A 103,736-nucleotide genomic window follows, 5' to 3' on the forward strand; every position below is an offset into this window, starting at 1 on the left:
TAATCCTTGCATTTGATATAGGGGGATGAGGTGAAGGGCTTTTGAAGCAAGCTCAAAGGCACAAACAATACATTGCTGTTACCCCCCCTCCATACTGTCTTATACAAGGAATGCCAAGGAGGAAAATCGAATTAATTTACAAGCGGAGAGAAGAATCCATCAGTTGTTGGTAAAGAGCAGAATGAATTGGATCTGCTCAGCACAACGTTCACACTGAGACGTTAGGACAGTAAACTATTGCTCAACCATAGGTGACAATAATAATAATAAACCTTGCATTTGAAGTAGTGCCTTATCACATCAAGTTGAAGCATCCAAAATTATCACCGTTACTGGGGTGAGTTCAGGGAATATTTTAATCCCGTGTTGAGTCTCTTAGAGCTGCGCTGAATCTGGTTGTGGATAACCAACAGCCCTATACATTGTTCTGGTTCTCTTCTGTAGATTTAATCCAAAACTGATGCTTCTTTTCTGGCTATAATGATAAGAAGTGAACACAGTTGTCCAATCCAAGATGTTTACAGACATCTGAGCAGCAAAGAATAGAATTTCAATTTTAAAAGCCCGATCATCACACACTGACAAAGTACAAGTGAAAGCAATTAAATAGCAGGAAATCCATTCTGAATATTTCAGTGTCTCAGCGGTTTTATTCCCACGTGCGATGTAAACAGGTGAAGGAATGCTGATCAACATTTCAAACCAAAAAAGTGGCAGGACTCGCTTTAAAATTTATTGCCAACTAAATGGTAAATTGGTTGATTATCCAGGGAATATACTCAGAATAAAAAGTTAGAAGCAAAACAAATTATTGGTACAGTATAGAAAACAGACAATGTTTAGTACAGTGCCAGTATCCTGCATTATTGAGTGTCGATTAGTGTAGTAAAATATATATTTGGAAAAATTCTGTTAATCATTTTATAACCGAACATCATTACAAAGCAGAGGTTACATTTCCAATTACAAATTCCTTTAAGCAATCTTTGTAACTAAAATAATCTCTAGAAAATATCTTTGACCCTTTTCCAATTACTTATTGCTGATCGTGTTTGTTGGAAGAATAAAAATCAGGGAAAAGCCCTCACCACAGCAAACCGTGTCCACATCACCCAGCAGCTAACTCTAACCTCTGCCACTTGCCCACCATTAAAACACAGTATCATTTTAGAACGCAGATGCTCTCAGCTTGACTGTTAGGCTGACGGATATCCCAGGAAGGATTGCCGCGGGGTTCTCAGGAGCTGGCCAGAGACTGGTGGATGGGCGGCTGGAAGCAACGCACGTGTTCCACGGGGACATTCTCACCGTCGCCCGCTTTTAGGTACTTGCACAAAATGGTGAAGATCTCATCGTTGAGAATCTGGAACTTACGAATTCTTTCCACCATTTTCTTCAGAGGCTGCAAAATGAATCAGCCAAAGAACAGGAAATTACGCATCAGTTTGAACTAGTTAGAATGCAAAAAGGTTTAATTATAACGTGTGTAAATCCACCCGATTAAACTTAAACGTAATTTAATTTAAACCCGACCGTCAAATTGCTTCATGTGGTCACACACTCCTTATTGATTCCTGAGGCTGAAGGAGGAACCAGTCCATCCCAGAGATTCACCACCACTGCCAATCACAATGCTTTAGCCTCTCCTGGAGGCCCAGTTGGTAAACAGAGCGATATGGCCAAGTGCATGACGAAGCCAGAGGCAGAATCAAATCTGTTGCGGTAGTTACAATCGGCTTCAGGTGCGAACCAATGAAACTCATTGCAAGTAAATTGTGTCAGCAAACGAGCTTCGAATAACCCAACTTCCCTGCATCGACACACAGTATTACACACTGGAACAGCACTGTACAATTCAGCCGATTTGGAACACACCAGCAAAGAGGTTCATTTCTACGTCATGTATTTTGAATCTTGATAAGGCTCATCATTAATTATCATCTGTTCACCATTTTGGGCAACTGCTCATCAGTAAGATGGCTCTTGACAACCTCTTCCCCTTTGACTGTGTTCCCAGAGTAGGGTATGCATCGGCTAAAGAAACGGTTGCCTATTTATAATTTATAATGATTAATATTCCTTGCTTTGATATAGTTGGTAGGCGAATGCAACAGCCCAGTCACACACAGGAATGTTCCACACACAGCCATTAAACGGTTGAAGAGAATACAATAATAATAATCTTTGCATTTGATATAGCGCTTTTTACGTCTTTGAGACGTTTTAAAGCGCTTCACAGGATATACTGTACAAGTGAATTGACCATATATTTGTGGGCGAAACGCGGCAGCCAATTGCGCAACGCAGCATCTCACAAAGAGTCGTGGATTGAAGTGAAGTTATTTTTTTTTGAGGGATTATCATCAGGTGTGTGGAGTAAGGAAACTTGCCCAAGATTTCCCTCTGCTGGGAATTGAACCCAGGTCTCTCGCTTGCCAAGTGAGTGCTCTAACCACTGAATTACAGGACTCCTACAAATGTAGAGATTAGAATAGTCACAATACGTTTGAATACTTTGAAAGACGTACCACGTTTTTGAGGACTTCATCTTTCTGGTCGTGCTTCTGTACTTTGAGCAGATGGTAACAGAAGTCAAGGACGTCAAATCTTCTCTGCTGTCCCAGGAGAGTGATTATCATACAGCCAGCCCAGTGCAGACCATCGCCAAAGCACTGCCTGTAGCACACATGGAGATCAGGTTCATACTCAATAACACAATCAGACAGCGCACAACTCAACAGAGATTCCCTGAACCCATCACATCTTTACACAGAGGTTGGTTGGAATTTGTACTTCAAGATCCATAGAAATTTGTGGCACAGCAGAAGCCATTCAGCCCCTTGTGTCGGCCGACTCTTTTAAGAGCAATCCTTTCAGATCCATTTCCCTGGCTTTTCCCCTATACCTAGTTTACCCCCTGTAGTGGTTGAAGCAGAGTTCACACATTCTTTTAAGAGGGAATTAGAAGGAAATCTAGCTTTTGGATGGATTTGTGAAAAGGAAGAAGTTTAAAGGACATTAGAGAGAATGAGCAGGAAAGTGGATTAGATTAGATGCCCCGGGTGCAGAAAACACCAGACTTGACATGCTGAATGGTATGTATCTATGTTGCAGTATTCTGCTAATATATTTAGTGGTATTAATACCGGGGAAGGGATTCTTCTCACTTGGATCCTCCAGAACTCTGCAGCCCGTGTCCTCTCCTGCACTAGGCTCCGTGGTCCTATCACCCCATCCTCGCCCGACTCCACTGGCTTCCATCGCACAGAGGATACAGTTCAAGATCCTGGTTCTCACCTTCAAAGCCCTCCATGCCCTTGCTCCCCCCTACCTCTGCGACCTCCTAACCCCCTACTAACCAGCCCACTCCTTCTGCTCAACGGGCTCCGGCCTGCTTCACGTCCCCCCCTCATCCGCCCCACCATTGGCAGGCGGGCCTTCAGCCACTTATACCCCACCCTCTGGAACTCCATCCCGCAGTCCCTCCTCCTCGCTCCCTTGCCTTCTTCAAGACCTGTTTCGAGACCCTTCTCTTCGACCATGCCTTCGATCACTCTCCTTCCCCCCCCAACCCTCTACCCTCCCCAATCCCAACCCCCAGCTCGGGTCCGAAATACTGACTGTCCAGCACCTTGGGACGTCCTCCCGACGTGAAAGGCACTTTACAAATGCAATTTTGTTGTTGCTGTTGAAAGTCCTGCAAACCCAAGCTCTAATAGAACGGTCCGAGCTGCACAGCAGCAATAAATCTCTCAGGCAGCTCTTGCGCTCTTCACGGTAAAGTGTGTTGATATGGTTAAACTCTAGCAGAACCCCAACACGCACTTTGGGGTCCCAAAGCCTAGGCTTCTGCCAACCCACACTTCATACTCTTCGGAATTGGGTAAGCGGGGAGTGAGTCTGTCCAGAGAATTCTCAATCTGGTCTAGAAACTCATACACGGTGATGGATTTCCACGTGTATTTGAGACACCCAGATGACCCCAAAAAGAGTGATATTTTGTGTAAAGGAGTTTTTCCTGATGCCCATTTTAATATCTTCTTTACTAATTTTCAGTTATCTTAATTGATTAAGCGCTCTGGGACGCCATCCTGCTCCAATATAAATGCTAGTTGTTGTTGATGATCTCTCTGGTCCTATATGCTTGACTTACTTGGATGCAAGTCGTCTCGAGTTTACCCTTGAACGTTGTACAGACACTTACTCTACAGTGAACTCGTGTGCTCCCACTGGGATACAGTAGACAAACTGCATGGCGCTCCAGAGCCGGTGGAATTCCACACACTCGTCCACGTGCATCACCCCGTTGCTGGGCAGAGGGCCACGCCAGATCACATCATCCAGGAAACAGCGGATCCTGGTCAGGATCACCTCGAACATGGACAGACCACAGCACAGACGTTCCTTTGTCAGGAGGTCGCCTTCCCTCGCGATTGCAACTTGCTGAGTAATGAGAGACGGACAAATCCACATCAGCGATTCAAAAGTTAAATCTACAAGGCAGCTTCTCCCAATGACAAGATAAATACTTGTACTAGAGAAAGTCTTTCAAACAATACTTAGGACATCACACAGTAGATAACTGAGTTATAATCATAATAGCTGCATTTGATATATATAAGAATCATTCTAGCATTTGATACAGCGCCTTTTCACGTCTTTGAGACGTCTCAAAGCGCTTCACACAATATACTGCAAAATTAATTGACTTGTGTATTTTGTGGGCGAAACGCGGCAGCCAACTGCGCACAACAGCGTCCCCACAAATAGTCGTGGATCGAGTGATCAGATGTTTTTTTCTTGAGGAATTATTATCAGCCGTGTGAAATAAGGAAACTTGCCCAGTGTTTCGCCCTGCTGGTAATCAAACCCAGGTCTCTCGCATGCAAGGTGAGTGCTCTAACCACTGAGCACCTTATATCGTTGAGACATCACAAAGCTTCACAGAATATACTGTAAAGTGAATTGACTACTTTGTGGGCGAATACACTTATTAACGAGCTGGACTAAAGGAGGGGTTGGGGGGAGAACCGGAATTTCAGCTAAGACTTGTAACATCTCTGCTGCTGATATGGCATTGTAATAGTTTGAATCGAGCGAGCAGAAGATACAAGATGAAGATTTAAGCAAAAAAGCTATTTTCTGCTCACAGGATTCAAATAATCTGAGTCAAAGTCAATAACCCTCCTATTTGTCCCTCGTCCTCTCCACCATCAGTGGTTGTGCCTTCAGTCACTACACCCCGAAACCCTGGAACTCTCTCTCCCTCAATCCCTCTGCCTTGCCCCCTCCTTCCCCACCTTCAAATACCGTCTGGAGACCTTTCTTTTTGATCGTGTTCACCTCCCTCCTCCCTCTCCCCTCCAGCTCGTTGTCAGTCTCCGCCACTGTGAAGCGCTCCAGGACGCTACCTCGCGTGAAGGACGCTATATAATTGGAAGTTGTTGTCATTATCCCTGTTCACTGTGAAGGCCAGCAAGCGTGGAGAGGCCGCTCAGTGCAAGGTTGATGCGGACTAGCAGAGTGAACACGCCACCGTGGTGTCTGCACCTGGGGTCCAAGGAAATATATATTTTTTTGAAATTTCTGGTTCAGACCTGGTCCACTAGGTTTGAATTCCAGATACCCGGAGTGCAATAAGCCAGGCGTTTACTGTACTTTGGGAATTGCTGTTTTACATACTGCTTAGAGACTTTTGAATCACAAAAGTATGATACAGGTAATAAATTCTGTTAATACATGAATGTTATAGACAACGGTTCATGTTATAAAAGAAAAATAGAAGGAATCACATTGTCTCTCATTATACCAAAGGACAAAACAGGCTAAGGACATGAAATGAAACCTCATTTACTGCCGAATATCACAAATCAAGACTGAATCAGCACCTTTTTGGCTCAATGTCAGGATAGAAAAGTGGGAACTTCAGAACAGTCAGGTTATTCTAATAGGAAAAGCTATTAAAACAGGCGTGATGTGACAAGTCTAATAAACTGGATATTCATTATATATTTGGAGAGCAGGAGAGTGGCTTAGGGCACAGTCAAAGAGAAGGGCCTTGAAGGAGTCAAGGGAGGGGGCGAAGTAAAGGACTGTGGGATGGAGTTCCAACCGGTGGTTGTAGAGAGGCTGAAGGCCCGACTGCCAATGGTGGGGTGGGCCGGGTGGGAGATATGAGCCCGCTGAGTGGAGGGAGCACATCTACGCAGATTTGGTGACCTGCAAACCAAGGAGGTGCTTCCTTTTACACTGGTGCATTCAAGCTCTCCCCTTGACCTTTTACAACACGTCAGCCTAACAGACGTTGTAGTTTTAAGGAAGATTATTACAAGTGGGAAGGGAGATATCATACTTTCTACTTCCAGATGTGACCCAGTCTACACCTTGAAAAGCTGCTTACCACTTCAATTTTGGACGGTAAGTGGACAAGAGATGCAAACTAACATCATTCAACAACAACTACTTGCACTTATATACCTTCACGTGGGTTAGCGCCCTGGAGCACATTCATATTGGTTTTCAAGTACAGAGCTATGACTTTTCCAGTAGGTGATGGGATAACAGTTATCATAAAAGTGGGAACGCAATTTAAGAGGATAACGATCAAATTGGACAAGTCATTGAAGAACTGGAGACGAGGAAAATGTCTATAGGGACCTGGGCCAGATGGCATTCAGCTACGAATACTGAAGGAATTAAGTGGGAAGTAGCTAAGGCTCCAGTAAAAGGCTCGTATGTTTAATGGCCAAAGCAACTGAAAATTGCTCTGGCAACAGAGAGAGAACGAAGATTAATGGAAATGGTCGTGGCAGGGCAGTGATTGACTAGTGGAGTTTTGCTATTAATCATATTAAATATTATTTAAATACTGAAGAAAGTACTTTGCTGGCTATGCCAAGCTACAGTGGAGCCCCAATTATACCTCCCACCTTAAGAGAAATTTCAGAGAGGAAGGAATAATTCAGCCTGGGTTCTTGCTCCTGACTGCTGCCCACAGGAGCTTTAGAAAAAGACTTGCATTTGTAAAGTGTGGAACCTCTTGTTTGCCCCCCAACTATCCTCCAAGCCTTACATTGCGAAGCCATCACCCTCATTTTATTTTAAATCAAACACGCAGAATACCAGGAATTTTTTTTATTAAAGTCACACCTAGAATATGAAACCGCAATAATTTGGTCATTTCAACCCATGACTGTTTGTGGGACACCGCTGTGCGCATTTGGCTGCCGCGTTTCAACCCATTTGCATTGCTGATCTACACACCAAAGGTTTGAATCTCAACTCTTACTAGAGAAGTGAAATGTCATTGTCAGATGAACAATAAAAACAGCGTTCATGTCGGGAGGCTGTGTGAAATGCTTCATACAACTCAACTGAACTCCAGAGGGCGGGGGGGGCGGGGGAGGGAGAGAGAGAGAGAATAATTTTAAATCCCACATTAATGCTCCCCAGCTGGGGTATGTCAAGGTGAGACCGAGAGTACTTTGGAACAAATAGAAGAAATCCTCTTGGAAGAACTCAATCAGGAGCAATTTATTTTAAAAATGCAATGCAAACAGATCAGGACACTGCATAGACATAAAAAGAAACATGGCGTTAAGTAGAATTTTAGTCTTGAAGGGGCTGATTTGTTTAAGGTTACATTAAAACATGCATAAAAATAATATTAGTTTCAGAAAAAAACATCATAGAGAATGCTTGCAAAAGCCTCAGTCAACTCGAGGTCCGTGATACAAAGTGAGCACCACCAGAGAGAGCATTGCTGCCCACAACAAATTCTGTATCATGTTTAACAATGCCTTGGTTTGGGGTTTGATGCTTGCTGGTTGGGGCATTTGATCGTTTGATTCTCACAATGTGGGAAAAAAACAACACATTGGATAATACCGCAGTGCTACACAACACGGGGAAGAGAAGCACCAACAGAATTTTTCCTTCTCAGCCACAATCATTTCATTTTACAGTATATCCTGTGAAGCCCTTTGAGTCGTCTCGAAGACGTGATAAGGCGCTATATCAAACGCAAGGATTATTATTATAGAAATTACCTGGGGTGTTCCAAGGCGCTCGATCAGTGGAACAAGGTGAAGTGCAGCATATTTAGACTCCAGTCTTTTCATCTTTGTGTCCAGTCGCTCGCCCTCTGTTCAGTAGAAAACAAGAGCATTACTGATGCAACTAAATCTTAAAAATGATTTTTCTTTGTCAAATTGACCTTCTGTTAAGTGCATCAGAATATTGTTGTATATTATTATCTGATTATGGTGTGAACTCTTTTTCATTCTACTTTTACACAGAATGGTGCAGCACAGAAAGCAGCCTTAGAAACCAATTTTTCCGTGCTAATGTTTATACTCCACACGAGCATTTATCGGTCCTGTATCCCTCTATTTCCATCTCCCTTTTTTGTGTTCAACTTTTCTGTCCCTCCTCCCACTCCCCCCAACACTCAAAAACCTCTTGATTCCAACTCCCAGCTCGGAAACCCTTAACTGTTCAGCGCCTTGGGACGTCCTTCCAACGTGAAAGGCACTGTGTAAATGTAATTTGTTGTTGCTCATTTGACCTGTTTTAGTTAGTAATTTCGTAGTTTTGCATAGAATACTACACCGCTTCATGCCCCCCCACACCACTCTCTGCCCCATGGTGAATGCTCACCCATTCAGGCTTAGCTCTCTGGAACTCCATCATAGAATCCCTTTGACCCATCCCACCCTCCCCCCGTTTAAAGCCCGCTTCAAAACGTACCTTTTTAACCCCACTTACAGTCATTCCACCCCTTAGCCTCCCTCTCCCCTGCCTTGCTTACCCAGCTAGACATGTGAAGTGCTTTGACATGTCCTCCATATGTGAAAGCGCTTGCTGTATAAATGTATGTTGTAGTGCATTAACACCATTATATAATAGGAAGCCTCACAAGGCAGCACCCAATCCAACTCTCAGTGATTACCTTTCACATGAACTCTGGGCAGAATGTTCTGGAACGGTGCTGCATGCAACAGGTCACACACTTCTTCAAGAGACTGCAAGAAAATAATAGTAAAGTGAGACAACAATCTGCAACGACCAGAGCCACTGAATAAAATATCTGGGCCATGGGGAGTGTCCTGATAATTTTAACATTTTGCATTCAAAGAGTACACCCTATCTTGTCCTCTATTACGGTATCTGTCTGAATCTTGACTCTAGACATGTATGATATGGCCAATTTCTTTCAAGTCAATGTTTGTTCCTCCACAAAAAATCCATCTTAATCTCTATTCTCTCCTCTGGAATAATACTTTCTCTGTTGGTGCGTGTCCAATTCATTTGAAAATGCCCCTAATCAACCCTGCTCTGATAGCAACTGCTGGTAAATCATTCCATAGTTCAGCAACCCTCTTTGAGAAGATATTCTCTATCCTCCCAGGAGTAAAAGGAGAAATTTAGAAGAATTGGGCAACTTTCCTTACTCAACAATAACAACTACAACAAAATTACATTTATAGAGCGCCTTTCACGTTGGGAGGACATCCCAAAGCTGAACAGTCAGGTGTCGGGGCCCGAGCGTGAGGGAGGGGTGGTGTAGGGGTGAGGGAAGGCAGAGAGGTGGGAGAGCGACCAAAGGCACGGTCGAAGAGAAGGATCTTGAGACCGGCCTTGAAGGACGCAAGGGAGGAAGCGAGGGGAAGGGACCATGGGATGGAGTTCCAGAGTATTCCAGCAGCAAGTAGGTACCCAGTTGTCAGTTGATTGGCGGATCACTTTTCCCGGGGATAATAATCCCTTCCAAAATAACAATAAATAAATTGGTCACTTCAATCCACGACTGTTTGTGGGACACTGTTGTGCGCAACTGGCAGCTGCGTTTCGCCCACAAAATACAGTCCATTCACTTTACAGTGGATACTCTAAAGCGCTTTGAGACATCTCTAAGATGTGATAAGGCACTATATCAAATGCAAGGATTATTATTATTTACTCATTTGGTGGATGAAACTCTTCCTCATTTTCACCCACAAACTCATAAATTGGTGGATGAAAATGAGGAAACTGGGTGGAGGAAACTGGTCAAGGCTGTTCCTTCTACAGCACCTGGTGATAAGACCATAAGAATTTGCTGGGCAAAAGAAGACCAAGGTCCATCTAGTTCACCTTTCACTATCCTGGCATCACTTGACATGTCATGTCCCAAACTATATACTGTATCCTGAGATATTATTTTCGACAAAAATGTAATTTGTTCTTGAAACAAACAATAGTCTGTTTGTGTTGCAGTCAGGTGAGAAGTCAAGCTGCGGACCCTTATCCCCTAGGAATAGCCTGTTGACACTCAATGCCAAGGCTCACACGTGAAGAATGGCCATTGGGGCAGGACACCCAGAAGGCAACCAACAGCCATGAAACCACACGCTGTCACAAGGAGGAGATCAGGCCCAGGAGCTGCTAATATATAAGTCATAAGAAATTAGAAAAATAATTGGACACACTAAGAAACGCAGGATCAGATAAATGCTTGGGGGGAAAAAAAATATGAAAGGGTTTGGGGAGAAAGATTAGATTAGATGAGAAAAACACCAGTTTTAAAGGTAGTTTCTGTGCTGTAACATTCCACGATTCTACTCTTTCGAGCCCTTAACACAGCATCAAAGAAGATTTTCAAGCACAGTAGTTACAGGCAAGAGGGAGTTACAAAAAGGGATTTTCTCTCTCCCAGGTATCTTGGCCAACAATACCCCAAATAAAATTGGGTATTTATTTTATGGCTGTTTGTGGGGTATTGCTGTGGGCAAAGCTGACTTTTGTGTTCACCTACAAATTACAGAGTCTTTACAGTAAATCTTGCTCTCGACTTTCCTTTCTCCTAAGATTTAAATCACTGACCAACCAATCTGCTTTTCTTCCACCCAGTGTGGATATCAAAATTGTTTGCATCATCTTTGACCACATGTTCTTTCCAAGATCCACAAAAAGGAAATTGTGGATCTGCTTACCCCCTTGTCCTCCCTTCCTCCTACAATTTACAGCTTTATAAAATCCAATACTGCCATCTCCTAACCACTAATCTCAACACAATCCATCTTCTTTTCTACTCTTCCTATACTGGAGGGTGTTCTGCACTATGGATACGTTTGGCCCTCAGCTAGCCTTTCTCAGTTTAAAACCGAAAGAAAAGTGATAATTCAGGTTTTTCCTCATTATATTTCTTTAAACACTTAACATACTGCATATATTTGCCCTATCAACAACAATAACTTTCATAGAGCGCACGGTAGCATCTCGGATCGCGTAGCAGTGGAGCCCAACATCGAGCCAGGGGAAGGGAGATGGTAATCATAAGCACGGTCGAAGAGGAAGATCTTCAGATGTGATCTGAAAACGGGAAAGGGGTCAAGGCAGAGGGATTGAGCGAGAGAGTTCCAGAGAATAGTGGCTGGAAGCACGGCCACCGATGGTAGAGCGGAGAGGCGAGGGACAAGAAGGAGGCTGGAGCCAGCACAGCGGAGGCGGTGATGGTGGAGTGGGGAGTTAGCAGCTCGGAGAGGAAGGGAGGTGCTAGGGCATGAAAGGATTTTCGGACGAGTGTGAAGATCTTGAAATCGATCTGTTCTGTGATAGGGAGTCAATGGAGCCTGGTGAGGACTGGTGAGATGGGGGTAAGGAGATTTGTGCGGGTGAGTATCTGGGCAGCGGAGTTTTGAATTTGTGGATAGTGGCGGCCTCCAAAATACTTTAATAAAGGATTGGGGGAGTATTCTCTTGTCTAACGTAAAAGCTGTCCAGATCACTGAGTAAACAGCCAACATTGCCACATACCAGGCTTTGCTCAATAAGAAGGCAGAAGAGAACTGCATTCCCCACTTCTCGTAAATTCTGGAAACACACTGTCTTTAGCTCGGCATATTCCACAATGTCTTTCAGCTGGTGGTGGAAGAACTCCAGGATCCCTGTGATTTAGAAACAATCGGTCATACTTAACAAGAAGAGATACAACATTTCAGGAGAATAAAGCCTTAAAGAAATGAGTGCTAAAGGTCATATTGATTAACTGTCCCACATTTGCTCTCCCTCGCTCTTTGAACACAGCGCAACCTCCACATAAAATGAATAAATCACCATTTAATCCAGGAGAAAAGTACATTGCAAAGATACCTGAGACGAGACTGTGAAACTACCCATACAGATTGCATATACAGCCTTTATTTGGAAGGACCGCTCTGGTCTTTTCAAAAGATGTTGAAGCAGAGAATGAATCAATGCCGTAATGTGCTTAAAGCAGAGAATCAGAATTTTACAGCACAGGAGCTCAGTCAGTCCACCGTGCCTCTGCCCTCTCACTGAGACTATGCATTTGCTCCCACTCCTCTTCCTTTGCCCTTTTGTAATAATAATAATCCTTGCAACTGATATAGCACCTTATCTCATCGTTGAGACATCACAAAAGGTTTCATATGTTGTAAAGTGAATTGACTCTATACTTTGTGGATGAAATGCGGCAGCCAATTACGCACAGCAGTGGCCCACAAATAGTTGTGGATTGAATGACCAAATTATTATTATATTTATTTATTTACTGAAGGGATTATTACCCCAAGAAAGCAATCCATCAATCAACTAACCAGATTTCTACTTACTGCTCGGTAAATAGAGTTAAGTGGAGTAAGGAAACTTGCCTTAGGCTTCGCCCTGCCCAGGAATCAAACCCAGGTCCTCTATCTTGCGACACAAGTGTGCTCTAACCAATACACTACAGGACTCCATATTGTATGTAGAGATTTTATTTTGAAGGGCTCCTTCAGTTCTTTTGAAAAGATGTGGCAGCAGAGAATGAATCAATGCATTCAATAAGCTTTTTAAGCAAAGAATTTTACAGCACAGAAGGAGTCCACTCAGCCCATCGTGCTTTTGCCAACTCATTTGACAAGCAAGGAGGTAGGCAGGGAGCTTTACATATGGTTCACCTGCAAACTAATAAATCACATCCTCCTGACGTGACATCAAATGTAAGGCTTACTGGATTATTGTTGATCTACCTTTCAAATGATGAGACCCAGATTTAACATTGACAATCTCAACAATCGCAAAGATTCTCCTCATTGATGTGATTTCCACACACAAATACAATTTAGAAGGTAGCGTGGGAAGAGTCAGGAATGAAACCAGCTTGGAACATTGCTCCACTATATGACGTGATTCAACTTGTCAGATCGAGACGATAATGCTTCATAAGCATATACATTTCTCCACACGGCTAACTCGCAGGTGCTGAGAAATCACTGACCAGCAATTCATGATTTAGATGCAATATGGGTAAAATAAACATTTCTCTTTTTTCTGGTGGGTCACAATGTGATGATATTTCGCCCACAAAATATACAGTCACTACACTTTACAGTTCATCCTGTGAAGGGCTTTGAGATGTTTCAAAGATATGATAAGGCACTATATCAAATGCAAGGATTATCATTATTATATTCATGAATATAACTAAAGATCGTTATAATGGACTTTTCGCATCTAGAACTGAACAATCTCACGTTAGAGAATGATAAGCATAGGTTGGCTGCCTGGTCCGTTACGTGAGGGAGTTTCTCCCGGAGACCTGTCCAGGAACTTTCACTTCGGAATCCATCGGGACAATCAGACATGGGCATTAATAACGTGCAGATAAACTACTTTCTACTGTAGATTTTGTGCGGTAAATCCCTTTTAAAATAAATTCCCTTTTCAATTCACAATTGCTTTAAAGCGGCAGAACTTTTGTTCTGCTTTGGTGTGCTTATACAGACTGTCTTTTGAGAAATAGTTTTCATTTTGCACAGAGGGTGTGAGGAACAAACAAGGCTGAATCCAAAGTATTTAATCAAAGTAAGTGAGTCAGGGGAAAATTGTTCTATATATTACTGTAAAATCAGAAACAATTCATCTCTATGGAATAATATTTTGAGTGAATGTGACTGGAGAAGTTCATCATTTTGAATTTGGTGGATGTAGCTGCCTTTGTTTGAAGTTTAAATCGTTTAAATGATTTTCAGCGAATACTTTTGACTGATTTGAAATTGGAATAGGTTGCCTACAAATCAGTCATTGTGCTTTACTGGAAAACCTGTGAAGGACTTTGAGATCTTTCAGTGATGGGATAAGGCATTAGAATTGCAAGAATTATTAATTTATTACAAGTTAAATGAAATTCAGCACATTAATGTGACTAATAGGAGGGAGAGAAGCTGAGGGCAAGTTGGAGGATTTGTCCCAGGAATCTGTGCGACTGTCATTGATAACTAACTGCTCTGTGAAAGCCTTTCAAATCCTGATGCTTGTAATGTTATATTGATTACAAATTGATTTGACTCAGAAGTTACAGGTTTTCTGTTGGCTGATGTGGAGATGGACTGAATTGATAATTAGGCTGTTCTGATAAACTCACTGAATGAACAATACAGAAAAGGAAGTCAGGGTTCCATGTTCATAGGCAGCTGAGGGTGATTGTGATTTTGGGGAGCATTAAAATAACCTCGAATTCAAGATCCTCACCCTCACCTACAAGGCCATTCACGGCCTCGCTCCCTCCTACCTCTCCGACCTACTATCCCCCTACCTACCTGCCCGTACCCTCCGTTCCTCTGGCTCCGGTCTGCTCCACAGCCCCCGCCCCAACCGCCCTACATTCGGTGGCCGGGCCTTCAGCCTCTCAGCCCCGAGGCTCTGGAACTCTATCCCCCAGTGCCTTTGTCGCTTCCTCCCTTTCCTCCTTCAAGGCCGGTCTCAAGACCTTTCTCATTGACCGTGCCTTCAGCTCCCCTCTCGACTCTCTACCCCTTCCTCGCTCCCTCCCTTCCCTCCCCTCACCCTGACCATTTCCCCCCAATGCTCGGGTCCTGACCCAACTGTACAGCGCCTTGGGACGTCCTCCCGACGTGAAAGGGGCTCAATAAATGGAATCTTGTTGTTGGCTCAGCATAACTAGCCTCAAAGATAGGCGTGAATAGAGAAGGAACAGACAGACTCTGGATTACTATCCAGTAACCTCGCTTTGACAGCCATGGGCAGTCAAACACTCTCAAACAGCTAGCCTTACATGTGAAGAATGTCTGGGTAACTGTACCTTTAAATGTAACATACAATACGTGACCTTCAGGAGAGAGGAGTGGGGGAAAGATCAGGGGAAAAGGATTAAAAAACTGAAGTTAAAACTGGTTTATTTGTTTCAATGCAAATGCTTGCCGAGAATAATATCACTTTTCGCCAGCAATACACATTATAATACACCACGGTTTGTGGGACGCTGCTGTGTGCAATCGGCTGCCAGGTTTTACCCACAAAATACACAGTCGATTCACTTTACAGTATATTCTGTGAAACACTTGGGAGTTCTCAACAACACGATAAGGGATTATATCAAATACAAGTATTATTATTATTGTTATTAATATTATGTGGAATTCTACTCAGAGTTTTATAAATCCTTCCTGTACAAACCTGGTGAACCATATTCATGCCTTGGCAAACGGCAAATTTTAGGCATTACTTCCATTAAAGTGTTCACATACTGCAAAATGGTGCCTTGTAACTGTGAGATTAGATGGAAACAGAAGGAAGCATTAAGTTTAAAAATCAAAGTTTCCAAATACAACATACAATTTAACAGTTATAACTCGACTGCCCCTCCAGAGGCTAATTTCCTTTGTTTTCTCTGTCATTTCCAGCCACTAGTTCTGCTGCTAACAATATTTACAGCTGTCAGTGGAGCTTTAAAATTGCATGGTTCCTGAAATTGCATAGATGCCACACTACACTTTTAATTCAAACTCAGAGATTGCAAGTTTGCCAAAATTGTGTTTTTTAAAAAATATATATTATTGGATTTAAGCTTTGACTGTCCAGCGCCTTGGGGTGCCTTCCCGACGTGAAAGGCACTTTACAAATCTATTTTGTTGTTGTTAAATTTTAACAGCCTGAAAGGGATTCTCGACGTGCAAACTTCGTGTTCGATGTTTTCTCCTATTAAAATACAACAATTATTGAATAGCTTAGACTTGCAACCTGTGGTGCTTTAGTTAACATATAATTGAAAAATGTAGCCAGTTGATAACTAAAAGCACAGTCTGGGGCGTCCATTAGTGGGAACCTTTCCTTTCAGATACTAATTCTAGTGGTTGGGCCTGAAACCAGCCTCGATACCTATTGGATTGTTAGCTCGCTGAAAATGGCCTTGAAGTGAGTTAGTTGTATAAAACTTTCTCTCAATTTTCCTGTTAAATGCACCGCTCCCCCAGAATGCACAAGCAACTGAATATGGAAAATATACTTACAAGGCTCTTGACGACTTTTAGCAACTCTTCCATTACCACAGCAATCCCTTGGTAGCCCAGGAGCTTACAAATTGCTCTAAAATGAGGGGGACCCACAAAGTTCTTGTAGTTGTTATAGATGCTGCTGTATGCCAAATTCAGAATCTGCGGACATACAAAAGAAAGTAGATTTGAGTTCACACTTACACGGTAATCAAAACATTTGTAACACTTCTCAATGAATGTCCCTCCAGGGGGAAAGAGAGAGTGAGCAATCCATTCCAACAATCTATCTCTGGGATTTCCATGTGTAGGTGGGATGCCTGGAAATCTCAGCTTGGTTGGATACGCGGTGATGGATTTCCGCATGTGTCAACCTGACCAAAACAAAATCAAAACTAAGGGACTGATTGCATTTCAATAGTACAAAGAGTATAAGTTACAGATTGTCAACATTCTTCAAAGGAGGCTGAGTGCAATAAGGAGTTAACCCCACTGTCCTTCCACCGCTGAGATCTGATGTGAAATGAGCTGGGGTCTGTCTCAGACTCCTACCAACTAGGGAACCACAATACTGAACTGACCCAATTTAGCAATTTCACTCAGGTATAAAATGTCAAGCGTCTCAAGAGTGCTCTTCTAAGGCTGTGGTTCAGGCAGGTTTATGGGCAGAATAAAGATACAATTAAGTGCCTAAAGGTGAAAATATTCACATATCCCCAAATGTGGGTCTGTCAGAGTGCTTTGGAAATTTCACAGGCAATAATAACTTTCAGCCTCTTCTAAATTTGCCCTTTATCTAAACTAATGAAGACGAAATGTCTGTGTCTGTCTGTCTGTCTGTCTGCCAATAATGCAATAACAGACTGACATAGAGACATGATTTATATCTCATCAGAAAGATCCTGCATGGGGGAGTGTCATGGGGGAGTGTCATGGGGGAGTGTCATGGGTATATTTTGTTTCTGGGATTTCTTATCGTTGATGAGCTATATTTAAAAAAGCTTTAATTAAGCTTCAAAATATGAGCTATGCATGGTATTCTGCAAAAAGTAGCCACGAGGAAATCACCCCCCCTTCTAGAGATACATCTATACTAATAAAGACCAAATGTCTGTCTGTGTGTCTGTCCATCACTAGAGCTTTATGATCATCCTCAATTCATATTTTCTCTCCATCTTGCGAGCGCATTGGGATTCCTTTGCATAATAAAAAGATTAAAACCACCACAGGGAAAGTTTGAAAAACGGCTGAAGCAATGCCAAATCTAGTGTAGCATCAATGCTTCCCCAAGGATCTTAATCACGTTAAAAATATCAACAGTAGAAGCTACGGGGGGAGAAAATCACTTGCAAATTTATGGACACCTGTTGGGATTCTAAAATCCTTCTTGTACAAAATATTCCTTTTCATTAGTGATACCAGCGGCGCAGGGACATCAAAGGACAATTTACCCCGATCCCCCATTGCTTTGAAAATACCAAGTTAGGATTAGGGTTATTGAGGAGAACATCAATATAACAGTCTTCTGGGTCCAATAGTTCAGAGGCCGCACGATAAGAAAAATGCACGAAATGCCAGCTTTCTAGATTGCTGCCATCACTTCCTGTGCGTTGTATGCAGTGAACAACGTCAGCAGCAACGCTGAAGTTGGTTAGAGCACACACCTCGCAAATGAAAGAACCTGGGTTTGATTCCCGGGCAGGGTGAAACGTTAGGCAAGTTTCCTTATGCCACATGCCTCTGTTTTACCTAGTAGTTATAAGAACCTGGTTGTTAGTCGGAAAAGATTGGAAAAGACAAGGGTATTTTCTCAGGGTCCCGGTCAACAGCCGTCCAGGTAAAACTGGTAAAATCCTCCAGAACAAACACTTCATGATTGTTTGTTAGACATTGCTGGGTGCGAACTCCCAGCTGCATTTGCCTACAAAAATACAGTCAAGTTCCTTCATAGTCACTTCACAATGTGAAGCTCTTCGAGACATTTCACCAATGTGAAAAGGTGCTACATCAAGCGCAAAGTTTATTAAGATTATTCATAATAATCCACGACTGTTTGTGGGTCGCTACTGTGCACATATGGCTGCAGCATTTCTCCCACAAAATATACAATCAATTCACTTTACGCTATATTCTGTGAAACACTTTTGACACGTCTCAAAGACATGATAAGGCACTATATCAAATATCAAAATGCAAGGATTATTATTTTCATGATTAGCACTTTAAGAGTGGACAAAGCAAGATGGGCTAAATAGTCTCCTCCTGTGCTGCAAAAATCTATTCCATTTCTAATGGACATGTTAAACCTCACTAGATAGTCACTATATTGAACCACCGCAAAATATTAAATGTCTATGTAAAAATATTCTTTTGCTTCTTTCTACAGATGCACTTTTAATCACCAATTCCCCAGTAGCCTGCAGCAAAATATAAATTGTGGCACCCATGGGATAGTCGTGCTTAATGCACCACAGCCGATTGATGAAGCAGCGTTCAGGTAATTATTTTGTCTCCTTTTCAAACCAAAATGTCAACCGCAGCTATCATTTTTTTATATAAAAAAGAAAATGACATCTACTACGACTAAAAAAATTCAAGTCGATTTAACCAAGCACATAGATAAATATGTGTAAATATTTAATATTTTGGTCACTCAATCAATGACTGTTTGCGGGACACTGCTGTCCGCAATTGTCTACTGCATTTCAAGCACAAAATACACAGTCAATCCACTTTACAGTATATTCTATACAGCGCTTTGAGACGTCTCAACAACATATATCAATTGCAAGGATTATTATTAAAATTAAATATCTGATCACAACACACAATTTTTTTTAAAAACTCCTTGCAGGGCCGGTAAATTAACTTTGCCCAACATACTGAGGTTAGAGCTTCAGTCTGTCAAATGAGCTTTTGCTGAGATCAGGAGGTAGGGAAGGAGATGCTTTTGTACAATGCTTCCTGCTAATTCAATTATCTCGGCAATTTTCATTTAATTAGAAAGTCCGGAAGACCGAAACACGTAATCCAGATCAGTCACAATGACATCCGAAGCCTCACTCTCAACACCGACCCACTGCCCCTGTCCTGTTCCCCTGTTCCCCTCTCTTTGGCCCCTTCTTGTCCCACTCTGCACCATTGGTCCCAGCCCAACTGTTTTTCATTCATAGCCTGAGTGCAATTAAAACAAATTGAAAAATCTGGAATATTTCAGCCTCACTTTTATTGTTAAAGAGTATAGATATTATCAGAAGGGGAAAAGGATTATTATGATTAATTATACTTGATTTAGTGTCATTGGCAGTAAAATAAAAGGCCAAATATAGATAGCCTAGTGTGTCTTCTGCTGTACACAGCTGGGCAGACAGTAAACAATAAGCTTTCTTGGTGATCACATAGATTACTGTACAAATCAGGGAACACTTCTTAAATACACTTACAATAGAGCAATGTTCTTTCTGAAATCCCCCCCCCCACACTTCCTGAGACTAATGTGCATTCAACAACCAGCGGGAAGAAGGTCTCATAACCTCAGCCCTGATGGTTGCCAAGAAACATTTGCAAGAAATTGTGTTGGAATAATCCAAGGCACGTTACTGATTCCCAATAGCCTACGTCCTGCTCCAGCAGCGGTCCACACTAACATATGTACAAAGGCTCAAATGGGCCATGCAAAGGAGTCAGTGAAAGGGAATGGTGGTGTGTAGTTCTGTCAGTGGGTTTTTTTGTGCATACTTTTTGGATTGACGCAGAAAGTCAAAGGGAACGCTAAGTAAAACTAAAGGTTTGCTGATACTCTCAATATTAGTGTGCTCAGAAAGCTCATGTACCTACTGCAATCTTTATTTGTATACCTTGCATCTCTATCATATCTCTTTCCCCAACCCAATTCCTGCTCCATCAACGTGCAAGTAGTAATAATAATAATCTCTGCATTCGATACAGCGCCTTATCTCGTCATTGAGATGTCTCAAACGCTTCACAGAATATATTGTAAAGTGGATTGACTGTATTTTGTGGGTGAATTGCGACAGCCAATTGCACACAGCAGTGTCCCAAAGAGTTGTGGATTGAGTGAGCATTTTTCTTGGGGGGAGGGGGGGTGTGGGGGAAGGATAATTACTCACAGAAAGCGATCCACCAATCAACTAACATCCGGGTTACTAGTCACTGCAACACGCAACCCAACCAAGAAACAAAACCTCCCAGAGTGGTACAGTTAAAAAGCTATGGAAAAGAGTTTTAAACAGAGAGAGAAATTATCATCATCATTAGGGGTCTTTGAATTTCTAGTATAACGGTTATCCTGAGGCACAACAGACAGCTTTTATCTCCTCTGCCTTGATTCCTTCCTGCAAAGCTGAAATCTTAAATTAAAAATCATTATTTAAGAATTCAAAGTTACAGAATTAAACTCAACAGCAACTCGTTTGATGCCAAATAAATATTCACCTAAAGGCACATTTCACAGGAAGATAAAATTATAAATTTTCAGACCTTGGATTCAAATTTACAAAGTGTCATATAGGTACATTCCAAAAGCTCCATGAATTAAAAATACGCTCAGTCAAATGAGTCATGTAGGCAACCTAAGATATTACCAATCCTTTACAAAGAAATCTTTTATTCCTTTCTAAAAACACCAAAAGGGACACATTCCCTGAGGTATTACTTTCTTTTCATTCATTTCAATGAAACGCTTTCTCTTTCATTCATTTAAGCGCTCCGAGACTCCGCGCAAAGGCACTATATAAATGCATGTTGTTGGTGGAACACTTCCTCTACGTTACACAAAGGCAAACCTAAATCTCAAAGGTGAGAATGGAAACACTGACACACCTTTAAGATTTATTGAGCATTGGTCGTCATGACCACATTCAGATTTGCTTTCAAGCTGGACAATGCTCTGGTCAGACCTTACCGCTTGAACTGCATAAAATTCTGGTCACCACAACACAACAGAGCTGCCCAACCCATAGGCAGTGCACAGGAGTGCAACACGGTTTAGCTCTGCAAAGGGCAATTTCAGCAGGAAGTGCTTACCAAGGTAAATAACAACTGAAACAGGTTACCAGTAGAGTGGTGGTTGCGGCCAGAACACTGGACTCACTTAAAAAAAACAGCTTAATGCTGTGATGGGAAAAGTCGGGTGGCAACCAGCTGAGCCAGGCTGAATTTCCTTCAACACCAATTTTCAGAAACCCGGCTCAACCAAAATACAACAAAATCAGAAATGATCCATGTCCCTAAGGGCCTTCTTCACCCAAACCTCTCTTGCGATCTTGAGCTACTTGTTAGTTGAGCAGGACCATGGTGATTACAAGCATCAAACTTTAGAATTTTGATTGGGATCTTTATTAAACGAATAAAGTTAGCAAAGGTTGAGAGGTGATACGACAGCGGATTTTAAGATTCTAAAGGGACTGGATAACGTACACTATGATAAGCTGTTTTATCTTATTCACAACAGTAGAATCAGAGGACGTGGCCTGTGAATGAAGGGGTGTAAATTCAAAACAAATCTGTGGGACACTATTTCAGTGAGCAAGTATACCTGGTGTAGCAATGTAGTGCTGGAGGAAGCTGCCAGAGTCTTGAAGAATTCTGATGCTCTCATCCCAGTCATATGAAGTGCAACTGACCCTGTGCATCTTTCCTTGAGTGTTCAATGTTCGTCCATCCTGGACCACGTATCAACAGTACTGTATTGGAACTTGAAATGTCTCTTTATCTTGTGGAATTGAATTTGTTGTTGGGAATAGCCTTCATGTTTAGAAGTGATGGAGGAAACTGCATTGAGTTCCTTTGCTCAGGATTTCAGCTCCGGCTGCCCACTTCGGAAAATTATGTGATGTTGAAAGGTAGCTGGCTCAGTCTCAGGGTCAGAAAGATGTAGGTTCAAGCCCTCGCCAGCACTTAGAGCTCAAGAGCAGAGGTTGGCATTTCCAGTAATAATCCTTGCATTATTATTAGCACTTTATCATGTTAAAATCGTTAACAGGAGTTTGTTGTCAACAACAACAAATTACATTTGTAGAAAGCCTTTCAAGCTGGGAGAACGTCCCAAAGTACTGGACAGTCAGGGAATTGTATCCGAGCTGGGGTTTGGGATCGGGGGGTGGAGGGCAGGGAGGGTGGGGGTAAGAAGAGGATCTTGAGATGGGCCTTGAAGGAGACAAGGGAGGGAGCGAGACGAAGGGACAGTGGGATAGAGTTCCAAAGGCTGATTGGAGGGAGCAGACAGGCCTATATGAAGTTAGCATGTCACAGAGGTAGGGAGCAGAAGGCCGTTGAGGACTTTGAAGGCGAGGATGAGAATTTTGAACTCTATTCTCTAGGGGATAAATACAGTAGTGTCTATATTCCTGGTCTGTGCTACATCTCATCTGGAAGTGTTTGGTGAGCAACAATATAAACAAAAACTATCTTCCAGCAGTAATATCACCTAAGTGGGTGACGTCATTCAATTCTAATTTCAGAATGTTTCTGCACAAGCACTTATCTCGAACATGCAAGTACCAGGAACATCTTGTACACAAAACTTTAAATCAATAGAAACAGCCTTCAAGGCAACAACTATCACGAATGTACAACAGAAACAATCCTCGATTTTTCCAGAGCACAGCTTTGAAACCTGCTAGAATGCTGCTTCTGTAAAGCAGAACACTTTTTCTTTTATTCCGTCCACTATTTGTCCACTATTTGTATCTGATTGAATAACTACCTTTAAATTCAGGAGCTGCATTTCATCAGGTTTTATAATACGTGTGCAATAAACCTGTTACAGCTAAATAAACAACTTCATTTATTCCTCTTCTACTGCTCTCTTCACGAGCCCCTCCAATCGGGTTTCCATGCTGCACACACTCTCTCACACTGCCTCCAATTTGTCTCCGCCAATGGTTTCTCTGCCAGCCCCCGCACAGTCTTGTGTGGTGTTCCTCAGGGCTCTGTACTCGGTCCCCTCCTCTTCAATCTTTACATGCTCCCCCTTCGTAGCATCATCTGCAGACATGGAGTCATGTTCGCGGTTCCACATATACGCGGATGACACCCAACTCTATCTCTCTGCCTCCACCCTCGATTCCAGGACAACTGACATCCTGACAGACCGTCAGTCTGACATCAAGTCCTGGATAACAGCCAACTTTCTACAGCCGAATGTCAGCAAAATTGAGGCTCTCCTGATTGGCTCACGTCAGCACTTCAGCACCTCAGGCTCTGGCAGCATCAGCACCACGGTTGCACACTCCACCTCACCAAGCCAGTTAGGAACCTGGGCATCTTGTTCAACCCTCAACTGTCCTTTCTCCCCCATATCCGCGCAATGACCCGCTCTGCCTTCCCCCAACTCCACAACATTGCCCGACTCCGCTACTGCCTCACCCTTTAGGCCACCGAAAACCTCATACATGCATTCATCACCTCAAGGCTCGACTACGGAAACTCCTTCCATGTCGGCCTCCCCAACTCTTCCCTCCACAAGCTGCAGATCGTCCAGACCTCTGGAGCTCGTGTCCTCTCACGCACCAGGCTCCTTGACCCCATTACCCCCACCCTCGCCCGGCTCCTCTGGCTCCCCATCCCTCAGAGGGTAGAACTCAAAATCTCTTTAGAGATCTATAAAAAGAATACCAGGCATTTACACAGTAAATCCAAGATACAGTTGATGGGTGACAAGTACGGCAACAATGTAGTGCTGAATGGGCTTGAAGTGAGATACCATTCTTCACAAGTAGGAGGGTGAGAAAATAGACCAAAAATTCTGCAACTTTCAAAGCCCTCCATCCCATAATCCCTGCACCTTGCTCCCTCCCTCTCTTGCCTCCTTCAAGGCACGACACAAGACCCTCCTTTTTGACTGTGCCTTCAGCCGCCCTCCTACACCCTCTGCCCTCCTTCATCCCAACCCTGCCCCCCATGCTCAGGTCTTGATCCCTGACTGTTCAACGCCTTAGAACATCCGGAGTTCGATTCCCAGCATGGCAAATGTTGGGCAAGTTTCCTTACTCCACACGCCTCTGTTTACCTAGCAGTAAGTAAGAACCCGGTTGTTGGTCGATTGGCGGATTGCTTTTCTGGGGGTAAAAATTCCTTCAAAAAAATGATAAATTGGTCACTTCAATCCACGATTGTTTGTAGGACACTGCTGTGCACAATTGGCGTCACTTTTTGCCCACAAAATATAAAGTCAATTCACTTTACAGTATATTCTGTGAAGCGCTTTGAGACATCTTGACGATGTGATAAAGCGCTCTATCAAATACAAAGATTTTTTATTATACGATGGATCAGAACAACAATTTACATTTGTATAGCATCTTTCACATCGGGAGGACATCCCAAGGCACTGGACAGTCAGGGATTTGGACCCCTTGCTGGGGCTTGGGATCAGCAGGGGTGGAGGGCAGGAGAGTGACCGAAGCGCAGTCGGAGAGGATCTTGAGATGTGCCTTGAAGGAGGCAAGGGAGGGAGGCGAAGGGACTGCGGAATGGAGTTCCAAAGGGTCAGGGTGATGGCTGAAGGCCCGACCCTTTATGGTGTGGTGGGTAGGGCGGGGGACATGGAACAGGCTGAGCAGAGGGAGCGGACAAGTCTACATGGACTGGAAGCCATTTCTACTAGCTCAGTTGACTCAACCCCAGATTTAGGACCAGAAACGTTTGGATTTTGAAGAGCCAAAGCCCCCTTTTCAAATCTATAAAAAGAATACCAGGCATTTACACAGTGACAAGTACGGCAACAATGTAGTGCTGAATGGGCTTGAAGTGAGATACCATTCTTCACAAGTAGGAGGGTGAGAAAATAGACCAAAAATACTGCAACTATCGAATTTTCAACTGGATTAAAAGCCCCAAAGCACATATTTTGAGCAAATCAAGCATACTGAACACAGCAATTACCACAAGTCTGCATACACCCCCTTTCATAACAAGGTAACAGGAGAAAGTGTATTTGTGTCAAGAGGATACAGTTAAGTTCTCAGTTTTTTGTAAGAAATAAACTACTACATAAAACAGAGAGCAGCCAACACAGCTACAGTTATAAAAAGGAACAGACAGGAACATAGCCCTCGATTCAAGAACAATCTGTAGTTCAATAATCTCCACTGCTTTACTGATTAACATAAGAAAAATTACTCGTTCACCCACTCACTTAAACATGCAACAACAACAACTTACATTTTATAGCGCCTTTCACGCAGGAGATCATCTAAGCGCTAGAATAAAAACAGTAGACATGTGGAACAAATTTCATTCCGGTGAATAATCGAGGGGGGAAAGAAATAAGTTTTTTGTAAGTTCTGAAAGGTAAATGAGTTGCATTCCACACTTTCCCAACTTGACATTTAAAATGATCCATTCAGCACTGATAAGAGTAAAGCTGAATGCCTCAGAGCTGCAAACAGCAGTAGGTTAGGCCTTTATTCCATCAAATTGAAACTCGGATTGTGGTCAAGGTCATGAATCATTTGTCTCCCTGAAGCTTTGTCCGTTGCAGCAAGATGCACTGGAAATGTTCTTCAGGGTTATTAAAAAGAAATATTCTGCCAAGCTGCAGTTTACAGAAGAATATTGCTGAATTGTGAATTAAAAGAAACAGCTAGACAATTTTCGGTCCATTTTGCAGGAATATAGCAATCAACAATTCCATCAGGGCTAAGAGCTGGGAAAGAGGATGTTGGGAATCAAGTTCATTGAGGGTAATAGAATTTAAACATTTAGAATAATAATAATCCTGGTATTTGATTAGTGCTTTACCGTGTTGTCGCACCGTCTCAAAATATTTCACAGGATTTTATTGGGAAAAGTAGGGACTGTGCATTTGATTTTTTTTTAAACTGAGAAACTAAAGTGAAGGAACAAACGTCATATTGTGGTCACCTACAAGATCAAAGACCCCGTGGTACTACTTGAAAAGAGAAGGGAGTTTCTTCCAGTATCCTCAACAACAATCCCCCAAGTAAAATTGATAATTCTGTTATTGTGAGACATTGCTGTGTACAAATTGACTGCTGTGTTTGCCTATAAAATGAAGACATTACACTTTATTTTGTAGCCTGAGACATACTCCCACCATGAAAGGCGTGACATTAGATGTAAAGATTATTATTCTAAGATGTTCTACAGTCTTGATAAGAGGCAAGAAACAAGCATTAAATACTTGCTTCTACCAGTGTTGCAAACATTCTCAGAATTAGTTCAGAAAGAGAGGGAGCAATGGCCACCATATACGTTAGTAAAATAAACAGCTCTCACCATGAAAACATACAGGAGAAGGAGCTTCTTTGCTGTGTACGTATGCCCATTGCTGTGTGTGTGCGTATGTCCATTGGCTCCCATTGCCGTGTGTGTATCCATCGTGTGAGTGTGCACCCGTTGCTGTGTGCGCCCGTTGCGGTGAGTGTGTTTACTGTTTGTGGGACACTGCTGTGCGCAATTGGCTGCCGCGTTTCGCCCACAAATATACAGTCAATTCACTTTACAGTCTATTCTGTGAAGCGCTTTAAGACGTCTAGAAGACGTGAAAAGCACTATATCAAATGCAAGGATTATAGCTTTGTATTGGAAGTTGAACTCTGTTCAACCCTGTTCAGCATGCCTATGGTGCAAAACACAGAATTCTCCTTTGGGCGGTTATCACTTCTCAAATAACAGCAACTAACAATAATAACTTGCATTTATATAGCACCCTTCAGGCAGGAACATCTTGGAGCACTTACATAAATATTTGATAAGAACATAAGAATTTGCTGGTGAAAGAAGACCAAGGTCCATCCAGTTCACCTTCCACCATCCTGGCAGTCGCTTGACATGTCGTGTCCCAAATTATATATTGAATGATATAAAAATATCATGTTATGTTCTCTCTGATTTTGCGAAGTTATAAATGCTGAATGTGGTTTGTGAAGACTGTGTCATTGCCATCATACTGAACAGGTAATACAGCGTAGCAATACAAGAAATAAACATTGTCCAAGATCAACCCAAGCCATTGCACTGAAAATAAATAATAACAATAATAATAATCCTTGCATTTGATATAGCGCCTTGTCACATCTTCAAGACATCTCAAAATGCTTCACAGATACTGTTAAGCCAATTGGGCACTGCAGTGTCCCAAAAACAGTTGTGAATTGAAAATAAAATACAGTTGTAATGCAACCTTATAAACTGGGATTAGTGGTTGAATTGATGCCTGGTTAACAGATTACATTTCTCGACTGGCATTTGTCAAAGATAATAAAGCAAAAGGGATTGTAAGCAACAAAAATAGTACATCTTTTCAACAAAAGCAGCATAGGGCATGGAATGCGCTATATGTTGTTGTCATTATTGTTATTGAAGTACATTGAGCAGGAGTTCAGGAGCAGGAGATAGAAAGTGTTAAACCATTATGGGTTGTGACTTCCTGCTAATATCCATTGTGAAAATTAATTAATTTTTCTTAAGACTCGCCTAGTTAAATGTTAAACCAGATAGTGAAAGTAACAAAAGATGAGGTGTCTGTGAGCTGAAATCAAACAGTCTTTAAAAGAAAGCTTGATATAATAATCCTTGCATTTGACATAGTACCTCATGCCATTGAAGCACTTTGAGACGTCTCAACGATGTGATAAGCTGCTATATCAAATGCAAGGAGTTAATATTATTATTATTGAATCATCATTATAGTAGGGGACAACGACATGGCAGAGTCATTAAACAAGTACTTTGCGACTGTCTTCACCTTAGAAGACACTGAAAACCTACCAAGAATAGAGGAGAACCAAGAAGACAATGTTAGAGAGCAACTTGGGGAAATTAATATTAGTAAAGAAATGGTTTTATGTAAATTGTCAGGTCTTAAAACTGATGAATCCCCTGGACCTGATGGCCTACATCCTAGGGTTTTAAAAGAGGCGGCTACTGAGATAGTGGATGGCTTGTCTTTGATCTTCCAAAATTCTCTGGATTCTGGAACGGTTCCCATTGATTTGAAGATTGCAAACGTCACACCACTATTTAAGAAGGGTGGGAGAGAAAAGATGGGGAACTACAGACCGGTTAGTCTGACTTCAGTGGTAGGGAAAATTCTTGAGTCCTTAATTAAGGATGTCGTTATGGGATTCCTGGAAGACCATAACAAGATTAGGCAGAGTCAACATGGCTTTACAAAAGGGAAGTCATGCTTAACTAATCTTTTAGAGTTTTTTGAAGATGTATCTGCAGGTTAGATAGGGGGGAACCAGTAGATGTAGTATATTTAGATTTTAAGAAGGCATTTGACAAAGTGCCACACAAAAGGCTATTGCACAAGGTTAAGGCCCACGGGATTAATGGGAACATATTAGCATGGATTGAAGAGTGGGTAACGGGTAGAAAACAGAGAGTAGGGATAAACGGGTCATTCTCGAATTGGCAGGATGTGACTAGTGGAGTGCCACAAGGATCAGTGCTGGGCCTCAGCTATTTACAATTTACATCAATGATCTGGAGGAGGACATTGAATGTAACGTATCTAAATTCGCGGATGACACTAAACTCGGTGGGAGAGTAAGCTCTGAGGATGATGCAAAAAGATTGCAACGGGATATAGATAGGCGAGAGGAGTGGGCGAGTAGGTGGCAGATGGAATTTAATGTGGGGAAGTGTGAAGTTATTCACCTAAGTAGCAAAAATAGAAAAACAGATTATTTTCTAGAGGGGGAGAGATTAGATAGTGTTAGTGTTCAGAGGGATTTGGGTGTCCTTGTACACCAGTCTCAAAAAGTTAGTTTGCAGGTGCAGCAGCAACTGAGAAGGCGAACGGCATGTTAGCGTTCATTGCAAAAGGTTTAGAGTACAAGAGTAGGGAAGTCTTGCTGCAACTATATAGGGCCTTCGTCAAACCGCACCGAGAGTATTGTGTGCAGTTTTGGTCTCATTATTTAAAAAAGGACATACTTGCCCTGGAGGGGGTGCGGCGTAGATTCACTCGGTTAGTGCCTGGGATGAGGGGACTGACCTATGAGGAGAGGCTGAATAAACTGGGGCTGTATTCTCCAGAGTTCAGAAGAATTAAGGGAGATCTTAAGATTCTTAAAGGGCTGATAAAGTAGACACAGAGGGTCTGTTTCCCCGGTGGGAGAATCTATAACCAGGGGTCACAGTCTTAAAATTAAGGGTCAGCCTTTTAGAACAGAGTTGAGGAAACATTTCTTCACTCAGAGGGCAGTGAATTTATGGAATTCACTCCCCCAGAAGGCTGTACATGTCAGTCCTTGAACATCTTCAAGGCTGAGACTGGTAGATTTTTAAAAAACAGAGGGATTAGGGGATATGGGGAGAGGGCAGGTAATCAGAGTTAGGTCTGAAGATCAGCCATGATCTTATCAAATGGCGGGGCACAGCCTCAAGGGCCGAATGGCCTACTCCTGCTCCTAATTCTTATGTTCTTTTCTCTTTCTCTTTTCTCAAAGCACCACAGGATGTTGGCGAGAATACCAGTAGGAACTCCTTTTTCTCTTTTTCAAATAGTGGTCATGGAATCTTTAACGTCCATCTGAACACACCAATGGGACCTCGGTTTAACATCTTATTTTGAACCTCTACAATACAATGCACCCCCAGCACTATGTTGGGATGTCAGCCTAGACTCCTAAATTCCCGTTGTAGGGCTAGAACCCACCAACCTTCTGACTTGGAGGTGAGAGTGCAACTATCTAACTGAGGCATATGGTATGTGATATGAACTCATTGAACCTCAATATGGCAGGCGGGTATCAACTCTATATAAAAGCTTTATGCCCCTTCATAAAACTGGATACCACTGGAAGCTCAGCAACCAATCTCCCGAAGTAGATGATAAATAATAATAATAATAATAATAATCCTTGCATTTGAACACAGCAACACAGCAACTATGAGAGAGCCCTGCGTCTAAAATTCAATGTGTAATTTCCACACCTGGAATACATCACAAATGATTGTAATAATAATGCTTGTATTTGATATAGTGCCTTATCACGTCTTCAAGATGTCCCTCAAAATGCTCCAGAATATACTGTAAGGTGAATTGACTGTATATTTTGTGGGCAAACCGCAGCAGCCAATTGGGCACAGCAGTGCCCACAAGCAGTCATGGATTAAGTGAGCAAATTATTATTATTATTATTTATTAAGAAAGTTTTTTTTACCCATGGAAAATGATCTGCCAATTGACTAACAACTGGGTTCCTACTTACTGCTAGGGAAACAGAGGCGTGTTGAGTAAGGAAACTTGCCCTACGTTTCGCCCTGCCCGGGAATCAAACCCAGGTCCTCTTGCTTGCGAAGTCAGTGCTCTAAGCAACAACAACAACAACAAGATTCCATTTATAAAGCGCCTTTCACGTCAGGAGGACGTCGCAAGGCGCTGCACAGTTGGGTCATGACCCGAGCAGGGGGAAATGGTCAGGGTGAGGGGAGGGAAGGGAGGGAGCGAGGAGGGGGAAATGGTCAGGGTGAGGGGAGGGAAGGGAGGGAGTGAGGAGGGGGAAGAGAGTCGAGGGGGGAGCTGAAGGCACGGTCAAAGAGAAAGGTTTTGAGACCGGCCTTGAAGGAGGAAAGGGAGGAAGCGGCGAAGGCACTGGGGGATGGAGTTCCAGAGCCTCGGGGCTGAGAGGCTGAAGGCCCGACCACCGATGGTAGGGCGATTGGGGCGGGGGACGTGGAGCAGACCGGAGCCAGAGGAACGGAGGGTACGGACAGGTAGGTAGGGGGATAGTAGGTTGGAGAGGTAGGAGGGAGCAAGGCCGTGAATGGCCTTGTAGGTGAGGATGAGGATCTTGAAATCAATCCTCTGGGGGATGGGGAGCCAGTGGCTTAGCTTAGGACACCATTATCATGATCCTAACACCAATGTACAAAACTTATTAGCATAAAAAGCTAATAAAGAAGCATTGAGCTTCTAGGATGGAAGTCATCCGTGAATATGGGCATCTCATCTGGAAAGGCTGGTTCAAAACCATCAACAACTCGTGTTAAGTAGCTATACAGCTCACCATCTGCAGCAGAAAATGTTAAATTACAATATGGTGATCAGAATGGACTGTAATATTTTGCAGACATCTATCTGCAATGTCTCTGCAGGCTATTACCACACACAGAAATGTCGGCTGCCCTGATCGACTTTCCACTTGTTTATGTAGTTGACATCATTACTCAGTCACAAACATGCTCATTTAAGATCGAAATTAACCAAGCTGATCAACTGTGGAGTCCTGTAGCTTAGTGTTTAGAGCACTCGCCTCGCAAGCGAGAAGAGCTGGGTTTGATTCCCAGCAAGGCGAAACGTTGGGCAAGTTTCCTTACTTCACGCACCTGTTTACCTAGCAGGAAGTAGGAACCCGGTTATTAATCGATTGGCGGATCGCGATAATAATCCCTTTAAAAAATAAATAATAATAATTTGGTCAATCAATCCACGACTGTTGTAGGACATAGCTGTGCATAATTGGCTGCCGTACTTCGCCCACAAATATACAGTCAATTCACTTAACAGTATATTCCGTGAAGCACTTTGAGAGGTCTCAAAGACGTGCTAAGGCGCTATATCAAATTCAAGGATTAGTATTATTATTATAACTCTTCTCATTTGTCAAAGGCTTATGGTTGAAGCCATGGGTTTGGGGTCCAGGCCCCTCACAAAGTGTGAAAAAATTCCCAATTAAACTCTTATCTTCTGCAGCTCAGTTCCCAATCACTAGCTATTACAGTTTTTCCTGGCAGGCCAAAGCAGCACAAAGTAACTCCAATTCATACAAACCAGGTTTGCTTGAAATGATACTAGGATTGCTGTACAATATAAATTTATATAGCCAGGAGGACGTCTCAAAGCGCTTAATAATAATCCTTGCATTTGATATAGTGGCTTATCACATCGTTGAGACGTCTCAAAGTGCTTCACAGAATATACTGTAGAGGGAATTGACTGTATTTTGCGGGCGAAAACACTGAACACAGCTGGCTCGGCACCAGAGCCAGAGGTGGAAGATGAAGAGATTGGGGAGAGGGGAACGACGATCGAAAGCAAAGTCAAAGAAGTATGTCTTGAGACGGACCTTCAATAAGGTAAAGGAGGGAGCGAGCCAGAGGAATTCTGGGATGAGGTGAGGGAAAGTTGAGCAGGTAAATACATGGATACAGGTTTGAATGACAATTGGGAGTCAAACAAGACAGAGGTTCTACAACAGAGCCACCAATATGAGATGCCCATAATGGAGGTTGATGCTTGCACAGGAGGCAAGAAAGTGCTGAGTCAAGCAGGAGAGCCTTGCTCTGGTCTATGTTTAACTGCAGAAAGTTAGAGCTCATCCAGGTCTCGATGTCAGTCAGAACATCAGTGATCTTGGAGTCGAGTGTAGAGGCAGAAAGATAGAGTGGGGTGTTATCAACAAACGAGTGAACCCCATGTCCATAGATGATGAGACAACAATAACTTGCATTTATACAGCGCCCTTGATGCAGGGTAGCGTCGCGGAGTGCTTTACCCAGTGGGAGCATATAGAAAGTGAAGAGGAGAGGACCGAGGATAAGAGACATGAGCAACGCTGCATTGTCACTGTGCCGGCTTGGTTGGTAAAGTTTTTGCCTCGTGTGAAACTGAACCACACAGATACCATATGCTGAAAACGTGGACTGGTGCCATGAACATGTACCACATGAATCAGCACTGAGGGGAAAGGAGGGAGGGGGGGGGGGGGGGGGGGGGGGGGGGGGGGGGGGGGGGGGGGGGGGGGGGGGGGGGGGGGGGGGGGGGGGGGGGGGGGGGGGGGGGGGGGGGGGGGGGGGGGGGGAGAGAGGGTGTGGGAGGGAAGTAAAGAGGGAACACAGTATTTACTAAACTAATTCTCATTCAATTCCGAACAACTCACCAATAATTCTGAAACAAATCCCTTGTGTTCCTAGCATTGAGAATGATGCTCAGCTCCTTGGACTTTACTGCCCAGCTATGTACACAGATTTAGCAAAGGCTTTTTTCAGGAAGATAATGTTTAATCGTTTATCAATTTTACCAATTCACAATATACGGTAGGCAAGTGGGAGAAAAGGATATGTGGCGAAAATGCAAAGCAAAATACAAAATTCTATTTTGGAGGGGGTTATCACCTCTCAAATAACAACAACTAATAACAACAACTTGCATTAATATAGCGCCCCTCACGCAGGGTAGCGTCCCAGAGCGCTTGACAATGTCGGAGCACGAGCCTAATTAAGGGGGATGCTGTGCGCAATTGGCTGCTGTGTTTCATCCATTAAACGCAGCCAATTCACCTTACAGTAAATTCTGTGAAGCGCTTTTTAGATATCTCAACGACATGATAAAGCGCTTTATAAAATACAGGGATTATTATTATCATCAACATTAGCTGAAACACCAATGGAAAATACATTTATATGTAAGACCATTAACATATAGCACTTCTTTAGCAATGCAGATGATGAATGAACATTCTGAACTTCTGATTAAAAACTGGGGGAAGTAAGGGGGGGGAGGGGGATGAACACTCATTTATAGAGGATGTGCTATAGAGAGATTTTTAAATTAATCTTGGTTCAGATCTTTCAGATGTGCCTGTCATATATCAGCACTTCCCATCAGGAGTGTAGTCAGAGTAATCAAAGCTGAACATAGCAGCTCAGAGCTGCACCATCCAAGCACTGGTTTCATTATCCATCCACAAAGCAACAGCAAAGGAATGACACTATTCAGTTTCGTTGGAGCGGTGCTGTGGAACTACTTGAATGCATCTGTTAACAGCACATTAAAGATAAAAGTATTACACTCACAGGGGGCAGGGAGGAGGGGGAAGAAAGAGTGCTGGTGGAGTGTACAAGGCCACTATCAAAGCAGCGAGACCCTGGGTTCTTTGTGAGCAGCAAGAAAATGATTGGCAGATGCACACAGCAAAGAAAAATCAACTGAGCAAACAAGACATCCATCGCAAGCTGTCTGTGGTCATTCTGGACAGGAAAACCATTAGCAGCCAGCCACGCTTCAACAGCAGGGGTGAGTTTTACGTTAGCTCTTCCTTTTAATCCCGATTGCTTTAGGTGAATTACGCGAAAGTGTATTAACAAGCAAACAAGAAGCATGATAGCTGCTTTTTTTCTCTCCACGCTGTACATTGTCTCATTAATGTTTCATTCACGTGGAAGCTTATTTTAAGGCTCAAAACTCGATTTAAAAACAATGGTGGAATTGGAACAAAAAAGGCTCTAAATCGCACTGATTAATGCAGTATTTTTGATGATTTGCACAGTCAGCTCAAGTTTCAGTGCACCAAGCTGTAGGTTTTATGAGCTGGTAAATTGTCTGTTAGATTGATGCACATTTCATATCTGTTTTGAGAGCGCTATTTTCTGCAAACAACTGGGCTGAAGGGGTTCTTACTAGCAGGCGTTTCTAACAAATTACGTTTTCTATTTGCATTTAGTCTTCAACAGAAGCAGAAGACTAATCTGCAGAACAGGGAGAGGAAATCGCTCATAATTAATATTTCTCAATTAATCCAATGCTGATATTGTGGTTTGTGCCGAAGTTATTTATTCTTGCAGCTTGTTGAGACAGGACAAAACTAACACTGCAATATCCTTAAATAGGAAACTTATAATAATATATGGGCGAAATGTGGCTGCCAATTGCGCACAATTAAATAAAATTGATAAAACAATTGCACACAGAGTATTTGTGGGTTAAAACATTCATCAATCAATTCCCATTAATCTCTACAGAACAGGGAGCTTTTTGTTAAATGTGTTGTATATTTTCTGAACCGTTTAGAAATATCTTATTTCGTTTCACTACTCTGTGTCTTCAATGGAGTGGGGGCGGGTGAGAAACGTAGAGAACCGAACAGAAACTCATTGAATCTGAGGATCCTCAAGCTAAAACCGATTTACATTAAAAAACAGAAAATCATTGAATTCTCACCAGTCAACGTGTCTGATTACAAGATAATTAAATGTCACCTTTTGACACCGACTCTCTCAATAATAAAACACTGCTTAAATATTTTAAATATTATGTACATTAACTATTAACATAAAGCTCTGGTAATTACCAATCAGTTCATTTCATGGGGTTAAGCCTGATGATGCACACACAAATGCTTCCTTAATCTGAGTAAAAGATTTAAATATAAAAGCTGTGGATCTAATCATGCACATTTTAATAACTAACCAATAAAATGAACATATTAGAAAGGGCACTTCAAAGCTGTACAATAAGATACCGCTCAAACGGTTTGTTACTGAGTGTAAACCTAAATGCAAATGTTGAGCGCGTTATTACACAGCCATGAACATACTTCTGTTACCATAATAATAATAATCCTTTCATTTGATACAGCGCCTTATCATGACTTCAAGACATCTCAAAGCACTTAACAGAATATACTATAAAGTGAACTGACTATATATTTTATGGACGAAATGTGCAAATGCGCAAAGCCAATTTTGCAGAGCAATGTCCTACAAATAGTCGTGGATTGAGTGACCACATTTATTTATTTTTTTGAAGGGATTATTATCCCTGGAAAAGCGATCCGCCAATCAACTAACAACCAAGTTCCTACTTATACTAAGATTCCACAGGTCTCAGTTAACTACTGTGATACCTCGCTCAAGGGGCCACCCCCATCCTTTGTGTGCAAGTGAAGACAAAGATTAACGGCAGACTAAACTGACCGTTCAGAGTCTCTACAACTAACGGCACAAAACTTTTCTCCCCAATTATGTTAATGTCTCATCTTCTTTCTCTCGGCGCTCTCTCGCTCTCCTTTTGGCAAATGTCTATCAAACATCCTTAAAATAAGTGAATCTACAATTGCATTTCTCCAAACAAAAAATACAAGATAAGAGAAAAGTGACAGCAACTTGCACTTCTATAAAACCTTTCTCATGGGATGAGGGTTTCAGAGATGACAGAATGCACTGAGCATCCAGAAAAGATGTTTACATGAATATTTATTTTTTTATTACAGGATACTGCAATTCCGAGAGATGAGTAGCGGAGACGCTGTAAATTTGTAGATACATTCCTTGGACAATCCTTCCACTGGACACCAAGATAAACATGCTGTGGTAGAAGAACTTAAAAGTTGCTAATTATCCCTCTCTGAGTCAAATAATAAAGGTATAAAAACATACTTAAGACTGAATCACACAATGGGCATTGCCGTACAAAACATCTCTTCCACCTCTGCAATAGTGAAATGGCCCTCTGCTGTTCACTGTGCAGATGACTTTTACAGCATCATGTACCATCCCAACTGGAACACTCTACTATCCAGCTATTCAAGGAAAACCTTTCAGAAAGAGCAGAGAGTACCAATCAGTCAGAACTGGCTCACCATCGAGAATCTGACCCCACTGACCACATACATCCTGTGTGTGACCTGCCAGCCAGCTAACCCTTCAAATGATCAATGCACAATCTTCAACACAATGTCCCAAGAGACTGCAGCAGTGAGGAGCAAGAAGAAGGACTTAGCTATGGGCATCTGGCTGACCAGCAGTGTACTTCTCCTCATCATCGCTGGAACACTGCTCTATGGCTGTATCCACGTGTGGTGCCGCAAGAGGCAGGAACAGGCTGAAGGTTTCAGCATCAGTTCGGATCAGGAGAGAACGCAGGCTTGGAAGACAACCATAATGGAAACAGCCTTGAGAAATGATGTGCCTTGCAACACTGCTCTCAACGTGGGCAGCAGGAGCAGACAGGATACTCAGCTGGGGACTGTAACTGAAAATCCTTTCATTTCAAATTCAATAGAGACAACACCAATGAATATGGACAAGAAACTAGCTGCAAGTTGTAAGAATAATGGATGATGGTCAAAACTAGGGAACTTAATTCTGATGCAGCATCACATTGTTATACTGTCACAGCTCCACATTTCATTCAGATGCTCTTAGGATTTTAATGTTTCAGATGACTGTCTGGTGTGAACCTTTGCAACTCTGGTGAAAACTTTTGACTGTCTAGCGCCTTGGGACACCTTCTCGACGTGAAAGAAAATGTTGTTCTTCTAGAAGGAGTTTATTTTTCATGTTCAGTTGATGCTTGTACAAATTTCTATCAATTCGTCTGAAAACGTACCAATTGTGTGGTGAGGTGCTCGATGTTTCATTCTCTTGTGTTCAAGCAAATGTAATCTTTGTGGAGTGAGCTCATTCCGGCATTAACCTTCAGCTTTGGTGTTAAATGTTAAATTGTAAGCATGAATAATAACATTAATAAAAACAAAAAAGTTTATTGAAAACTACCATAGAACATGAACTAAAATGTGTAAACATGGTGTCATGGAGAATGACTGATGCGGTGGGTTAGAATCATAGAATGTCACAGCTCAGAAACATGCAATTCAAGCCACTAATTCTATTTGATTATAATAATAATCCTTACACCGCTTTATCATGTTTCCGAGACGTCTCAAAATATATTGTGAAGTGAATTGACTATATTTTTGGGGGCGAAACGCAGCAGCTAATTGCATACAGCAATGTCCCACAAACAGTGGTGGACTGAGTGATCAAATTATTTTTTTTAATAATAATTATTCACAACTCATCTCACCTAATTCGATTCTTGCTTGATCCCCTTACCCTTTATTATTTTTTAAGCATATGTCTAATTCTTGGTTTAAAGAATGTACAAAGTCTGCTTATGATGCTCTTTTGGGGGTGTGAATGAAAGCACATTTCTGAGACACTGTTAGAGGCAATTGTACACTGCATCCGACTAATGTTATACAGGACACTGAAGGGTGTAACTTTTACACACCGAAAAGAAAACTTTTTTGTCATTCTTTACATGAACCAGCAAACAAAATGTACTTCCCTTTCCACCGCTTTCTAAATAAAATCTAGTTTGTAACATTGCATTTGCTGCAATATCACCCTGTTACATTTTCATAGCAGGCAGTTCCAAGCATTCAACCAGCCCAAGAACAGATCAATTCTAATCCTTGCATTTTATGTAGTTCTGACCATGTATTTTCTCCCCCACATTCAAGCCATCACCCGCTCTGCCTTCCTCACCTCTGTCCGACTCCGCCACTACCTCACCCCTCAGGCGCTGAAAGTCTTGTTCATACCTTCATCACCTCCAGGCTCAACTATGCAAACCCCCTGCTTGTCGGCCTTCCCAACTCCTCCCTCGACAGCTGCAGACAATCCAGAATCCTGCAGCCCGTGTCCTCTCCCGCACCAAACTCCGTGACCCCATCTCCCCCACTCTCACCCAACTCCACTGGTTCCCTATCCTTCAGAGGATCCAATTCAAGATCCTGGTCCTCACATACAAAGCCCTTCATGGCCTCACCCCACCCTACCTCTGCCACCTCCTAACCCACTACCAACCCGCCGACTCCCTCCGCTCAGCCGGCTCTGGCTGCTCCACGTCCCCCGACCCACCCACCCCATCAATGGCGGGAGAGCGTTCAGCCACTCTGCCCCGAACCTCTGGAACTCCATCCTCCCAATCACTCCGCCTCGACCCTCCTTAGCCTCCTTCAAGTTCCGCCTCAAGACCCTCCTCTTCGACCATGTGCATTAGCATAGTCAATGCCACCCCCCTTCACCTCCCCTCCCTTTCCGACCCCAGCTCGGGTCTGAAATGCTATACTCTGTCCAGCGCCTTGGAACAACTTCCTGACGTGAAAGGCACTATCCAAATGTAATCTTGTTATTGTTGTCATCAAAAGGTCTCAAAACAAGAATTACTGTAAGATGTAGGGACTGTGCAGTTGTAGGTAAACTGCAATTACAGTCTAAGGATTAAAGCTTCTATAGTCTCGATTTCAGGACCACTGCTGTTTGCCTGCCTGTCAGATATCAAGTGTGTAGATGAGCTCTCACTTTCTCCAGTTAAATAAGACTGTGACTCCTGCTCAACGCCTGTCAATGCCTTCGCACCTCAGGCGCTGACAGCATCAAAGTGCGCACATTCCACCTCACAGAGCTGAAGCCGAACCTCAGTGGCATATTCCACTGACAACTGACCTTCAAACCCTACATGTGTGCGCCTTCCCCTCAACTGTCCCTCACTTCCATAACATTGTCAGCCTCAGCACTACCTTTCCCCCCAACCCCTGAGCAGCCAAGATCCTCTTCCAAGCTTTTATCATGCCCCGGCTTGACTATGCTAATGCACTGCTCCCCAGATTCTCCAGCTCTTTCCTAACAGACTGCAAACTATTCAAAACTTTGTAGCCTTTGTGTCTTGTCCTTTGTGGAGTCCTTTAGCTCAGTGGGTGAAGTCCTGTAGCTCAGTGATTAGAGCACTCGCTTTGCAAGTGAGAGACCTGAGGATGACACCCAACTCTACCTTTCCTCCTCTATTCTCAACTCCACGACCACCGATGTCCTGACAGCTGTCTGTCCGACATCGAGTCCTGGACGAGAGACAACTTTCTTCAGCTCAACTCCTCACATCTGAAGGTGGGAGAGGTTTTAGGGGCCGGTAGAGGAGGAGGATTTTAAGGGAGAGGAATGAGGGGTGGGAGAGGGTGAGGTGCTCAAAGGAGGGGAAAGAGCCAGTGGAGTAAGGGGATAGGGCAAGTGGTGTCCTTGAGATAAGGGCAACACCACCGCCACGGCGGTTGGGGCGGGGGATGTGGTGGGAGGTGTAGCCGGGTGGTGTGGCTTTAGTGAGGGGGAAGGTGTCGCCTGGGGTGAGCCAGGTTTCTGTTAAACAGATTCAATAGTATCTTTGAAACTAGTGTTGAAACAGATTCAATAGTATCTTTGAAAAGGGATTTGAATAGATACGTGAAAAGAAAAAAAGTTGCAAGGCTATAGGGAAAGAGTGGGAGAGTGTGACTAGTTGGATAGCTCTTTCAAAGAGCCGACACAGGCACGATCAGCTGAATGGCCCTCTCTTTGTGCTGTAAGATTCTATGAATTCTTTATGGATAAAGTACTTTGAGGCATTAAGATATTGAATACAAATATTCAATGGGTAAGAACTACAGTAGATGTGATGGCAGCCGAATCACTGCGGCAGATTCACAAAGTAGATTAAACGGCACCAACAAAGGGAAGCCGTACTTTCACTTACTGATTCTGCACGGTGTGTATAAAAGATGGTGATACCATCATCTGGTCTTTGTTTTTCCGACATCTATGGCTCGCAACATATCGACTCAGGGGAGAAAGCCACACACTTTACAACAGCGAGTGGAAGTGATTCGCATTCATGAAGAGACACAGAAGAACCTGTATTAACTTGTACTCGGTTGTATTTTGTGTGGACATTTCAACTGTATATTTAATTTATGGGTTTGTACGTACACCAAATTTTTCTTTCCACTTGGAAGTTCTGCACACACCAACGATCCCTGACTCAGAGGCCACCTTTATACAAAGGCCACTTTGGCCCAGTGCCGAGACATTGTTGAAGGTTTGACTATACTTTCTTACAGGTAGCAACAAAAACAAGAACAACTAATATTCTGCACTACAGTGGTCAAGTTTAGAATTTCTCAATTCACAATCTCAACTAAACAGATGAGGTTGGGTGAACTATGAAAAAGGCAGGGATTTATCAATACGTCAAATGTCATAGATCAATAATCACTATTCATTGCAAGAAACACTGACAAGAAAGTTGCAGACAACAGATGTTTCAGGCAATCAATGAGAAGTCCTTGAATCAAAAATTCTGCCGATATAAGGGGAATGTACATTTTTATACCAGTGATGCAACATGGGGAACAGAAGTCAGTTTGCCCCCCCTAATCTCTTCAAAAATAAGATATGGAATACAGATTCACAATGAGTAGGAATATAAATCACAGTAGGTAATGGCAGCTGAGTCATTCATTTCTAACCACAGGTAAAACTGTGGCAAAGAAAAAACTTTTGAGGCAACTCTTTCTCCAGGTATAAACATACCAATTGTATGAACTACAGCTACACGTTTCTTTAAGATCCTGGTGAATTTTAATTAAACTTTTACAACCACTAACAGTTGTGACCTTCAATTCTCAAAATCTGAAGCTATATTGTGTTGAGTAATGGAAGACTCATTTACATCCCACTTAAATACTTTTCCAATGCCCTCCTCACTGGTCTCCCAAGCTCCACAGGCTGCAACTTATCCAAAACCTTATCACCTGCATTCTCATCTGCTCCAAACTCTGCACACCCATCACCCCAATCCTCACCCTACTGACTCCCAGCGAGGATGGATTCAAGGTGCTTACTTATAAATTCATCCACTCCCTTCCGCCTCCTTACCTCTCTGTTCTCCTCCTCCTTACTCCTCCACTCACTCCCTCCACTCAGCTAACTGGGACTTGCTGCACTTCCCCATCATATCCATGCCACCATTGGTGACTGAGCCTTCAGTTCCTACACCACTAATCTCCCTTTCCATTCTCTCACCTCTCTGTCTTTCATTAAATCCCACTTCAAATCCTACCTATTTGAATGCGCCTACGGCCACCTCCACATTGCTCATTGTCCAACTATGCCCCTGTAAATCACTCTGAGACATTACCCTACATGAAAGGCACTATATATATTATATATATATATATACACACCAGTTGTTGTAGTAATACGATACCACCAATGAGCCATAGAGGTTTACATCAAAGAAGAAGGCCATTTGGCCAATTGTGAATACCCTGTCTCTTTTCTTTGGTCAGCCGGGTGTCTAGAGCATGCAAAAATCCATCACCATGCTTACATGTTTTGAGTATCCAAACCAGACAGAATTCCATTCATGCCACCTACACATGCAAATTTCCATGCACTACCTGCTAAGCTTCTGGTATTTCTCCAGCTGGAAACACTACCTGTTAGGTCATTGGTTTACAAGGTTTACAAGGAGCTGAGTGGGAAGAAGACCTTAATTGGGTTTAGACTAAAGTGGTTACTTTCATTTGTCAAGATTTCTTTCTTCTCAAATGGGGATTCACAGAGGGAAGCCACTTCAACAGTTAAATACTTGTAAGCAACACAATGGGCAGCAACCTAAAAACAACTGTTAATGATCAAACCCTAGCACAATGCAGAATGTACCAACCTTGGTCCCATATAGGTATTGTGGCTGTGCATTTGGTTGCTTGTCTCTTTGAAACTCCTGAGAGAATGGCAGTACGGTGCGCACAAACCTGAGAGAAAAATGAGAAGTACACTGAAAGACATGCCTTTTATAACCAAAATAACACTGTGCAGGCCATGTTCAGAAGCAAAAAGACCATTTAAAAATAATCGCCATGTTAAATAATTATCACACAATCTTTATAGTGTGTTTATACAGAACAATCTATATATGAGCATCTGGCATTGATCTAAAGCACACCAACCATTTTATATCAAAATATGCACAACACATTTTACACTGCTTTTTTAAACAAAAAGAGAAGATTGAGAGGAGATACGATTGCTGTCCTTAATATTCTAAAGGGGTTAGACATGCAGATCATGATAGGCTGTTTCAACTTGTCCAGAATTGTAAAACCAGATGAAACGGCCTGCGATTGAAGGGGATAAATTCAGAACGAATCTATGCAAACACTATTTCAGTGAGCGAATAGTGAACCTGTGGAACAGGCTCCCGAGGGAGATGGTTGAAGCAGGAAATGTTGATTCCTTCAAACACAGATTAGATATTTTTCTTTTGGAAAAAACATTATGTGATATAGTACATAGGGAGTTTGAGACATATAATAATAATCCTTGCATTTGATATAGCGCTTTTCACGTCGGGAGGACGTCCCAAAGCGCTTCACAGAACACACTGTAAAGTGAATTGACTGTATATTTGTGGACGAATGCGACAGCCAATTGCGCACAGCAATGTCCCACAAACAGTCGTAGATTGAAAATGACCAATTTATTATTGTTTTTGGTTTTGGAGGGATTATTATTAGGCTCTGTGTGGAGTAAGGAAACTTGTCCAAGGTTTCGCCCTCTGCCTGGAATTGAACTCAGGTCTCGCTTGCAAAGCGAGTGCTCTAACCAATGAGCTACAGGACTCCGACATATGTGCATGCGACTGCCAGGAAGGTAGAAGGCGAACTAAATGGACTTTAGTCCTTTTTTCTTATGTTCTGATGTAAAAAGTTTTAAATCTGGTTCAGTCCTCAGCCTGTGCTGAGGTTGCTGATCTAAGTTAAGGGCACTAATAATTGGTCTTGGGTGGCAAGAAAAAAGAAACAGTCAGGGTATCTGCTTCTATTCCAGACCTGGAGAAATTAGGTGTGAAGACAGGACGAGGATTGGATGTTTAGAGGCTCAGCCTCAGAATTATTGTCTTAAGATGTAGAATTGAGCAGAACTTTGAAAAAGTGTTCAAATGAGTCCACATTTAGAAGCCGGTTTCTTTTTAATACTTTAGAAAGATGATTTTCAAATTAAGACTGAATTTTCCATAAGTTAGTCCGAACTTCTGTTTTATGATGATGGTTTTAAGGCTAAAATTGAGACATTTAAGCTCTCTTGAATATTCAGTGCTCTGCTTAAATGTTAGGAAGCAGTACATTGGCACCTCAGGGCAACAGTGTGTCTCATTACAGATCCAGAATGAACATATGGTCTAAATCATAATAAACAGAATCTAAAAGGAGAAGATCACAGGGGCTAGACAGAAGCTTCAGTGACTAGGCTGGAATAAGATTTGGTGTTAAGTACGTAATTACTTTGCGTCAAGACAAATTAACATTGGTCGGTCTCAAATGACATTTCTCATGGATCACTGACGGATGAATGATAAGAAAATACACTGAATGGCTCAGACAAAAAACTTTGAAGACTGAAGACTGCTTCAGCTTTTAACCCCTGCAATATATAATACAGATTCAAATGATTTACTGACAGACGATTCAAGACCCTGTAATTGTCGTCACCTGGTAACTCGAAGCTCATTACAAATACAGTAGATCAGCTAAAGCCCATCTGCTTGGTCGATGCAGTGCTCAGTAACAGGCTGGTTTTGTATTAGTCCTGCCAGCCTAACTTTTACATTCCAAATTCGGAACCAACTTCCACAGGTAACTATAGGGTGACCAAAAAGCCATGATACGATTAGATTGTCTACTAAGTCTTAAAGAAATTATATTTTTGTTCAGATGATAGTTTGGATATCACGATTTTTTGGTCCCCCTGTAGAAGTGAAAACTGGTCACATTTCCTGCTGCTAAATATCTGTGTACCCTTTTCAGAGTCGATTTCCCACTGCTTCTGGAGCATGCAGATGAGTAGCTACAAAAGAGGAATGTTAGAGCGAAAGAATGTCATTGCACTCCATACAAGTTTATTTTTGTGAAGGCACATTGCTGTTGTACGCTTTATGCACGCTTGAAAACCTCAGAGTTTTTTTCTCACTGACCACCGATCTAAAATAACAGCAGCGGAATCAAGAAAAAAATGCACCTGCGATTCAGGCACATCTTCCGGCCTCCAGGGTGACATTATTTCAGCATTGGTGTTGAGGGCAAAAGCTGCCATCCATCCCACAGACAGGAAGGGACGAATGATCTGTTGCTGTGCTCATCTCCTTCGAGGCCCGTCTCAAGACCTTCCTCTTTGACCATGCCTTCGCCCCCTCAAACCTCTTGATTCCAACCCCCAGTTCGGGTGCTAATCCTTAACTGTCCAGAGCCTTGGGGTCCTTCCGACGTGAAAGGCGCGATATAAATGTCATTTTTTGTTGTGCTGCTACACTCCATGGTTCTAAATGGAAGTTTTTTTTTTAAAAAAAACGAAAAGCTAAAATCTGTGTAATTTTGGTGGCTGACTGGATCTCAATGTCTATGCACCTCATCACTTAACCTCTAGTTGTACTCTTTTATGGAGTGACGCCAGAGCAACTGGTGGGGGAAGGAGAGTGTAGCCATCAAAGTATGTTACAAAAAAAAAAGCCCTAAGAATATGAGTTGCATGTTCTAAGCATCACCTCCTAATTTGTGCTAATTTTATTTTGAATCTGCGCAGGTGTGAAAATAAAAAATTACAAGATGATGGATTACCTTTCAGAACTGAAAGCCCAGTAATAAATATTTATACACCACTACCTCATTACAGCCAAATTACAAAAAACACAATGTGACTCAACTGAAATGGCTTGGCTCCTTCCATTTATTTTGTTTGGCAGCTAGCTTTTAAATTAAGATTCTTAGCAAAACATTAATCAACGATTTAAATATCAAACCTCTGTGTAGAGCCATTGTAGCAGTAGTTTGGAAGGAAATCGTAATTCAGTTCCCAGAAGACGTGTAGAGTTATTCTTCCATATGGTGCAGAGACGTTGTGGTTGGCCTCTCTGAACATAGCATTAAAACTGTCCAAGGTCAGGTATTTGCTGAGCAGTTTGTGACTCATGCAATTGACTTCAAGCAGACCATCAAGCTCCTATAAATCAAAACCAGAAGACAAAGTAAATCCCCAAGGTAACAAAATCCCATTTAATCATGTTGTAGCCAACCGACCCATTTCAATTCAGCCATAACCTTCCAATAATAATAATCCTTGCATTTGCGCCTTATCACGTCGTTGAGATGTCTCAAAGCGTTTCACAGAATATACTGCGCAGTAGATCGACTGTGTATTTTGTAGGAGAGATGCGGAAGCCAATTATGTACAGCAGTGTCACTTCCAGTTTGCTGTACATGGGCAAAGAGTGAAGTGACATCAGCAGCGGCCGGGGTGACCTGGAAATTTGCATTTTAGTGCAAAAGTCAGCATGTAGAAAGTGTGCATTTACAGTGAATGGAGTCCATGGTGCAAAGTCTTGATAACCAAATTTGACCTATAAAGAAGCACATTAAAACAAAGTTGCAGTGTACTTCCCTGCTTTCAGTTCTACAGAACATCACCAATGCTATCTAATGATTCTATGTTAACTGGTGCCCATTTATCTTGTACTTGTTGTCCTTCAGTCAACCAGCACATATAATATAATAGTTAGCCTGGGAAAACCTATTTAATCTCCACTTCGAGCTCTAGGGGCTGATTTAAGGTAGGAGAATTATAACTGTATTAGATTTTTTGCATTCATTAGTTACTTAGAGCAAGTCATGGATGGCAGAAGAATTTCCTCATACAGCATTTTCCTTTACAAAATGAACTTTTTCCGTCTAATAAAAACACACAATTTAATTATTTTTAACATCTGGTTGCTCAGGTGGACGTTAAGGATCCAAAGGCATTATTCAAAAAGAGAAGGGAGTTTGCCTCTCCCAGTGTCCTGGCCAGCAATCCCCAAATAAAATTGGCATTCTGTTTGTGGAACACTGTCGTGTGCAAATAGGCTGCTACATTCGCCCACAAAACACAGTCACTCCACTTTACAATATGTTCTGTGAAGCAGATGTTCTGTGACATCCTCCACACGTGAAAGACACTCGACCAAATGTCAGGTTTTTTTTAAAAAAGAAAAATTAAAGGCAAGATTTCTTTTATTCAGTTTTGTCTTCAAAGTTAAATCTCTGCTTAAAGTAGCCCTTGGCTACAACAGACAGTCCTCCTGAAATATTTGGTCATAAACAGGGCCACAGGATTAGGCTTATAATAATAATGTGATATTAATAATAATCCTTGCATTTGATACAGCGCCTTATCACGTCTTCAAGACATCTCAAAGCGCTTCACAGAAAATACTGTAAAGTGAACTGAGTATATTTTGTGGACAAAACGCGCAATTGCGCAATTCCAATTGCGCATAGCAGTGTCCTGCAAATACTCGTGAATTGAGTGACCAATTTTTTTTTATTTGAAACGCAGGAGCCAATTGCGCACAGTATATTTTAATAGAAAATACTGCCATCTGCGGATTTTCTACATTGTCGTGGAGCGGAGGAGAGTGCAGCGAATTCCCCGAAAAAATTGTGGCCGCACTTTTCTATCGGCCCAGGTTATAAATTTGCAAGCAAATAGATCTGAATGCAACCCAGAGCCATAGCAGATGCAGCCAAACAAACAAAATGCAGCATTAGTGTTTACAAACAGATGGGGGCAAACAATGTGCTGTGATAAACTTCCTCTCTGACAAATTATAAACGGCTTCATTAGCAGAACGGAGAAGCATCACAAATGAATTTGAATGCAAATTTACAAGAATCATTATAACATCTTCAAATTGGGAAGTGAGAACACAGCATACATGGACAAGAGGAGCCTGTGACATGCCAGGTTTTTTCCAGTAAAACAAGCAAGCAGCTAATGAGGAAGAAAGCCCTGAGCAAGATCTGCATATCATTGTTGTGATATAATATGAATCTCATCACTCAATCCACGACTGTTTGTGGGACACTGCTGTGCGTAATTGGCTGCCATGTTTTGCCCAGAAAATAGTCTTTACCATATATTCTGTGAAATGCTTTGAGACGTCTCAACGACGTGATAAGGCGCTGCATCAATTACAAGAATTATTATTATCATGTGATATTTTAATAGTCAGCTGCGGATTTTTTATTTGGGGGAAAAATTGCCAAGAAAATTTTAATATTACAGTTTGTCAAATAGCTTGTTAACTACTAGCTTTGTAATTTAGGTGCTAGAAGTTTTTTTTTAAATAAAAGTACTTTTTCTCTCCTCTCACTTTCTCATTCCCACAGCCAACTTGATCAGTGCCGATCTACTGGCTTCATCAATGACGTTGTAAAACATTCATGGACAACACACAAGCACACTCGAGAGAGGAGGAGCTACTATTTGAGCTCTGAGGAATAATGCAGCAATGCCCGGTGAAGTAGAAAATAACGCTAAAAAGTTGGGATAAGTGTAAGTGTAGCAACTATAGAACCATTAGCCTGACCTCAATCATTGGAAAAATTACGGAATGAATCATCATAAAGGGGGTGTAAGATCAACTGTATAAAAATAATCTAATAAATTCAGGGCCACCAGGTTCAGAAAAAGTCGATCTTGACTGACAAATCAAATAAGACTTGTTTTGAGGATGTGATAGCCCAATTGACTGTGGGAAGCCCTACAATAATAATAATAATCAAATGCTATATCAAATGCTATATTAAATGCAAGGATTATTATTATTGCTATTATCTTAGATAGCACTTTTCACATCTTCAAGACGTCGCAAAGCGCTTCACAGAATATATTGTAAAATGAGTTGAATGTATACTTGTGGGCAAAACGCGGCAACCAATTGCACACAGCAGTGTCCCACAAACCGCCGAGGATTGAGACACCAAATTATTTACTTTTTTTAAGGATTATTATCCCAAAAAGGTGATCCACCAATCGACTAACAACCAGGTTTCTACTTACTGCTAGGTAAACAGGCGGAGTAAAGAAACTTGCCAATATTTTGCCCGGCCTAGAATAGAACCCAGGTCTCTCGCTTGCGAGTCAAGTGCTTTAACTACTGAGCTACAGGATTCGACTTATATCTGGATTTCCAAAAGGCATTCAACAAAGTACCACATGAATTATTCTTCCCCAAACTGTAGTCACTGGGTATCAAGGAGAAGACATGATGTGGATTTAGATTTGCCTGGGGCCTTTGTTAGGGGAGCTAGGTAAAATGGGAGGGATACTAAGTGGGGTGCCTCAGGGATCTGTATTGGGAGCCCTCCTGTTCCTGGTATATATTAATGATTCGCAGACCCAGTGTAAGGTAGTTACATTTGCAGACAATACCAAACTGGGGGAAAAACATGGAATCAGAGGAGGCAGCAAAAGTCCTATAACAAAATCTTGTTAGTGTATGAGCTGATAACTGGCAAATTAAGCTTAATACCAATAAATGCAAGATAGTACATAGAGGATCCAAGAATAGAAAACACAAGTACTCCATGAATGGGATTGAACTTGCCAACGCAGAAGCTGAAAGAGACCTTACGCCAGTTAGTTGACTCATTACTCACTATGTCAAAACAGTGTGAGGCTGCAATAAACAAGACAAACAGGATGCTGAGCTATATTGCTAAAGCAGTTTAAGTTTAGATCCCCAGATGTCATACTCAGACTGTAATCAGATCACACCTTGACTATTGCAGACAGTTCTGGTCACCGTGACATAAGGCGGCTACCCAAGCCCTAGAGGCAGTATAGGAGAGCAACGAATGTGGTCCCCAGTGTTAGGGGAATGAGCCACGAACAACAATAAGACAAGCTCGGGCTCTTTAGCCTCGAGAGTCGACGACTCAGAGGGGACCTCATAGAGGTATATAAAATTTTAAACAGGATTGAAAAAGTAAACCCAGATCACTATTTTACGAAGAATGACAGTTAGAGCTCTAAAGGGTAATTTCAGGACAGTCACCAGGAAGTTTTTTGTTTGTCTTTTTTTCCACATGGAGGGTAATCAATGACTGGAACAGTTTGCTAAGAAAGTTGGAAGAGGGCAGGCCACTAGGCTCATTTAAAAAGTAGCTTGATGCTATGATGGGAAGATGGAGATCGGATGGACTGAGCTCGGATGGGCTGAAGGGCCTTCTTTATCCAGATCAATCTTTTGAGCTTGTGAGACTCAGCTATTTTATCTCTCTGTGGTTAAAGCACATAGGCTTCACCAAGATATCTGATTCAGTACTATTTGGGGATCATAGGTGTCAATTTATATCTGACTAATTGGCATTCCTATATACTGCAGAATACAGGAAAGCCAAATGAAAAATAGCACACTTTAAATATAAAGAAAGGCAAAATATGAACTGAAATACAAGAATTGGTCACTGTAGCTGTAATTGGTGATGCTCTATTTCACAGAATAAAATCTTACATTTCATTATTCACATTATATTTTGTACAACATTGCTGGACGGAATTCCAGCTCCAACATAAATCAGGATCAAGTAAGATACAAGAAACCCACCACAATGGAGGTCAGGTCCTCACTCTCAAATCGGGCAATTGCCAATTCCAACGATTTGTACACAGCTGCTGAAATTCTCTGTGTGATCAGCCGGTTCAGGTCTATTGATCTACCAAGAAGCTGTGAATCAAGAAGTAAAATAAGTTACTTCCAATTACTACCTCCAGATCATTGAGAGGCGCTGATCAATCAATTGTGTACACTACCTTCCCCATGAAGTTGTTCCACTAAAAATGTTACATTGAAAAAAAAGCAGGGCTTTGCCCAAAACAGAACTTTTCTTAATAATGAGGATGCATTACAACAAATACAATTTTCATGTCAGCTTACAGGACTAATGTTTTGCTAAAAATACTTTTATTCACATCATTGCGTTCTTTGTACCCATCAATCATGTTAATTTGGAGACAGTCTCGGTTCTGAGACGTTGCATTTTACATTATTGTTGACAAAAATGTCTCAGGGATTCAAATAAAAAAAGTACAATAATGGCAGAAAGCGATTAAATGACTTCACTTGAACAACTAAGAAAACGTCTTATGAAGGTAAAGAGTGAAGACAGATTCTACGTTCCTTGAGAAAGGAGGGTTATTTCCATATTCAGCTCACCAAAACAGAAAAGAAAAATAACAAATTACATTTGTCTAGCACCTTTCACATCAGGAGAGATTTGAACCTGAGCTGGGGGTTGGGATCAGAAAGGTGGAGGGCAGGAGGGTGACTGAAGGAGCGGTCGAAGAGGAGGACCTTGAGACATGCCTTGAAGGAGGCAAGGGAGGGAGCATGGCAAATAAACAAGAAATAGCACAATCAAAACAATAAAGCACAAAAAAAAGCCACAATCCATTAAGTTTGTGTTGCTGTTTATGTTAGCCACCGACCCCAAGTCTCCCTCTCCTGCTCATTCACCATACCCTTTAATATTCGATTCTCAAGCATCTATCCAATTCCTTTTGAAGGGTTCCCATTTAGTCTGCTTCAACAAGTTCTACAGATGCAGGTTTAGCTACTCAAAGACAATGAGAAAGAATTTTTTACAAACTCTGACAAAACATCAAACCATAATTAATTAAAAAAAACCAAATACCCACATACTGTAATTCTATAGGCTACACAGATTACCCTGATCTCTCACCTGCACATGTCTTTGCTTCAATAAAGTGTCATATCTATTAGAGGGAGGCGTTGGTAAATTGGCTCCTTGGTTCTTGCACTCTGCTCGCAGCCGCTTGTCTAAAAGAAGACTGGAGGAGAGAATTGCACCCGTTATTGCATGCAAAATATAACCAGGGAAAATATAACAACCTGCATATATATTGCGTCCCTCATGCATTCCAGAGCGCTTGACAGTGGCGGAGCATGATGTTGAGTCAGGGTGAGGTTACTGTACGGTCGAAGAAGGTCTTTAGGTGCGACCTGAAGATGGGGAAGGATGGGGCAAAGAGAAAGGATTGAGGAAGTTTCGGGGAGTAGTGGCTGAAATTGCAGCCAATGATGGTGGAAAGGAGTGCACGAGCGGCAAGCAGGAGGACAGTGCCAGTCGAGTGGAGGCAACGGGTAGTAGGTTGAGGAGTAAGCAGGTTGGAGAGGTAGCGATGTGCCAGGACATGAAGGGATATGTAGACGGGTGCAAGAATCCTGATATCGATCCATTCAGTGATAGGGAGCCAGTGTAGTCTGTCCAGGAAAAATCTATCCAATTCCTTTAGACTTACAATGTAGTTTACAATGTAGTCTTCAAAATAGAATTACAATATAGAAACTCCGTTGCACTAAAAAGCTCAGAGTATTCTTAATAAACTATTGAATACCTTCCTGCCATAATCTTGTAGTATGCAAATATTTGGTCAGCCAACTTGTACACAAACTGGTCAAAGCACAGATTCACCTAAAAAAAACAATGAACACAGGTACCAATAATTAACAATAGACATTAAACAAAAATGAAATCCAGTATGAATATACACACGCAAGCAATGTGTAGGCTGAACTGTATTGTTTAAGAGCTAAAAGTATAACAGAACTCAATTTAAAGGACTAAAAATGTGAATTACCTCGGCTTCAATTTCGTCGTAAAGAAACTGCTTTTTGAATTTAGTCAGTGCATAATGTGCGCTGTCATTGTAAAGGTCCAGGGAATACAATACATACCTAGAAATCAAAATGGAATTGTTATATTCCTGAACTCCTACTCCTGTTCCATGACATAAAAATAGCTGCAATCGCCCAAAAAACAAAGGCTCAGCAGGGCATCAAAAGCAAAAATATTGGTTAATAATTCAGGCATCTCTTTTTAATCAGAACTGACGATCTTGGTGATGGCAGAAATCTTTTTAATAGTAGGTTCAAAGACTTGTATCGATTACATTTTTTAAAAAAATGTTTTATTATTTTGAAGGCTAAGCAAAGCTTCAAATTTAAAAGTTTAAGTTATATAGTCATGCAGTTTAGGGCTTTTATTGGAAAAGCAATCACAACAGCGATTCAACCACTTCACTTGATTTTTACTGAAAACACACCATGCATTACTTCAGTAAGGCATGTACAACTTGCGCTTGTATAGTACTTTTCTTAAGCGATGAAGGTAATGCAGCATTTTAGCACAATAGCTTTCACAGAGCAATTTAGGAACACAGGAACTGCTAGACGAAAAAAGACCAAGGTCCATCTACTTTGCCTTCTACCATCCTGGTAGTCGCATGCTACAATAACAGAGATGTTGATAGCAATTAATTCTGTATGAATTCCTCAACACAGTGGAAAGCTTTGGGAACCTTAGATCCCAAGTTGCCTGATTCTTCCAAGCCATACCACACTTACTATATGTCATGTCTCAGGTTACTCATATACTGTATCCCAAATATTATTTTCTAAAGGAAATCCATCTAATTGAATGAGTCAACACTTTCTGCTTCTACCGTCTCCCAAGGGAGACTGTTCCATAGATTTACCACTCACTCACTGAAATAGTGTTTCCTGTATTTCTCAATTTGGAGGGTATTGACATGGTCAAACACACAAATATTTGAGAGGTTGTTAAAGGCAAGGAGAGAAGGTGCAACGGAATTACTGGATTCCTTACGTACTCCATCATAGATGCTTCTTTGGTCTCCAAAATATGGTCAGTTAAAATCCAGGGCATAGACATATCAATAGGAAACTGAATTCTTCTGCCCATTGTCAACTCCAGGAAGAACTCTCTGAACCAAAGCTGGGAGAGGTCACAGCACTGCTGAAGGGTTTCTTAAGAAAAGTCAGATGCAACATCAAATTATCATTACACAATATAATTCAGTACCAATATACTCTTTCTCTCACACACACACACACACACACACACAAAGTGCTGTCTGAACTGTATTATTTAAAAGCTAAAAGTAAAGCAGAAGTCAACTCTAAAAAATGTATGTATTACCTGAACTTGATATATTAATATACAGGTTTTTTTATGTAATTCTTATTTAAATATTTTATTTATGCACAAACAGCAGAGTTGATAATAAAATGACAAAAAACATTTATTTATTCAACAGGCAATCTTACAATATGATCTGATGAACAACTATAATAGCAAGATGGATTTTGCTGGCTTAAAAATATTTGTGCTTTTTTCTATTTGCTATAAATTTATATCTGTGGATCATGGTCTTTGATTATAGATCCTTTTGTGAAAAATTTGCTTAAAAACAGAGATTCTAGCATCTTAACACTGCTATACATTGGGGCCTTTCAGAGTAGGTAAGAAAATAGCATTTGATTATAACAATAATCTCTGCATCTGATATAGCACCTTACCATGTCATTGAAACGTCTCAACGTTAAAATGAATTGAGTGACCTATCTGAAATGCTGTTTATGTAATTCAAGATTTTTTCTACCCATTAGGCAAATACTTCCATATATCTTTTTGTACTCTCCCAGTCCTGGACTCCAGGTAAAAAAAGAATAGTTAGGTAACTGCGCAGATCTCCATGATCTGCAGCAGATGATTGGCAGGTAGCCGGCAGATATCAACATCTGCTGTGGCAGATTGTCAGGTAATTACGAGACTACTGCACAGGGTTACTGCAGTGCAAGCCACGGGAAAGCTATAGTTGATTTACAGAACTTGAATGGGGTTTAATTAACTGACTACATCAATATAGGGTAAGTACACGTTAAAGCAAAATCCATCAATATGCACTTTGCCTCCATTAACTATCTGTTTTTTAACGGAGAGAAGGGGATCTTATTGATGTGTTGATACTCTACTTTGTACTTACAGTAACTAACATTTAATGTATAACTTTTCTCAGCCTTGCCTATGTATTTCATATTAATAGGGAACATTAATATTTTTAAACTAGGATACTTGGATGATCAGTAGGAGCTACACTCTGCTCCAGTAACACCAGATAAAGGTTTATCGTGAAATCCAGACAACCCATTTATACCACAGGCTGCACAACTCACCAAGTAGAATTATTTTTAGCTGAACTAATTTCTTTTCAAATTGCAATATACATCACTTTTTTTTCCCCCACATGTGCTAGATTACTGAAAACAAGATGTGTAACATAACACTATGCCCATACTTGAACCTGCTTCTTTTCACCCCTTTTTAATTCCCTATTTGTGATCCATTATCATTTAAAATAAAACACGTTTTGAATGAAGAACGTTTCCAACACAAAGTCAAGTTACAAGCGTGACACCGCAGCAATCAGTTCCTCCCTCCTCCCCCTCCACGGTGTCCTGTGGAAGAGATATCTTACCACTGAAATTGAGCAAGTGAGTGTAGAAGAATGAGTGCCGGTGAAACTCTTCTATCGCCAAAATGGTGGGGCCCTCAAGACTACTTCTCAAGGTTTTCTTTGCACCACTTTTGTCAGCAATGAGCGACTCTAGCATAGTTCTTACCATGTAGAGCTATGCCAGTCGAAAAAGGTAAAACAAAAAAAAGGGAGAAAAAGAATGTAAAGGGCATGTTAGTTTACAGTACATTAAATAAATATTAGGAAGTCGAACTGTCCCACCATCAGAAGGTGATCTCTCCCCCGAATCATTCAAATAACACTGCAGCCACAAACCCTCCCCCATGTTAAAACATTTTTTAAAAAAATTTTAATTAAGTAACTAGTCATTCCAGTCTGACATCTGATCATGGCTGATCTTCTAATCTAATTCCATTTACCCGCCCTATCCCCATAACCCTTAATCTCTCTATCCTTTAGAAATTTGGAATACACTGTCAAAAAGTCAATTAGAGAGCCAGAAAATTGAGCACAATCTTTTAGAAGGTGAAACAACTTGACTTCCTTTCAGCATCAAAAGAAAAAGGTTCGCTTCTTACCACCAAAATTTAAAATGGTCGGATAGATGTACGACCGCCTCTGAAACCTTTTCATCTCAACCAATGTTTTTTCCAGTCCCAGAGATTTTAACTGCTTGGCTAGCTCTCCACATTGCAATGACTCTGCCATAGTGCGCACCATGTACAGCTACACCAGTAGACAGGCAAGGGCAGACATTAAGGGTTAGGGAGAAAAGCAAAAAGAGTGAGTTTGGTTAACAGTTTGGTCAGTCACAGAAAAGAAATCAGTTAATAGGTTAGTACTCTAATATTTCACTGTGTTATTGTATCAAGCAACGCTACAATAACACTACACTTAAAAGCACACTATCCCTTGTTAGATGGGGGTTGGGAGGAGGGAAAAGAAAGGCGATGAGTAAGTGATCCTTATTAAAGACAATAGTTATCGCTCCATTTTGTACAAGCCTTTCCCAAAACAAGACAGACAGCAAACAAGCTTGAGTTTGCTGAAGTGGTTATAATATTAATAACATTATTAGGTTAATGATAGATTAAAAGGAATCACTGAACAGGGAACATCTTTTCATGTTTTCAACAGAGCCAAGCAAACCATACTGTGCGTTTAAACTTCTGGTGTTGGCAGCTGGCTAGGAAATAGTGACCAGATGGAAACTTGAAAGGAACGATACAACCGATACAAGATCGCTGAAAAACCTTTGAGCCAGGCATACAAAACGCATGCAAGCCACGCAGAAGCACACACTCGGGTTAAATTGTGACATGCAAAGTACACAACACTAGTCCGTAATGTGACATACCAGTACAGTTATTTTTGTTAAAGGATTCTATATACTTTTAGCACAATAATGGAGCCATGAAAAAAAGGAAATGGAGGTTGTGGAAGAAATTAATAGCTATTTAAATGATGCAACAGCATATTGATTGCTTAAATTATGAAGCATTTGCCCCTGGAACCAACTCTCAACTAAAACAATCATTCTCCTTCACAAGCAAGAGAAGGAAATGAGAAGCAATATAACATTGAGGTATTTCATGATAAACTAAATATTATTGTGTGTCTCGTGGTGGTATATGAAGCACAAATATAAATATCTGTATTATTTATGTTGAATAAAATCCCTTGTTAATAAAGGTTCACAAGTTAAGACTCAGACATTAGGAAGTAGTACCAGACATGAAAAATAATGCATCATTATTTTAGGAAGCTTCATTTCCCTTAAATGCTTTCCAAGGCAGATCATTTGGCATCACAGTTTAATAAATAGCAGTCCATATATTTGATATAACACCTCAAGTGCTTCACAGGTAATTAATAATAATTTTGTGGGCAGCCAATAGCGCACATCAGTGTCTTACAAACAGTCATGGATTAAGTGACCAAATTATTATTATTATTTTGAAGGGATTACAATTCCTCTAATTGCTGTAGAGTGGAGAAAGGCAAATTAATTTGGCAAACTAATTTGTACACAGCAACGTTGCACAAATAATCATGAAGTGAATGTCTAATTTATTGCTATTTACCAGCTACACTCTACAGTTTATCCTGTGAAGCGTTTTGCAACATCTCAACGATGTGATAAGGTGGTATATCAAATGCAAGGATTATTATTATTAATGTGCTCTAAAACAATTCAGTTCAAGCATCAGTTGTTTTCCCCCATAAACTTCAAGAAAAATACCATAGATCAAATATGAACAGAGACTTAAAAAAAGGGAGCTAAGTTTTTAAAATTGGGATCTTTTCATTTCATATCAGGCTATTCCAACAATCATTAAATAATAATAAATAATAATCCTTGCATTTGATATAATAATAATAATCCTTGCATTTGATATAATAATAATAATCCTTGCATTTGATATAATAATAATAATCCTTGCATTTGATATAATAATAATAATCCTTGCATTTGATATAATAATAATAATCCTTGCATTTGATATAGCGATTTTCACGTCAGGAGGACATCCCAAAGCACTTCACATAATATACTGTAAAGTGAATTGACTGTATATTTTTTGGGGAACTACTACTACACAGGACTAGTCGAGTCCTGTTGCTCAGTGGTTAGAGCACTCGCCTCACAAGCAAGAGACCCGAGTTCGATTCCCGATAGGGCAAAACCTTAGGCAAAGTTTCCTTACTCCATTGCACCTGATAATGATACTTCAAGAAAAAAAATAATAAATCGGTCACTTCAATTCATGACTGTTTGTGGGACACTGCTATGACACTGGCTGTCATGTTTCTCCCAGAAATATACAGTCAATTCGATTTACAGTATATCCTATGAAGCACTCTGAGACGCCGTCCGGCGTGGAGAGTGCTACATAAACCCAAGTTGTTGTTGAGACGTTTAGAAGACGTGAAAAGCACTATATCAAATGCAAGGGTCTTATTATTTATTATAAATGCTACAAAGAGAAAAATTAAGAGAGGTATTAAGAACAACAATTCAAATAGAAGTCACTCGGAAAGTCACTCGGAACTTGATCTTCAATCCCTATTTTTGTCTATCAAACTCAAAACCTTTTTCTTCAAATCGTGACAATCAAGAGAATGGTATGAAGGAAACACCTGAGTACTGGATGGCCCAACTGCCCGACGAGGAACTTTAATATCGAAGCCACCTCTCGGATCTTTCTCCCCACGGAGTGCTGGGTCGTTCACTGGTTCCTGACCAACTTCCCAATCACAGACAGTCTTCCTGATGGCTTGGAGTACACTAGTTGACAGGACAAAGAGATATGGTATGTCTTTATTTTTGCTAGTGTACACATGCACATACAGCAGAGACCACAGAGTATGGAGAGAAGTAATTTGGCGAAGTAGAAATGAGAATGAGGGATGCAAAAAAAAACGCAAGCTTTATTTCCCCTGCAGACTGCACAAGTTGTGTGTTTTCGTGTACTCAGAGGCACAGAACCCACACATTTGGAAGTTGGTAGGAACTCCAAGATGGAGTTCCAGAAAGTTAGAGCAGAAAGGCCCGTCTCTACGTCAGGGGACATGAAGTAGGCTGGTGCCTGCCGAGCAAAGGCAGCAGGCGAGTTGGTGGGGTTTCAGGAGGTCACAGAGGTAGGGTGACGCAAGTTGCACTAGAAAGAGGATGTAAAATTTAGAAAAATGCATTCATGTAAGTCGACATGTTGCTAGGGGGAAGGATGGCCGAATCCGCAATTAAAGAGGAAGGTTCTGAGGCAGACCTTGAAGTAGGTGAGGGAAGGGACAAGTCAAAGGGACACCAGGATGGAGTTCCAGAGAGTGGGAGCAAATACACTGAATGGTTGGCGTGGGGGTTGTGAAGTGGAGGGAGCGGCTGGGTTGTAGAGCGTGATGAGGGCGCAGAGGTAGTTTGGGGCAAGACTATGGAGGCTTTTAAAGGTTAGGTACTTGCACACTTGCACTCGTTCTGCTGGGGGATGGGAAAGTGGAGCCTGGTGGGGGAAAGGACTCTGTGGAGCTCACTACTTTCAAGCAAATTTGCTCGAAGGCCTGAATCAGTCATATTCCTGTAATTTAGCAGAATATTCAAAGAATAACCTTCAAGAACAACAATTGTAGCAATATAAACAAAGCCTGTTACAATTGTAAAGAAAAATCATCCTGGCCTTGTTTCTGAACAACTACCTGCATTTACGAACGAAGGACATGACACTAAGTAACGCAGGATCGAATAATGAAGCTTTTCACTAGGCTTCCAGACAACACAGTGTTAAGGGGAAATCAATGCCTCACACCAAGTCATGAAGAATAGCATTTCAGTAATCAATGGCCTAATCATTGTCCCTGACATTTACAATTCAGAAAATCAGTTTTTAATTACATTCAATACTACCCATCGCACCCTAAATCACATTTTGGGTTTTGTGAAACGCTTTAAACTTCAGTATTACCGAACAGCTCACAACCTATCTTCCATACAATCATTACCTTCTGAACCACACTTTAGGTGCCTTGAAAAAAGTACTTCAAACCACTGCAGCCCACCCTCCACCTTCCCCTCAACCCCAGCATCCAATGCTCAGCAATTTGAATTACCACAGCCGGTTCTTGATTTTCTGTGTCGTGCAAAGGAACGGGATTCCTGCACTGAAATGTTTTAATATTTCTTACATCTTCGCCCCCTTTGAGTTTCTTTAAATCTCTGCATAACCTGCTATTCAAGTGTTGACCTGAAACATTAGCCTATCTTTCTCTTTCAGAAACTAGTCAACGCGCAGCTCACTTCCAGCACTCACTCCTTTCATTGGTGTCCATATCTGTTGATAAGTTAAGAGATATTAGAGTAAAGCAATGGAACACCATTCACTGGTGTTAATATCAAGCAAAGGCAGACCATATCAGAGAAGTAAAGCCCCACCTTCAGAAAAGCAACCCAATAGACTGGAATATTATTTATCCTCCCTATTTTCCCCTCCAACCATCCATAAGAAACCCCCTACATCTTCTTGAATGAGACTGTCAATACGTGGCTAACTTTGGGCCCATGTTACTGTGAATCAACACAGACAACGATTAGATGGAGACTATCCAAATCATTTCATTTATTACCCTTGTAATCCACTTGAGAAGACAACTAACAAGAACATCAACGACTAAAAGAGCAGGCGATTATGAATCCCAAAGTGTAGGGTTAGTGTGCTAACCTAATGATTCACCCAAACATCCCACTATCCGCAGAAGAATACAGCAATAGCAACAGCAAGAGGGTACAACACAAAACCAAGAGAGAGTTTTTTTGTACAATACTTTCAAATAATAAGTTAAAACTCAAAGATCAGCCCAGTATTTAGATAATTTGGGGGCGTTCGTTCATTCATTCATTTTATGAGTTCATCCAATCAATTTGATTCTGTTGCAGCCTGTAACCTATTCTGTGCTGATTCTATCATTCTATTTTTCTTTCGCAGCCTGAGAAGGGTTAACAAAACCAGCTTCTGTACAATTTCTTCCATAGATTCATTTTGTGTTTTCTCTCCTCACTTGTTCTCTCTCAGGCACTCGTCAATCCTGCCCAATAGTGAGATCCGCTCCAGACTTCTATCAATATCACCCTATATTGCATCAAGAGGAAGAGGTGAGAGAACATTTTCTATTTTTTCCCTGGCTGATATCTGGAAATTAGCAAGTGTAAGACTACACACACATTCTGGGGAAACCAGTGGAGCCAGACGAGGATGTACGTGACTCTATCCACTGGCTAACTAATCATTAAACTAATCCTACTGGTACCCCATCCTTCAGAGGATAGAGTCATTGCCTTCAAAGCCCTTCTCAGCCTTGCATCTGCAACCTGCTAACTCCTTACAGACCTCTCCGTTCAGCGGACTCCGATCTGCTCCCTTGCCATGCCCACCCCACCATCAGCTGCTCCCACCCTTTTTGAACTCCATCCCACGGTCCCTTCGCGTTGTCTCCTTCTCAAGGCCCTCTTCATCCTTGCATTCGGTCACCCGCCTACCCCTAAACTCCCTGCCCTCCACCCCTCCTGATCCCAACCCCCAGCTCGGATCCAAATCCCTGACTGTCCACCGCCTTGGGATGTCCTCCTGACGCTAAGACTGAATTTAAGGTTGTTTCCAATATTCTGCATAATCATGACACTGTAAGACAATTATCTTAAGATCAAGAAGTAGTGCTGGTGTCCCAGATTTTCCTTTCCTTTCTCTATTTCTACATTCAGTGGCAAACTTATTAGCCAGCCTGTTTCTTCTCGAACAAAACATTCCAAATTTTGTGTTCAAACTTAGAAGCTTTAAATAAAACGAACTCATGGCAGAATAAAAGTGGGGCTTAGACTAACCTCTGAATCACATTTTTCTTCTTTTTGATGGCTTGACGCAGAGGCTCACGGAGTGTAATCTGGGCAAAGTCCTGGAGTGCAGCGTAAATCGTGTGTCGAATAGCATAGTTGAAAACCGTCTCCATTCTACCCATCAGCACCTGTAGACCTTTTATCATGGCAATCACCTGCAGCAGAAAGCAGTTACATTGAAGTCTAGTTTAGAACTCCATTTCAATTTTGTCAGGAAGTAGACTTTTCATTTAACACCAGTACAAAGTTACTTATAACAGTGTCAGGGACAGGAAACAAAATGTTAATTTTAAACCACTTTACACTTGGCCTTCAATTCTAGGAGTGCTATGTAAATTTAAAAATTACACTATTTTACAATCGATAATTTGAAGAAGTGCTAAAATCACTAGCAGCTCCTTCCCTCCGTTTTTGCAGACTGCAGCAAACTTATTTCAGACATTTGGGCAAACTTTGATCAAAACAATACAAATATGCCAACTAATGTCAGCTCTCAACTCATTGAAGAACCTTGGGTGCCTCCTTTAAAAGCTTGCTATTAGTCAGCTGTTCATCAAGCTGTTTTTTTCAGAGTGCACTGCATCAATTCAAGGATCTTCCTTTTAGAACAGATTAAATGGCAATTTCAATCATTACCACCATCTTAATAAAGACTTGGTTTCATGTAGGCAGCTGCTGTATTCGAAGTGTGACCCTTAGTTCGTTTGCACAGAATTGACAGACAATCTACAATATTAGATTGCAGTCAATGGAAACAGATGCGCACTTTTCATTAGTTAGCAAGATATTTAATGCACATTTTGAAAGAAGCAATCTTGGGTCGAAGAACATAACTTAATTCAGTTTTCTGAATTCTGTTGAGACTATACAACATGGAGCACACGTACAGAATCCATTTCTGATTGCCTATTGTCATCCTGTAGATTGTTTTGAAATGACTTGACACAGTAATTTCAGAAGTAAATGGTTCATCAATTGCTTGACATGACAATTAACACAGCCAATTAATACAATCCCACCAAACAATGGTGGAAAGTTTAATAGCTTATTGCAAAAATACTTCCTGGTCAATTGGCACCATAACACTGGTGTGATAGATTTGTAAAGATACTTTGGATGTTTATTATCCAAAGTATCACTCAATCCATGACTGTTTGTGGGACACTGCTGTCCGCAATTGGCTGCCGCGTTTCTCCCACAAAATATACAGTCAATTAACTTTACAGTATATTCTGTGAAGCGCTTTGAGACGTCTCGAAGACGTGATAAGGTGCTATATCAAATGCAAAATTTATTATTATTGCTGAAATAATAGCTACTTTTTAAGTAATAATAATAATATAATCCTTGCATTATTGTGCTGTGAGGAAGGGTTAAAAATAAAATGGCTGGGGAAAGGAAATACAAGGTGAAGCAAAGAGGAAAGGAAGCATGGGCGGAGGCAGAATCAAGTGATATAGGAAAAATAAGAGAAAGCCAGGGAGCAAAAAGAGAAAAAATCCTTGCATTTGGTATAGCGCCTTTCACGCTTGGAGGATGTCCCAAAGGGCTTCGCAGGATTTATTGTGAAGTGCAGTAACTGTATTTGTAGGCAAACCCAGCAGCCCAATTTACACAGCAATGTCCCCAAACAGTCATGAAACAAATGATGAATTTTATTTGGGGCATGTCAGTCAGTACACGAGGAGAAAGTTCTTTGTTTTTTTGAGCAGTGCCATGGCATCTTTAACATCTACCTGAACAGGTTTAATGTCTCATTCGAAGGACCAGTGTCAATGGAGAAAGGCATCTTTCATCTTCCTTTAAATTTCTATGGTTCTAATAATGACTAAAGCTGGTTTATGTGGGAGGGGGAAGTTGGCTTTCACTGTTTTAGCAAAGTTAAAGTTACGACAGGTCTACTACAAAAATACAATGCAAGAAAAGCCTGGAGCTCTTTGCCGTCAGATAGACTGCAATAATATTCACAATAACATTGAGAACAGAAAATCAAGATGAGGTTTCTGAGCAAGCAATGGAGTTTCAACCAATGCGATAACTTAATCACTCCAGTGTCAGCCCAAATAATCCACTGCTTGAGACTAACTCATATTTTAAAATGTACATTTCAGCAACATCAAGTTTATCATGATATTAAAAATAAGGTTTAAAAGCCACACAGGTCCTTTCAGTCAAGAATAATTCAAGAATAATGAAAACCTAGTTGATATTATCCTACAGGTTGCTGGTATTCACATGTGTATGCAGCTGCCCCCTGAATGTAAATAGTCACAACTTTGCTGAATATTGTGGAATTCAATAGCTCAAACTTTAAAAAGGTCAATATGAAGGACTAAATCAGCAGATATTTGCAAAACAAATTACGTAAATATTGGAGGAAAAAAAGATTTTGATCAACTGACAAACTTCCATATTTCAGGTGCTTCAACATGTCATTACATTGTCAACCTTTCACAGTAATTTTATAAAATTGTATCCCTTCCATCTTTATATCAAAACCAAGAGTGATCTATCTATTGTCTTTACAAACCCCTGGAACACTCTTCCTCTATCCCTCCGCCTTGCCCCTTTCTTCCCCATCATCAACTCGCAGCTTAAGACCTTCCTGCTCGGTTATACCTACGGTCACCTCCCCCCGGCTCGGCATCCTGGTCCACCACTGTCAAGCACGCTGGGACACTACCCTACGTGAGGGCCACTATATAAATGCAGGTTGTTGCTATTTATTTTAACACTGAGATTTCAGGGCCGATCTCAAAAGCCCCAGGAAGGGAGGAAAAGATTACATATGCGCGAGGAGGTGTGTAAGAATTAGAAGAAATGTTATTGTTCCCAATACTTTCTGGATTTATGATTTTATCTGCCTCTCTTAATACAGCACTTAGGTGGTCAACATAAAATAGAAGCTCAAGTGCTTATGTGTGAGACTGAATGAACCTACAACTTTCTGGATTGGGAAAAGAACACTAGCAACTAAAATCAAACCATATAAGAAATCAACTATAGCATCTCACATGCAAAACTTCACAAAATTACAGCAACAATGTGCATTTATGTAGTGCCCTTCATGCCGGATAGCATCTAGTAGCATTGAAATCAGAGGTAAATTTGAAGAATCAAACGCATCTGTTCGACCCCCACCTCAACAAGTGCAAACTTCTCCTCGCTGGTATAGTTGTATCGCGTGGCTCTCTCATACTCTTCGGCATTATCCGGACAGTCTTTGTTTGAGTACTTGTCTGTGGGGTGCACCAACTTCCACGAGTACTGTCAGAATTTAAAAAAAAGACAAGAATCAACTCGTGCAACTGATAGAAATAATCAACAAATACAGTATATTGAACTTCTGTTGACAGCCACCTATTGCAAGAAACCCATCATGCTGGAATGTATGATCGTTTAAAAAGATGTTTTAGTTAAATTACTCTCACGATAGGCTGGACTCGTGTGAAACTAATGCATTTGAAGCACCCAACTTAATAACTAGTATCTACTAATATCCAATAAGCCTGAAAAGCTCTTTTGATAAATTCACCAGAGTCTAAGTAAAATCTATAGCACCTTGGGACGTCCTCCCGACATGAAAGGCACTATCCACAAATATACAGTCAATTCACTTGACAGTATATTCTGTAAAGCGCTTTGGGACGTCCTCCCGATGTGAAAAGCTCTATATCAAATGCAAGGATTATTATTATTATTATTATTATTTTGTATTGTATTTTGTGTCGAAGAATGGCAGAACTCTAGGGAAACAAAGGTCAATTTTTTTCGAAAGGAAGTTTTCACTGGCATCCAAGCACTTGCACGGATTGAGCTTGTGAGAGCAGATGACAATCTCGAAAGGATAGATAACTAATTAGTGAATTCTACTAGAAATGTTATTGTCAAACTCTGCAATCCACTTTTTGCTTTGGATCCTAGACTTTTTCTGAATGCGCATCATTGCAAAAAAAGACTTGCTTTGTCAAAACGGATGTCGAGACAAATGCCAAAGACCATTTACAATGACGTCAGCGCTCCTTTCAAAACAACAAAGTTGAAAAGATTCCTTTAGTGTAGCATTTATTTCTTCTGAGAACTCACCACTTCCATAACATGTGCACTCCACTGGGACAAGAGCTGAAGTCCCTGTAACGCCAGTTCAGAGAGCTTGTGGTATTCTGAATCAGTTTTTTGAGCTTCTTGTCGGCCAGATCCTGTTACCACCTGCAACAAACATTTGATGAGTTATTTTTTATTTAAAAAAAGGCCTATTTGTAGGGCAAGAAATCTGCAAAACGTTAAGAACACTCAACCTGACAGTGAATAATAATAATAATCCTTGCATTTGAAGGTGACAGAATAGGGTTTTGTAATGTACTTATCGGGGTAGGAGAAAACAAGATAAGTTCAGCTCTTTCTAACTTATCCATCTACCCCATCAGTCTACAAACTGCAGATTATGTCAACACAATACAAATTTACATTTATATAGTATTTTTCACAACATCCCTCTTCCCCTGGCTCGCTTTCAGACTCCACAGTGTGAGGCACTCCAGGATGCTACCCCACATGCTGTATAAATGCAAGTTGTTGTGGTCATCCCGAGGCGTTGGACAGTCCAGGATTTGCACCCGAGATGAGGGTGCGGGTTGAGGGATCTGCATACTTGCCCACCAATGGTCTGAAGGAAGCCAGACCTGACAGAAAATTGGGGAAGTATCAGTTCACTTTGTTTTATTTGCCCTTTCCCTTATTATTATCCCAGCTAAACCAGGCTTTTCATCATCATCCCCAAGATGGCTCTCACTGACCTTTTCTGAATTACTCAAGGATCATATTGATTGGTTTGCCAAACAACCTTTTGCATAGGCTCTTTTATTTCCCATTTTGTAGTTATTGATCATGTCCGTACATCCCTGAGAAATTATTGCTAAAAGAGTCTGTTTCTGAACGTCATCTTGTGACATGATGAAGAATTGGAGTTTACACACCTCACTGTTGCTGTAGCGGGCCAGCTCCGAGATGAAACGCATGTGGTCCTCTCTGATCTGAATCATCTGCTCAACGATATTGTACTGGGGGCTGCTGCCGGACGAGGTGCATGTCCACCTGTACCAGGCACAGAAAGACAAAGAACATCGTCAGTTTAATGGTAAAAATAGGTTGGAATCCTTGTTTGCACAACAGTTGTTGGAATCCTAAATGGAAATGTTTCCTTCCAACCAATCTGAACTTACCTACATGCTTCCATCTCTCAAATCAACATTTCAATCATATGTGGCATATGTCTAACAAACATGTTTTATATATATGTAATAAACATTCATCATTTTCAATAAGTCCTTTTTTCTTGAACCAATTAAATCTATCCAATGTGTTAATGAACACTGATTCGAAAAATGATTGGGCTATGGTTGGGAGGAGGAACAGAAGAGAATAATATAGATCAGTTTTAGCTACAGTAACAAGCAGAGATAATTCAACTTAATTCAAAGATATTAGCTAACACCCTGACTATGCACTAAAAATTTACTATCAATATTTGATCTTCTACCAATATTTTAGACAGAGGGTTTTAAACATTAAATACTTTTAAATATTGCTCTTGTAGCTTTAGTTGCATTGACTGGAATCTGGTCGAATCTGCAATACTGCTATACAGCCGATTCATCATCAGCACTGTAAACAGTAGAAAACGCTGAAGAGACGGTTTTTGCTCTATTATGTCCATGATATACTGGGCTGGAGGAATGAAGAGACAAGTGAGGGCTGAGTTGGCTCTGAGGCCATCACATCTGCCAATGGAAGATCAGAACAAGTCAATCCCCTATGCGAGTCTCAGCAGTCTTGTCCCTGAGCCAGACAAATCCAAAGTTCCTCCGAGGCACTGTTTATAACGGACTAAGAAGCTGGCTCATCAGATAGACTTAGCAGACCAGGTCTGCTATCCGGGGGCTAGAAATTTTACTCGGCTGCAGATAATCTTGCAAGCCAAACCCCTAAAGGGGAGGGTGGTCCTGGCTGGATAAGCAGTAGAATGCTTAAGGGTGCTGAGCAATACTAGGTTACATGTTTTAGCTAGTTAAACTCATGTACACTCTGGGACCCCCGAAGATGGCTCTTGCTAACCTGCACCTAAATAAACAAGATTACATAACTGGGTGTATGTCTCTGGGGCTACACCACACCATACAAACAGAAAGAATATATCTGTGGAACTTTCAGTGTTTGTTTTAGAGACTCTTAAGCAAGATGGATTTCTGTATGTGTCTGGCACCCAGCGAACCCAAAACAGATAATATCAATGTTTGCTTGATCAAACAGACATTTCTGGTCCTATTTTCTTTCATTTTCTCACTAATCAATTGAATACATCGATCTGTACCCAGTAAATTGGTATATTTGGTATATTAGGCACTCACCTTGATTTGTTTTCTTCATAATGAGCACTCGTTTTAATGTATCTGGCCAATTCAATCTGCATATCACCAAACAAGGGCACTACCTGCAATTGCTGCATCAAGAGAAAAAAGTGTTTAAAAGCCATTCCTTGGACATAATCTCAAATCTCGCAGCGGATCCTACTCAATTGGCAAAGTCACTCCTCAGTGACAAAACGCAGATAGGACCTAGGACCTAGAATGGAACCAGCCCAGGCACCAAATAGATGTAACAGCATGGAACTTTGTCTATCTGCTTCATGGAAGTTGCCACTCAGAATCTCAGTGGGGCCTGTGGCAGTCATTTATAGGATACAATCCACATTCAATTTTGAAGTGAGCGTCCTCTGTGCATTCAGGTTTCAGCACGAATCAGTACTTGCACAGCTCTCCTGATATCAAGCTCGAGGATCATCAAGCAAAACATTAAATATTGATAAAATGTGCTAAAAGAGTAAGTGATTTAGGCAGTACAGTTGGAAATCATTTGTAAAGGTCTGCAGGCAGCTGCATTACCTATATGCTGCCCACAGGTGTCATCTGTGCTTCAGAAAATATACTGTCTAAAAGCATTTGCGCCAGTGGGAAATATAAAAGAGGTCGCTCTTGTGGTACAAACCAGCACTTGTTTTTATTGGGTCAATCCAGGAACAACCCATCGACAATGGACGTAGGAAGGAAGGGGGCAGCAGAAACAGGTGTTTCCACCATTCAAATAACAGCACAGGTTTTCGTTTAGGTTGCAGGAGATACCCTTCAGGAAAAAATAAACTGCTCTTTGACAGTACCTTCTCACATTGAAACTCAAAGAGCTTTGTGGTAACTACTGTCAAGAGTAGCGGCTGTTTTCGAGGCAAAATAAGAACACCACTAGTCTGGAGTAAGTTCACGACTCAATCTAAGACTGTTTGTGGGACATTGCTGTGTGCATTTGGCTTCCGTGTTTCACCTACAACACACAGTCAATCCACTTCACAATATATTCGATGAAGCGCTTTGAAACTTCTGACTGTCCAGCGCCTTGGGACGTCCTCCCGACATGAAAGATGCTGTTCAAATGTAAATGTGTTGTCGTTTGCTCAACGACGTGATGAGGCGCTATGTCAAATGACAGGATTACTAGTTAGTAATCCTGTCATTTGACATAGCGCCTCATCACCAATAGTAGGGACTGGTTCCTCAGACCACAACTACAGTTGTGTGTTGAAACTGAGAAGTCCTTTGGTGGAGAAACATAGCCTAGAGGACCTAGTAACACAACCAGGGTTAGAATCAGCAAAATGGGATTAGGATGGATGGCTTCTTGGCGGTCAACCACCACGTGAGTAAATAGGCTGAATGGCCTGCATTGTACACGTATAGTTTGACAAGCTAATATTAGACAGAATCTGAAGAGTTGAAATTAAAATCAACCAAAGATCTACCTTGAAAAATTTGTCAATCCTGCTCAAGTTAATTCGCTTCTTGGCATCCAGTTTGTATATGTTGCTGACAGTTCCATCCATGAGGTACAGTCCAAACCCCATCACCTGCAAGAGGATCCCACATTATTTTAATTGTCCAATAAAATAAAATCCAGCTCTTTCCTTTTATTGTTTTTTCAACACAACAAACATTTCCCAAATCCAATATACAAACCTGGATGGTGTAAACCTCACACAAGTCATATCAGTTGGGACCGTACATTTAATATGACTTATGCAAAATATAAGTTACGCAAAAATTTGCATAGAATATAAACTCGGGTAGATGTACAGCTTAGGTGATTATATGATATATGCAGACCAGACTTATGCGAGTTTTACTGTATATTTGAAAGCAAGTCCATTTATATCCATTCCTGGACCTGGAACCACATCTAACCACTCTAGATCAATGTCAGATTGGCTGTACAGTAAAGATAAAAAATGGGGCAAATATACAGATGTTCTTGAATTGATTTTTACTGGAGAAAACAGGGCATTTTAAAAATCAGTGAAAACCGACTTTGATAGTCCCCTTCTCGGTGTCAAAGTCCGCTATCGTTCAGCGCTCCGAGATGTAAATGTAAGTTGTTGTAATCTAACAAGCAACCGACACCATCAATCAAGAACATACCTTCCATTCCATGTCTTTTTTATATAAAAAAAACATACCTTGAGCAACATGTGTTTCTCCCCAGGAGTAAGGTACATTCGGTTCTCATAGTAATCCACACTTATATTCACAATATCAGCAAGTAGCTCCTCATAACCCGGAATAACTTCGAGTTGTTGCTGCAGTGTCTGGGAAGACAGCAGTACATTTACAATTAACCTCTATGCACATAACTAACAACACTATAATTCTGCTCATCAAGAGGAGCACTGTAAATTTGCTTGAAAAATGTTATTCACCAAACTATGAATGGTAGTCTTTTTAAATAAACATTCTGCCTCCCCGCCCAGGCTGTGGCTCATGCCAGGAAACTATTTCCCAGCAGCCTTTGGCTCCTCTCCCAAAAGCCCACTTTTCATGTGAATCTAGACAATAATAATAATTTGGTCAATTCAATTCACAACTGTTTATGGGAATTTGCTGTGCGCTATTGGCTGCCACGTTTCACCCACAAAATATACAGTCAATTCACTTTACAGTCTATTCTGTGAAACGCTTTGAAATGTCTCAATGATGTATATATCAAATACAAGGGGGAAAAAACATTTATTTCACTGCAAGGCATATAGCCAGATACGATACTGTCTTTACTTCTTGCCCACAATCACGCACTTTTCAGCAGCAGTTATAGATGCAATCAGAAGCGGGAGGTCTGGCCGATTTTTTTACTCCCTAGTCAATTATAATGATCCTGCTCTGCTCAAGCTAACATTGAACAACCCAGCATTTACCGCAGATTAAATTTAAGGGTATTCTCAGTTCACTGCACCATTCAGGTCCTTTACTACTGAGGAATATCATAAAAGGTGATTTTCAATCCTTCAGAATAGCAACTGCATGCCATTTATCAATGTATAGCTCTTAAAAATGTTTACTGCTCATTCGGTCTTTATAATCTGCTGCGCTATGTCTTCTGCTAAATAAAATGCTGCTGCTGAACTATCATAGCGTTTAAAAAGTAAATGGATAAACTGGTGGACAACTATTAAAAGATTTAGGGGAACAGCTGATCTGTAAACATTATATGATAGATAGCAAATATAAGAAGCTCAAAAACTGGTGATCGTAAAACAGCAACATTTCTAATATTTTCAACACTGAGGATTGATGAGTTATACAAAACTAATGTTGTGTGATTTAAAACAATCGTCAAACACTAAGTAAGTGAAATCTACCAAGACGATCAGTTTCTCTCCATTCTACTAGCTCTAGCAGCTGCACGCAGTACTGTGTTAGCCAGATTGTTAGATGTATACATAGAACAACTACATTGGAGAACAACAACGCTAGTATTTTCTTTTGCTTAAAGAAAACCCAGGCAAGACCGCAAACTATTCAATAGCTTCAAATGACTCGTATATTCGGCAGACAACAGATCAAAAACCGACATGGACCTCAGCTTCCAACTCTTAAGCAGGCCACAATAAAAACAAAAGTCTCATCGAAAACTTCTCACCTGCAACATGCTTACTCACCTGAGTGATTTTGTTGTGATTAGCCAGAAACATGGAGAGATTTTGAGACTCCTGTATGGACTGTGGGTCAGACATCTTTCTCAGAAACTGAGCCGCTCTAAAACGAAACGATTTCCAGTGAAAAGGTTAATCACCACAAGGTCATTACCGTTCACTTCACAAGGAACTACAATCGTATTGAACATGAATGTTATTTCATATTTCTGTGTTTGATACTATAAAGTACTAAAATGACACACATCAGAAGCCTGACAGCCAGACACCCATTTGGTGCTACTCATACCAACATCTTGATAATACACTTTATGTTTATGACAGTTATGCCTATATCAAATGCAAGGATTATTTATATTCACTGGTTATTTAGAGCATTACTTCATACAACTTAACAGGTATTTGTCTACTGCTATCCTTTTCACAGAAGAGCTCATATTTGTGCTTGGGAGATATCAAATGACCAACTTAGTTACTGTCCTTCTGGGGGTGGCTAGGTAAGTTAGTTCTGCTAGGAGCTGAGCTGCGTAAGGTGATATGCTCTGCAATGGAATGTCGGAATCGAGTCAATTCTCTGTGGTGGTCTCCATAGTCTGGGTCCTAAACCAAGTGGGTCTCAGACACTGCTAATGACAGACCAGCCCGCCAGGCTCATGGGCAGGATTCGGAGGGGCAAACTGGATCAACGGGGGAAGGTGTTCTTCCCTTTAAGCTGCGGTTAACCCTTTGAACCAAAGACCTAACAGGAAGAGTGTTTCTAGCTGGACAAGCAGCAGAAGCTTAGCAGGTAGTTCAGGGAAATTTGCACGTGTAGTTGTTTGTTTGGACGCTCTTAAGCATGGTGCCAGACATCTGGTAGACCAAAAGAAAAACAAAACACTTTAACGGGAAATAGAAAGGAGTTGAGTCTGAGGTATGAAAAGACGACTCTAACCTCTTGTGTGCCCACCAACTTTAAGAGCGACCAACAGTCAATGACACAAACAAAATAATGGGGAAATTAACAGTACTGTAAATAAATCCCACAAAACAAGGATATAAGCATCAACATCCCTACAAGACTGACAGTCAGAAATACATAATAGATTCCACCCGTTTTGGGTCGATGACCTTTGGTCAAATGTTTCAAGTCGATAACCTTTCTTCTCTCCATAGATGCTGCCTGACCTGCTGAGTGTTCCCAGCGACTTATGTTTTTAATTCAGATTTCCAGCATCTGCAGTACTTTTCCTTTTGCATGGAATTCTCAATTTGGTTGGATACTCTTAAGCATGGTAATGTGTGTCCACTTGTGTCAGACACATGGCTGATCAAAATACATACACAAATTTTCTTAAGAACTACAAAAAAAACTTGGATGGATCGAACAGTATAGTCAATAGACTGTATTGCTGGTAGCTCTTCTCATTAAAGTGGCACAATCCTTCCTCTTAAGCAGTCATTCTTCTATCATGTATGCCAAAAATTGTAGGTTCAACAAACTGCAGCCAAGTAATATATTGTCCTTGATCAGTAAAACAAAGATGTATATAAATTTCAGGGGCTGGGCATCCTTATGATTTGAGGAAAATATTTACAACAAAATCATCTCACCTTTTGTATGCAGAGTGGTCATTTTTCACACTGCATTTCATGTTCTTCAACTCATCCAGCACAGCAAACATATTGATGAACTTGCCCAGTGTGAGAAGATAAGCTTCAGAAACAAAGTCTTTCCTCCTCTCTGCATGACAAAGCCTCTTAACCTCGTTACAAAACCGCTCAATGGCATTGCGCTGTTGGCACAGGAAAAACAAAGTTTTAAGGTGAGTAAAGAGCATTTACACGAAAAAAAACATGTAATAATAATGCTTGCATTTGATATAGCGTATTATCACATTGTTGAAACATCTCAAAGTGTTTCACAGAATTTTACTATGAAATGTAGTGACTATATTTGGAGGTGAACATGAAAGCCAATTTGCGCACATCCTACAAACAGCCATGAAGTCTATGACCTGTATTATCTGGAGGAATGTTGACCAGGACACCGAGAGAAACTCCTCTCTCTTTATATAATCCTTGCATTTGAGACAGCGCCTTATCATGTCTTCGAAACATCTCAAAACGCTTCACAGAATATACATTAAAGTGAATTGACTGTATATTTTGTGGGAGAAATGCAGCAGCCAATTGCACACTCCAGTTTTATGAAAAAGTTGGGATATTTAACATCCACCTAAACAGGCAGACAGGATCTTGGTTCAATGCCTCATCCAAACGACAACATCCCCAATAATGCGGTGCCCAGGCTGAATTCATAATCCAAATGTGGGGCTTGGATCCCTACTGTTCTGACTCTGAGACCAGAGAGCTACCAACTAAGACAGGCTAACACAGGCTGACTAAAATCAATATTTACATTAAAATGTGTTCTTCCATTCTAGCAGATGTGCGAGTCAAAGCAAATATAAGTGACTTCAGTTTAGAATCATTTTTGATTTTTGGAAGGTAAAAGATTTTGCTAAATTTGCAACGCGAACTCCTGAGCTCAGTGTTCTAATAGTCCTGATTCCAGTCAGATACAAAGTAGTTTCCTAAACAATGATTTATTTGTACATCTTGACGCATAAATTGATAGGTAATACTTTCAAGATGATGTTTGCATCATGGGCTTTAAAAATTGATTTGTATGTAGCATGTAACACTGCTATGGAATTTCACATAGCACAATGTAGATTCATAGAACTCATTTTAAAATTACTTCACGAGTAGTTTAACCCACAAGAATAGCTATAAAGGAAAATAATATTAATTATAAACCTTGCATATGGCGCTTTTCACGTATTCTAGACTTCTCAAAGCGCTTCACAGAATACACTGTAAAGTGAATTGACTGTATATATATATATGTGGATAGTATCTGGGTTGAAAAATATTTTTTTTACAAAGAGCACAGAAACAACTGAATGCGCTTTCCATCAAACTGAAGTCACACACATTCCTTACCTGGAAATACATAAAGTTCATGAGTTTTGTGACCTCGGGCTCAAGGACTTCAACAGTCTTCTCGTAAATTTCCACTCTGTTGGGTTGTTCATTGCATTTCACCTGCGAAAGAGACCAAGACAGAATATCTTTATTTTGCAAACTAAAACTTGAAACCAACACAACCAATTTCTGCAAAATAAATCTGTAAAATCATGCACTTTTTAAAAGAGAAAAGGAGGCTCAAACCCAACAAGCAGCAAATTTAGTTTTTGTTTAACATACACTTCTGAAGAGACTGCTGGAATAATTATTGTGTGGTATTCTGTAATACTAAAAAGAAAATAACTTAGATTGTTTAAAATAATTAAATTTCTCAGTCAATAAGTCAGCAAGTTGATAATTAGGTGCTCAGATGTCTGTTTCTCTCATCCTCAATCAGTATCACGGGAGTTGGGCACAAAAAGATACATATAAAAATAAAGGAAACGTTCAACAGGGTTGAGAATATTGGATTTCCTTTACTTTTGGCTATAGTTTGCCAATACCTGAGGAATAGCTCGTGAACAGCTTCTCCAAGTGTACAGCATTACAGCATACTCTTGACCCTCCTCTAGCATTTCATTCTGAAATTAGAAAGCAAGATTTGAAAAGTTAAATGTTGCAAAGTAAATCATATTCTGAGCCAAATATAAAAGATACTAATTTAGAGGTCATTTTTAAAAAAAAATAATAAAGTTAGCTTTAAGCACTAGAAATGTGTTACTTGCCACTTGTTCGGCAGCAATTACCAACACAATAAAACAGCACCAGTTACTAATAATCCTTGCAGTTGATACAGCACCTTATCACATCATCGAGACGTCTCAAAGAGCTTCGCAGGACATACTGCAAAGTGGTGTCATTGTGTATTTTGTGGGCAAATTCAGCAGCCAATATGCAAACATCAATGTCCCATAAAGAATTAAATACCAATTTTGTTTGGGGAGTTATTATTGGCTGGGCACCAGGAGAAACTACCTTCTCTTTTTGAACAGTGCTGTAACATCAACAGGCAGATGGGACCTCAGTTTCGTTTCTCATCCAAAGGACACATCTCTGACAATGCAGTACACCCAGCACTGCATTAGAGTGTCTTCTTAGATTACATGGGTTTTAAAACCCAACATGAGTTTGGCACTCCAGTGGCTCCTGCTCCAAAACACACATATGCACACTTTGGAGAAGAGAGGATACAGCTCAGATGTAATACCTTCCACAGTCAATTAGACTTCTGACAATTACTCAATGATCAATGGAAACTTGGATAAAGTACCGCTGCCCAAAGAGCCATATCTCATCAGGAATTGGTGTAAATATAAGTAAAACATAAACTTTGTATCTAAGACTAACTTACCATGCTAGAATGAACTGTTGCTTGTTCAATATACCTTGCAATGCCCGTAACAAAGGCATTTCGGTCTTCAAAGTTAGTATTGAAGTTTGGCTAAAGAGAAGGAAGAAAATGAGTTTATTCTATAACTTGAAATAAATTATACTTGGAAAAAGATCATCCTGGATTTTAAAAAATATTCATTTCTTTCCCTAAACAAGCTGAACACTAATCCCAAAGGTGAAAACATTTTTTGTAGCCTGCTGTCGTCTTCACTGCCCTCTCTGCATTCACAGTCACCTCTTCCTCCTCGTTTGACTATGCAGTGGAAACCTTTTAAACCAGACACAGCAGTGCCGGCAATTTTGTCCAGTTTAAGCAGCGTCCGAGGTTAACCGAAGATCTTCCCACCCAGCAGAGGAGCGGTGGCTGCGTATTCTCCCTCCCATTGTCGCCCCCATCGGACGGGAAGGGGAACCAATTAGCTGGAGCTCCAAGGTCACTGACAGCCTGGAGGTGCTTGTGAATGGATGGGCATCCTCTGCCCCCCCCTCACTGATTGACAGCCCAGAGCCGCTTGTGAATGGCTGGAGTCCACTGTCAATCAATCACAATTTGACTCTATCATCTCCATCCCAAAGCCGTTCGTGGCGAGTGAGTAGGCGCAGCAGCAACTAACACAGAATTTTCTGCGGGGTTCACTGGCATATTTAAAATAGCTGAGAATACAAACGAATCGGGCTGGGTGTTTTTCCGATTAACCAGCGTCCGGCTTAAATGGTGTCCACTTTATGCATGTATTTCACAGCCCTCTAACCTGGTATAATAATGATGAAGGAGGAGGTTCAATGCAAGGTTGTTGATCAGGCAATGGGAGGTCTTCCAACAACTCCACATTGGAGAGGGCATCTTCTAAAGTCACCTGCGTAGTCATGGTCCTTCTGGGAAAGGTAAGGGATGGAAAATTTAAAAAAACTAAAATAATTGCACAGCATAATTTTACAGAGCGACTTCAATAGATAAATTAGTCATAAAAAGTTCATTTCAATCTGGTGATGTTATATGTTCCAGTGATGATCACTGGGTAAAAAAAAACAAGCTTAAAATGCATATTTTATTAGTTTGGGAAATAAGAAGCGATGTAGATTCATAGAATGTATAGATTCATAGAATCAACTGGCCATTCGGTCCATCCAGCCTGGCTGATGTTTACACTCCACCTGATGCCTATCCTAGAAACTATCCCTAATCCCAATATCCTGGCTTTTTCCCCATATCCCTCAACTTTATTCTCTCTGAGCCTTGTGTCCAGTCTTTTTTTGAATGTGTATATGGTTGCCATCCAAACAACTGACCGTGGAGGAGAATTCCGTAGTCTTACCACTCTCGGTGTGAAAAAGGTTTTCCTTTCTCTGTGTTGGACCTCCGAGTTCTGAATTTAAAATTGCAGCCTCTAGTTCTAGACCCCCTGACCACCGGAAACTTCATCATCTTATATATCTCGATCATATCCCCTCTCAGTTTTCTGAGCTTCAAAGAAAAAGGTCCCAGTTTGTCAAGCCTTTCCTTATATCAAATTCAATAAATTCAATCGGGCACAACTACAATCCCATTATCATCAATAATGTTAGTGCATTTGTTTACTTCATTGCAAGAAACACTGGAGAACCCATCCACTGTATATTTAATTAGGCTCTGCTCATTTTATCAGCTTGGTTGAAACTGCAAGTCAAAATGAATCAATGATACCAGGAATCAATGTCTTGCAATATCTCTTCCTGATCAAAACTATTTGAAAAGCTAGACGTAAAGGAAGAACATATCCAGAGACGTAATGGGCTGTATAATTCTGCACAAGGTTAAGTTATAGAATATTTTACATCTCAATGTTTTAGATTTATCCTGTAAAACAATTCAATCCACGTTTTTAACCTTAAATATTTTTAAACTCGGTTTTCCAGGCAGAGGAATCAGTCAGTTCAAAAGAAGAAGCAGGCTCAGCAGCAAAGTCTACTACAGAACGGATAAAGGAACGTAACCGCAGTTATGCAAACAAAAAGCTCAGGACGAGCACCACAAATAAGACAATGAATGTCTGGCAGGAGTTAGAAGGCGGCAGTTCAATTGAACAATTATGTAATAGTCCTTTTATACTGTAGTTTCTCGAGTCTGGAAAGCCGCTGGGAAAAATTGATCCACTATTTCTCTACAGTCTCTGGCAGATTTTTGGAGGGAAATGACATTCCATTTAATGCATGGATATTACCGTGTAAGTATCTTGTTAATGTCAAGAGTTTTGAGTTTAAAAGTTTTCTGCATGAAACAGATAACTTTTGCAGAAGCTGGGAGATATATCTGACTAGAAGGCGATTTTGCTCTTTTAATTCTGCTTTGATTTGGAGAATAATATTATAATAAAAAGAACAATTTGTATTTATATAGTGCTCTCGCGCAGGGTAGCATCCCAGAGTGCTTAATAATAATTCTTGCATTTGACGTCGTGAGACGTCTCAAAGCGTTCACGGAATATACTGTAAAGTGAATTGACTAAGAAAATTCCAAAAAGGACTAACGTCTTGACACTATGATATGTACACTATGCCATCAAGACATCCAGGCATGCACAGAATGTCATCTGGCCGGCTCGCCACTGCGCTACATCTTTTCTTAGTTAGATCTCTTGTATGCAGAGACCATTTAAGAGTTGGGACTTCTCAGACCCACGTGGAGTCAGAGAACAACAACAACAAGATTCATTTATAGAGCGCCTTTCACATCGGGAGGACGTCCCAAGGCGCTGGATAGTTGGGTCGGGACCCGAGCATTGGGGGGAAATGGTCAGGGTGAGGGGAGGGAAGGGAGGGAGCGAGGAGGGGGTAGAGAGTCGAAAGGGGAGCTGAAGGCTCGGTCAAAGAGAAAGGTCTTGAGACCGGCCTTGAAGGAGGAAAGGGAGGAAGCGGCGAAGGCACTGGGGGATGGAGTTCCAGAGCCGCGGGGCTGAGAGGCTGAAGGGAACTAGTTGTTAAAGACTACTAGTCGGCTCTAAAGGCAAACTAATTGTGTAATGATAATAATAATCCTTGCATTCAATATAGCGCTTAATTATGTCATCAAGACATCTCAAAGTGCTCTACATTATATACTGTAATGTGTAGTCGGGCAAAAGGTGGCCAGTTTGTGCACTGCAGTGTCCCATAAACAGCCATGGAGTGAGTGACCAATTTTGTTTGGGGATTTTGTTGGGCAGAACACCGGGAGAAACTCCATTCTCTTTTGGAATAGTGCCATGGGATATTTAACATACACCTGAACAGACTGACAGGACCTAATGTCTCGTCCGATGGACGGCACTCCCGAGAATACAATCACATCCCCAGCACTGCATTGGAGTGTCAGCTTAGACTATGTGATCCAAGTCTCAATTTGGAGCTTCAACCCACAACCTTGTCACAAGTGGCGAGAGTGCACCATTGAGCCAGGCTGACACACGGTCTAAGAGATATTAATCAATTACAAATACAGACTGTGTGTTATAGATATCAGCAGAACCAAGATCATTTAATTACAATTGTAATTTAAAATTGTTATTGCCTTTCATTTATCTTTGACAGTAACATGCATCATATTTTAGAAACATCTGCTTTCTTATTTACTAATTTGCAGATGATGAATCAAGTGCAGCAGATGTGTTAACTAGATAATTAATTAAATACTGTACTTTATAGATACAGCACTTACCAAATTTAAATGTCTCAAATCGCTTCAGAGTTAATTGCTGTCAAGAGCACTCACTGAGTCTTCTGAGGCAATATCAGCAATATCAACATCTTGTATTTATATAGCACCTTTCATGTAGGATAACATCTAAGAGCAGCCATGTTGCACACAGAAAGGACCCATCAATAGCCCTTGAATAAATTTATGTGGAGATTGTTAATAGAAGAAACAAGTTTTCAAAGTTTTCAAATTTCAAATAACACGGGAGTGAGTGGACAGAGTAAGAACACACAGTTAACAGCTCAGTCAAAAGATGGATAAAGGTGATAAACTCCTAAAGGTAGTTTATGCTAAAGTATTAAACCTCTCACAAAACAATGGATCTACCCAAAGATACCAAATACTGTATATATCTAATTTCAGATTAACAGTACTGTACAAAACTGTGGTTTCCATGTTGCAGTGAAGTGTGAAGGTGGGCAAGGGAGTTGCCTGCAGAAGGAAGGTTTGAAAAGTAGTGTGGAGATGAATACAATACAAAATTACATTTGTAAAGCACCTTTCACGTCGGGAGGACATCCCAAGGCGCTGAACAGTCAGGGATTAGGGCCAGCATGGGGTGGGTAGGGAGAGAGGGAGGGGTTTGGGGATCAGGGAGGGTGGCCAAAGGCACGGTCGAAGAGACAGGTCTTGAGGAACCCCTTGAAGGAGGCAAGGGAGGGAGCAAGGCGAAGGGAATGTGAGACAGAGTTCCAGAGGGTGGGGGCAGAGAAGCTGAAGACCCGACCGTCGATGGTGGGGCGGGGCGGGCATGGGACATGGAGCAGGCCAGAGCCTGCTGAGCGGAAGGATCGGATGTGTTGTTAAGGAATTAGCAGGTCGGAGAGGTAGGAGGGGGCAAGGCCATGGAGAGCCTTGAAGGTGACAACGAGAATTTTGAACTCGATCTTCTGAGGGATGGGGAGCCAGTGGAGCCGGGCGAGGGTGGGGGTGATGGGGTCACGGAGCCTCACGGGAGAGGACACAAGCTGCAGATTTCTGAATGATCTGCATCTTGTGGAGGGAAGAGTTGGGAAGGCTGACGGGCAGGGCATTGGCATAGTCGAGCCTGGTTGTAACAAAGGTACGTATGAGGGTTTCGGTGGCCTGAGGGGTGAGGCAGTGGGCAATGTTGCAGAGGTGGGTGAATGTAGAGCGGGTCATGGCACAAATGTGGAGGAGAAAGGACAGTTGAGGGTCGAACAAGACGCCTAGGTTGATGAATAGCTTGAGGTGGAGCGTGCATCCTTAGATGCTGATGCCGCCAGTTCCTGAGGTGTGGAGACGCTGGCGCGAGCCAGTCAGGCGAGCCTCGGTCTTGCTGACGTTCAACTATAGAAAGTTGGCTCTCATCCAGGACTTGGTGTCTGCCAGGCAGACTGTCAGGACATCAGTGGTCCTGGGCTCGAGGGTGGGGACAGAGAGATAGAGTTGGGTGTCATCTGCTTACATAGGGATGAATGTTGTGGGCTACAGAATGAATATTGTGGAGTTTTTGTTTGATTATCGTTGGGGATTCAAGGAATTAAATCTACAGGAAGTATTCCAGGGAGATCAATGAGGTTTCCGCAGTTAAAGCGAGTTCTATGCGCTAACCAGTCTATTTCCACCAATGCTTTTTCCTACAAGGTCACTACTTTTCACAGTAATTGTTGCAAAGCGCTTTGAAACACTGAAAAATGATGAGCGTTATAAAAGTGCTGTTTTTCTTCCAACGTACATTTGGTTAATTTAAAAAAACCTTGCATTTGAGGTAGCAACTTATCAAGTGTTGAACCCATAAACTTCTGACTCAAAGCACTTCACAGAATTTACAGTTAGGTGTACTAACTGCGTATTTGTAGTCAAACATGGCAGACAATTTGAGCACAGCCATGAAGTGAATGATCAATTTTATTTAGAGGATTGTCGTCTCAGACACCGGAATAAACTCATTTTGATTTTGAAGGTTCACCTGAACGGTCAGAGGACCTGATATGGCTCCTCCGATAGTGCAAGGTTTACCAAGCATGCACTATAGTTGTATAGCAAAGGTAGGTTGTAAAGAAAGCTGATAGTATGCTCAGCTTTATACACAAGGGCAAACAGTACAAAACTAAAGCAAACATGATTTTTGTATAAATCATTGATTTGGCCACAATTGGAGTATTGCATCCAGTTTCGGGCACCACACTTCAGAAAGATGTTAAGGTGTTAGAGGGAATGCAAAGGAGGTTTACAAGAATGATTCCGGGGATGAGGGCTTGGAAGGTAGCTGTAAGCACAGCCGAAGAGACACCCGATCGAGTTGCACAAAATTATGCGGGGGTTTGTTATGATAAATAGGACAAAATAATTTCACCGATAGAGAAGTCAGTAACTAGGGGATTTAGTTAAAAGATGTAGCCACAAGAATGGGGAAGGAGACTTGGGAGGATGTTTTTCACCCAGGGATTGGTTGGGATGCAGAATATCCTGTCGAGCAGAGTGATGGGGATGAATTCTATTGTAGTTTTTAAAGAGGGAAGTAGACACACATATCAAAGAAGGGGTATGGGGATAATGTGGGAGTCAGGGTGACTGGAGTGATATCTTTGCTCTGTGAGCTGGTGCAGACTCGATGGTCTGAATGGCCTCCTTCTGCTCTGCAAATTTCTTTGTCTCGAACAGAGCCAAGATCGCAACGTTTTGCTTCCTGTGCAGCACATTTAATTTAGCACCTTAATTACTCACACCAGTGCTTCACATTGGTGTTGCAGCTTATCTGCTCTCTCCAGATAACTTTTCACAGTTCACACCAACATAGTATGCAAATGTCACCCACATTTACAGATCACTAGCAGCCTCTCTGCTGTCATTAAGGGCATTCTTTTCAAAAATAAAATAGTGTAAACCTTTAATTACTTTTCATTTGCAATGGTCTAATACGTCCAGAGGGAGGTTGGGAAACATCAACAACTTGCATTTATATAGCGCCCTTCATATATGCTGGGGTAGCATCCCAGAGCGCTTTAAAAACCTCAAGTAAAAAAGGAAATGTGAAAGAACACATTAAAATGAGTCAGGTGAAAATCAACTTTGTTTTTTTTAAAGCAAATTTTACTGGAAACCCTAACCACAAATTTCAGTGACAACAGAATTGATCACTTTGCACACACTGGAGTGAGTCACAAAGTGGGTACAAGCACTTTCAGTTTTTTGTTGGGGGGGAAGGCAACTAAAACCTACAATGAACCTTGTATATTCAGAACCTTGTATATTTGGAGTATGAATCAGAACTTTAATAACATCTCTAACAATCAACCAATGAAACAAAAATGTTACTAATTTTGGCTTTAAGCTATTGCATTATCGAAAAACACTCAGGAAATAACCTGACAACCTGAAATTCAGTCATTTTTCCACACTTTGAGACTTCTCAACGACGTGATTAGGTGCCTTATCAAATACAAAGTTTATTTATTATAACACGGGAACCAATACCTTGGATCCAGACCCTGCATTATAGCAAATTAACAACTTAATACTCCAGGGTGATACTGACAAAAAGCACTTTCTAACGCCTGAAAAATAAAATTTGGCAGTTTTCAAATAAATTCCTTTTTTTAAAAAACTAAAGATTTAATTTCTAAATAGTTGACTTCCCCTCAAACTCGAATAAGATCTATTTAAATAACAAACCAAAAACCATATGATAAACAATTGCAGTAATTTGTATGTAATAATAATCCTTGCATTTGATATAGCGCTTTTCACGTCTTCTAGACGTCTCAAAGCGTATGTAGATGTAACCGTTGCATAATTCAAATAATTAAAAGCATGAAAAGTACAATTTGCAATTCCTATAACCAGTCTCAACTTAGTACATGTTTTGACGACACTCAGTTTCTAAAACTCTAAAATGGCACATTTGTTGTTGCATTTACACCTACAGATAACTCAATGGATCTTTCATCTGAAAAAGCTTTAACCAAAGGTCCCCTTTGCTCTATCCTCCAAAAACATAACTACAAAAAACATTCAAAAGAAGAAACTGGTCAATTTCACAATCGGACAATTAAGCAATAGAAACACGAATATGCTGGAACATCACAGTAAACTCGGGTGTTGACAAGGAATTTAAACATCATTAATTGTTCAACAAAAATATACAGTCAATTCATTTTACAGTATATTCTGTGAAGCTCTTTGAGACGGTTCGAGGACTTGATAAGACGCTACATATACATCAAATTCAAGGATTATTTCCACTTGATAATCAAGTGCAAACCTCTGCCGCCTCGACCTCTCTGCTGCCTTCAATACCGTGGACCACTCCATCCTCCTCCACCACCTCTCCTCTCACTTCAACCTTCAAGATTCTGTCCTTGAATGGTTCAGGTGTTATCTCTCACACTGCCTCCAATTTGTCATCGCCAACAGTTTCTCTTCCAACCACCGCACAACCTCGTGTGGTATTCCTCAGGGCTCTGTCCTCAGTCCCCTCCTCTTCATCCTCTACATACTCCCTCTTGATGACATCATCCGCAGACATGGGGTCAACTTCCACATATACGCGGATGACACCCAACTCTATCTCTCTGCCTCCACCCTCGATTCCAGGACAACCGACATCCTGACAAGACCGTCAGTCTGACATCAAGTCCTTTATAACAGCCAACTTTCTACAGCCGAATGTCAGCAAGATTGAGGCTCTCCTGATTGGCTCACGTCAGCACTTCAGCACCTCAGGCTCTGGCAGCATCAGCACCACGGTTGCACACTCCACCTCACGAAGCCGTGCCTTCAGCTCCCCTCTAGACTCTCTACCCCTTCTTCACTCCCTCCCTTCCCTCCCCTCACCCTGACCATTTCCCCACTGCTCGGGTCCCGACCCAACTGTCCAGCGCCTTGGGACGTCCTCCCGATGTGAAAGGCGCTCCATAAATGCAATCTTGTTGTTGGCTTGTTGTAGGCAACTGGGCATCTTGTTCAAGGGAAGGAAAATTCAACAACAAGACCTCACCTCAAGACCCGACTACGGAAACTCCCCCCTTGTCGGCTTCCCCAACTCTTCCCTCCACAAGCTGCAGATCATCCAGAACTCTGGAGCTCGTGTCCTCTCCCACTCCAGGCTCCGTGACCCCATCACCTCCACCCTCTCCCGGCTCCACTGGCTCCCCATCCCTCAGAGGATAGAATTCAAAAACCTCGTCCTCACTTTGAAGGCCCTCCATAGTTATTCCCCCTCCTACATATCTGACCTGCTGACCCCCTATCAACCTGTTCGCTCCCTGCGCTCAGCAGGCTCCGGCCTGCTCCAGATCTCCAGCCCAATCCCCTAGAATCAGAGACCGGACTTCCAGCCTCTCTGCCCCCACTCTTTGGAAATCCATCCCAATCCCTTCACCTCGCTCCCTCTCTTGCCTCCTTCAAGGCACAACTCAAGATCCTCCTTCTCGACCATGCCTTCATCTGCCCCCTAACCCCTCTTTTCCACCCCCTCCCATCCCAACCCCCCCATGCTCGGGTCCTGATCCCTGACTGTTCAGCACCTTGGGCGTCTTCCCAATATGAAAACCGCTTTATAAATGTAATTTTGTTATTGTATTATTAACATACTGTTTCATTAAACAGTATCAACTATCTGCTGAGTCACACAACAACAACAAGATTGCATTTATAGAGCGCCTTTCACGTCGGGAGGCGCTGGACAGACAGGGTTTCGGACCCGAGCTGAAGGTCAGGGTGGGGAAGGGGGGTTCTTCCCACCTAATATTCAGTCCCTGACCAAACCTGCTTTCCTTCATCTCAGCAACATGCCCAACTACGCCCCTTACCTCACACCAGATTCTGCCAAAACAGTCATCCATGATTTTGTCACCTCCTGTCTTGACTTCCACAATGGACTCCTCACTGGTCTCCCCATTGTCCAACATCGTTTCTTACAGTTTACAGGGAAATGCTGCAAGAACTTCTAATCTACTTGTAGGCAACCAGATATGTAGGTTAAACATTTCCTTTCTAGAAAAAGGTGCAATACTGTACTGTATAAACTCATTCTCACCAGGCTCAGTCCTTCATATCAAAACAAACTATTAGTCCAATAACAGCAGCAGAGGCATCACAGGAATGAATGTAATTTAATGCATGCACCACCACAATACCTGAACTGATACTTATCAACCACAGAGTCTTGCTGTAATTGATCTGAGTCACACCACTCGAGCACTTTGGAAACCACAGGATGCTCTACTTAGTAAGTCTGTGCACAACCTCAGCTGTTCTTCTTCTTTACCTCATTATTCGGTCCCTGGCCAAGACTCTTTCCTTCAACTCACTTCCCCCTCCCTCACACCAGATGCTGCCAAAACAGTCAACCATGCTTTTGTTACTTTGATTTCTCAAATGCACTCCTCGCTGGTCTCCCCAGTTCCACCATCCACAAGGTCCAGGTAATCGAAGAGTCCTCCATCCTTACCCTCACCCGCACCAAACTCCGCACATCTATCACCCCCATCTTCACCGTGGCTCCACTGGCTCCTTGTCTCCAAATAAATCAATTTCAAGTTCTTCACCCTTGAATATAAATCCCTTCACAACCTAGCACCTCCCTATCTCTGATCTCCTCGTAACCCACTACTCTACCCATCTCCTTCACTCAGCTATCAGAGGCCTGCTATGTATCCTCTGCTGTACCATTGTAAGCTTCAGTTATTACACCTCCAATCTCCAGAACTCTCTGCTTCTACTTTCCTCTCTATCTTTAAATCCAATCTTAAAATCTATCTGTCAGTCATACCTTTGATCATCTTTGCCCCCCCTTCCAACTCTCTGAAGTGCTCCAAAGCTTTGGAGAGAGGAGGTCAGAGAGGTCGGGGGGGGGGGGGGTGCAGAGGAGTGGAGGGATTTGAAGGCAAGAGTGAGAATTTTGAACTCACTCTCTCCCTCCCAACTTCTAAAGCCCGCTTGAAAATTTAGCACTTTTGACTGTTCTTTCACATCATCTTTCTCTCCTCCCCCATTCAGACCCCCGAGATCCTTCATCCCTCCTCCCCCCCCACCCCCAAACTCAGGTACCTAACCAGCTGTGTAAAGCATTTTGAGACATCAATGCAAACAATGTTATGTAAATATAAGTTATATTGGATTTCTATGTAAATTGATGTCTGTTTGTGCTGCAAAATGGCCACCATCTGTCTACTTCATGACTTCTTAAAAAGGGATCTGGTTCCTCTGCTTTTCTGTAATGGTATTCCTGACTATTATTTGCATGCGACTGACAATAAAAGAGGAAGGAAATCGATGACAAATGAGAAAGAATTGACGCTTCATTCTATTGTTGAGGAAATAGTGGAAGGACGAACATGTAACGTGCGAGAATCCAAAATGTCTAAAACAACAACAACAAGATTCCATTTATAAAGCGCCTTTCACGTCAGGAGGACGTCCCAAGGCGCTGCACAGTTGGGTCATGACCCGAGCAGGGGGGAAATGGTCAGGGTGAGGGGAGGGAAGGGAGGGAGCGAGGTGGGGGTAGAGAGTCGAGAGGGGAGCTGAAGGCACGGTCAAAGAGAAAGGTTTTGAGACCGGCCTTGAAGGAGGAGAGGGAGGAAGCGGCGAAGGCACTGGGGGATAGAGTTCCAGAGCCTCGGGCTGAGAGGCTGAAGGCCCGGCCACCAATGGTAGGGCGGTTGGGGCGGGGGACGTGGAGTAGACCGGAGCCGGAGGAACGGAGGGTACGGGCAGGTAGGTAGGGGGATAGTAGGTTGGAGAGGTAGGAGGGAGCGAGGCCGTGAATGGCCTTGTAGGTGAGGATGAGGATCTTGAAATCAATCCTCTGGGGGATGGGGAGCCAGTGGAGGCGAGTGGGTGGGAGTGATGTGGTCGCGAAGCCTGGTGCGGGACAGTACACGAGCTGCAGAGTTCTGAATGAAAAGGCAAATAAACTTCAACACGAGTTCATCAAAGCATTACTTCAAATTTGCATTCCCATTTTAGTTGGGAATGCATTTTCTAATACCACGTCAAGTTTTTCTTTGAAGCAGAGAACCTGAAAGTCTGAAACAAATGTGGTCAGCATGGTCTGTTCAGTCAGAATCATCAGGCTTGCAAGCCAAACCAAAAGCTGCTTTGCTCAGCACTACTCAATTCAGTCTAACATGAAGCACTTTATTTATTCTCCATGAAAGGTGCTATTCAAATGTAAGTTGTTGGTGAACGTGTCACTTAATTCTCTACTGTTATGAAATTAATAGTGAAATGCTTGAAACTGTTACTGAAAAGATCACTAAATATTACTTTCAACTACCTTTCCGGATGACCTGTCACTTGTGACAACAGAGGTAATTTATTCCGTTACTTCTGACCTTTTTTTCCAGTGGCCAAAGTCTCTTTAACAAAAAGCTTAAAATCGCTGAAAACTACACGACTGATGAGAGTAATCGTATAGGCCTTTAGACATTCCAAGAATGAATTATGGTTGTTCAGGAAAAAGATCAACCACAAGTGTAACAATTATAACATACATATATACACATACACACACACACACTCCAGGATAGTTTTACATTACACTAACTTTAAAACCTTTTTCCTTTGGCTATGGAAATGCATCATGTTAAGAACAATATGCAAGATTGTATATTTTTTAAATAATTTATTAAATAATTTATCGTGCTGAAATGTCTGAAAACACTCACCAGTACAGTAATTAGTATTGAGCATCTGGAGGATTGTTGACCAGGATTGAAAATTACATGGAGTTAAAAAAAACACTGAATATCGTATACAGGACAATTAACTGAGCTTGTGACAAAACAGCCAAACAATCTAGTGAACAATCGCAGGCAGCAAAAATGTATTGATCAGGTTTGCGTCAGCATTTATACCACTTAGGCTTCAGCTACAAATGCCCTTTGGCAATCATGTGCATTTGTGTGGACAGTTCAACTGGTAAAATCAAACAAATCCTCCCACTAGCTTCAGGCTACCAAAATGGGCATTTATTTTTAACCATACAATGAGTTTTTACAGTACTTTGCATGCTGAAGTAGATGATTAATGTCCCAGATCAACAATTTTCAAAAAGTAATGGCACTGGTTATGACTAATGTGTCTAATTCTGCTTTTACAGTTGCTGGATCAGCTTTTAAAAATATATCAAATCTATTTTAGAATACATTTACCATGTTTAAACACCCACTGGCTGAATTTTGAATCCCAGCAGTATAACAAAAGTATGAAGCCCTAATCGCAAAATATCATTCAAGCCATATAACTTGAATTCGTTAAGACTACAGTAAATCCAGGACAACTATTGTTATTACTTGAGGCATGTTCAGTTCCCCATTTACAAAAGGCACATGTTATTTGTTTTCAGCTTGCGTTCATGCCTGACAGAACACAAAACCCTCAAACACTATGCCAACACCCTGCTTGTCGGCCTTCCCAACTATTCCCTCCACAAGCTGCAGATCATCCAGAACTCTGCAGCTCGTGTCCTCTCCCACACCAGGCTCCGTGACCCCATCACCCCCACCCTCGCCCGGCTCCACTGGCTCCCCATCCCTCAGAGGATCGAGTTGAAAATTCTCATCTTCACCTTCAAGGCCCTCCGTGGCCATACCCACCCCACCCCATCTCTCCAACCTGCTAATCCCTCATCAACTGGTCCACTCCCTCTGCTCAGCAGGCTCTGGCCTGCTTCATGTCCCCCTCCCGGCCCACCCCACCTCTCTGCCTTCAGACTCTCTGCCCCCACCCTCTGGAACTCCATCCCACATTCCCTTCACCTTGCTCCCTCCCTTGCCTCCTTCAAGGCACACTTCAAGACCCTCCTCTTCAACCGTGCGATTGGCCAATCTCCCACCCTCCCTGATACCAAACTCCCCCGCGTGGATCCTAATTCCTGAATATTCAGCACTTTGGGATGTCCTCCCGATGTGAAAGACGCTTTACAAATGTAGTTTGGTATTGTTAAATACAACAATCTGCCACATAATTGCGATATGTTCACTTTCAAATGTATTTTATGTATTTAACATTAACAGTAGAATTTGGTTTGACCACACCCAGATGGACAAACGCAGGCAGATTTTTTTTAAAAAAATTACATTAAATCAAAGCAGAAACTCCCCACAGTCACTGATTTTCTATTGAGTGTGCGCTGATGCACACATGAACGCTAGTCTCAGGAAATCAGCCCCTCCCTGCTGAACTCCCAGCTGTGTGTGGTTTCATGTCAAAAGAGGGCTGTGTTTGCATTTTTCTTTAAGCAAACCGCTGTTTGTTGTGAAGCCAGGAGTCTAAATTTGGCAGTGCACTTTCTTATCAGCACACAAAAGAAACAAGTACGTTCAGCTGTAAAATAATAAATCAACTGCCCAACACAAACCTCAAATGATAATAATCCTTATATTTGATACAGCACCCCATCACGTTGAAGCATCTGAAAGTGCTTCAGAGTTTTTTTTTGTGAAGTGCTGCAAATGTTTCGCCCACAAATATACGGTCAATTCACTTTACAGCATATTCTGTGACACGCTATGAAGACGTGAAAAGCACTGTACCAAACGCAAGGATTATTATTATTATATTATTATAAATGAGTTTTGTTAGTGAACACAGCAACCAATCTGCACATGCACTTCCCACTAAACCGGCAAGTCGAAGTAATGGGGAGGGTGACACTGGCTGGACAAGCAGTGGGAAGCTTGTCAGAAAATGCTCCCAATAGCAAGTTACGGACTTTTCACTGGTTAAACCACAGCAGTGCCTCAACAAACATTCTGGGGCCCCCAAGCTTTGGTTCTCGCCAACTTTCACCGAACACCTATTCCCTTATTTGCATCTTATAAGCAAACTGGACTTAAAGGAGAGAGTGCACGTTCTATTCCAGACATGGGGAAAAATGCAGGGATAGATGACATAAATTTGTGGAATTCCCAGTCTAGTTTTGACACTCTTAGGCATGGAAATGGGTTTCTGCACGTGTCAAACACCTAGCTGACTAAAACAAAAGTAACTAGATTTGGTTTGCTAATTATTTCCACTTCACTTCAGGAAGTCCAACCAAGCAGAATTGCAGAAACAAACTATTTTTGGAAATATATATTCATCTGTATTATGAAAATGTGAGGAATAGGACATTTTCAGAAGCATGTTTGTCCAATGCAAGACTTCCTCATCTTAAGATGCAAAATATATTGCAACCTAAAAGGAACGGGCACCACAATATTGAGTCTCAGAGTGGTTCATTGCTCAAAAGTTGAGATCCCTGATCCTTTTTCATCAGTTCTCCTTGCCTTTCTTTACTTGATGATAAAGTGCTTCTTAAGAGAAACTGCTGGAGAAGCAGAAAATTATATTTCCACAAATCAGTTTACCAAATAAATCATAAGCAGAAGTCTTGCAACCTTTTGGGAAGTTGGATGGTTGTGCAAGATAAAAAGGTGTATTCCTGCCTCAAACTTACTGAAATATTACATAGTTCCCCACAGCATGCCAAATGATAATCTTGTTAAAATTATTTAACCTGGATTTTAACAGACACTAAATTTGTAGGTGGCAAACAATTCATTTTGAAGTTATTGTTGATGAATCTGTCCCTTAATTGTCTGAATAACTTGTGCAACCTACTCAATTCAAACAGATTTTAAAAGTATTTTATTTAGAACATTTAGGGAGAGTGTATAATGCACTACCTTCAAATACAGTTACTACACTTTGCAATGAATCCTGTCATTTTGATGTATTTTGAGGTGTTGAGGCAACATGCTAAGGTACTATATCAAACGCAAGGATTACTATTATTTATTGGCGATATGAGGATAAGAACATGAGGATTTTCAAACCTCAGGAGTTTAATACAGAAAAGTAATCACTGTATTTGTTACAGCAACTTTTCACATCGTCAAAAAGTCTCAAATGCAACACTGAATTTGAATGTAAACTGTACTGACTGTATTCATAGGCAAACATGGTTGGATAATGCTGTGCGCAATTGGCTGCCGCGTTTCGAACACAAAATACACAGTCAATCCACTTCAGACATTCTGTGAAGCGCTTTGAGACGTCTCAACGACATGATGAGTCGCCTTATCAAACGTAAAGAGTATTATTGTTAATTATTATTATTACTACAGCCAATTTGTGCACATCAATGCCCAACAAACAGCCATGGACAGCTTTATTTCGGGGAATGTTAGCCAGAACTCCAAGAGAAACTCTTTTCAAATACGTAGTACAATGGGATCATTAACATCCGCCTGAACAAGTAAACTGACGGTTCATCTCAAAAGCCATCTGATCAATGGCTCTTCTGAGAATGCATCACTCCCCCACCACTGCACTGATGTGTCTGCCAAGATCAGGGGGATTCAACTGGAGCCCGCAGGCTGCATTCGGTCCAGGGGATGATTTATTCAGGCCCTAAAACCATTTCCAACTACAGGCTGACCGCTCCCTCCCCGGCGAACTGTCCTCGCGTTACAGCAGCTCAATGCACGGGGAGTGTACATAATGCTGGCCATTGCTGTAGCCTGTCAGGCGGTCCCTCTCGAGTTAAGCGGAAGGCAAGCAGTAAATATAACCTCCCATCAGCTCTCTTCTTTCGCTGCCAGACAGTGAGCCATGTGACTGATTGACATAAAGAGAGGGGGAGAGAGAATGATTGGGAAAGCAGAAGAGAGGGAGAGCGAGTGTTAGAGAGAAGCTGTGCGAGAGAATGAGTAAGAGAGAGTGTGTGGGAAAGAGTGAGCGCAGCGAGTAAGAGAGGGGAAGAGAGAGAAACAGAGGGAGAGGGGAGAGAGAGAGAAACAGAGGGAGAGCGGAGAGAGAGAGAAAAACAGAGGGAGAGGACAGACAGGGACTGGAAATAAGGGCAGAGTTTTGTGGTTCACTGTCAGGACAGATGATCGGCCGCAGGGGATAGCTGGAGTAGACTCTGAGCGACGTGCCATATAGATTCCTCACAGCGAGCTCCTTCTTTCCCCAGTGAGAAACTCCTCTAAGGACTTCATTCCCACTCCCCACCTCTGCAATCTCTCTCCCCCCATTCAAGGCACATCAAGACCTAACGCTTTGACCGTGCTTTTGGTCATCTTTTCCCCTCCCCATCCCACCTCTCTCAGCTCCCATCCCCAGCCTGAGGGCCCAGCCAACAGTGCGCTTTGGCATGTCCTTCCAACGTGGAAAAGGCGCTGTGTAAATGTTAGGTTATGTTTTTGGAAGAGGAAACACAAAAATATTATTTAAGCAGCCCAGGTGTTTCTCAAGCCTGGCATCTGTCCTCAGCAGCCAAAAGGTTGGACCTCCCTGGCCTAGATCATGACCTCAAAGTCCTGACGTGGGGCTTGAAACCAAACCTTCCAACTTAAATTCCGGGAAGATCATTACCACCTGTTCCAGAACATTGTTTTGTCTTAGTGAATGCCCCCCAACCCTCCCGCCACCTTCGTGTGTATCAGAATTTGAACCAACTTTGTTTCTGATGTCTTCTGGTGAACTACAATTTTAATTCTCTGGATTCAGCCCATGCTCACATTATTAGAGATGACAGCTCAGTAGAAGTTGAGAGCCCAGCACTGCCTCTTACCAACCCACCTGCCACACTGAAGCCAGCGGGTCCTGAAGACACAAATCAAGATAAAACCAAATATAAATAAGAAAGAATAAAAGTTGAAGATAATAGTAGGTTAGGAGTAAAATACTACCCCAAAATGGCATTAATTGCTATAATTTTAATACATTGCGTTCCAACTGTCTTGCATTTCAACAGCAGCCCGAGGTTACCTGGTTAAAGTACCAATTGCTGTCAAGGGAGAAACAAATCCCACTCCTAGCCCTCTGCAAATGGCAATCTAGTGTTGTCAGTAGGATTTCAAAGAAGCATAATGTTGGGCGCATAAACATCGTCAAATAAATTGAGAGAAACATCCAAGAGTACAAGTATAATCTTTGGGACTTTCGAAACTTAAAACATCCTCAGGGAGCATTCTCAGCCAATGCAACAGGAGGGCAGGCGAACATATCTACAAGATGATCACCAGCGAGAGTAATTTAAAATGATGAATTATGAGTAACCACAAGCAGTGTTTTCCACAGCATTAAAAGCCTTCAGACTTGCCTGCAATTTTGCATTATTGCTGCCAATATGCCTTGCCTTTATATAGCATGCTTCATGTAGGATTTCTCAGAGCTTCACAATGAGACGGCCAGCTGCCAAGCAAGGAAGAGTGGGACGGGGTAGATGCAGTTGGGATATGCAGTCGGCCCAAGTAAGTTGAGCGTAGGGGGCGAGCGGAGGAGTGGGGTAGGAAAAGATCACAGATAGGGAGGTGCTGGACTGTGAAGCGATCTATTCATTTTACAGTATATCCTGTGAAGCTCTTTGAAACGTCTTGAATACGTGATATGGCACTATATCAAATGCAAGGATTATTATTGTGTCAGAACCCGCCTAACCAAAGAAAAAGCAATTAGGTTATAATTTGATGTAGCGCCTTATCAAATTGTCAAGATGTTTCAGAGTGCTTCACAGGTTATATTTTAAAGTGGTTTGACTGTATATTTTGTAGGTGAAACATGACAGCCAGTTTCCCTTAAGCCACACAGCAATGGCTGAGAAGCAGTTGTAGAGTGAGTGCCCAATTTTACTTGGGGGATTGTTAGCCAGGTCACCGGGAGAGAAACTCCCTTCTCTTTTACAAAAGTGTATTTCAGAAGAGAAGGTTGTCCTCCATCTGGAAACCCCCAAAATATTTAAAGCTTATAGACAGAACAGGTGTTGCCGACTCAAATCCCAATCTGGGCTGAGATAGCTGATCCCAGTCTGGGCTGAATTAATGTCCTCAGTAAGTCGTTGGGCTTGGTGCGGGGGGAGGGAGAAGTTCCAGATCATGATCCTGATTACTATGTGCCTGTGGACTTTGGGTGAAGGCAGGATCAAGTTTGCTGTAATACCCCAATGGTCAAATAAGTAATTTGCCGGAATAATCATAAACAAATAAAAATAGTAAAATACTTGCAGAATATTAGGAGAAAGAAACAGCACAAAAAGTGTTCAATCCTTCCAACCATTTATTGTATACATGGTGATACTGGAAGAGTTTTGCCATAGTATTTAATTGTAGTAGTTAAACGGGGCGGGGGCAGAAGCAGGGTCTCTTTGGGAGTTGAACTGGCTCCAAGGTGACATGTTTGGCCATAGAATGTCGGAATAGCTCTCTGTGGCAGTCTTGGTAATCCAGTTCCTATGCCAGGAGGGTACGCAGGGCACTGCCAGCCTGGCGCATAAGTGCGACCTGGAGGGCAGTCCAGTCACTGGGGGCAGGGAGTCATCCCACTCAGGCCCTGTTAACCCTGCAAGTCAAAGCCCTAACTAGTAGGGTGGTCTTAACTGGACAAGCAGTGGGAAAGCTTGCCAGACTGCGACACCAATGGCAAACTATGTGGTTTTAACTGGTTAGCCTCCAACAGTTATCCCAACGCAAACTCTGGGGTCCCCAAGCCTTAGTTCTTGCCAAATTGCACCTAATACTTTCCGGAATCAGGTAAGCAGGATGCATCCGTCCTTCCAGGGAGACTTCCAACCATCTATTTCTGGACTTTCCAGTGTAGGTGGGATGCATGGAATTCTCAGTTTGTTAGGATACTCTTCAGCACGGGGATGGACACCCAACTGACCCCAAAATAATTAATTTAAATGTAGATGCTTCTTTTATAAGCTTCGAATTCAATAGAACTTCATCAGAAATTAGTGATTCTTCTAAGATAACCAGAGACCACAAACGTCCTCCCTTTGGGTGTAACAGTACAATCAGCTAAAACGTACTAAAATAGATTTTTTAAAAACAACTTAAAGTAGAACTGCTTCCTCACTGTGGTTAGTTATCATTCGAAATGTGAGTCACCTGAGAATACAGTAAATGCACGATCCCACCCACCAACCTAACCCCATTTCTCAGACAGCAGGACACCAAAGGCTCAGCATCCTATTTATTGCTCGGTTTCCCCCGGAGACAGTCTGGGTTAAGGGCACACTATACCAAACAAATAATAATGTAAATTGCAATTGGATACGGGACGCATTAGAGGTTGCTCCTTAAAAACTAAACCGCCGACAAGATATTTGTGAGGCACTGCTGTGCACTTTTGAAACATTTTGACATTCTATGCACGACGACGACTTCACATAGAGCAACGTCCCAGAGCGCTGTACAGTGGTGCGTGTGGCACAACGTGGAGCACGAGGTGACTGTGGGCACAGTTGAAGAGGAAGGTCTTCAGGTGCAACCTGAAGATGGGGAAGGGGGGTGCAAGGCGAAGGGGGGGTTCAAGATAGAGGGATAGAGGGATAGATTTCTGTGCCATTTCTTTCTTTCAAATGCAAGGATTATTATTTTAAAGCTACTCAAAGTTTAGCAGTAGAAATACTTTCTGAACAATAAAATGGCCTTTCAATTAATCCTTTATCAAACTTTTAAGCACAATCTGACTTCTGCCTCAGTGGCAAAGAAAACTAACCGTTTCACTTCCGCTTATGCCTTTAACTGAGCATTTTACAAAGTGTGGGGATTCAAAAGTTAAGCGCAGATTTTTTTTCTGTTTAAAAACAAAGTTTGAAACATTCCAATGGTCAATTTAAAACAAAAAATGGAGCGCAGCAGAGCAAGTGTGTGGTGGGGGGGCGGCGCGGTGGGGGGGGGGAGAATGGGAAAATAATATCTCCAAAAATTTACAAAACAAAATCTGAGTCGAAATTGTTGGGTAATTTTTTTTAAAAAAAGCAAAAGTTGCATAACTTCACAGCTCGGAAAGCGAGAAGAGAACAAATCAGTGAAATAATAATAATAATAATATTCCTTGGGTTTGATACGGGGCCTTATCGCGTCTTCGAGACGTCTCAAAGCGCTTCACGGAATATACGGCAAAGTGTACGTTTCGTGGGTGAAACGAGTTAGGAAAGTTGTGCGTGTGTGCGTGTGAGTGTGTGTGTGTGAGTGTGTGTGTGAGGTGTGTGTGTGTGAGGTGTGTGTGTGTGAGGTGTGTGTGTGTGAGGTGTGTGTGAGAGTGTGTGTGTGAGAGTGTGTGTGAGTGTGTGTGAGAGTGTGTGTGAGTGTGTGTGTGTGTGAGAGTGTGTGTGTGTGTGTGAGTGTGTGAGAGTGTGTGTGTGAGTGTGAGAGTGTGTGTGAGTGTGTGTGTGTGAGAGTGTGTGTGAGTGTGTGTGAGAGTGTGTGAGAGTGTGTGTGTGTGAGAGTGTGTGTGTGAGAGTGTGAGAGTGTGTGTGTGTGTGTGTGAGTGTGTGTGTGTGAAGGAATGTATATTGTTTAACAGCAGGAATGAGAGGCAGCGGCAGAGACAACGGGAATGACGCCTCCCAGTTGTTATGTCAGTAGGTGTGGCTGGGAAGTGAAGTGAAGTTCGAACCCAAAAAAAAAGGGCCCGTCCGCACACAAAAAAAAGTACAGTAAATCCCAGACTTAAAGCCAAATAAAAGGGGTTTATTTGTTTGGGTTTCTCACCGCGACCTGAAGCGGAGGGGAGGGGAGGGGAGAGGAGGGGAGGAGAGGGGGCGCAGCGCAACGGCCTCGATTGCCTTCTTTTTACTGCGTTTAATCTTTTTTAAAAAAAATAAAAACTTTGAATCCACCCGGAAAAAAAACTCCGGCCTTTCCCGAGTCCTGCCGAGCTGCAGCCTCGCACACTCACTCACTCACTCTCACACCGCCTCACACTCACCGCCTCACACTCACTCACTCACAACCTCACACTCAATCACTCACACTCACTCGCTCACAACCTCACACTCAATTACTCACTCACAACCTCACTCACTCACAACCACTCACTCACTCACCGCCTCACACTCACTCACAACCTCACTCACTCACACTCACTCACTCACCGCCTCACACTCACTCACAACCTCATACTCACTCACAACCTCACTCAATCACTCACAACCTCCCACTCAATCACTCACTCACTCACAACCTCACACTCAATCACTCACACTCACTCACAACCTCACACTCAATCTTACTCACACTCACTCACTCACAACCTCACTCACTCACCGCCTCACACTCACTCACAACCTCACACTCACTCACAACCTCACTCAATCACTCACACTCACTCACAACCCCTCACTCACTCACCGCCTCACACTCACTCACAACCTCACACTCACTCACAACCTCACTCAATCACTCACACTCACTCACAACCTCACTCAATCTTACTCACACTCACTCACTCACAACCTCACTCACTCACCGCCTCACACTCACTCACCGCCTCACATTCACTCACAACCTCACTCAATCACTCACACTCACTCACTACCTCACACTCCCCGCCTCACACTCACACTCAGTCACAACCCGCTTCACTACCGCCCGCGACCCCCCCTCACACTCCCCCTCACACTCTCCCCCCCCCACTCCCCCCCTCACACACACACTCCCCCTCACACTCCCCCCCTCACACACACTCCCCCCTCACTCCCCCCCCCCCCCACACACACACACAGAGAGAGTCACTTCCAAACAACTCATCGACACACACACGACATTTTTTTAAAAAAAAAAAGTGGTTTGAAATCTCTTGCGAAGAGTTTCTGAAGTGACTGACCTGACCCCCGGGGCCGCGGGGCCTCCCTCTCCCCCTCCCGCGCTCTCTCTCTCTCCTTCTCTCCTTCTCTCTCCTTCTCTCCCTCTCTCTCCCCCTCACGACGACTCGGTCTCTCCTCGAAAGGCTCCGTCCATGAAAAGTTCGCGGTTCTCTTTTTTTTAATGAAAAACGAGGGCGCAAATCACTCTCCTCACAGCTCCCGGGTGTGTGGGTGGGTGTGTGTGTGGGTGTGTGTCCGTCCCCCCTCACTCCTCCCTCCCTCACTCCTCCCCCTCTCCCCCTCCGCCGTCACTCCGCTTCCCTCCAACCGCCGTCCCCAAGATGGCGCTGTCCCGTCCAGGGACCGGTCCAGAAACCCCGAAAGTAGCCCAAAGGCCGCCCGGCACGAGCCCAAAAAGTAGCCCAATTCTGATGCAGCAGAGCGTGTGGCCCCAATTGTAGGTTTTTTTTTAACATAACGACGATAATAATAATAATAAGAAGAATAATAATAGCAATAATAATAATAATAATGTTGGCATTTTGATTCTCGACGTCTCAAAGCGCTTCGCGGGAATAGGGCCCTAAAAGCGAACCGACCGTTTATATTTGGGACGTCCTCCCGACGTGAAAAGCGCTATATCAAATGCAAAGATTATTATTATTATTATTTATTATTATTATTTGTGGGCGAAACGCGGAAGCCCCACAGCCGTGGATTGAAAATGACCGAGTTATCCTTATCGTTTTTTTTTTTTTTGGCACCCAGCCCGAGCAAATCCGCCGACGTCGTCCCGTCTCCTTGCATTTTTATCGGACTACCGAGCCTTGTCGCGGCGTAGAGACGGCGCAAAGCGCTGCGCAGGATATACTGTCAAACGCAGTGATTGGGCATTTTTTGCGGGTGAAACCCAGCCGCCGGTTTGCGCAAAGTCCCTTCTTGAATTGTGCCACGTCCACCCGGCACAATGTTTAGTGTCCGCCTGAACAGGTAGACCGGACCTCGGTTTAACACCTCACTAAAGGATGGCACCTCTCACGACGCAGCACATCCCCACTCAACTCAACACCAAACCCCAACGCAGTCCCAACAGATCGTCAACGGCTGAGATTTCGTCCACTCACTCACACCCTCCTCCAAATATTGTGCTTTGCCGCGGCAAGCGCTAGGAGCAGTCCAATTTCACAACGTGCATTCGTACTAGTTTGTACAATTATAAATTCATACAAGTTTCGCCCCCAAAATACAGTCAATCCACTTCACAGTAGATCCTGTGAAGCACTTTGAGACGCCTCAATAACATAAGGCGCTATGTCAAATGCAAGGATTATTAATAATAAATAAGACTCGCATTTGATATAGCGCTTTTCACATCTTTTCATGACTCAAAGCGCTTCACAGAATACACTGTACAGTGAATTGACTGTATATTTGTGGGCGAAACACAGCAGCTAATTGCGCACAGCAGCGTCCCACAAACAGTCATGGATTGAAATGACCAATTTATTATTGTGTGGAGTAAGGAACCTTGCCCAAGGTCTCCTCACCCTGCCGGGAATCGAACCCAGGTCTCTTGCTTGATGAGGTGAGTGCTCTAACCACTGAGCTACAGCCTCCACAGGTCTGTAATACAGGATTATTATTATTATGATTATTAAGTGCCTTCATACAGGTATGCTCCATCAGTGCCTCCATCTCTCTTAATTCGTCTTTCTCATGCCCCTCCAATTCTTTTCTCTGTCATGTATGCCTAAGTTTCCTCTTAAATAAATTGATGCTTTCTGCATTCACATTTCTTTCCGGTTTATATGCAGTAATAATCCTTGCATTTGGTAAAGCACCTCATCAGGTCTTCAAGACGTCTCAAAGCAGGATTAACTGTAGACTGTAGCATAGTGTGTATCCGCTACAGCCGATATGTGCACAACAGTGTTCCACAAACAGAGAATTAACAATTTTGTTCTCTTATCGAATAGTGCCATCGGATCCTTAACGTATACTTGAGCAGACGGGACCTGGAGTTAACATCTCATCAGAACAATGGCACCACCAGTGATGAAGTGCTGGTGACACATCAGAAGGAAGTCACCTCCGTCAATGCAATGGTATTTCACATTCTAACACCCCTGTATGTGTGTGAAAGAAAAACTAACCTGCCACCCCATCCCCAAATTGCAAACTTGTCTCACCCTTGCTTTGAGCTCTATGATTATGTCCTTTCTATAACCAGGTCCTCTAAACTGAGAATACAAATACATATGAGAATCCTTTAGTTAATGAACTTTAGAAACAAAAAATAATAATAATTTGGTCACTCAATCACGACTGTTTGTGGGACACTGCTGTGCGCAATTGGCTGCCGCGTTTCACTCACAAAATACAGTCAATCCACTTTACAGTATAGTCTGTGAAGCGCTTTGAGACATCACAAAGACATGATAAGGCACTCTATCAGATGCAAGGATATTATTATATTTGGCTGTAATATAATTCATCATAAGTCATTATTTTATAACATTATATTCAGATTGTTCTAGCAAAAGTTTTTTTAAAACAACTTTCTGGCAAAATGTGCATTAAGACATATACAAAATGTGGACTTTATCACATGTATAATCAATTATAATCATTATTGTCTGCGTAACTGCAACCTGCTTATTAGGAGAATCCATTGTGATTCGGGAGTGCATCAAAAATGGAGAGTAATTAACAAGAAACAGATATTTAAAGAGGTAGATGTAGCCTCCTATTGCTTTTGACCTTACACACTTGCAGAAATCACTCAACGCTCACTTGAAATTACAGGTATCCCCAACCATCTATTATCAGCTATGTAATTAACACACAAATAAAACAATGACATTGTATTTTAGAGAATAAGGCGTAAAAGAAACATGTTTTTCTCCACATGAACCACATAATCTAATCCAACCTCCTCCTGCTCCCTCCCCGTACCCATCAACATTCCTACTATAAAAAAAGCTCTCTCCAATACAGTTTGGAAAGAACTTACTGACTCTGCTCCAACCAGGGTTGCAAGGCAAAGACGCATCTTTATTTTAGTAAAATTGTGTGAAGAAAAATGCGGTTGCTGCAGAGATAACAGCTCTGCTACATTTCCTCTGTAGCCCTTGCAGTTTGAAGAGAAGCCTTAAAAGGCTAACATGTGAGATGCAGTTATTATGTTTAACAAATCGACTTGCAACATACTGGGACCTTCACTGCATCTAATAATACATATCAACATTATCTTGGTTCAAGACAGTGTGGGGACGTTCCCAGGCTGGGATTTGAGCTCACATGGTCTAAGATGACACTCCAACGCGGTGCTGTGGTGGGGTGGGGGTGGGTGGAGGGGCAGTGGATGAACTTCGGATGACTAACCCGAGGTCTCATCTGCTTGTTCAGGTGGACGCTAAAGGTCCCACGGCACTATTCCAGGATAGGATTCCTAATATGGGATCCGGAGAGGGGATCAATCGGCCCATCTCGAGCCTGATTCAGCAGTTTTAGATTTTGGCAGACCTTTTAATCCCAATGCACAATCCTGTCACCATAGCCCAAATAACTCTAGTACCCAAGTGTATGTTCAACAATTCTTAAACAAACAAACAAACCAAGAAAAATTGCATTTATATAGTAGTGCCTTTTATATTGGGAGGATGTCCCAAGTCACTACAAAACACAGTTATTATACTTTGCAGTATATCCTGTGCTGCTCTTCGAGTCGTCCTCATGAAAGGTGTTACGTCAAATGCAAGGATTAATTATTATTCTCTCTTTCAAACATCTCTATTGCTCTACTGCTTTCTGGAACAGAGTATTCGAGATCTCGACAACCCTGTGCGATTACATGCTTCCCGACCTCCGTTCTGACCATCTGTTCTAGTAATTCCTTTCAAGCGCTTTGAGACGTCACAAATATATAAGACACTATCAAATACAAGTATTATTGTTACCATCATCATCACATCTCTGATCTCCCATTTTAACTCTTTCAGCCCTTTGTTTTCTCATCTCTTTGATTATCAAAATGTCTTTATTTCACTCCAAATTCAAAAGGTGACAGTATGTTCTGGCCACTGTTAATCTAAATTAATTTTGGAATATTCCAAATTTATGGTTTGTGGCATCCACGTCTGCCATCATAATATTCAATTAATTTCTAATTATAATCCCATTTTCATATGTAAGTAGTTGTTGTAACATATGCTTGACTATTAGTTATTCTTTACATACACTATATATAACGATTCTGAACCACAAGGGTTGCGATTCCAATCAGCATTCTTCTTCAGCAGAAGGCTGATCAGTTCTATTTCTCTACACTTAACAGCTCAGTGCCTATGCAAATGGCTGAGACCACATTCCAGCTTCAGATTTCCATGTGTTAATAATTCGACAAGCAGCGGTAAGAGTATAGGGTTTATTGCATAAGATGAAACATAAGCTTTAATAATCTGTAATCAAATTATACTACATATAACAACAACAATACAACACATATATGCGAGCAACAACAACCACAACAACAAGATAACATTTGTATAGCGCCTTTCAGGTCGGGAGGACGTCCCAAAGCACTGAGCAAAACATTTACCACACAGCATGCACACAGGGATTGCTCAGTATCCAGACAAACAACACACCTCAAAATAATAACCAGCAGAGATCAGCCCCTGGAAATCCCTCAGGGACAACTGATTCTGTAACACAAAACTTTGGAAGACGGACAATCCCCAGTACTGTATTTTAACCGGCACTTGTACAGAGTTCAGCCTCTGGAACATACACTATATATAACGATTATGGTTACAGCTGATCCTCACAGTACCTTGCAGCTCTTAACACTGAATACTCAAAGTCACAGAGAATGGCCCTATCTTCATCAGGATATCCAGCGTACACCAGCACCTCTCTCGTGCTGCCTATCTACTGAGTCTCAGACCCGGCACTCGTTTCCGTAACCAACACTTAACTGAGACTGGCGTCCAGTAAAACCCTCGGACCCGGCAGCAGGTATCTGGGTCTCACTTCGTACTCCGGATGCACCCAAGATGATACTTTAACGAACTTCTGCGCAGAGATCAGCCTCTGGAGTTACCCCTCAGATGCAACTGACTCTCGCAATATCAACAATAAACTGGGACTGGCGTCCGGTAAACCCTCTGACCCAACCAGTCATACACAACAACAGTAGCACTGACGATACAGGGACGACAACACGTATCCAGGCACTGTTTCATACTCCAGACCAAACAGTAGACCTGGGATCACACCTTGACATACACTGGAGAGATCACAGCACTATCACATCGAGTCACAGAGTGTGGCTCCTGTAACTTAACAGAAACAATCAGCTCTGAGCCCAGCACCTCACTCGTACTGACTAACCTGACTTCTGTGTTTCAAACGGAACAACCACTACTACTGTTATTACTTCTATGCCTAGCAGACAGAACTGAAAACACACTATAATAATAATAATAATAATCCTTGCATTTGATATAGCGCTGTTCACGTCAGGAGGACGTCCCAAAGCGCTTCACAGAACACACTGTAAAGTGAATTGACTGTATATTTGTGGGCGAACGCGGCAGCCAATTGCGCACAGCAATGTCCCACAAACACTCGTAGATTGAAAATGACCAATTTATTATTGTTTTTGGTTTTGGAGGGATTATTATTAGGCTCTGTGTGGAGTAAGGAAACTTGCCCAAGGTTTCGCCCTCTGCCTGGAATTGAACTCAGGTCTCTCACTTGCAAAGCGAGTGCTCTAACCACTGAGCTACAGGACTCCACTACCCACTACTCCTCCTCTTTCA

The 103,736-nt window shown here is 41.9% G+C and overlaps 1 protein-coding gene across 2 annotated transcripts; it reads right to left on the bottom strand.

Annotated features, from left to right (window-relative positions):
- Positions 1 to 630: 630 nt before the first annotated feature.
- cyfip1 (cytoplasmic FMR1 interacting protein 1) lies at positions 631 to 97,999 on the bottom strand. 2 transcript variants are annotated; one of them, XM_007891098.2, is made up of 31 exons: positions 97,932 to 97,999; positions 76,396 to 76,519; positions 75,603 to 75,692; positions 74,755 to 74,832; positions 74,228 to 74,329; positions 72,833 to 73,014; positions 71,246 to 71,342; positions 69,770 to 69,898; positions 69,059 to 69,163; positions 67,617 to 67,708; positions 66,186 to 66,303; positions 65,296 to 65,418; positions 64,351 to 64,476; positions 61,198 to 61,364; positions 57,969 to 58,116; positions 54,828 to 54,981; positions 53,160 to 53,316; positions 52,128 to 52,224; positions 51,885 to 51,961; positions 51,209 to 51,317; positions 50,074 to 50,193; positions 45,448 to 45,647; positions 42,319 to 42,406; positions 16,293 to 16,436; positions 15,460 to 15,550; positions 11,797 to 11,927; positions 8,951 to 9,023; positions 8,049 to 8,143; positions 4,205 to 4,443; positions 2,529 to 2,676; positions 631 to 1,402 (listed from the first exon to the last, which is right to left on the bottom strand). In XM_007891098.2, the coding sequence occupies exons 2-31, from the start codon at positions 76,510 to 76,512 to the stop codon at positions 1,238 to 1,240; spliced, it is 3,762 nt and encodes a 1,253-aa protein (XP_007889289.1). In that variant the 5' UTR covers positions 76,513 to 76,519; positions 97,932 to 97,999; the 3' UTR covers positions 631 to 1,237. The 2 variants fall into 2 exon arrangements, with proteins under 2 accessions (XP_007889289.1, XP_007889292.1); XM_007891101.2 differs by lacking the exon at positions 54,828 to 54,981 and adding an exon at positions 55,406 to 55,553.
- Positions 98,000 to 103,736: the final 5,737 nt, after the last annotated feature.

Source organism: Callorhinchus milii, unplaced genomic scaffold, assembly GCF_018977255.1.
Source record: "Callorhinchus milii isolate IMCB2004 unplaced genomic scaffold, IMCB_Cmil_1.0 Scaffold4, whole genome shotgun sequence".
Classification (NCBI taxonomy): domain Eukaryota; kingdom Metazoa; phylum Chordata; class Chondrichthyes; order Chimaeriformes; family Callorhinchidae; genus Callorhinchus; species Callorhinchus milii.

Excerpts from the sequence above, each read along its gene's own strand:
- cyfip1 (XM_007891098.2), bottom strand. The coding sequence starts at position 76,512 with ATGACTACGCAGGTGACTTTAGAAGATGCCCTCTCCAATGTGGAGTTG. Across the intron at positions 75,693-76,395 it reads CTTCATCATTATTATACCAG|CCAAACTTCAATACTAACTT; the intron begins GTTAGAGGGCTG and ends CCTTCTCTTTAG. Across the intron at positions 50,194-51,208 it reads TGAAGCAAAGACATGTGCAG|CTTCTTGGTAGATCAATAGA; the intron begins GTGAGAGATCAG and ends CTTGATTCACAG.